Below are 114877 nucleotides of genomic sequence, written 5' to 3' on the forward strand. Positions count from 1 at the left end.
GAAATTTGAAAATACCCAAGGGACAAATTTTAATTTGGAAAAATATTAGTTGTACTAGGCATAACAAGAAAAATACTACTAGATATATAACAAGGTTATTATATTATAAAATGAAATATAAAATTACACACATCATTTTCAAATAACTGTACTTATTTTAAAATTCATATGATAAAAGTTGAGTTTACGTAAATAATGTACATATTTCCTTATTTTAATAAAATTAAAAAAACATGCACATGGACAATTAGACATTTTTTTAAAATTCTATTATTGACGAATGCAATTGATGTTCTAGTTTGGGATGAAAGTTATTATATAATGCCTCCTCTTAGTTGTATTCGTGGACTTTACCTTCTAATAATTAATATTAGAGCATTAGGTTCCTATGATTTATGCAAAGATAAGGGTGGTGGTTGAGTGACCCAACTACAAGCTTACTAATTTTTGAAGGTTAACAAGTGTTTCCCATGTCCTCAAGTACTTCAATGTCTTCAAAACCTAACAAGTACTCTTCACCAAGATTCCAAGTGATAGGTTTGATACATTTAGATGGTATTTTCTTGAATTTAAGGATTCTTAGGGTTTCAAATTGTTCTCAACTCTCCAACCCCTCTAATCTCTTCAAACTGACTTCTAGGCTTAGTTGCCCCTATTAGACCTCTAGCAATAAAGAATCTTGATTTTCTCTCAAGTTTTGCAAAGAACAAGTCTAACTCTATAGGTTTTCAGATACCCATTTGGCCATATTACAACATATCAAAAGGATTCCTAGGGTTCCTTTGGACCATACCTTACTGTCACTACACTGTGACTCTAAAATGCATAAAAAGAGGGTGATTCAACAAAGAAACTCCAAGTTATTTTCACTCCCAAGACTCCAAACTCTAGATAGTCCCTTCTTAGGTCATAAATGTCACAAATGCAAGAGGAATTAGACCCAAAGCTTCTACAACACAAAAATCCCCAAATTGCTCCTCGAAACCCTCTCAAACTAGGGCTTTCTAATTAAATGTTGTCCCCACACTGCTAGGATAAAAAAAGGGTGGATTAATATTGTCCCCAACATAACCAATCACTTCCAATCATTAAACAATGACCTCTAATGGCTATAATTTCTACTACTGCTTGATAGCCATGGGGTTTAATGTCTTTTACTCCACAAACTTCAATGGTGATCACTAGTCCTTAGACTTCCTTGTCAAACCCTTGTTAGAAATGATGTTTACATACTGTTACAAGATCATTCAATGAGAATTAGACTCCTACATCCATGGAATGATCTGTATGTTAATTAGAAACTCAAACTTGTCAGTAATATAATGAAATCCTTCAAAATAGCAACAACAAACTTGATAGAAATGACTTCACTAGTTCTAATGCATTAGGAATTGATCAAACAACATGTGGATATGATTAAGATATATCAATACTAAAATAAAATCAATGAGATTCAAATCATCGAGCCTCAAATGCTTGAAAATGGAGTATTTTATTGGTTTTCTTCACATAATCCATACAAAATGATCAATCCCAGGTGTTGCCTTCTATATAATGCCTCCAAGTGAACTTATTAACCTTCCTAAAAACTATCCAAACTAATTATAATTGGTTTCCATGCTTAGTTAGGCTTAAAACACATTAAAACTACTTTCCCTCAAAAAGTGAACTAACTGTTGGGATTCAAAGATTTGAATTCTCCAACTTACAATTTATTGCATAAAACAACTATTTAACTTTTCAAATGTTCTTATTAGGTCCTCAAGACAAATTTAACCTATCCCAAATGCTCTTAAGACTACTTATAAATTATTTGTATTCATATGTCCTTTCTACCCTTAATTCACCATTAGAGTTCCTAAGGTCCTTAACAAGCCCTTTAGGATTCATTACATTTTCATCATCCCCATGATTGGCCTTAACACATGCCAATTGATTGGTTCATACACTTCTTTGCCTCTAATCCATATTTTGTCTTCTATAAGCATCCTTGCATGTGCTGATGCTCCTACATCAGTAAACCATGCGCTCCATCTTAGTACCCAAAATGAAAATCAAAGTAACTAGCTTCTCAAATATGAATGATCCCACCTCCTATTATGCCAGTACCACCAAACATACATAGAAACCATCCAAAGAGAAAGCTACCAAACTTGTCACATTAGAAGATATTAAAATCCTATACCAATTAAAATGCTAAGCATAAACACTTGATCCAAAGGTAATCACATGTATTCGTAGTTGTCAAAATATCCATAGCTAAAATAACTCCCACAACAAGTGCCAAACCCATCCAACTATCCATACCTCCAAAGGTATACCAAGTGAATCTCACAAAATTGACATATCCAATCTATAACCTACAATCACAAGCCTCAAGAGCAATACCTACCATATATATACAAAGAAGCTCCTATTGCAAAAGATAATGTCAAATTTGTAACCAATCAACTCAAACCATCTCAAAGGAGTGAATCCTTGTAGTATCAAGGACATACATGACATATAAACCAATAACCTAAAATAATAAGTCTCATCACAAGTCTCCAACACTCTCCTAAGTTTTCTAAAACCAAGAAATGGAAGAGATAAAGGAATAACCATGCCATCTCTCACATGACATAGATGAGCACAAACTAGTGATATCAATCTACAACCAATATCAAATCCATTGTAAGTAAAATTGAATATCCACTTGAAGATGACCAAGACTAAAGAGAAACCATGCAAATCATAACTTATATCATGTCCTTGTACACACACCTTAGATGTGATCTATGCAAGTATGATCTCCTCCATTAAACTCCAACCAAGAAGCCACAACAACACCCAAACAAAACAATATAACTAATTGCAGATGTAAGCCTCTCACAAGAAGATCAAACTCATAAAACCATTCCTAAATCAAGGAGTAAGCATTCCTAATCCAAGGAATATGCCCAATATAAAACCATCTCTCAAACTCAATCAACATAACAATATATGCACAAGGAGATAGCCAATGCTAAAAACATCTCTCAAATGAACCCTCTAAAACTAACTCATGTACCATAGCTCAAGATCCATATCCATGAAGGACAAGCATAAGCATAATGCACCTGAGTGAAACAATGGACTATACCTCTCAAGTAGTAAACCATCAAGTAGGCAAAGAGTGGGGAATAAGAATTCTCATCAAGATATCCAAGTCTCCAACCAAGAATCATGTAAGAACAATCTCTTCTTATGTCCATATCAGGTGAATGCCCCTCGGACTTCCTGCTGAAACCATCAACTATCCCGATAAATACTTCTCCAATCCAATAGAAATCAACATCACCATCATCTCTAAGTATCCATGAGCACTTGTAACTAATCAATCCATGCCAACTGCAAATGCAACATAGAAATATCATTAAGTATCCAAAAAATGATCAATGTACTCAACACCAAGAAACTAAACCAAAATCAATATCAAAGTTCCAACCATGGATCACAAACATAAATATGACAACATGAGCTAAATCATCTCAACCAAAGAGATAACATGATTCATATGAACATACTATAACATGTCAAAATGCTGAATGCATATCAAGATTATGCGATAACATAATAATGAAATCATCCTAAGACCAAGGATAACATGTCAAATGAAAGCATAAACCATAACTTTATCAAAAACCCCATGAGTCCTCAAGATACAACCATCTCCACACACCATGACGATAAGAATTGCATCAAGCAAATGTCAAAGATACTTTTTCAGCAACAAGATCTAAGACAAACCTATAACATCTTTAAACACTCAATAAATATATCAATGTCAATAACTCCCACTCAACTATGGTACTGAGTCACCCATGACATCATAAAATTCATCTCCTACATGAAGATCCCCTAGTTCTACACTCATATAACCAAAGTGTTAGTACCAATTTGTGAAACCAAGATCTCTAAACCAAGAAGATACAAACCAAACCATGAACTAACACCACTACATTTGAGCCTAAGTTACAATAGTAGGATGTCACAATTGTGATGGCCACCTATCGTCCAAGTGACCCCAAAAGGAATGGGCTCTTGTTGGATGGGCGTTGGAGTTTTCCCATCAAAAGTTGCAACAACAAGGTCCTCTGTCACAATTAAAATGCCTCAAGGTGTCATAAATTAAAGCCACATGGGGTAATACACCATTGGAGACCCTATTGCATGTGTAATATATAGGCAATGAAAATGTTTTAGATCTGATGATTAGTCATTGAACTTGTCTGTCGCAATAGAGACAAATATATGGTAGCAACACTGTAGAACTGACGGTTAGCTATCGATGTTGCGATGGAAATGTAATAGAAAAAATATGGAATGTGTGACATTGGAGAGAGTTCTTTCCTAACAAATCTATTTCTAAAATTCAACTTTGGTTATGAACATTATTATGAGGTCCTGCAACACTCTTACCTATATAACTAGTTTTTCTGTTATTTTTATCTTTTGGGAGAGACCAAATGATTCTTTTGACAGTCAAAAAATAGTCTATGATCATAGGTTAACCTATGATCCCTTTCAATGCATTTTATGACAATATTGTATTTAATAATAATATAATATTGTATATTTTAATATAATAATAATATATTATTAAATTATATAACAACAATAATTATATATGTTACTAGATTATAGATTTAATAATAATAATAACCATATATATTATTATATATAATAATACTCATATAATATTACTATACATATTTAATAATAATAATATTTATCACATATATTACTATATAATATTTAGTTATAATTATTATTATTATATTTATAACTATATTATATTCAATAATAATCATACATGTTACTATAATAATATAATAATTATAATCATATTTAATAATAATAGTTATTAATAATAATATCAATGTCCACACTTCCCCCAAATAAATTTCCCTCTAAAAGACTCTAAAGTTTCCCTCTCAAATTTCCCTCCCTCCAAAATTGCAATTGGAATATCTTTCCTCTCAAATTTCCTTCCAAAATTTCAATTGAAAAATCATAAACCTGATTGGATACCTATCAGATACCCAATTTAATTTTGGGTATCTGATTAGGCTCAGTATTTACCAAGCCTATTTGATCAACCCAAAAAATGTGTTTGAGAAGGGTTTCACTGACACTCAGACTTCGGGTAGCCATTTGACAATGTTATTTTCATCAAAATTGAATGAAACAAAAAAGGTTTTTTTATAACACTCTTGAGATTCCATCGATATAATTGCTATCAAATTCTGAGTTCGATAAGTTTTTATTAGTTAATTTTCAAATGAAAATGATTGTAAAGTGCTAATTGACATACTAATTGAAAAATAGCTATAACTTTCAAACGGTATAACATTTTTTAAATCCAAAAGTTGCATCACATTCTATGCTTCACCTAGTATAAGAAAAATAAAATAAAAATTAAATTTGGTAAAATTTTCTATTAGTTAAGGTGGTCAGACACGAGACTTTTCTTTCCAAAAAGGTTTTAGTAAAAAATTCATATTTAATTATTTATTTGGAATAAAAATACCTAAAAAAATGTGTCACATCCGGGCATGAGTCTACTTTTTATATCTATAATTATATTAAAAAAATATTATCATTTAAATTTGATTAATGTGGTTAGACATACACCTACTTTTTATTTTCGCCTTGAAATTTTTCGTAGTACTACATTAAAATCCAAACTTTTGACCAATCAATTTTTTTTTTCTCCAGATAAGGCCTAGTAGTTTAGAAATTACATTCAATTTCTTATATATTATTTTCTTACAAACTTTTGATATAAAGTCCACAACGACTTTAAAATTATGTGCAAGTTGACATAACCCTAATTTTTTGGTTTTTCACTGCCACTTAAGGCCATAGTTTGGTTGACCATGATCCTGCACATACCCAGAATAGTTATAAGAAGAGCTAGTGAATAACTAAAAGTATTCTCTTATCAGTATAAGAGGTTGAATCATATTCATTAAATTATATAGACATTTTTAAAAATATTTTTAAAAATGGTATTTATAAGAACTATATTGTTTAAATTTGTTATAGTTTTGTACTTCAATTAATATGAATTTTTTTAGAATATCTTATTCATATAAAAGTTGTGTTGTCTTACATATGAAGTGTTACTTATTTCATCATTATATACATTAGTAGTTAAAATTGTGAATGATATAATTGAGAGATAGAACAATTGAAAAAATGTTAATCTCCCTTTTCTATTGCACGTATTAAACTAAAAGAAAAATCAATCAAAATGACTCATATTTTCATCCATTCCTTCATTTAATATTATGGATCTAATAATAATTTATTAGTTCTTACTAAAATTGTACTTGTAGAATTTAAAAATAGACTAGTCATTAATGAACTTGAGTTTATTAATTTGTAGGCATATTTGATTTATAATTGAAGTATCAGGATTTGATCTTTTACTGTAAGTGTTGAAAAAGTGATTAAAATAAGAATTTTGTGTGATCTATATGAATCCATAAATTTGATACATCATTTTCTTAAGTAATATCATTAGTTAAAATCTTTGGTAAAATGTGATTTTATTTATTTGAAATGATATAATAGAAATGGTCTTCTAATCTTGTTACAAAAGGAAAAGTAATTTATTTTTTTGAAGAATGTTCATTTAAAATATAAAAAATCTTTTTAATGATCACATTTTGTGGTAAAATTATTTCAATCACACTCACTTATATAATATTAAACTTATTATTATAAAATCTAGTCTATAATAATATAAGAGAAATGTAACATGGTTCTGCTACAAACAAGTTTAGCCTCATTATATTGTAGTTGCATATTAGATATTAAGCTCCAATTTAATATTTGAGAGGATTCTACATGATCCTAACTAGGGGTGAACTGCCATTAAGTATTACTTTCAAAGACTTAAGACTTGCTAATATACATTAGGTATGGGTGATCATATAAGAGAAAGATGCTATGATTAATATTTAGTAAACTTAAAACCCTAGTACTAATAATTCATTATCATTTCAATAATTATCAAAACCCTTTTGTTGGAAAAATGTTCAATTCTCCCCTTAGGATTCCTTACAAGGGCTCAACCACCTCATGTGTACTATAAGTTGAGTGGTTGTATCTGACATTGACATATCGATCTTTTCATGCAACAATGATCCCACTCTAACAAGTAGTATTAGCTTGGTCACAGGTTCAAATCCTCAAACCCTCAAGTAAAGTTGACAGGGAAATTTTTGGAAAAAATATTCAATGCTCCCCTTGGGATTTGTGAGAAGGGTGTAACCACCTACTACATACAATAAGTTAAGTGGTTGTATTACGCATTGACAGATCAATCTTTTGGTGTAACAACCCCACTCTAACACCTTGATAGTAAGGTTTCAGTAAAGAAAGCCCTTACCTACCATTCAATAGGTGGAAAATTTTGGACTATAATTCTATTATCATAATTCAATTCCCTAAATTATCATAATTCACACCTATTTCCTTCACACTCCAAGATAAGGTTCTTATTCAATAGAAAGAAGCAAATGACCATTTAGAACTAAAGATCAATGCTACATCAATAATATACTTCATTGATGATAAGGAAAGGTCCATTAGTACCACATTCTTTTGGACTTAGTTTAATACCAAATTGATAATATAACATTAGCAATTAGTACAATGTGGTACTAAAATTTATCTCATTTCATTGTTGAATTCCATAACATTCAAACAATTATTATGGTAGAGTAGCATTTAGGTATCAATAAAATATAATTCATACTTGGTGTTGTAAGATCTACATAACCCATGTGCATATTATTTGTAGGTCCTTGATTTGAATATGTGAAAAAAAAAATAACATATATATTTCAAACCACGAGTGTGATGGTAGAACATTTCCTTTCAAAGGGCCAATGTCATGAAGTTTTGAATTTTGAAACATTATAAGAATTATAAATGAAGATTGCATAAGGTACACCTTATTATCTACAATCCCTGAAGAAATATACACACATGACATACACTCTTCTATTGCTCAAGACAATAATCTTCCAAGTAGTTTCTTTTAGTTCTTTGATGCTCACATGGATAACAACTTTTCAGTCGCTTCAAACTACCTTCCAAAATTCAATCTCTAGTGTTCAAGTTGGATGTTGTCATTTTTGCTAGGGTTCATACTCGAATCAACACATTATTCTTTTTGACTCAACAAGAACACTCATCCTCTCCTCTCCTCCCCTACTTCCTCATGTGTAATCATCTTGGTCTAGTTGTAAGGAAAAACATCATGCCAAATCTTGGACAATGAAACACATTGATAACATGGCTTATTAAAATGCTTATTTTATCCACTATTCTCCAAGCTCCATTAATGTATATTCTGTAGATATTGGTGACATTTTTTTAATCATATATCAAGTATACAATCCTCATCATAAGTTTATATAGGTCTTTAGGCTCATGTATTGAGGGTTGTTAGGTCTGCAATCTTAATACTGTTTTTAGTTCCTCTTCTTTCATTCAGACTTCCATGCTTTGTAAAAAAAATTATTTTAATTTAAATTGTGTAGGCTTCTACAATTTATTGGTTAAAAAAATATCAATATTTCAAGCCACACTATGATTTATCATCGTAAACACCAATGTTAACAATCTGATCCAAAAACTATGAATAATCCATTTCTATCTATTTAATTGGACTTAATCTCCTAGAATTACATAATCTAATATTTCTTCAGGAAAAAAAATCACTATTTAAACTTAATTTTTCAAAATTATCTCAAAATGAATAATAATTATTACCACTTCATGTAATCAATATTCCATCATTTATTGCTCATATTATTTAAATCATAATAAATGTAGATACAAATATACAAAATATGATCATAATAAGCATTTAAGTTTATAAGAAAAACATCTACGACATAAATGTTAAATAATAAATGCTTAGAGTTTATTGTTAGATAATATGAATGTATAATAGATGTTTCATATGGTGTATGTAAAACATCTATTCATTAAAATATAGATATATATTCCTTAGAATAAATACATGCAATATGTTTTTATTATTAAAAAATTGATCCCAATCTATGATCAATATGATGTGAAGAAAAAAATAAATTGTTGTGATGATGATGGGTAATAGAGCATGAATAAAATTGACTATAAATGGTTATTACATGTTTTCTCTCAAATTACCAATGACCATCATTTATTTAGATAGTATAATATTAGGAATGAGTAAAATTAGGAGAATAATTGAAAGTTGAAAACCAATTTACTAAAGAGAGTGAAATTAGATGTAGTTGAATGAGATTATAGGGGCAATTCTGGTAACCCATCTAAAACCAAAATTGACTAAAAGATATAGAATAAACTTGTTTAAAAAGACTCATTTGATCTCCAATTACTAAAGAGATCTTTAGTTTTTACAAAAAAACTAATTCTTCTAACTTCAAATTATGAACCAATGAAATCATAAATTAAAACCACACCTCACTATAGCCTTTCAATAATTACATCTGAATGAAATTTGAATATTGATAATAAAACAACACTACAATTTAAATATCAACATAACTCTATAAAAAACTACAATGAGAAGACATAGACTATTCGTAGACGATGAGAGGGCTTTCTTTTCTTCCATGATTCTATGATTCCATATGTATTTCAATGGTATTTTAGTTTAAGATTAACTCAACCCATGGCACAAAAAAGACCAAAATGTCTAAAGAAACAAGTGTTCAAAAATAAAAGAGCAATAAATAATGCAAGAGAAAATATAGCATGCAATAATCTTACAATAACAATGGAGAATACACATAACACACTTATGAATTGTTTAGTTTTTATTGATTAATTACTAGGAATACACTTATAGCTTCAACTTTCAATCTATTCCAACCCTTTGAAAATTTTGTGGTAGAATCTCTATAGCAAGAGATTCAACAATAAAATCTACATTTTTGTCTATAAAAGTTGTCTTCTACTAAGAGCATTTTTAACTCTATTAGACTTCACACTTCGGTGTTTCAAAAAAAATGTATAACTCTACAAAAACTCAACCCACTTGTAAATTATTTGGTTTTTTTTCCTTCACTATTCAAATATTGCAAAGCTCAAAAATCAGTATACAAAAAAAACTCCATATGAAGAAGATAGTGTCTCAACTTCTTCAATGCCTAACTACAGCATACAATTCTTGATCCTAAACATAATATTTTCTTTTGACATCATTCAACTTCTCACTAAACTAAGCAACAAGTCTATGTTGTTAAAATTAAAAAGGGCTACAATAGATTTCTCTTAACTTTCTACTTCAACAAATTAGAACTCTTATCTAGTCCTACAGTCCACTTAAATTCTTTCCCATCCCCTCTCATTATTTCTGTCAAGGGTCCAAAAATACTGCTAAAACCTCTTATAATCTTTATGTAAAAACTATCTAGTCCATGAAATGATCTTACCTCTCTTGCACTCTTTGGAGTGGGCCATTCAAGGATAACCTTTAGTTTCTTAAGTTCCATTTCTAGACCTTTTGTTGATACTACAAACACCAAGTACACCAATTCCTTCAAAAAATGATGAAGGGTGCTCCCCTTAATACCATAAACACATAATGGAAACAAAGAAACAATAGCAAATGCGAAAACAAAATATGGACTTCTTATTATCATCACAAATGTGAAAGTATAGAATTCACAAGTACAATATGCTAACCCACATGGGCACCTTCATTACAGTAATCTGCAGGACTAAGTTGTGAACTACCACCTAGAGTTGTTCTAAGCAATGTTTGAGCCTTTCCTAAATAGGCAATTTTATGCCACCCGAGAAGTTTCTAGGTGCTCAAACTTATACCAAGGGCCAATAGACCCTAACAATACATATAGAGTTGGCTAAATACATCTTTGACAAATTATTTTATAAATTTTGGGTAGCCCAACTTCAGAAGGCCATAACTCTCAAACTGTTGCTCTGATTGGCTATTATAACCACTTTTTGGAAATGCCAGCTCCTAATCTACAGTCTCAAAATGGTGCAAGAGCCTTTTTGTTGAGCTTTTGGACCTCATCCGTGCACTCTAAGGTCTCCAAAAGTGAGCTTGAATATTTTTCTCCTAAAATTTCCACCGAAAATCCACAATAACTTCTCTGATACTTAAGTTAGAGCAATGAGATTTTTTTTTGGTAGGCTTATAATTCTAAAATGAACCTTCATTTAGAAAATGATCTAACATTTCGAGCTCATATGAAAAGCTTACTAAAAATAGCTAGTTCCTAGAAATAGCAACCCCCGTGTCCACTAGTCCTTATTAAAATAGAAAAGATTGAAAAGGAAAATATTTTTGGGTGATGCAAGATTGCTCTTAGACCCAGGATGCTCCTGCATCAAAAAATTACACTTCTTAAAATTTATCAACAATTTTTCCTTTTTTAACTTATCAAACACCTTACAAATATGCATAGAATGCTCATCCAATGTCTTACTAAAGATCAATATATTATCTAGATAAACAACAAAAAACTTACCTAGAAACTCCTTTAGTACCTCATTCTTGAGCCTAATGAACGTGCTCAGTGCATTAGTTAGCCCAAAAGGCATGACTAACCACTGATGCAATCCTTTCCTTGTATTGAAGGCAGTCATCCGCTCATCTCCTTATCTAATGTGAATCTAATGGTACTCATTCTTCATATCTATCTTTTTGAAATTCAAATCTCCTCTCAAATAGTCCATAATGTCATCCATTTGTGGCAATGGAAAGTGGTACTTGATTGTGATTTTTTGATAGCTCAAGAACCTCTCCACATCCTCTATGCTCCATTCTTATTTGGTGTTAATATTACTGGTACAACATATGGACTTAGACTCCATTGAATCAACCCCTTTTGCAATGACTCATGCACTTGTCTATTCAACTCTTCACTTTTCTATGCACTACCTTGTTTGACAAACTAGCTGCTCTGATCAATTCCATATGGTGACTGATCTTCCTCACTAGGGGTAAGCCACTAGGTACATTATCTCACATAATATCAAGAAACTATCCTAGAAAATATGCTACTTCTATAGGTACCTCCTCTACCTTTTCTTTACCATCTTTTGAGATTAAAAAAAAACACATATGTTCATTCTTCATACTTTTTATAAAGTCATTTCCATCAAGAAAACATATTCTAGTAGCACTTATACATTTTCTTCTTTCTCCTTAAATGGCTTCAACTTATGTTTCATTCCATCCTTTATCAAAGTGTCTAGGTATTTTCTCACCCATCATGTACAACATGCTTGTCACACTTCCATAGCCTACCCAACAACATATGACATACGTCCATGGACATGATATCACAAAGCACCTCATCCTAGTAGCTTCTAATCTTGAACTTCACTAGGCATTGCTCATTGACCATGACCTTGCGGTCATCCTACACCTAGTCAATATGGTAGGGACACATGTGTTTGTACCTATTAAAATATAACTTCATGACCATCATTTATGATACCAAATTATTAGTGTTTAATCCATAAATGATCACATCACAAAACTTATCTTCACATTTATAACTTGTATCAAACAAAATCCTCTTTTGATCAGCTTCATTTTCACCACTCAGAAAGATGCTCTTGACAACTAGGACTTCTCCTCTTGTAACATCTTTAAAATGGTGTGATTTTACATCTTCATCAACATGTGCAACTTTGGCCTAGCTTTTGGTTCTCTAATCTATCATTCATTGACATTGAGAACATCCAAATGCTCTATGCCCTTCTTCTATGTAGTGAAAATTATTTCACATAAAGCTCTACTTCCATATCCTTTCTCTCTTCCACTTCCTCTCTCATCTCTATTATTTTGATAACAAGAATAGTTGAAATTATTTACCATTTGGTTCTGACTGCTACTAGATGCCTCATCCTTGTTCTTTTGATCATCATTTCAACTTCCATAGGATTGTTTGCTAGATCTTTCACTGCAACCTCTTCCACTATTCTTGTTATCAAACTTCTTGTTCATATTTTCCTCAATTCTTAAGGAAAAATGGTTTACCTCTTCAATATTACTCATTCAAACCAAAGTTAGCTCCTCCTAAATGCTTTATCTCAACCCATTAAGATAATGGGCAGATTTATCTTTATCATCTTCCACATGGTTGATTCTAATGAGAACTTGGTAAAACTCCTCATCTTACTCCTGAATAGATCCCTCTCAAGCTTTAACCCTTGCATTTTCCTTAGCAAATTAATCTTATAATCCATAGGAATGAATTGTTGCTTCAATTTAGCTATCATCAAATCCTATCTAGTGAATTTTTCCTTTCCTCTTCTATTTCACTCCAACCAAATCTTATGCCACTAGATCTTTGAATGTCCCTTCATGTTTCCCTTTGCAAATTCGACCCTATCAAAATCCTTAATATCTTAATACTCAAAGTATTTCTTTAAATCATTGATCTAATTGATCAACTTGTCTAGATTAGGATTTCTAAAAAATGTGGAAACCTCAAACTTAGGTATTCTCCCAATTTTTAAGATGGCTTAAAAAGCCTCTATTATTTTGGTTTCATAATCACCTCTTCTTCAATATTTAGTTATTCTTCACCTTAATCCTTTCTTTCATCCCTTATGACAAGATTTATTCCTCTATGCATTTGTCCTTCCAATACTTGCATCTATCTCTAGAGGGCTCTAAAATTATCATATGTAACACCTATGACTCTTCCACCACACTCTATTCATGGAGGCATTTTCACACTTCCACTGAAACCTTAGTGAAAATTGCCTCACAATTGGCAATCTATATACACACTCATCCCAAACTATAGTCATCATGCTACTTTCTCATAGTTAACATTCTATTTACACACTTAGGAACTCCTACTCTAATACCACTTGATGAAGGGTGCTCCCTTTAATACCAAAAACACATAGCATAAACAAAGAAATAATGATAATTTCTGAGAACACAATATGGTCTTCTTATTATTGTCACAAATGCAGAATTATAAAATTTCAAAATATAATATGCAAACCTAGATGGGCGCCTTCCATACAATAATTTGTAGCACATTGATGTGAACTATCACCCAAAGTTGTCTTAGATGATGTACGAACATTCCTTATATAGGCAATTTTACACAACTCCAAAAAAATTTAGATAGCGAACCCTAACCCTTAAGACTGACTAACTCTAAAATTACATACAAAGTTAGCCTGATAAAATTTTGACACTTATTTTGGAAATTTGAGTCAGCCCAAATTTAGAAGGACATAAATTTCAAACCATTGCTCTAATTGGCTATTATAACCACTTTTCAAAATCCTAGGCTTCTTGTCTAGAGGGCCCACCTCATGCAAGCTTTAGTTGACATCATTTTGGAGCCCAGCCAGAGCCTCTAAGGTCTTCAAAATTGACCTTGAATTTTTTATACCAAAATTACACCCCTAAAATTTGTAATAACTTCATGAATACTCATGATATGGCACTTAGCCTCAATTGGTAGACTGATATATCCAAGATGAACATCCACATTTGAAATTAAGATATTTTGAGCTTATATGACTGGCTTACTAAGTATAAATCCTCAAGAAACATCTTTTCACTAAGACAAACCTTATATAAGAAATAAAAAAGGAATTTTTATGGGGTGATGCAAGATCTCTCTTACACCCAAGATACTCTTGTATCAACAAGACTTCACCAAACAACCTATAACTTAAATGCATTATTACATGAAGAATAATGAACATGGATATTATATCTATACACACTCTTCTACATACATGTAAGCTTGCATACATAATTTTGTCAGATATGAGCTTCAATGGGTGAACCCACAATAATGGGTTCCACTTTAGTGGGACAAACAAAAATGAACATGCAAAATCACAAAAAATTTAAACTTTTTTTCTTTTTTCTTTTTTTTGCTCTTTTGACTACCATAATTGCAAGAGAATGATCTCCTACTATAAAATAAAAAAATGTAAAAATGTGCTGCTTGGAGCAAGCTTTCCAATGACTATAATTTTATTACATAATTTAATCATTAAGACTTTCAAATATGAGTTTAACTCATTATAGGTTCATTACTGATTGAACATCAACCGACTTTGACACCTCGAGAAAATTAGTAAATTAGGTCAATTTTTTTTTGAAAAATATGGAGGCACTGGCTTATTGAGATACCGTTCTATTAAAAAAAAATGGTTTATGATAAATTGACTTCAAATTATCTGTGTCAAACGGAATGTATGTCTAAATTATGGTTCATGTCACTTCAAAACTTCATAAACTATACAATATTCAACAAAAATAAATCAAACCAAATGTAGACACTAGATATTGATGTTACAAATCCAACGCCGAAAGAATTACTTCATTATCATTTCTAGAAAAAAAGTTACGTGTGTCAAACGGACTATCACTTTTTAAAATATTGAATTTTATTATGTACCACTTTTTGGAGGAGATAAAAAGAATTGACATAAATAATTTTTTTTTTTAGATTAAAAAATATGGTTACAAAGTAGGAACAAAGTACTCAAAATCACTAGTTTATGTCATCTTGAAATTATTTATAGTTTTGGAGATATAGTCACTTGAACGTGACGTTTGTTGCAAACATATTGATTTCAGTGTCAAAGTTGGTCAAAAAATGGAACCCATTATTGTGGGATCACCCCAATGTTATGATAAATAAACTATGCTATGCAAAATATGTTTTTTTCATGAACATAAGAACATATAATTTCAATGAAAAACCTAATCATTAATACAAAATCTTAGTAACTCATCCAAGTACCAATAAAATTTTCATTTCCTAATAATCTTTCCTTTGGCATTGATGGAGATGTATACTGAAAACCATCAATCCAAAAGTAAATAACAAAATATAATTTTCTAAATATTTGCAACATATATAAGCTTCACCTCTTCATTTATCTTCCCTAGTTATCTTTGATACTTCCATGTACATACCTTTTCCAATGAAAGGATTTTCACTAATCTTCTCCCCGTTTGAAATAAATGGAAAAAGATGCCAATGTGAAAACTATCAAGATATCTCATTGATATTCTCTCATTTTGAATTATTCTTCCCCTTTAACGATGATATTCACCAAAGTACCTACATTAGATCAAGTCAATCTGCAACTAAAGAAATCTCAAGTGCCAACAAATATTGTTATTGCATAAAACAATACATATGAACTCTAAGATTAGCTTTCCACCATGTGACCACTCCTCCTAAGGAGTAGTGATAAGAATCATGTCCAAATGAACAAAGATGCACTAAATACACTAGGCTAGTGAATATTTGCATCAATTACTCTACACAAGGTGGTGCCATTACCCCAAACATGCCTCTAAGGGCCCCAAAATTTTCTTTAGCCAAAAGTTTAGTGAATATATCTACCACATGCACTTTTGTGCTCCAACATTCCATTTTGATTTCCTTCTAAGTAAAATTCTCTCTAAGAAAATGATAGTTAATTGCAACATGCTTAGGGTTTTAATCTAAAAATGGATTCTTAGACATGTTAATTTTATTTGTAGTATCACAATGCATTATAATAGGTTTAGTGTATGTTATATCAATGTCCTTTAACATCTATTTCATCAAATTTATTTGATTACAATTATTTTTGGTTGTTATATATCTTTATTCTGTTGTAGATTGTGAAATGCAATCTTGTTTTTTTCTCAACCATGCAATATTAATCTTCCTCCAAGGAAAAATTCTCCTCCAATAGTACTTTTTTCATTATTAACATTTCTTTCCCAATTAGCATCATTTAGGCATATAATGTAAGATTATAGAATCTATCATACCACAAACCATATTCCAAAGTTCCCTTCAAATATTTGAATATTCTTTCTATTGCTACAGGATGTAATTCCTTAGGAGCTATTTAATATCTTTATAGAATACCAACTACACTCGCTATGTCAGGCCTAGTAGGAATCACTTATTGTAACCAACGAATCATTGATGTATATCTTTTCAGATTAGTGTTAGGGGAATCATGATTATTCATCATTTTTCATAACGTTGCAGTGTAGGTTACCTTGATAATGAAAACATATGGAAACAAATTTATTGACTTGTTGAATGATGGAGAAACTAAGATTCTCAAAAGAGAGATAACCTATGGTGACACATATGCTAGATCACAAGAAAAGAAGACACTTTTTGAAAAAAGTAGTGGATAATTTCAAGATCTAGCTAAATAAAATAATTTAGAAAAGACATTAGTGGTGTTCCTCCTAGTACCATACCACAAGAACCAAGAGTAGTTATATTGGTGAATCCCCACAGTATGCATGCCCAAAATGAAGGGATTTATAAGTGAATGGAGGGAAACCATGGATTGATTACTTGGGTAGAGAAAAAAGAAAATACAATTCAAGAATTTTTTATTATCTGCTTTGCAATATGTTATAGTTGATTATCTTAAGATGAGTTTGCATAGACTTTTTTATGTGTATTCGTAAACTCTCCTCATTATCATGAGATTTTTTCATAGTGGTGTTGGATAATGTTGTCCTTGATGTCACACAAATGTTATATCATTCATTAGTCTCAAGTTCACCGAGCTCAGACAGTCTGCAATACAATTTACAGTACCAACTGAGCTCACTCGGTCATTAAAGGAAATGTGGAAGACAGTGTTAACTGAGCTAACTCGGTCAATGAAGGAAATGTGAAAAGCCAGTGTTAACCGAGATTCACTCGGTCTCCAAAGGTTAGTTTCCACTGAGCTCACTCGGTCATCAAATGAATTATGGAAAAGTCATTGTTAACCAAGCTTCACTCGGTCTCCAAAGGTTAGTTTCCACCGAGCTCACTCGGTCATCAAATGAATTATGGAAAAGTCAGTGTTAACCGAGCTTCACTTGGTCTCCAAAGGTTAGTTTCCACCGAGCTCACTCGGTCATCAAATGAATTATGGAAAATTCAGTGTTAACCGAGCTTCACTCAGTCTCCAAAGGTTAGTTTCCACCAAGCTCACTCAGTTATCTTAGGAAACTCAGTAATTACTGAGTTCTCCCGGCAATTGATGGTTTGTCACGAAGTTCGCTGTATCAACTGAGCTCAGTCGGTTAACACAGGAATTATTTTTTGAACAAAGTTCACCATGTAGGGTCGGCCAGTATAGGGATTTACTAATTAATTACTTTTAGCCGACTATTGTAATTGTTTGTTTTAGTCGGTGATTTGAGCTGACTAAGATAATCTGAAAGGTATATATGGTCATTCAAGTTATGAATTAAAGTGTGTGATTATGAAAAAGTTATGAATGCGAATTATAGTATGAAGAGGCGAATGTTGAGAAAAGTCTAATGGAGGATCAGATGTGTTAAAGGAGCTGCAAAGTTGTATTTGATCAGTAAGGATCTAGTCAAGCATAACAGAGATTTGCAATTAGCAAAGATAAGTTGCACATTATATCAGGTCATTTCATTGTTGTTTTCTAACCATTGTAACAGTGTATTCAAAATCTCTTAACAGAGTTGGTTTGACAACCATTCAATAAATCCTCTAACAAGGTGATAGTTCAGTTGAATTTTTCTAAAGACCTCTAGCAAGGCCACTCCTAATAGGGTGATTAAATCCTTTAACAAGGTCACACCTAACAGTGTGTTTTTGTAACCTTTAACAAGGTTGGCTCCTAACAGGGCTCACTTCAGAAGAGTGAAAAAGTTACATTGGTGGTTTTTCCCATATTGGGTTTCCACGTTAAAATTGGTGTCTCTTGTGTTCTTAATTGCTAAATTACTTTGTGCATGATATCATATTAGTTCTTAATATTTATCATTTGCTGCATTATCAAGTATCAACATTTTATTAATAAGATCAAAGGTATATTTAGACATCTTAGGGACTATGGAAAGTTTTTGGAGTAACTGATTCACCTCCTCCCCCTCTCAGTTAGTCTATTCTCATTTCCAACAATTGGTATCAAAGCTTTTGGTGCTTGCAAGAAAAGATTTCAAGGATCTAAGCCTAAGAACAAGATTTCTTACAAAAGAGAAATTTCAAAACTCAACAGAGATAACTTCTCCGCATGGCAAGGATTGATGAGACTTCATCTGGCTACTGTTGGTGATACTGGACTAAAATACCTTGAAGAAAAATATGAAGAACCTCCTGGCACATTATCTGTCAATGACATTTCTGAAAAGAAGACTCACAACAATATGATGATAGACATAGCATCCACTCTCAGTTATGAAGAATTTGATGACATTAAGGACTGCACAACTTCCTTTGAGATGTGGAACAAGCTAAAAGAGATCTATGGAGGAGTTGATAATGTAAGAAGAGAAAAAGCAGAAAGTCTAAGAGGAAAATTTGATCAAATGAGGATGAAAGAGGATGAAAACATTGCAAAATATGTTGAAAGAGTTAAAGCATTTGTGAGTGCAATCAGAGCATCTAGAGGTGATATCAAAGGAGAAATAGTTATAAGAAAAGTTCTCAAAACCTTGCTTCCTGTTTATGCAATCAGAGTTTCTACAATCTAGAAAAGAAGGTGTGAAGCAAATCATCATATAAATCTTGAGGCCATAGTTGGAAGACTAACTGCATTTGAACTAGATAACTTTGACAACTATGTTCCAGCCTCCAAAAACATTGAATCAGCATTTCAAGCCAAGCTCTCACTCAAAGATAAAAACAAAAAGGAGAAGGAATCTCAGTCAGAAAGTGAAGATGAAACAAGCCAAAGTTCAGACAGTGATCTCAAAGTGATTGAAGCTCTACTAGCAAGAAAATACTCTAGAAGAGGAAAATACAAAGGTAAAGTTCCTCTAATCTATTTTTCTTGTGAAGAAATTGGTCATATTGTAGCAAGGTGTCCAAACAAGCAAAATAATGATGAAAAGAAAGATTACAAATGGAATGGCAAGAAAGACTTCAAAACATCCAAGAACAAAGGTAAGAAATCATGCTTCATGGCTGAAAATTCTAAAGATTCTGATAATAGTGAGGATGAAATTGTTTATATTGCCATTAAAGATGATTCTGACAGTGATGAGGAAGATAAAATGGCACTTGTCTCTCATGTAAGTAAGAATGATACATGGATTATAGAAAGTGGTTGCTCACATCATATGACTGGTGATAAAACTAAGTTTGATCAGTTTGAAGACTATGATGGTGGCAGTGTAAGGTTTGGTAATAATGAACCTTGTTTCATAAAAGGAAGAGGAAGAATATGTCTAACCCAAGAACTTGTATGTAATAATGCCTATTGGGTTGAAGGTCTTAAACATAATTTTCTAAGTGTGGCACAGTTACTCAACACTGGATTCAAGGTGGAATTCATGCATGAAAAAGCAAGACTGTTGAATGAGTAAGGAAAGCTGATAGGATTTGGCACCCAAACTAAAGGTAACTTGTTCTATCTAGAACTTGGTGAATGCTTATGTTTTATTGCTCAAATTGAAGAAAGTTGGTTATGGCATAAAAGGTTGTGTCATGTCAATTTTGATAACCTAGTAAAAATAAGCAAATTCAAAAAGGTAAGAGGCATTCCTGACATTAAGAAACCTGAGGTTGGACTATGCAAGAATTGTCAGATTGGTAAAATGGGAAAGACTAGTTTTAAAAGTTAGAACTATCAGTCTGAAGATATATTGGAAATTGTGCATACTGATTTATGTGGACCCATTGGAATAGAAAGCTATACTGGAGAAAATTTTTTCATTCTTTTTGTTGATGACTACTCAAGAATGATGACTGTCATGTATCTAAGGAACAAATCAGAAGCATTTGAGAAATTCAAATGGTATTTAGCAAGAGTAGAAAAAGAAATAGGAAAAAGACTAAAATGCTTAAGGTCAGATAGAGGTGGTGAATTCATCTCACATGAATTCAACAACTTCTGAATTGAAAAAGGTATTAAAAGACATGTCTCAGCACCAGGAACTCCTGAACAAAATGGAATAGTTGAAAGAAGAAACAGATACATTATGGATTGTGCAAGAACCTTGATGATAGAAAAGAAGGTTGCTATCAAATACTGGAAGGAAGCCATCAACACTGCAGTTCATACCTTAAACCGAGTATGGTTGAAGAAGGACTCATTCAAAACTCCTTATGAATTATAGTATGGCTAGAAACTCAATGTAAATTATCTAAAAGTATTTGGAAGAAAATGTTATATTTTGAAAGAATCAAGAAAAGGAAAATTTGATGTAAAAGAAGATGAAGGAATATTTTTAGGATATTCTTGCAAAAGTAAAGCATATAGATGTTTAAATCTATCCACTCACAAAGTTATAGAAAGTGCACATGTGAAAGTTGATGAGTTTGCAGAAAAATCTGAAAAAGAAAACAAAAGGGTACCTGAAGATTACAGAAGATTTGTTTACATTGAACCAGATACTATACCAAGCATATCGTTCACTCAAGAATCCTCAACTCCCGAGTCATCAGTAACCGAGCTACAAAAAGTTCAAACCGAGCCACAACAACATTCAAACACTACCGAGCAAGTATCTACCGAGTCTGAAGCACTTGAGCCAATTCTTACCGAACCAAAATAGCCTGAACATGAAATTGAAGCACAAGGAGATAGCAATGAAACTCATTTAAGAGGCAAAGAACCTATATTAGCTAAATATGTCAGAAGGCATCATGCACCAGATCAGATCATTGGAGACAAGTCTAAAGGAACTTTGACAAGAAGCAAACTGAAAAATACTTGTTTACTTGCTGATTTTGAACCTAGAAGCATTAAAGATGCATTAAAAAATGATAGTTGGATTGAGGCAATGAACGAGGAAATAGAACAAATAGAGAAGAACAAGACATGGACTTTAGTACCCAGGCCTAAAAATAAGAATGTAATTGGAACCAAGTGGGTATTCAGAAACAAGTTGACTGAAGATGGTAAAGTATCCAGAAACAAAGCCAGATTGGTATGCAAAGGATACTCTCAAGAAGAAGGCATAGATTATGGAGAAACCTTTTCTCCTGTTGCAAGATTGGAAGTAGTCAGAACCTTACTTGCATATGCTACTCACAAAGGATTCATAGTTTATCAGATGGATGTCAAGTCAGCATTCCTCAATGGAATATTGGATAAGAGGTTTACATTGAACAACCTGAAGGCTTTGTTGATCCAAATAAAAGGGACATGGTCTGCAAATTACACAAGGCACTGTATGGTCTGAAACAAGCCCCTAGAGCATGGTATGAAAGATTGCATAACTATCTTATTCAGATTGGTTTTCAAAGAACTAATGATAATAGTAGCTTGTATATAAAGGAAGGACCAGATAATAAGATTGTCTTGGCAGAAATATTTGTAGATGATACTGTTTTCATAGGACATGATGATCTTTGCAAAGAATTTCCAGAACAAATGAACAAGGAATTTGAAATGTCTATGTTTGGTGAAATAAAATTCTTTGTTGTCTTCAAATTCAACAAAATAAGAATGGCATCTACATCACTCAATCAAAACACATCAAGGAGATATTGAAAAAGTTTGGTATGGAGGATTGTAAACCTGTTGGAACTCCAATGTGTACTGGATTAAAACTTACCAAAGATGATGAATCCAAAGAGGTAGATCAAACATTGTATAGATCTATGATTGAAAAATTGCAATACGTAGTTCATACCAGGCTAGATATTGCCCTTGCAGTTGGTATTGTTGCAAGATTTTCAGCAAAGCCAAGAGAAACTCACTTGATGGAAATCAAAAGAATAATGAGATATTTGAAAGGAACTGAAGATTATGGCTTATGGTACAAATTTGGAGGTAATTTGGATTTGAAAGTGTTTATTGATGCTGATTGGGCAGGAAACCTTGATGATAGAAAAAGCACAAGTGGAGGAGCATTCTTTCTTGGAAAAAGATTGGTTTCCTAGACAAGCAAAAAGCAAAATTGTACATCCCAATCTACAACAGAGGCAGAGTATGTTGCTGCAGCAGTAAACTGTTCAAATATTGTTTGGTTTAAGCAGTTATTGCAAGGAATGAAGATGGAAATCAAAGAACCAATTGTCATGTTCTGTGACAATACTAGTGCAATCAACATATCTAAGAATCCAGTGATGCATTCCAAGACCAAGCATATTGCAATAAAATATCATTTTGTCAAAGAGTTGGTACAAGACAAGGAGATCAGATTGGAATATGTCCATACAAAAGAACAAATTGCTGACATATTCACAAAGCCTTTACCTAAGGATGCATTTTTGTATCTCAGAGGTAAGTTAGGGGTCATTCCCCTATCTAAAATCCACTAAAAATAAGTTCTAGTAATGCATCAACGCATATAGGATTGAAGATCTATCTGTTGATGCAGTTTCATCAAAAATCATTGCATATGAATCAGTACTAAAGGTACATTATAAATCACTTAACTTCTATTGTCTTTGGCATGTGTTGTCAAAGAGGGAGAGATTTTACTGTCATATCCTTCTGAAATTTGTGAAGTTTGGAAAAGTTTGCCATGAAGTCCCTTAACAGAGGGAGACTAATGAAAGAGGGAGAAGTCTGTTATCTTGTTGAACTTGTTTTCAAAATTTCATTTTTGTTATGACATGTTGTGTTGCCATCAATGCCAAAGAGGGAGATTGTTCGATAATGTTGTCCTTGATGTCACATAAATGTCATATCAGTCATTAGTCTCAAGTTCACCGAGCTCAAATAGTCTGCAATACAATTTACAGTACCAACTGAGCTCACTCGGTCATCAAAGGAAATGTGGAAGATAGTGTTAACCGAGCTAACTCGGTCAATGAAGGAAATGTGAAAAGCCAATGTTAACCAAGATTCACTCGGTCTCCAAAGGTTAGTTTCCACCGAACTCACTCGGTCATCAAATGAATTATGAAAAAGTCAGTGTTAACCAAGCTTCACTTAGTCTCCAAAGGTTAGTTTCCACTGAGCTCACTTGGTCATCAAATGAATTATGGAAAAGTTAGTGTTAACCGAGCTTCACTCAGTGTCCAAAGGTTAGTTTCCACCGAGCTCACTCGGTCATCAAATGAATTATGGAAAAGTCAGTGTTAACCGAGCTTCACTCGGTCTCCAAAGGTTAGTTTCCACCGAGCTCACTCGATTATCTCAGGAAACTCAGTAATTATCGAGTTCTCCTAGCAATTGATGGTTTGTCACGAAGTTCGTTGTATCAACCAAGCTCAGTTGGTTAACACAGGAATTATTTTTTGAACAATGTTCACCGTGCAAGGTCGGCCAGTATAGGGATTTGCTAATTAATTACTTTTAGCTGACTATTGTAATTGTTTGTTTTAGTCAGTGATTTGAGCCGACTAAGATAATCTGAAAGGTATATATGGTCATTCAAGTTATGAATTAAAGTGTGTGATTATGAAAAAGTTATGAATGCGAATTATAGTATGAAGAGGCGAATGTTGAGAAAAGTCTGATGGAGGATCAGATGTGTTAAAGGAGCTGCAAAGTTGTATTTGATCAGTAAGGATCTAGTCAAGCATAACATAGATCTGCAATCAACAAAGATAAGTTGCACATTATATCAGGTCATTTCATTGTTGTTTTTTAACCATTGTAACAGTGTATTCAAAATCTCTTAACAGAGTTGGTTTAACAACCATTCAATAAATCCTCTAACAAGGTGACAGTTCAGTTGAATTGTTCTAAAGACCTCTAGCAAGGCCACTCCTAACAAGGTGATTAAATCCTTTAACAGGGTCACACCTAACAGTGTGTTTTTTTAACCTTTAACAGGGGTGGCTCCTAACAGGGCTCACTTCAGAAGAGTGAAAAAGTTACATTGGTGGTTTTTCCCATATTGGGTTTCCACGTTAAAACTAGTGTCTCTTGTGTTCTTAATTGCTAAATTACTTTGTGCATGATATCATATCAGTTCTTAATATTTATCATTTGTTGCATTATCAAGTATCAACATTTTATTAATCAGATCAAAGGTATATTCAGACATCTTAGGGATTGTGGAAAGTTTTTGGAGTAACTGATTCACCCCCTCCCCCTCTCAGTTACTCTATTCTCATTTCCAACAAGTGGTGGTGCCCATACACAAATTGACATAGATATAATGTAAAAGTTTCTTGAATTGTCCTCAATAGAAAAATAAAATTCAAGAGAATAGTTAACTATTATAGCACATCTATTTAATACAAAGTAATGTTATTAATGTTAAACTACATACATTCAATATTAAAGCGCTACAATATTATGAAAGTGATTAAATCTTATGACTTGAAACATAAATGTCAATATCTAAATAAACCTAATTATTAAGCATGAATTGAATATAAGTGATTGGAAATATATGAATTGAAACAAAAATGTCAATATCCTAAACAAACATAATTATCAAGCATGAGGAGGAAAATAATAATTGATTAGTACAAAAACCATTTCACACTAATAATGTCAAAAGTTTAAATAAATTTATTATTATTTTTTAAGCAAAGGGGTGACTCTGTTACTTTCCCAACAATCCATTTTGGGTGAGTGTGGCAAAACTAGTCCCCCTAGGGGCATGCACACATGACTATAGTGTGCAACAGCCCCTTCACCCCCTGCCAACACACACACACACACACACACACACACACACACACACACACACACACACACACACACACACACACACACCTGAGGTGGTCTTCAACTTGAGACCATGGGGGTAACCCACAATCTCAAGCTCAAACACTACACTAAAAGGGTTGGGTTATTTGGACCTAAATAAATTTACAATCAAGCACAACAGGAAAAACTGCTTAGTAAATAGAAGATTATAACAAGTAACTGAATCTTATGACTTGAATTAAAAATGTCAATATTTTAAATAAATTCAATTACTAAGGATGAGGGCAAAAAATTGTAAATAACTATTTTTAGCATAGCATTATCATTATCTAAAAAACTTAATTATTAAGCATAAGGAGAAAAAAAGATTACGACACAATCATTTTTAGTACTTGTCGTGAGGCATTATACTATTGTAATCAATTTTGTATATCTAGTTATTAATATTTCTTATTTCTACCAATAAAAATCAATTATTTTTAAATACTATTATACAATTAATATTTTACAAAGGATAGATGCATATTTCTGAAATTTATAAATAGATAAAAACAATTTAGAGTCATCTTATTGGATAAAACATTTGGGATCTTATACATGGATTTTTCGCAACCATTATGCCTCTTCAAAATTTTTAGGCGACTTTTAAGGTGAGGACCAAATATTTGTAGATGTTAGCTTCTATAAAAATAAGTAAAATATTTTTTGTGACTTAAAAAAATAAAAATTAAATGTTTCTCATATGTTCACTTAATCTAACAATTTCAAATTAATTCTTTTGCATTGTGATTATTTCAAATTAAAATTCTAAAAGAAATAATTTATAATTAACATTTTTCACAAATTATTACAATCATAATTATTTAAATCTATTGTAACAATATTTATAATTAATTAAAACATATTTATTAATATTTAAAACTTCAATAATAATAGTTATTTAAGATTATAAATATGTTAGGAATGTTAATATGTTAATTATGTAAAAATTAATATACTTATTATTTATAATAAATATATAATTAAATTATGATTAAATTTACGGAAAATAAAAGTTATTAATTAAAAGACAACTACTAAGTTACTAGTTAGTATGTGACACTTTTTTAAATTAGTCATTTTTTCTAATAGTATGATTATGATTATTATCACTTTAAAATAGATTTGATTGATATTTAAATTTTAATATATTCTTTAATAGCATTATATTTTGTATTATAATGTGAAAATATATACAGTTACTAGTATTCATTTTTAGTTAATAGTTTTTAAAGAATATTTTTCTTAACTAATTAATTCATTATTGTTAGGCAAGTACTAGCCACTACGTGGCACTTGTTTAATCTATGACTTGAATAAATTAGCAATTGTATTTGTACTTATGACAATGAGTTGATAGATATTTAATAATAAAATTACCATTTTAATATACTATAATGTGAATAAATTAATTTATAATTAATTTCAAAAAATTAAAATTCTAAATAGAAATTAAAATAAAATTATTTATACCTAATTAATCATATATGAATAAAAATATCATCTAAACAAATTATTATGAAAAAATAATTAAAAAGTAACATAAAAATATTAATAAAAATAAGGGGGAAAAAATTATTTTAAAAAAAAACTAATTTAAAAAGCTAAAAGCTAAAATTATTAAAAAATAAAAAATAAAAATAAATTTTGAAAAGTAAAAACTAAATCAATTAATTAATTAGGAAAAATCTAATTTAGATTTTGACAAGACAGGGACAATTAAAAAAGCTAATGTCAATATTTTAAATACAATTAAAAATTAAAAAGTTGGCTTGTTATGTTCTGTGTTGCTCTGTTGTCCTTTTGATCTGCGATTTCTTCTTTCCTGGAGCATTTTGAAGTTAGTTTTGTTTCCTATCTAATCTTACGAATACAATTTTAATATGACGAGCCTCGTTATTGCAGAGGAGGACTTGAAATCTAAAGAGAAATTCATCAGGAAAACTTCCACCAATCAGGCCGACCGACATTGTCTCCTTCTTCCGCGAGAAAAATGTGTCCGACCTCACCTACGAGTGCTTTCTTCACGAGTCCCGCATCAACAAAATAGCAGACTACGTGCTGGTCAACACTTTCGAGGAGTTGGAAGGAGGCAAAGAAGCACAAATGGGTCTCAGCTTTAATGGCTGCCCTGCTCTGGCAGTAGGCCCTGTTTCTCTTCCAAATTTCTTGGAGGGCAGGAATTCCATGTACAGCATGTGGGAAGCGGATAAAAGTTGCCTCCAATGGCTGGATTCTCAAGCCAAGCAATCAGTGTTATATGTTTCCTTTGGAAGCATTGCTGTGAAATCTGAAGAGCAATTGCATGAACTGGCGCTTGGATTAGAAGAGAGTGGGTGCCCGTTCTTGTGGGTTCTGAGATCAGATATAGCAGATGGTAAGCCAATGGAGTTACCAGAGGGTTTCAAGGATCGAACCAAAGATAGAGCCCTGATTGTGAGTTGGACGGAGCAACTGAAGGTAAGTTATTTTACATTTTCCGTAGACAAGGAGATTTGAATTCAACTTTATCTTGATTTCTGAATTTTCTGATTAAAGAATTAAATTCGAAGAAATAATTTAGTTCTTTCAAATCATTCTTATTGTTATGAAATATTTTTGTAATATTGTTATCGTGATTTTTGAGTCGTTTCATAAGTGGTGATTCAACATGAATGTATCTCTCATGAGAATAAATGGAATACTTAGCAGTTAAATCCTATGACAATATCACCATTCGACTTCCTTAGAAAATATTCTTTTAAGATTTGATTTTAAATCATTGATTAATTTAGTATACAATCTACAATAAATAAATAATCTATTAATAAAACCAAGAATTTTACTCTCTTCATATAAATATTCATTTGTTGAAGATGCTACCAAAACTAATTAGTTAAAAAAAAATGCTAGTTAAATTCATTTTGATGATGGTAGGGAATATTTTTGTATTAGGTCTGTAGGCATTTATCAAACTTAACAAGTTATAATTGTGATTTTTTTTTGAATATTTGTAAAATATTTAACTATTTTTAGTAAAGATTTAATTTGTTTAACAAAATATTTTCAAAAAATTAGTTTTCTCTGCATTGAGTAAAAAAGTTTGAACAATATGAATTCTTTTGTAGATAGGTGTAATTTTTCAACTATATTATAAATTCAAGACTTCCATATATAAAACATATATATTCTATAAATAATTACCATAATTCTTTTATTATATATCACATTATATTTATATTTTATATTATAATAATTTGTATACATTACATTTACATGTATTTTATATTTATATTATTATTTTTATATTACTATAGTATAATGGTTATTATAATTTATTACTAAATATATTTATATTATTTATTATTTTTATTTATTTGATAAACAAATATATTAAAATTAGTTTAGAATTTAAAATTTATTATAAGTTCATATAAATTAACACTTTTTTTATAAAAGAATTTTGAAATCTTGTTCAAAACAAATAAAAAACAATCAACAAGTCTATTGTTACAATTTAGAAAATGAATAATAATAACAATATTATTAATTGATTGAAATGGTATAAACTCAAGTCTTTGTTTTGGTTGCTAATTGATTGAAATGATACAAAATCAAGTCTTTATTTCAACTTCTTAATTAGTAATTTTAACTATTATTTATTTATTCTATTTATTTAGCTTTGCCCAATTTAAAAACTCTATAGATAATTTATTTTCAATAATATAAAATTAATTTTTTAAATTAAAATATTAATTCATAATCAACTATGTAAAGTTGACATAAGTAGTGCTCCCACACATGCATAGAATTAAATTGAAAATGTTTTTTTTCGAACAAATTAGCAAGTCTCTAGCTATATGAAATTTATTGATAAATTTCAAGTTAGTATAAGAATATAGATTATTTATTTCATGTAAGTATAGTATTGTCTATAGAAATAGTAGATTATGTACTATGGTTTGAAAGTGTTAGAAACTGCATAGAAATAATTGTTTGTTTTATATAAGACAATGAAACAAAAGCTATTTAGACAATGTATTCTTTATATATTATATATAGATAGATAAATAAATAAAACTGTTATAGTAGAGCTAATCTAGAGTAGCCAGAAAAAGAGGCCCACCCTCAACATGAACAATATCAAGTGCATATGCATAAATATCGAGAAAGGAATATGCTAGAGCAAAATATCATAATGAGTATCAACCCAACCAGCCCAATCTAGAGGGCCTTCCATCTAGACAATGTTCTTTCATTCTTGGATTTGTGTAAGCATGAGGATCTCATCCTTCCTGGAATTAAGGTTCTGTCTAATTTCTTGGTTCAGTCTTTTGCAGGTTTGTTCGAACATTTGTAGATCATCAAAAGTCCTCCATTCGTAGCCATGTTTCAGCTCATAGACAAAAAATGTGACATGATCATCCCTCAATAATATCTTTAGCTTGTCTTTCTCCATCATCATAATGGTGTGGACCTGAAGAATTGTTTTTAAAAAGTGAGTTTTCAAAAAAACTCAATTAGAGCTCTAGGATTGCTTTGATACCTTTCCTCTTTCTCGCACTTCTAGATCTACCAAAGGATGTTAGAAGACAAAAAATTCCAAAATAAATTAGCGACCTTTTTAAGCCTATCAATATGACCAGTAACAATTTTTAGAATATTCACATTTACAGGATAAAAAATACCAAACGTATTCCAGATTTCTTTAGCAAAGATGCAATCAAAGAGGTTATGTCTACCAGTTTCAGGAAGCCTGCAAAGGCTGCAAATATCAGTCATGTGACCATATTTTCTAGTAAGGAGTCTATCTAGCAAAATCAACCACTTAAAACATCTGATTTTAGGCTCAACATGACCTTTCAGGAGAATATCAAAATATGTCTTCCAAGACACAACATCAAAAGAAGTGTACAAAATAGTATTGATATGATTAATAATATTTTTACTATGATCAATGATTTTATAAATATTTTTGTTTTTGAGATTAGCCATAATGACTCCATCAGACCACTTGCATTTTCAGTATCTATGAGAGTCCACATGACAATCAATAGGCAGATCCTTAGCAACCTTGACAATCATGTTATAAGTCTTCTTTTGGGAATCTGGAATATTATATTTGTCTTTAAGCTCATACTAATTGATGAGTTTTTCATTTTCAAAAAGATTAGAAAGTTGAGAGATCCCCATTTTAGACCATAGCCTGGCATAACATCCTTGGGAGAGGGCTAGGGGTTTACCAGCTAGGTGCAAGTTCCACCAAATGGACCTTTCACCATATGGATGCTTAGCATCATGGAAGTCCTTATTGGTGACAAAATTCCTGACATGGTCCTAGGCTCCCCAGATGGATATGAAAATAATAGAGCCTTGGACATTGACTAGGAAATTTTCAACAATTAAATCACAAAATGGGAGATTTCTCCAAGTTCTAGCTTTTAAAGGAAAGCCTCTTTCAATATTATCCCTAACCAACACTTTCCATGGATTGTTTCCATCCATAGAATAAAAGATCCATTTGGTGGGTAAAGCAATACCTTGAGTTTTAAGGTCTTTACGCTCCAGCCCCCCAAGGAGTTTGTCAGTATGACACTAGTCTATTTGATCGCATGCATTTTTCTATTGCCTTTACCATTAGACCAAAGAAAGCTCTTAATGGCTTTTTGAATTTCCAAAATTTGGTAATTACTAAACGTCCAAGTAGAGGAGTAATATATGCCACTTATTCAACTTCTTCTTATTATTTTCCTTAATCCAGGACCACATGTCTTTGAGGGAAGGCTCAATAAAGAAGGTGATACCTAAATACTTAACAATTTTTTAAGGTCTGCCCCATTGGTAGCTATATTGATTGAACCAAATAGGAGGTTGCTCTTCCCACCCTAGGAAAATGGATTTGGATTGGGAAATACGAGCACCAAAGATTGAACAAAACATATTAAGCTTGGTTTGCAAGGCTTCAAAATTATTGTTACTAAGCTAAAAGAATAAGGTAGTAGGGTATGTGCAGGATCATGGTGTACCAAAAAGTGGTGATCTAAAAAATATGTAGTTCTAAAATGCATCAAAGCATTTCAAAACTATTCCAACTTTTTTCCCACCCATCCTAATACCAAAAAAAAAAATTAATACCTTTATAAGGCCTATTATATCTTTGGATGACAACCTTGTGTGGTCAACTTTAAAAATGTCCCAAAAATATATTTTTGGCATGTTCTTGTGTATTTTTCACTTCAAACATGTAGCTGATGACTTTTCTTTCACCCAAATTTGATGAAATGAAAAAGGTTTCTTAAGAATGATCTTAGCTTTCCATAAATATAAGGTTTTTCAAATTACAAGTTCAGTAAGTAATTATTACTTATTTTCTAATGGAGTTACGTATAGAGTGTTGATTGACATTTCAAATGGTACAATATTTTTGAAATCCAAAAGATGCATCACATTCTATGCTTCTTCTACTATAAGGAAAAAAAAATAGAAAATAAATTTTACAGGGTTTTGAATTAGTTAAGGTGGTCAGACATGAGAGTTTTTTTATTCCAAAAAGAATATAGTAGAAAATTCATAAATAATTATTTATTTAGAATAAAAACACCCAAAGATATGTGTCACATCCAAACATGAGTCTACTTCTTATATCTATAATATTATTGAAAAATATTATCAGTTGATTTTGATTAAGGTGGTCAGACATATTTCTACTTATTTTTGTCCTAAATTTTTTGTAGTATTGCATTAAAATTCAATTTTTTTACCGATTAGTTTTTATTTGTTTTCAGATAAGACCTAGCAGTTTAGAAAATGAATTTAATTTCCTAGAGATTCTTTTCTCTCATATTTTTTATATAAAATTTAGAACAAGTTGAAAATTGCAGGTCAAGTTGACATAACCCTGATTTGTTGATTTTTTATTGCCACTTAAGAGCATAGTTTGGTTGACCATGATCTTGCACATACCCAGTATCATAAAAAAACTAACAGGTAATAAGCTCATCATTATTAGGAAGATAAAGGCCTATAACATCAGGGGAAAGCGTATTGTCTCTGAGCATATAGTAAAGGGCTTCTGAAGCTATGACAAATAGAGCAGGGGCGAAGGGACATCCTTGTCTGATAGATCAACCAAGGGGAAAGGGATTGGAGAGGGAACCATTGACCTCCACCTAGGTAAAGGCATCATTAAATAAAACCTGAGCCAAGCTATAGAAGAAGGTCAGGAAACCAAAGGCTTCAAGCATCATGAGGATAAAATTCCTCTCAACCCTATCATAAACTTTTTTAAAATCTAGGAGCAACATCACAGAGTTATGGTGAGAGCACTTCGCCCAATCCATGGCTTCCCAGCTAGTAATTAAGTTTTCCAAAATATATCTACCTTTGATAAAACTAGTTTGGGTAGCACACACAAACTTAGGAAGGATCTGAACAAGTTTTAGGGCTAGGATCTTGGCCAAAATCTTATAGGAAATATTGAGGAGGGTGATAGATCTCCAATTTTTTGTAAGGGCTTTGTCTCCATCCTCAAGAAGAAGTTTAATGATGCTACTATTAATCTCAAGATCAAGGGAACCCTTAGCCACAACTTCCAAATAGATTTCTTGTAAATCCTTACAGATTGGACAACTTATGTTGGCCTTATAAAATTCAACAGGGAGCCCATCAGGGTCAGGGGCCTTATCATTATTGAGAGAATTGATAGCTTTTCCCACCTCATCCAAAGAGATGTCCTTAGATAGGATAGTAATATCATCATTATCCAATTTATTGGGGATAAGAGGTTTACACTTGTTTCTAACATCAACAGCCTCATTAGAGTCCTCAAAGGTGAAGAGACTCTTGTAGTAATCTACAAAGGCTTGGTTAATGGCAACATGATCTGAGATATCATGGTTGTCACTTAGGAGTTTTTCAATAGAGTCCTTGGAGTTCTTTTACTTGAAAAGGTTAAAGAAGAACTTGAAACCCCAGTCCCCATTCTGGATCCAATGAGTGTGAGATATGATCTTAGCACCATAGATTCTAAATTGTTGATGTTTCCTCAAGGAATCCTTTGCATAGATCACCTAGGAGACAAGGTTAATATTGGAGGAATCATTTTGAACATTATTCTTAGCCTCTTGGAGATCAGAGGAAAGACATTTTCAATGAACCTAAAATCCTTAGTATTTTTTTGACCAATGGTCTTGAAGAGACATTGCCAAGATGGGAGATTAACCTTACATCTATCAATCTTGGAGTAGTTAGGGAAATTAAATTTATTTATATTGCAAATGATTTGTAAGGAAACAAGGATGTCTTCATCAAGAAGAAGACTAGTATTTAATATGAATTTGTGATTAGTTGTTCTAGGGTGAATAGGGGTGAAATTGAAGCTAAGAAGAGTAGAAATGGGATGGTGATTGGAGATGGTAGTGGTCGTAAAAAAGGACAATGTTATTTTGATTGTGAGGGAGGAAGGAGAAGACATTCTTGTTGCCATAAAAATAGTCAAGTCTAGAATAGATCCAAGAGGGGCCTTATACGAAGTTGCACAATGTGTGCCATATTTTGGGTTAGAGGACTTATTGCTTACTAAAGGGTCAAACAGAGTATCAGTATTAATTAAATTATTCGAGTGAACCTTTTAATTATCTTTCCAAACAAAGGGATCACCTCCAGATTTATGTTGGTGGGACTCAACCATATCAAAATATCCTCCAATTAGCCAGGGGATATCAAAGAGGGTAGTCATCCATTTCCAATGATTATCCCTCTCTTTAGAATCATTGGGGGCATAAAGAAAGAAAATGCTAAAAATGTTATTATTATGATAAATAGTAATCCAAACAACTCTCTTGCAAGGTGAGTGCCATTGGTAGTTATATATTTCCCCCATTTGGGGCTGATGAGAAGAGCAATTCCACCTTTGCCTCTATTATGCTTAGTGCAAAATTTGATCACATCATTCTAGATAAAATTAAGGTTGGCTTCAAGCATGAAACTAATGGCTTTAACTTCTTGCAACATGAGAAAATCCATAGAGCTAAAATAATTAAGAAAATGTTTAATAACAAATTTCCTATCCAAGGATTCAAGACCCCTCAAATTTTAAGATATACAATTCATGAGGAAACATTAGAGGGAGTAGGGCATGCAACACTAGCTTCATCAGCTGAGGGTAAAGATTTAATAGAATTATCCCCAATTTTCTTACCAGAGGCTTTATTCTTAGATCCTAGAGGCCTTCCCCTACATTTTGAAGGGTATCGTTTTTGGGATCATCTTCGTTTTGGGAACGGGAGTCCACTTCCATAGAGAGCATACCAAGGGAGTTGTTAATAGCAAGGATGATTTCAAAAGTACAATCATAACTTAATTCTTTAAAGAAAAATTGTGGGAACTTCTAAGGTGCTCCTAAAAAGATATTTAAACTAGAATTATTAGAACACATAGTAGGGGAGCAAGGGGGTTATGCCTAATAAGGTCAACTACAAGAGGGATAAAAAAAGGATTTTGGGGAAAGGGATTTTTTGAGAAAGAAGAATTCAAAGTTATAGGATGGTGAATGGTATTACCCTTTTGCCTTCTTTTCTTCTTTATGGTCTAGAAGCCATCGTTAGTGTTCATCACATCGATAGCCATGTCTAATAAAGGAAAAGAGATATGAAAAGTAGGGGCAGTAGGAGAGGTCAATTTAAGGGTACGAAGATATTTGAAGGTGACTCCCTCTTGTGCTTTTTTGTTAATGGAAGGAGCCAGATTAGGGTTAGTTGGATTAGCGAGTTTAGGGTATTTAGTAGAATCCTAGTTCTTTTTAATAATGGGGCAATCCTTTCTAAGGTGGACCTCTTTTTGACATAAGAAACAAGCATTTAAACCTCCCAAAATTTCAATAGGGAACACAAAATTTTCTTCCATGATGTTAACAGAGATATCAGCAAGGCTTTCCTTCCCTGGTTGTAGTGAGATTAAGACTCTAGCATCCATATGTGGCACCAACCTAATAGTCTCATCCATTCAAATGGTTTTGCCCAATGGTTCAAGCAAGTGAGGTAAGAATCTCCATAAAAAAGGGGCCACATTTTTAACCAGTACCCATCTAGGGGCCAAAAGGGCAAGAACCTCTTCATGCATAGCCTTAGGTGACCAAGTCAAAGCACGGAAAGAAATTTCTAATACTACTTTCTTAAGACTTCAACTTGAGATTTATTAGGATTAACAAAGAAAATCACAAATAATCCCTTATGGATTTGCCAGCAAAAGAAAATGTGAAATCCCATTTGAGATTCCAAAAATTATGAAAAACTAGTCGTCAAGAAATTTCTAAGGAGGGCACTTATCAAGTTCAACAATAGAAAAGAAAATCGTAGTGTTCTTTACCTATTCTTGTCCTTAATAATCTCAGCACTTAGCATTTTAGGATTAGGAGCAATAGAGAAAGGGGCTGAAGGAACCATAAAGCACTTACTAGACAATGTATTAAATTAAATTAACAAATAATTTAAACTAGGAGTACTAAATCAAGATTGTTGTGATTTATCAAATTTGTGATCTACCCTCACCTATAATGTTTATAAAATTGAAATATATATTTTTATCTTTTTCTAATATTTAAATCAAATAATATAATATTAATTATTATATTTTAAATACAATTATTATTTATAAATATATTATCCATCTTAGTTCATATTAAAATAAAATTCTACACATAATAATATATAAATTGATAAACTAATAATCTAAATAAGATATATTATCATTTTATCAACAATTGTGGCAGGAATTTTGCTGCTTTGCAACCTTCTTTTTATAGTCAACTCCTTCTCTATTGATTCCTTAGCAACCTATTTCCTATAGTTTCATCTTATTTAAACTTTTATAGTATCATTTTATTTGAATTCAAATTTTTATAAATCTATTTACAATCAATAATACACTTAATGCATCAAATGTCCTTTCCTTACCTGTTCTTATTTTTTTCGCTCTCTAGCTTGCTTGTATGAGATTGGAATATTTATTTGTAAGAATTTGTCTATGAGAGTACTAGATAATTCTTTGATATTTAAGCCTATATCACTTCAACACTCTTGCCTAATATTTTATTGCTAATTTTCTTCTTCATCATTAATTCTTAGAGAAGAGGGTTTGTCACAATTATTAGATATTTAATTCTCAATAGTACTATCATAAATATTAGTAATTTATTTTAAAGTCTCATTAATAGAATTTATATTTCTTTATAACATATATTTAAAATAAAAATTCTTTATTTTTTAGAGTGAGAAGTGGTTTAAGCTTTGAGTATTCATCAAACTTTATATCTCTACTAATGAAGAGTCACTTTTTTGTCACATTGTATAACCTATAGTCCAATTGATTCTTCATAATAACCCATATAAAACACTTAAAACTCTTTTGTTCTAACTTTTCCTTTTTTCTTATTTCTTATTTGTGTGCCAAAATGCAACAACAACAAGAAGTAGGGTGAAAATAGAACATAAAAATAAAGTTTTCTGGCCAAAGCAAGTAAATTGTCAATCTAATTGTTAGATATATGAAATCCAATGGTCACTTGGTTATTTCCCTCTAATTGAATCTTGGCTTTGTGTATTATGGATAAAGCATAATTTCTTATTAATATGATGTAATATGCCATTGTATGTAACTAAGAGTAACATGAGCTTTTTCTTGCACTTCAAAAGTGGATGTAGTCATTCATGATGAACCCCTGTAAATTTTTTGTGTTTTATATCTCTAATTGTGTGACTATTTTGTTTTCATTTTTTGTTTTTCATTTTTTTTTAATCACACATCATATTAATAATTGGTATGAGAGAATTATAGTGAAGTGTCAATTGGAAATCAATGAAGAATTTCTTTAAAAATAGAGGATGCAAATATGTTGAGAATAAAGAGATTATTTGTGAAAAACTTTGGTCTATAGAAGAAGCACACAAAGTCAATGTTGATCAATCAAGATCACTCACTTGCACCAAAAAAAAATATGTTAAATTCAATGATAGATGAAGATTGGGAGAAACTACAAAAGGGAAAGAGTAACAAATTTTCTTTTGTTATGCAACAACATTCTTTGTAATGTCTCAAGTAAGAAGATATCAAAAGATTTATGGGATCAACATTCTTGAGTGTATGTGATGGCTCCAACTTCTAATAAGGCTTTTATCACAAAGAAGCTATACAATTTAAAAGGAAAGGAAGAAGTGATGAATCACCTTAACAAATCCAACACTCTCATCATCCAACTAGTTTTGGTAAGTATTAATATAGATGATCAAATTATATCAATCATGATATTATGTTCTTTACTAAATATTTGGGATGGTGTCGTAATGAAAATCAATGCTTTAGTTTACAAAATAGGTTATTTTTTTAATAATGTATTTAGTACTCTTTTCAACAAAAATATGGGATAGAAGAATCAAGGGCCTTCATCAAGTGATTCTTTTCTGGACAATAAAGGAAGACCTTAAGAAATAGGAAAAAACAATAATAGAATATCCATTTCTACAAAATAATTGAAGTTAAGGGGTAGAAACAATGATTGTTGATTTTGTGGGAAAGTTGACCACACAAAGAAAAATTGTTGGTCTCACAAAGAGGTAGAAGATAATTTAAAGGACATTGAATCCAACCCCACATATGAAAAAAGGCTTCCTCATTTAGGCAACAAGTGAGACTACATTGGATTCATGGGTGCTTGATTCTGGAGTCTCTCTTCATGAAAATTCATCTTGTCAAACTTTCAAAATCATGAAAAATGTTAGCTTGGGAGAGTTTATCTAGGAGATAATAAAGATTATGAAATAGTTGGCAAGGGTTGATGTCATATTGCAACTTCAAAATAGAAACAAATAGTTGTTGAAAGATGTTGGGTATTTTCCCAAGTTGAAAAGGAACCTTTTATCTATAGGACAACTTTATTCTCAAGGGTACAACATCAATTGGCCCTAACAATGCTTGGAAGGTGACCAAGGAGGTCATGGTGATTGCAAAAGGAAGTAAATTAGGCAATCTATATGTGTTAGGGAGCAACACTGAAGTAAGAATTTAATTGGAAATTGTGGACAATGGGTTAACTCTTTCGCATAAGAAGCTTGACGATGTGAGAAAAAGGTGACTTGAGGTTATGCTTAACAAGGGTCAACATCTGTGCCTAAAATGTGTTAATTTGGAGCTTTGTGAGCATTGCCTCAATAGAAAAGAAAGGTAGGTCAATTTCATGAAGACTACTCATAGCAAAAAGAACACATCTTTGGAGCTTATTCACTCAAATGTCTTAGACCCTATGGAAGTAACTATCATTTGAAGAGTAAACTATTTTATTACCTTTCTTCATGATTATACTAGAGAAATATGGATTTACGTTCTTAATAGAAAATTAGAGGTAATTGGTAAATTTAAATTCTTTAGGGCCCATTTGGTTACAGGCATAGGAATTGAGAATAGGAATTTGGCCTATTCTAATAACAATTATTTTTGGAATGGACAAAACCTCATTTTAGGGGTAAAATGAGAATATGAATTCCTATTCCATTTAGCACACCAAACGGAGAATAGAAAACATATTCCTAATTTCCTTTTTCTATTTCAACAACCAAACAGGCCCTTAGGCTTCGTTTGGTTCCTAGAAGATGATAGAAATTGACTTTTTCAAAATCCAAATTAGAAATTTTTTGCATTTCTTTCAAAATTGGCAAAATGGAATTAGCATACCGGACTTCCAATTTTGCCTCAAAACCAGGTTTTCCAACTTCCTACTAGCAAATAGCAATTGAAAATCAGAACCTGATTATGTTTTCTAAGTAGTGTAAAAACAATAGATTGGACTATTTTTTGAAATTTGCCTTCAACTCCAAGCTTACACATAAAAATGTGTCTTCACATGCATCTTCTGAGTGAAACAAATAGTTTAAGTAAAATTCCAAAAATTGGAATGAAGATTTACAAAACCTTAATTTGGCCAAACCAAAGTTTTTAGAAATCTCGATTTTTAAAATTCCACAAACCAAATAGACCCTTAAAGTCATAATTAAGAATTAGATGGAGCTAAAAATAAAATGCTCAAAAATAGAAAAAGAGAAAGGATTTTGTTCGTAAAAATTCAATAACTTGTATGGCGTCAATTGTGTTGAAATAATCAAAACTGACCTATTGAAACCTCAAGAAAATGTTGCAGCCAAGAGACTAAATAGAACGACTTTGGGTGTGCGCTTTCTAATGTTGGATTGCAAACGAATTTTGGATAGAAGAATGTAATACAACTACCTATTTAATCAATTGAGCTTATGAAGATCTGCAAGTGTTTGGTTGCGAGGCATTCACTCGTGTTTCTAAAGAAAAGCTTATGAAATTGAATCCTAAATCTATATAGTCAATATTCATCAGTTATAGATCATTTGAAGTGAGGATGTGGTTTTTCAATGAAAAATCATTATGAGATCTGCAAGTAATCATATGCATAAATTAGAATCTAATTTATGAGATTGAGTTTGTCGGAGTAGTGATCACCTCATTTTTCAAGTTGTGATATTTATATGGTTGCAATTTCTATGATAGATTTGAATAGATTGCTCTCACTAAAGGACCAAATGAGATGATAAGATTGTCATCATTGTTTAAACAATTAGCCAATAAACAACATGGTTCTATTCTTCTCTTTTATATTCACAATAATATTCACTTGAGGAAGAATATTTGTTTTCATAATTGTACTAAACATATTGAGATGAGGTTTCATTTCATCTAAAATATGCTTTTTAAAATAAAATCCAGGTGATTCTTTGACAAAGATTATTCCATTTAAGAGAAGTCCAAATCTCATCAACCTTATCTCAGCATAATTAAAATATGACATTAGGAGCAATGCACAAGAAAGTCTCTAATAAGTTGGAGTAGTCATTAAAATTCAAGTAGGAGATTATTGGACATAAGAATTCCAACAGTTAGTTGTTTATTTCCTCCAATTGGATCTTAGCTATTCATGTTCTAGATAGGAATTATTGCCTATTAATAGCATATAATCTGCTATTGTACATAACTAAGAAAAACTAATCTATTGATAAGAGCATTTCTCTACTTCAAAAGTGGATGTAACCATTCATGGCGAACTATTACATTTTTTTGGTTATGTCTCTATTTGCGTGATGTTTTATTTTTAATTCTAATTAGTTTATATTCAAACTTCATAACTAACACTAACTCGTATTTTATTCAATCTAGCAACATAAAATATAAACTAATATATTTTGCAATCAACAACTTCATATTGATAGTTGAGGAAATCTAAAATCTGGAAACAACTTTATAGAGGATTCTACCTTCTTGATTATTCTTCTTAAAAATATAAAATGTTATTTCTTTGTGGAAGATTCTAGAGGACCTTGTATTGTTCTTGACACTATTATTTTTCCTTAATAATATAAACAAAGTGATTACAAATTTTTACTTGATTTTTCTTGATTCAAATTGATGCTATTCATTCAAAATATAAAGAAAGAAGTTTTTTTTTGTAATCACGGGCAAGAATTTTCAATCTAAAAGTGTTCTTCAAAATTCATCCTTATAGATAAAATCATTTCAATTTTATAAATTTTAATCTAGACATATTAGGTTGGAATTTAATTTTCTTGGGAAGTAATCTGAACAAAAAAGAAAATTGTACACCACGCTGAAATGCATTAAATTAAAGTATTCTTATAAATTTATATCTTATAAGAAAGCTCTCTATAACTCCCTACAAAATTTTCATCTAAAATGGTACACAATTTAAATTGGTTGGCTATTCATTATTTTGAAACTTTCACATTACAAATAAATTTAAATTATCTAGAACTTCTAGCATTTATTAACATTTTACACATTTTATCTTGTGTGAATACTTAGTGGACATCATTCATGCTATCAATTACATTACAATTTATATCAACTCTACCTCTCCTAACTAGATTAATTATCTAATAAAATGATGTTGAAGTTCACATTATATTGCAAATTAGTATTATACATTGAATTGATTATTAAAATTATTAAACTTTTATTTTTAGCTTTGATAGGTTTTGATCCTTCTTCCTTTTCTCACATATTTAAAAATAATCCTTCCTTTTCTATGCTCATCTCTAATGAAAAATGAGATAAAATTGGTTATTTCCTATTGCTTTGAAATTTAGGTTCTTTTTTAGAATAATTATTAGAGCCATTATTAGCATCAAACATAAATGTACAATATCAATAATTTCAACTTATTATAATTTTATGTGAGAAAATAATACTTAAATCTTTTGTTTTATAAAAGATATGTAGCTTGAATACTTATATTAATAATAATAATTAAAAATATTACGTTAATATATAGCTTGCACAAGATATCTATAGAACAATAAAAACATAAGAAAATATTACCAAAAGAGTCCCCAAGGTAAAATGAAACACTCTAACCCAAAAACGAAGAGCCATAGATAACCCAGAACAGGTCGATCATATGTAAAACATCACCAAAAACATGTAGCATACCATATAGAAAACAAATTACCACCCTTAGGGACAACTATACATTATGGCTACCACTCACACTAGATAAGATACTACCAATTCAATTTCTCAAACTTTTGTAGACCCAAAGACATATTAACAAAGTTGAGTTTTTCTTATGTAGATATAGATGATTTGTCATGAGATTGACATCTCACACTTATTTATTGGGATGGATATTCTCTTTTTTATGGGCCTATACAACAATTTTGGCAAATGAAATGCCTACTAGACTATTTCTCCACAAAGCACCAAAATAAGAGACAAAAATTACAAGGTGAAGAGACAAATGAATGTAACACTTAACAAATGGGTCTTAATGTCAATATGATTCACCAAGTATGATGGACTAAGGTGTCAACATAGGCCATTATAAAGTCAATGTGACAAGTGTTGCCAAATGAAGTTGTTTGCATCTAAAGCCATTTAGGAAACCAACACAAAAAAATAAAATGATGGGGATGCTTGACCTAATAAGAAAAGCATATATTAATATAAGAATATATTGACTTTCACCATCCTCAAGATGAGCATGTGAATAATTCTCTAGCAATAAATGATCATTTTTCATAGTAGAATGTTACAAACATGATAGTGATAAAGAAGGTGTCAACCACACAAAACTTGCACAAAAAACAAACTCACTTTCCATTAGAAGTAATAATACTAAGAAAGTTTCCTTTTTTTATATAAGTAATGTCATTTTAGGATCTCCAAATAGGTCTTCCATGTGAAATCATTCTTTTTGACCTGAGAGGAAGCGACCTTTATTTTTTAGTTCATATTTACTAATTTATTTTCCTCCCTATAGCAATGCAAGATTTAGTATTGTGAAAAGGTTGGGATAAGATCCCAAACATTCTGAATTATATATTTCATTACCTAGCTAGGGGTCTTTGACATTTCCAATGTTGAAATGGTGTCAAGTGAGTCATCTTCAATTATTAATCCATCCACTTTTAGTTTACTTCTTAACATAATGCCCTAGAAGAATGTCATGGTTTCTGTGATGCTTTTAGTGCCTAATGATATATTTGAAGTATAGGTTGCAATTGTCTAGACCTTGTGATTTAAAATAAAACAACCTATCCTTGAGATATTCAAATTGTCCTTTGAGGCACTATCAAATTTAATTTAACAACTTTTTTGTCAAAGGGCTTATATTTGACTCCTTTTCTATGTAATTTTGTGGTTTACATTTACAAAAAATTTCTCTTTGAAATGGACAACAATCTATTTCTATTAAGATGTAAGTTTTGTGTCCCATGATGTGTAATGGAGGCTCAAAGGCTTTGTTTTGGGCTAATTCTTGGGATGGAAATCCTATTTTTTTTTAGGTACCCACACTTGTAGGCTCTATATGATGCTTTTTTTTTTTGCTACCAATTATAATAAGGTGGTTCATTATAAGGTTTTTCATAACTTGAGCCTTGCTGTCAGTTATAGATGGACAAGTTCCTTTGATTGGCCACAAGGGGGATTAAAGGAAGAATGACATGAGCTTTAGGGAGTGTAGCTCATTGATGTGACTTGATGGTTTGGCTTTGTATGGTGCCTCATCTAGTAAATGTTTTGTTTGAATAAGGTACCATGAGCTTGCTAGAAATTTATTTAGGGATTTTGTGGTGTCTTGGTGGAAGCATGTTTGGAATAACTTTTCCTAGCCCAAATTTAATTTCTTCATGTGGTTGGTGGTTTGAAATCACTATCTTGATAAGTAGGAGATATTTTCCACAAAAAGTCAAATGGGTTTGCAAGGAGAGTGAGTTTAACCATGGAGAAAATTCAATTGTTAATTGCACTCAAGATGGAGTAGTGCTTGGATGGGTGACCTCCCAGGAAGTATCAGTGCTTCACCTCTATGAGAATCACCTAGATCCAACACTTGTTGAGTGTTCCATTCATTCTCATGAGAGATGGGTTTTTTGAACCACTAATCATGAAATATGGGTCAATGAGTTTGACTCAAGAAACTACATAGTTGAATCTTGATAACAATATCACAATCACTATCTTACTTGGGTAATCTTTGTAAGTGGGGATTTCAAGGTCCTTCATTTTGTGTTTTAGATAATAAAAGGGTGAGTATATTTCTTGTATTTTTTTCTTATTCTCATTTGTTAATAAGATATGACACCGTTGGTGGAATGCTTGGGGTCACATCCATTATTCTTATTCTAATGTTTCCTCTTTGTTTGAATTTTGGGATTGCATGAAGTGTGGCCCTTTTACAATTCCTCTTCTTCAGGTTGCTTGGGTTGTTGGTTCTTCCTTTATCTTTGGCATGTTTGGTTAGAGAGGAACGTGATGGTATTTTAAAGATTTTTGGATTGAGGTTATGCATATATGGTGTAAGATTACTTGTTCTCTTCATAGGATAGTTCTAGCCAAGTGTGAGGTGAATGGAGGTATGGATCCTAGAAATGTTGGTAGATGTAGTCACCTCAATTTTCATCTTTTGGGAGGGGTCCTAGTGGGTGTTGTTGAAAGGTTCTATGGTAAGTTGAGACAACCTTTGTAGTGTGTTAGATATGAGGGTTGGTGGGATTCTCTTTAATATTGTGTTCTCAATGTTAACACAGATGGCTTTTCATGGGGGTATCTAGGCCGTACATTTTTGGGGAGTTCCTCATATTAATTCTAGTGAAGTCCACTTTTTTTCTATATATGTATAAGGGATTTCATATTAATAATTTTATGAAGGTGATTTTTTTTGCACATGGTTTGAAAAATATTATTTGTTAAACTTCTTCTCAACTAGTTGTGAACTTTCTAACTTTAGGATCTTGGGGGTGTGAATTAGTATTTCACAAACTTTAGCCCAAAATTGGATATCTTTAACAATTTTATAACTTGCATAAGAAAGAAAACTAACTATGATGAATAGTAAACACAACCATGTAATAAAGAAACTCATAACACCATATTTTGTTAATAAGGGAAACCATGGCCAAGGGAAAATCCCAATTGCGATGGTACCCACAAAATGATCCACTAATCAAAAGTATCTTGTGAAAGATATTGATCCTATTAGGACTATATTACATCTGTATCATGTTTCGACCTTTTTTAGAGGACTTAGGGCTTATTGGAAGTCTCAACCTGTTAGGAGTTGTGATATCGAATTAAAAATGTAAGCAAGATGAGCCCACTACCCAAACATGTAATACACAATAAAGTTCTTCAATACAAAGAAATAGATACAAAAACCTTTGTACTGTTGTTGATATCTTCAATATTTGATATTTTATTTTCTTCTTCTCAAATTTTTTCACAATTTGTAACTTCTAATCATACATCAGAATGTGCATCAGAAAATATTACATCAATATCACATTACACGCACATAACTTCCCATTTAACAATCTTTCTTTATACCTCTCTAATTACAAATATATGCTTAGTTGACCTTCATGCCTTTATACATTTTACCAAAATCCAAAATTTACTTTCTCCCGATTAGGGTTAACATCTAGGATGTCATCCCCAATTAGTTAAGCAATTATTTTGGTAAAAATAATAATTTCTTAACCCAAAATATTGATTTCCTCATCATGCTATATTTTGCCTGCACACTTTTGTCACTAGTTAAATCATCATAACTTTGTCTATACAGTCTATACTCTCCTGCGCACTCACATACATCATCACTATAATCTCAAGTATATGTACATAACTCTACAAATTTCTATGATATGCCTTTGAAGCTCTCCAATTAAAACTCGATTTGCTTCATCTAATAAACTACACAACACAGACAATTTTCTAAGTATAATTGTCATATTTTCATCTTCATGTTATCTCCACTTCATATGATAGATATGTTTCCATAAATGAAAACATCAAAATGTCTAACCTATCCAAATTGTCAATAATATCCCCCTTTTTCATTGATGACAACATATGGGAAAATTGGCTAAGTCTCAAAATCAAAACTTCAAAATTTGCCTTTACAAAATTTCAAAATTATGGATCTTTGCATATAACATCTTTTCAAGTTATATCTCCTAATTACATTATAACTCCCTCATACTTAATTTTTCTTATCTTCACACACACACACACACACACACACACACACACACACACACACACACACACACACACACACACACACACACACACACACACACACACACACACACACACACACACAATTATCCTTATCTCTTCCCCTTTGACATCAATGAAAAAGGTATCAAAACTTATTTACAAGTCAAAATTTGTATTTACCTTCCTTTTCATACTAAGTAAATATTCTCGTAATGCAATCAACAAAATTTATCTTCAAAAGAGAAAACTCCATATCTCACTTATCTTTCACTACATCTGAAGTGATGAAAACTACACACAATCCATATGAAGCGATCTCTATTGCTTCCAAATTTGTATATAAAAGCTTCTCATAAGATGCTTTAACTGATAGGCATTCTTCCAACTATCTCTATACAAGATCAATTTTCAAGGTAAGGTGCTCCTTTAACAATGAAAATATCTATAGTATCATCTCCTTTTGCAACTCCAAAACCCTAATTTCATCATTGGTTTGGTTGATTCTCCTTTCTAGATCAACAATCTAAATTGTGAGATTCTACACTTAGGCCTGGATGGGGAGATAGCTAGGTCCAACCAAGGGAAAGTCTAGTTAGGATCATGTTCCACATATGACCAACCCACAACAAGGGCAACAGGGGGAGCCACCGAGGACTAGCCCAGGTCCAACCTCTATGGAGATGAGGCTGAGTGGCAATAACCATCAAAAATACTCCTAGGAGAGTGGCAATGTGGCTACAACAGGGGAGTGTGCGAGTGACATGTAGATCTTCTTTGGCCTCACTAGTGACCACCAAGAGGAGTTCGGTCACCCAAAATTGCATCTAGAGGCACACAGGCAATTGTACATGGTGCATTTCTAAAATGAGCAAGTAGCTCCTATAGGTGAGCCACCTCTAGCATGACTTTGTCAGTCTTTACTTGAATTTGCATCATGACATTATTACAAATATGTGCTTTAGAGTACATAACAACATGAATATCAAGAAAGCTATGAGAGAATAAAACTACATTTTGGTTCTTCCAAATAGTAAACAAAAATTCTATTTTGAAAGCATGCCAAATTTGGCAATATCTAAAAGGAAGTTTGGGAGGATCTCCCAGCACCACCATATGCCATGTGAACTCTTCTTGATGGAAAGGCTTGAAAAAGTTATGAATCTAGAGCCAATATCTTTGGGCTCACCTACAGAACCAAAAAATATGCAATAAGCTTTTGGGTTGGCCACAAAAGGGGCATCTAGGATCTGAAACTCCTAAATGCCAAAGCCAAGGACCTAAAGGAAAGCCCTAGAAAAGGAGACACAAGGAAAAGTGAGCAATATTTGGCTCCGTAATGGCATTCTAGAGAAGAGTAAATCTAAGACTCCAAGTCTTACAAGAAGAATACAAATGTCAATGCTGATTTAGGGTATCAACCATTGGAAGATGAGGCACCGACAACCAATACCTCACTTTAGGCTTGTAGTTAGCCATAGGAGTGGCAAGAAATCACTTCCAATCCTTCCACCAAGGGTGAGATGAGTAAATGCCAAGCTTTTATAATAGATTGGGAGGCGCCGCAGAAACAAGAAGACCAATTATCTCCCAATCTGCATGGATGAGCTTGAACTAAATCTGCAGATCCTCCCAAGAGTGAAGGCTCATAGTAACTCTGGAAATTAAGTCCTTGGGAGTTTTAATACCCTTATGGAATAAACACAAAGAATTGGCTCCCTAAATATTAGCTAAAGGAACACCTTCAGTTGCAAATAAAGGAGACCACCAAAGGTTTTGCTAGCTCATTTAGAGCCCATCTTTGAACTCATTACCAGCCTAGTGAAGCCATGGTTTGAGGGCTTCCTAGGATTTCCAAATACTCTTAACAATAAAAGTACCCTAAATTTGAATAGGTTCAAGAGTCATAAGAAGGATTTGAAAGCCAATCCCCTTCTAGGTAGGCTGGTTAACCAGGAAGCCTAAAGAAATACAGTGCCTTAAAATAATTTTGTAAGCCTCATCTCTAGTGAGAGCCTGAATGACCCACTTGGCATAGAGGGAAATCTCCTATTTTTTAGTGGAAGGCAACCCAGTCCCCCCTAAGGCTTTGGGTAAGTAGCAATAATCCAAGGAAACTCTGTGAAAGCCATGATGCATAACATGAATGACCCAAAGGAAGTACTAGAGGAGATGTTGTAGCTTGAGATATGAAGCTCTAGAAAGAGCCCAATAGGAAGAATAGTACATATGGGTGATAGAAAGAACTTTAGAGAAAATTTAAAACTTTCCTGCAAGGGAAAGTGGTTTATTGACCTAATATTCCAACTTCTTCTCAATCCTAGTGAGGACAACATTCCACAACTCCATAGGGGAGGCTTGAAAAGAGAAAGAAATGCCCAAGAATTTAAATATTTCTCCATGCTAGACCCATTTCTACCCATATTTTTGAAGCCATTCAGGGCTTGGCAAGAAGGATTGTAGGTAACAAAGGGTTTTGTGCCATTGAATAACAAACCCAGAAGTAAAGCAAAAAGTATATAGGCACTGTAAGGCATTGGCTATATTATCTTCCTCCTCAAGCAAAGTAAGGAAGGTTTCATCAACAAAGTGGCCATTCAAAAGCTCCATAGAGAATTCTAGAAGAGAAATACCACAAAACATACACCAAGAAATGGCATTGGCAAGAAGATAGCCAAAGCCTTCAATCGCTAGCACATAGAGCAAAGGCACAAGAAGGAAACCTTGATGTATAGATCTGTAAAGCCCAAAAGCTTTAGATTTCCTCCCATTAATGGTGATGCAAGTAGAGGCATCCCTAAAAAGCATATGCATAGACTACAGAAAAATTGCTGCAAACCCCAAAACTTGCAACATAGCCAGAATAAAGGGCCACTTAATCTAGTCATAGGCTTTAGCAAATTTGATTTTGAGAAATAAGGCCTATTTCTTAGATTTCCTAGCCCATTCCATGCCTTCCCAAATAAAAATGGTGTTGTCCAAAATATAGTGAGATTTGATGAAACCAGTTTGTTCAGGCAACACAATCCGAAGAAGAAAATGTTAAATTTTGAGAGAGAGGGCTTTGGCAATGATCTTGTAGGAGACATTCAACAAGGTGATGGGTCTCTAATTGAAAATTTCCTTAGAATCACCAACTTTAGCTATGAATTTAATATTTCCCTTATTGATAATGTTACCTAGGGAATTAGAATTGAATGCTTCATGGTAGACCTAAAGAAAATTACGAATAATATTATCCCACAAAACTTTGTAGAATTCACAAGGAAAGCCATCACAACTAAGGGACTTTTTAGTAGCCATGGAAATAATATCTTCCTTCAAGTCTGAAAGCATTAATTTTTGCCCAAAAAACTTATATTGGTCAAGAGTAAGCCGATTGGGAGTAAGTGCAAGGCATTCTTGAAGAGCTTGGTGATGCGTAGCAAAAGGCCCTTGAGCTATGAAAAATTGTTCATAATCACACCCAAAAGCTTGAAGAATATTTAACAGGTCTGTAAAGATGTGATGGTCTTCATAGATATGCTTGATGCCAACTATAGAATGGAAAGCCCACACAACATTAAAAAGTTCCTTGGAAGCTTGATAGCCAACCTCCAACCAATGGAAATAGGCCTTGATCTAAGCTCCTCTTTCAACATAGTTGTTTGCAACTTTCTTCTAGTTCCAAAGATTGGCAAGCTTGATTTGGAGATTCATATCAAATGGATTCATGGAAAGAGCTTATGATGGCATACATAGATCTTTGGTAGTGGCCTAATAAGATCTTCTGTGGAACTTGGCCAACTGTCTATTGTAAATGCAAAGAAATATCAGAATATGGAGAATCCACCACTGAATCCACCTAACATTACTGTGGGTTAATGGCTCAAGATTCCACACTCAAAGAATTTGGGCAATAGTGGGAAGATGGAATAGTAATGAGGTGTTGAGCTAAAATTGGGTTTAATAAGGACTTGGTTGAGCCATTTGCCAAGTGATAGAGAAAAAAATGGAGGATTGATTAGATAGTGTCACATCTGGCAAAGGAGTGATAGGTAGGGCATATTGGTGGGAAAAAGAGAAAAAGGACTATGAAAAAATCATAGCCCTGTCAAGTCTCTTTAAAACTTTGTTAGACCTAGCTCAAAAATTGGACCATGTATGCCAAACCCCATCTGGGTGGTAGGGGCTAGCATTGGGATAAAAAAGACTTAGCCTATTCTGCATGTAAAACCACACCTCACATTCAACAACTACCCATCTAAAAGGTAAAAGTCCCTCCTTGTTAGTGGCCAACTCTACCATGTTAAAATCCTCACAAAAGGCCCAAGTCATAAGTGGCAAATTATTTTCCAACCAACACCAAAGGTGTGATCGCTCCACAACATCATTAGGAGCATAAACATTAACAATACCAAAAAAATTATTCTAAAAAGATAGCAAAATCCAAACCACCTTGTGCAGTGGGTCAGAACCATGCGAAATAACATAAGAAAGTAAACAAGGAGAGAGAAGAGTAAAAACTCCATCTTGACCAGCCTCATGTTGGGAAGTAAATACGATGCTATTTGGTCATATAAAAGTACAAGATGAGGTGAGTAAAAACCTAATAACTTTAACTTCTTAAAGACAAAGAACATCAATATTACCAAGCTTGTGCTTGGTGTCATAAACATAAAATTTTCTAGGGAGATCTATCAGCCTCCACACATTCCATGAGAGATAATTCATTGTAAACCAGCTTACATGTCATCCTCATCTCTAAGAGAGGAGAAGATATTATGCAAATATGTTGGAGCTTCAAACAAAGAATCATCAATAGAAATCACTCTTCAGATCTTCTCCTCATTATCAAAATACTCATCACAGTCATTTGGGCTGCAATACCTATGCAAAATTTGCTATGAGATCATCGACATCACTTGCGACACTTGAATCCATGAGGGTCGAGGCTCAAGAGTGTGACCTCTTGCTATCTCATGCATAAGAAATTTTGAAATAGGAGGCAGAGAAAGTAGAGGAACTAAAGGCTCTAATTGAACCAGGCTTGGGCTAGGTTGACACATATCACCCAAGAAATGGGCTCTCCTTAGCTATAGCTAAGCCCTTTCCCTTTTTCACCACTATTGTCCATTCATCTTTTTTGGTAGCCGTATTTGGCTTGGATTTTGAGATAGGTGGGTGGTTGTGGTCTAACAAAGGGAAATCCCTAATCTTGTGCTCAACAAACTAGCAATGATAACAAGTATTCAGAAGGTTAAGGTAAATCACCTTCTGAGTGAAGGTGGTACCACCAATCTGGATATCCACAGTATCCTTGAGGTCCTGAGAGAGGTTGACCTTAACACAAACACTACATTGGGACCAAGCATTAAAATACTTGTTAGGTTCAAGGCATATAACCTTGTCAACGATTTGAGCAATGACTAGCAAAAAGTATCAAAATGGGATAGGCAAGCTAGGGGACTCCACCCAAACAGGTACCTTAAGCTTGCTATCATCGGAAACAACAAAGTCATGTGACCAACATTGAAAAAATGAGAGGACATAATAGTTTTGGAACCTTGAACAAATACATGTTCAACTTGGCTCAAAATGCCAAAGAAAAAGAGGAAAAAGCCTTTTGTAAGGCTTTGTATGCCTTCAAGGTAGACACTTTGACATGTCCAAACCTTGGAAACCCAATCTTGCAACATGCTTTTAGGAGGAGTGTGGCCTACAAAAAACCTAATAAGGGTTTGTTTCTTTAACCAGTTGCATGCACTATCAAAATATTTGACATTCAAAACAATATCAAGAGAGGAATTACCTCATGGAACACCTTGGGAATGAACTTGCATGGACATTTTTTCAGCGGTACCATTCTCTCCCATAGTAAAAATTCCAGCTCCAACATGAACTACTGAGCCAAAGAAGGCCGCACCCATTATAAATGAAAATGCATTCCCATAGTAAATACAATTTGTCAAGTGACAAACCAATGAGGGCTCAGATGGAAGCCATATAAACCCTAGTAGAGCACATTTTGATGTTGAAACTTTACATAATTTTTTGATCATATTCTCTCTAATTTCTTATCCTCTTCTTGTACTCTTCTCATCCTGTTTACTAATCATTCATACATTTCGTTAGGGATCTATGCTTTTATGTATTCAAACTTATTCTTGTTTATAGTCATATATCTTATTGTTGCATTTTCCAACTAAAGTCTATCCAAATTATTGTATAAATCATAAAACTTACATTTAATTGAACAAAATTTCTTTCAGTGGTTATTTCACAGTTCAAATTTTCTACCTTAGGCTTCTAAGGTTTCCTCTCTCTGGATGCACTTTCTGATTTTCTTTCTCTATCTCTATTTCATTGGTTTTCTTAGCGATCTCTACCAGACCTCACATATTCTTCCCTTCATAGGTCATTAAAACCTTTTTCCTCTTCCTTGGTCCAACTGCCATTTTCTTTACTCTTTTTTTCTTGTGGGTTTCTACTAGTTCTTATTTAATCTCAGCTAATCTGGTTAATTTCCTCTTTAATTCTACAATGATCACTTATTCTTTCTCTTCACTTAAATTCCACTAATTGAATTATGGGTTCTCTTTATGGTTGTTCTTGAGAAACAACTACATATGGTATTGTTGATGTTGTTGCTTGAGATTATGCAACTATTATACCTTCTGTCAATGGGTTTGTAGGTAAGGGTTCTGCACTGCAAGTGGAGTCACAAACATAATATCTTCTTGTCCATTCTTCTTCATTCCCACCACTATTTGTCTCATAGCTATTGCCACTTCAAGAGTCATTTGGGCTTCTTCCATTATCTTCTTCATAGAGTCTCAACCTTATACTTAGCTAACTACTCAAGTTGTTCTAGATTAGTCATCTACATTATTTCTTCATAGGTTCCAAATATGTTAAATTCTTCATCTCTAGCTGACTTGAGAATCACTTCCACATACCCTTCAACTTTCTCTTCAATGACTTCATATTGAAGTGGCTCTACATATGTAATTCTAGGTTCTATTGGCTCTATGTAGGAGAATTTTGTATCTACCATGAGACATGTAATTTTTTAATTCACTCACTACTAAAGGTGGAATTTTGTAACTTTGCTTCATTTTTGCTTGGAATGTTTTTATAGTCAAGTCTATACTACTTTCAATCTTATCAATAAGGCATCTTCTATATAGGTTTTTTTCCTTCTCCATGGTACTCTTTTCACTGCTTAGCAAATCAATTACATAAAATAATGGAATCTATTAATTAGGTAGACAAACATGTAAGTTATCAGTTATTTGAATCTAAATTGACTATTCTTTGCCCTCTTTATCCTTTCCAAATTCACCACTACTGTACTCTCAAAATCTCACACTTGTTCACTTTCACTTTCTCAATACACATCTTGTAGGCTACATGGATAAAGCCTTTTTCCATGTCATCCTCTCTAGAACTTGAACATATCTTTGATGGCATGATTCTACATATGAATCTTACACCATACTACTTAATCTTGCTTATTACAATTTCTCTCCTATTATATTCTGACTTAGTATTTTCCAACACAAGTTCCTTTACATTATTTTCATTTACATGTATTGAAACTTCATTGTAGGGACCATTCACTTCATGAATTAGGTTTTTTGATATATATAACACATTCTCTCCTAACCAGAACTGTCCATCATGAATTCTGCTCAATAGTATATTTACCCAATGCTCATTGTCAAAACCATGGGAAAATAAGAACTTAATCAGTTCACTCTTCTCCAGGTTCTCATAGCCAATCTTAAAAATCATGTCCTAATTATTAATTAGGTCAAGTTCTTTAGTCACATTTTCTTCCCCTACTATCTCAAACTTTCTCTTAAGATAACTACCAATATTTTCTAAATACAACACTTCGTCTAGAATAACAGAAAACATTATTATTGGATCATCTTCCAAGGGTTATATAGGGTTTATCTTCATCTTGGGTTTTTCCTCATCCTCAACACTATTGACTAAAGGTCTATCCATTTCTAATGAAAATACTGAACTAAAATTTACAATTTTACATTTTAGAATCTGTAAAATACCTTAGCTCCTCAAAAATAGGGTTTATAAGTGAATTTTCTTTAATGCTTCTTTGATTTCCTTGGACTTTCTCTTAATTCATCCTTAGCTCTTCATGGGTTTAAGTGATGCTCAAAATCTCAATTTTGATCATTAAGTCTTTTGCATTTACCTACTCTATTAATTGTGCAAGTACACAATCCACAAAAAGTTGATATTGTTGGAAGCAATATGATAGGCTATGTTACTAAGAGAGTGGGGGGGGGGGGGGGGAGGTTGAATCAATAACCAATAAAATTTTATCCTTATTTAGCAATTAATCCTTCATGTGGATTCTGATCTAATTGCATTCATGAGAAACTAAAAACATTAAAGCATACATAACACTTTTAACATAAAATATGGGTACCTAGAAAGCTTCCAAATAGAAAGTAAAATTGGGGTGGGGATGATACCCACAAGCTTTAGTACAACAGAATAAAGTTAGCCTATTAAGGCTTACAATGATCACTTATGATGATCTGCCCTATTACGAGCAATGAGGACTACTAGGTGCACCTTGCAAAATGATTTACAAACATACAACGAAGTATGCACTTGATAAAGAGATTTCCACAAGACTGTTAGGTCTACCTTGATAAAAGGATTTGACTAATCCACCTATTAGGATGAAATAGTAGCTAATCTCTGATCTGCAACTTGGTTTGTTGAATGAGATTCCTTTGAGCATAGAAATCACCTTGTTGTGATTGATAAATCTTTGCTGCTCCTTATACTACTGTAGCCTTTGTAATTCACTCTTCTCTCTTCTTTACTTATTACATTACATCATACCATCATATTGAATGTGATACAATATGTTACATATATACCAATCTAATCTACAATTTACAAAGTTAGCCACAATACATGTTTACACAAAATACACAAAGTTGGCCCAAATGAAGAAATTCGGGTTCTAAAGATTGGCTTGGTGAGGTTTTGATACTCAACTCCCATTGTTATGCTCAACATCATCATGTACTTAGTAGACATAGAAGCTTGGTCCATATTGATCACTTCCAAGTAGTCTTGAACTCAGTCTACACTGGTGACTTAGTGAATACTATGAAACTTGGCATATAAATTGAATCACTTGATTTACATTACATAGATCGGTCAATGCTATCACTATGAGCTTGATGCAAATTGTCTCACTTTGTTAAAATTAAGTAGCTCGGTTAACACTGGATTCACATCACATCAATTTTAAACTTGGTAAGCACCACACAACTGATAAACTCGGCATACATAGTGATGCTCAGTTTACACTAGTGATCAACAACTTTGTAGTAACTGCTTGATGCAAACTGAATGTTGTGCAAGGGACTCAGTAGCAATTGTAGAACTCGGTAGCATCTAAAATGCTTGGTTAACACTGTTAACTATACAATATGCTTGGTAGATAGTTACAATCTAAATAAGTGTATGTCATTAATAACAAACATGACTGAAATGTCAATAGATATTTCCTTACTTGTAACCTTGTTTTACTTCATGAACTCATATATAAACTCCAAATCATTTGCACACTTAACTGTGGCTTCTACACATCATGTTCTACTTTGTACTAAATAGTCATACCTTAACCCTTTGTCTAACATTTATTCTACATTTTTTATGCTCCTTTTATAAAAATGCTTAATTCAAGTAGGATGAATCAAATACCACTACTAACTTCAATCTACCTTTAGGTGCTTCATTTGACTATCTATCCAACACCACATGTGAACTTGATGGATCTTTGGATTTGACAAATACTTTTTAAAATTCTTCTACATGTTCTCTTAGATTGTCTTTCTAGTTGCTACTGGTGATGTCACTCCTTCTAGCATTCCTATTCATGTTCCTTCTAAAATTTGGATTCCTCATTTTGTTCCTCATGTCCATTCTACAAAATCTTTCTACATGACCAAAGTCATTACATAGCTAGAATACTAGTGCATTATATCCAGATCAAGGCTAGTTAATAGGTGCTCTTCAATCTCTAGAAATATGTTTAAAGTTGTTGCAATTGTAACAAACAATTTTTATTCTCATTTGATTGTTTCCTTCATCAAATCTTCTTCTTGCAGGGTTAGTACTTCTAAACATTCTACAATTTCTATTATTATTATTATTATCAAGTTTAGTCTTTTTACAATTAGCTTCTCTATGACCAAAACCATGAAAATTATAACAATAAAAATTAGTAACATGTTTAAATGACTTACCTATATAGTCTCGTTTCATATGACCAATTCCATTACATGCATAACATCTACCTTTGAATTCATATCTCACTTATTTAAGTGATTCATTTTTCTTAGGTTGCTTGGATTCATCAATTTATTTAAATTATTTATCTTTCTCAACCTCCTTAGATGAATCATCAAATTGACTTGACTCAATCTTGTTATGATCTACCTTTTCTTTCATAGGCTGATGCTTTTCATGATCTGGGTCCTTTCTAGCTTCAAATTTCTTCGCTGTCTTTTCTCCCATGAAATATCTAAGACTAATCTTATCATAACAAGGCCTCTGAAAAAATATTTGTTCATGAATCTTCTCATTTCTAGAATATAATTTCTCAAGTTGTTTCTTAGACTAGGTTAACTCTCCGTTTACAATAGTGTTATACTTCTCAAGTTCTACATACTACAACTTGGTAGACTCAAGCCCAAATGTCAATTTGGTAAGGTTGGATCTCAAATCTACATTTTCAGACTTCAAATCTAATTCAACTTTACTGGTATCATCCTTCAACCACAACTTTATATTTTAAATCTTGAGTTCATGTTTTAGGATCTTACTTTCTTTCTTCAGTTATGAAACTTAATCACTTTCCTTGGTCTGATCTTTAGGCTCTTTCTTGTACTTGATATGATCTATCTTATCTTTCAACTCTCCAATGTGTTCTTTAGCATCTTCATATCTTTCTTTCAAAGAATCTATTTCTTCGGTAAGAACATCAATTTGCTCAAGAGATTCTTCTAGGATTTTTTGTAACAGTTCCATATCCATAATGATACTACTTAATTTGTTTAGCCTCCTCTAAGTAACTATGCTTTGATACTGTAAGAATTTTCCTTAGGGAAAAATTCACATAGGAACTAACAACTTAAACACAAGCACAACTGTAGACCAAAAATAGAGAGTATGATCAGAATGATGATATATTAATTCAATATGCATTAGAAGTACACTAGGAGTGCCTGTATATAAAGGCCTCTGAGTCACATCTAGAATGCCTCAGAAATAGCTACCTGATAAGTCATACAACCAAGGACATGTCCACTAGATATGGGTTATCCTCCATTAAGAATGGAAATAAGTGAGATGATGAGAGGATAAGCCTACAAGGGTGTAACACACAAATCAATGTTGTAGAAAACATGTGCTAAAAAGGGAGTGTGAATAACTATGATGTCAACATGACAACTCATTGAATGATGCAAACCCTAGTGTTGTAGACACCATGTGTTGAAATAGAGTTGTCTACTTTTGTGTTGTCAACATGACAACTCAAAAAAGGTACACAAACTCCTAAGTGTCTCACAAAATAAAATAATAAAATAATGCATAAACCTAAGTAAACTTAAGTAAATGTAAATAGTAAATACATATTTACACCAACACCTCCCCCTAAGTGCATCTTAGGGGAATGCCCTTAAGCTTATGAAAACTAAGATGAAATGCAAGATGGGTTTTGGCTACTAGGCCATGTTAGGTACCCATGTACATAATGAAATGTAATATCTAATAAAGTGGAGAAAGAGGTAAAACCACATGGAAAAAACCCTACCCTAAAAAGAGAGATGAATAGGGATGCATGGATGGATGGAGTAATCAAGACCCACCCATTATGATATGTACATCCTATATATACAAAATTCAAGAAGGAGAGAGACAAACCCTCATAAGAGGAAAAAGTTCCCCCACAAGAAAGAAGAGGAAAAGAGACAAGGTAAACCCCCCACCCCCCTCCCCCGAAATGAATAATGCCTGTCAGTGAAAGCTGCCCCAAGGAAGAAGTTGGTCCAAGACTACAGAATGACATTCCTCCCCTTTGCAAGAAACAAAGGCAAAGGTACAATTCTAAAGATGTATGGTGGCACTAATACCTACTCAAGTATCCATGTGCTGATGTTGACGCTTGCCCCTTCCAACTATGTTGAAAAGAATGAATGCAGATCAAGCAAGGATTTCTGTTGAACCCGACCCGATGAACCATTTGTCTCCTCAACTGACAAAGAGACCTTCGACAACTATTGTACATAAGGATCCACAATCACGCCAACCTGTAAAGGTTGATCATGCAGAGAATGGACATGAGGGATAGAGTGAGCCCTCAAAACAACTATAGAAGGATCACCTACATCAATGAGAAGATGTAAGTCCTCAAGGCTATCTTTCAAGTCTGCAGTGTGTGACTCCATGAACAAACCTGCAATGTCTGCCATGTAGTCATCAACTGAAGCTGGAGCTGGAAGACAAGATGTACCATGCTATGCTAGACCTTTCACTATGGCAATATAAGCATGTGGACTATACTGATGATGTGATCTCTCACTGTAACTCTCGATAGAAGCCCACGTGTCTAAATCTGTTGAAGCACTATCATTGGTGTCACTATCAGTTTCCATTGTGTATGATGTATAGAGAGGATTAGAGGATAAGTTGGGTGAACTTTCCTCAAAGTGAACATCCTTCTCCCCAAAAATCTCACGACTCTCTTGATCCATAAGTCTATAAGACTTCTTCATAGCCAATGAAAGTACAAGGCCTAGGTGACAGTGCCTTACATCCCATGGAAGATAGGTTTTCCCATGCTAGACAACTGAAGACTTGGAAGTGACTCACATTTAGTTTTCTACAACACCATGCCTCAAAAGGAGTCTTCCTGTCTAAGCATTATTAGGAGACCTATTAAGTATGTGAGTAGCACTACTAATGGCTTCAAATTCAAGTGTAGGATCAAGAGACTTGACCTTTATTATGCAACTTGCCATGGTTTTGAGACTCCTAATCCTTAGTGCTACAACATCTATCTTGTGTGGACTAAACGCTGGTGGATTCTGAAGATCAATTCCCTCAAGCTTGCAAAAGTCTCTAAGTCTTTTGTCTACATATTTGTTCTCATTGGCCACTCGTAGAACATTGATGGCTTTCCTAGATTTGTGTTCAACATGAGTCTTGAAGCCTTGAAGCTTATGAACCACTTCACTCTTGTGATGAAGGAAGTAGACCCATGTGAATTGTGAAAAGTCATCAACAAAAGTAAGGATGTAGTGGCCTTGGTTGATTGAAGTCAGTACAAAAGGACTTGCTAAATCCATGTGAACCAACTGGAGAACAACTGGTACTCATGAAGGCTTGCCTTTATCATAGTTCTCTTCAAGATGCATATTCACTAAACATGATGAACACTCTCCCTTAGAAAAGTTGACATTAGGTAGACCTTTGACCATGTGTTTGGAGCAAAGTTGTTGAAGAGAGTACAAGTCAAGATGACCAAACTGATCATGCCATAAGTTAGTTTGAGAATGTGAGTGAGTTAACAAGGCTTGAGAAGGAGACTTAAGCACAAAGTGGGAGAAGGAATAAAGCCTCTTGTCATAATTGACTTTCTCCACTGTAACCAATGAATCATCTCTAAGATTGTGCACCATCATTGATTCTGGAAGGAACTCAACTTTGTGACCATCTCCAAGGTGAGTGATTTGGTAAACTGAGAGGAGATTGGAGCTAAGGTTGGGAATGCAGAGAACATCTTTGAATTCCCCATTTTCCATTTCCACATGTCATTTTCCTTCAACTTCCATTTTGGTATCATCTTCCACAAAGATGCGTGTTACCTTTTTCTACTTCAATGAAGAAAAGTCTCCATTTGAAGAACCCATATGATAGGAGGAACCTAAGTCAACTATCCATTTTAAAGATGAACTTGTGTTTACCATAAGTGCTTGCCCTTTTCCCTTTCACGAGGTTGGAGTTGAATCCTTGGAAGTACCTGGCACTTGAATCTTGTTCTTCCTGAGTAGATTTTCTAACTCATTGATTCTTTTAGTCTTGCAATGATGCTCATCATGATTTATCTTTTTGCAATATGCATAAAAAGGTTTGTCCTTCTTTTCATTACTTCCCTTCTTGGAAGAAGAATTGCCTTGCAGTAAGGAGGATTGTTGTGTCTCAGATTGTGATTTCTACTTCCACTGCTTCTTCTTCTTGTTGCTTTTCCCTCCTTGACTTGATTGGTGCTCATTACTAGCCACCAAGGCTTTGGTCTTTGATGACTTGAGAAATCCCAATTCCATCAAGTGAGATTTTTCAACAATCAACATCTCAACAAATGCATCAAATGTAGGCTTCCAATAAGTAGTTCCCATGGTCAACATGTGATTATTAAAACTCAAAAAAAAGGAAGCATACTCTAAAGATAGCCTCTTTAGGATGTGATGAATAAACTGGTCATCCTTCATGGGATTTCCACAATCTTTAAGTAGTGTCCTATACTCATTGGCTTTGTTGATGTAATCCTAAATTGTGTCAAAGTTCTTTGGATCCAAGAGAAGTAGATCATCTTTAATCTATAATCCATTTTCTTCATCCACCTTATCGTACAATGATTCAAGTTTATCCCATACAGGTTTGGATTCCGTGAAATTGATAATGTGAAAGAAGAGATCTCTATGTACACAACTCCTAATAATTCCTAAAGCCTGTTGGTCTTATTTTTTCCATTCAATGAGTTCTTTGGCATCACTAGCTTTGGTAATTGTACCATCAACATAAAGATTGTAACCTTTTTCCATTAATCTACTCCAAGCAATATCTTTCTATGTAGAGTAATTGCATGAAGTTAGAGGTGGACATTTAAATGAACCCATGATGCAGAAAATCAAAAGAGCACAAAAGAGAGACACAAGAACATAGTACACACCCCCCCTTTTCACTCAATCAAAATACCCCCCCAAAAAAGATGGTTTTGGCACTTTAAGAGTAGTGTGTGTACAATGGGCCACTTGTCAAACAAAGTGGACTTTCTAATTTATTTTTTACAACTACCTTTTGAGGCCCAAATCTATCACTAAGCACTGTAGCTCAGATGTACAACAATTTTGAAAAGTAATCAAAGCTTTACAATGTAGAAAAAGCCCTAGTTCTAAAAGTGAGAATTTTGTCACACAACCCTAGGATCTAACTATAGATCTAGAAAGTACATGAGAAAATATGAACTTTCACAAAAAAATGGAGCCTAAAAAAGCGACCAGATGAGTCTATATGAAGCATTTGAAGTTGCAAAATGTAAGATTAAGGAGGTATAGTCACCAAAAAGCACAATTTCTAAAAGATGCTTGAACCAAAACTAGAAAAGAACACCACCACTTGAAATTTTAGGAAATTCTCTCAAAAAAAATCACACCTGAATCAAAGTTCAGATGACCAAGTTATGGGCTTGCAAAGTCAGGCTGTCAACGAAAAAAACAATTTAGAGAGGGGTTTGATAGTAAAACTATGTGCTTAAATTTGATGATCAAATAGCCATTATGGTAGTTATAAATGGCCTAGTTTTAATGGTTAGATGGCCATGAAATTTAACATAGTGATTAGTTGACGTTAGCAAAAATAAAACCTCCCTGGTGACATGGCAAGGTCGTATGCTGGCATGGAACTCTTATAGAAGATGTGGCAGGTGACATGTCAAATCCATACACTGTTGTGTACTGATTGTGTAGTCTATGTGGTAGGCTTACATTGAAAATGAGTCAGTTGTAGGTAGTCCATGTGGCAAGTTATTACTGTCCATGGTGGCAGTGTTTGTTGTATCACAACATTCGAAGGCACCACATGGATGTTTATGAGTGGCTATGTGTCTGCACAGTTAGAATAGTGTAGTTCTTTGTAAAATTTCTATAGAAACCACGTGTCAAGATTGGAGAGGATGGTGGAAGCCATGTGGCAGAGTTTGTCTTCGCCATGTGTCATAGAATATTCTAGCCAGATGCCACAATAGGAAGGGGTGGATGCCATTACTTTATGTGGTTCTAAAAATAAAATACATGGTAGGGGGCTTCCAATTATGGGTCACCGTTTAAAATGTGGCCGAAAAAATTTGAAAAATGGCCTAGAAACCTTGTTGTGAGTGCTGTGAGCTATATGTGGGGGTCGGTGAATGGATTTCAAACTCTGCAAGCCAAAAATCTCTGAGTGTTGTCGATTTTAAATAATCAGCAGTTAGGTGTTTGAGATTTTACTTCCACATAGATTGTGGGATAACTCTTATGACTATTTAAAAAACAAGGTTTCCCAAACATAAACCAAAGAACTATGTCGAAGGTTGTAAGCCGGGCAACTGGTGGAGGTTTATCTCTGGTAAATGTGGTACAACTTCTATAGATTTGTTAAAAGCCTCTATGCAATTATAGATTCATATGTAAAGTCACCGAATTGTAATATTGGCCCTGTAATCTATGCCACAAAATATTCCTCTGTGCAGGGCCAGGATCTGATAGCCTAGTTCTGCAAAAAAAAATTCTCTACTACCTGTCCATAGGGAATTTTTTTTCTTCTAAAAGTAGTATAATAAAAAAAATGCAAAGAATTAAATAAAAAATTCTAGATTTGAATTAAAAAATTGTAGATCTAAAGATCATACCCGAACTACAAATCAAGGCCTCTAGGTGTCAATTTGCAAAAAAAATTTCCTCACAGTTGACTTTGGCCTAGAGTAGCTAATTTAATAGCCAATCTTCATCAAATCAACATTCTAGATGTAATGGTGAGGTCAGATCTAGCTCTAGACACTCCCAATTTCTATAATACTCTAGATTCGTGTTGAGGTGCTGAAGAAACAATAGACTTGAATGGTGATGTGATGAAAAAATATCCAAGCTCTACCATGTAAGAATTTTCCCTAGGGAAAAATTCACCCAAGAACTAAGAACTCAAGCACAAGCACAACTATAGACTAGAAAGAGAGAGTATGATCAAGATGATGATATATTCATTCAATATGCATTCAAAGTAAACTAGGAGTGCCTATATATAAAGGCCTTTAAGATACATCTAGAATGCCTCAGAATTAGCTACATGATAAGTCATACAATCAAGCACATGTCCACTAGTTATGGATTATCCTCCATTAAGCATGAAAGTAAGTGTGATGATGAGAGGATAAGCCTACAAGGGTGTAACACACAAATCAATGTTGTAGACAACATGTGCTAAAAAGGAAGTGCTCAATATGACAACTTAGTGAATGATGCAAACTCCAGTGTTGTAGACACCATGTGCTAAAATAGAGTTGTGTACTTTTGTGTTGTCAACATGAAAACTCAAAAAGGTACACAAACTCCTAAGTGTCTCACAAAATAAAATAATAAAATAATGCATTAACCTAAGTAAACTTAAGTAAGTGTAAATACATAATTACACCAATAGATACCAATTGTTAGAAATAGAAAATAATGAGGGGCATGGTGAATTAGTATTTCACAAATTTTAGCCCAAAATTGGATATCTTTAACAACATTACAACTTGAATAAGAAAGAAAATTAACTATGTTGAATAGTAAACACAACCATGCAATAAAGAAACCCATAACACCATATTTTCTTAACTAGGGAAAACTTGGCCAAGATGGTACCCATAAAATAATCTACTAATCAAAAGTATCTTGTGAAAGATATTGACCCTATTAGGAGTCTATTACATCTATATAATATCTTAGTCCTTATTAGAGGACTTAGGCTTTGTTAGAAGCCTCAAACCTATTAAGAGTTGTGATATACAATTACAAAATGTATACAAGATGAGTTCACTACCCAAACATGCAATAGACATAAAGTTCTTTAATACAACTTGATAGATACAAAAAACTCTATGTTGCTACTAATATCTTCAATATCTGATATTTCCTTCTCTTCTCTTCAAAAATATATAAAAATTCACATTCCTCTAATCATACATCAGAATTCACATAATAAAATATTAAATCAATATCACATTACACCACACATAACTTCACATTTAGCAATGTTTCTATATACCTTGCTAATTACAAATATATGCCTAATTAGCCTTCATGCCTTTATATATTTTACCAAAATACAAAATTTACTTTTGCCAACTTAGGGTTAACATTTAGGTTATCATCCCTAATTATTTAAGTAATTATTTTGGTAAAAAAAATAATTCTTTAACCCAAAATATTCATTTCCTCGTTATGCTTTATCATGCTTGTACATTGTTGTAACTAGTAAACTCCTCGTAACTATGCTTGTATAGTTTGTAATATCCTGCACACTCACATACATCATCATCATAATCTCAAGTATCCATACTTAACTCTACATGTGTCTATGATGTGCCTATAGAGCTCACCAATCAAAACTCTATCTACTTTATCTGATAAATAACTCAACACTTAGATAATTTTCTAAGTATAACTGTCATATCTTCATCTTCATGTTATGCCCACTTTATATGACTCGTATGTTTCCATAAATGACAACATAACAATGTTTGACCTATCCAAATTGTCAAAAAATTGACATTGGATTCAATTAATAATTAGATTCTCTATTTCTCCATGTCTCTTGACTCTATTAGTTTTTTTCATATGCCTCAAGAGTGGAATGGTGTTGCTAATTTTTTAGCTAAATATACTTTAGCTCACATAAAAGGCTAGAATATTAGTTATAAGAGACAATTTTCCCTACACTTATCTTTTGATTTTGATGAACTTGTCGATTGGGATAAGAGTCTCTATAGTGTATTTTGAGAACTTGTTTTTGTAACTTTTTATTTTTCAATTCAAATTTACCCCCATTTTAGTGTAAGGACTTACTAATTTGATACACCCTTTTTGATAGAAATAATATATATTTTTTTTGAATATTCTTTTATTTCTTTCTCACTATAGGTTTTATATCATCATAGAAAAGGCAAATCTCCAAATAATTGACAAATGAAAACCCAATCTTCTTGCAAAGGAGACTACCAATAAAGCTTGTCTAGTAACCAAGACCATTGGATTAGGGAAGCTAAGGGGAATCTAGGGTTGACTAAGTGTCGGGTATTGTTAAGGAAACATGTTGTGGTGTTCCCCTTGGGAAAAAAAGCTAATCACTATGCAGAGGTAATGACATTTTTTCATGCTCTCAAACTAGCTAAGGATTTAGGTGGCACAAAGATCTAGCTTGAAGGAGATTCAAACAATGTAGTTAGATGCTTTAATGGTTTGTTCAATCCTTCTTGGACAATATCCAAAATTATTTTAAATCCTAGGGAAATTCCCAACTCAATGAAATATTATATTTCCATACATTTATGGAATTAGATTCAGTTGCTGACTAATTGTCTAATTTGGTAGTATGATCTAATAAAAAGGTAAGATGGAAAGGGGAGGTAGATTTACCAACTAAAGTCACATATCATATTATTTATGATGAGATAAATGGAACAAAAGGAGTATTGAAAAATGAATAAGTTTGTACTTAAAAGAGGACTTTTTATGACTATAAGGAAAGTAAGTTGTCCTTAGTATAGATATGGTGATAATTGCCACTTCAACTCACATATTTTATAGGTGTTTTAAAATTGAATCTAGTTTTATTTACCATATCTTTATTGACCATTATATTCTCTTTCACTAGAATTAGTAGGGACTCTACACATTTGGTTTGTTTTGGACTCTTCATGCTATTAGTCTGTAGATATTTTTGTCATTTGAGTGTCAACACACTTAATCACTTTTTGTATTGAAGTCGAGTACACCATGTATGCCGAGCTAGGATTTCAACAGGTACCAAGTGACTTCAGGTGCCGAGCAGTATATAAGTGTTGAGTGATATACAGGTGCCAAGTCATAGTTAATGTTGAGCAAGCTAGACTATAGTATATGCTGAGCAAGCCATAATCATATATGTGTTGAGTGAGATAGAAGTTTAATAGATGCCAAGAAATCTAGGATAGTGTGTGCCAAGCATTAGTAGTTCAATTTGTGCCAAGTAACATAGAGTTAGCATATGAGTTTGTGCACTCACAAAATCAAATGTAAAACATTTTTAGAACTGACATAAAGAGATTTGGAAAAAGAAAAAGGATAAGGATGAATCATTTACATTTGCTATATGATCTGCATACAACCAATCAGAAAAATGGAAATGGCATGCAACCAATAAAAAGAATACAAGGTATGAGTGAGAATTTGAGATTCAATATGGATTGTAGATCCATACCTAACCCTAAGTCTTTGCATTTTTTATAAGGAGGTTGAATACTCCATTGCATATGTGAATGAAAATAGTGTATGGGAAGATTATAGCAAAATTTTAGTGAGAAGAAGGAAAGACTTAGAGGAACAGAGCAATATATTCACATCTAGTTGATCAAAATAGCACAAGGGATAAGGGATAAGATAAAATATCAGATCTTAGAGGATAAAGATCAGAAGAGAGCATATCAAGTGCCTGAATCCAATAATTAGAGATTGCATATTATTAGGTCAAATGTTCTAATACTTTCTTACCATTGTATTAGATGTTGAAATCCTATATTGATAGGTTAGCTTAATAGCTAGGTGGGAAAACCTTTGGAGAAGGTAATTGAAAATCCTATGTATTGGGTGGGTTTAATAGCCTATTGTAAATCCTTTAATAGGTTACACTTCATGTAAGTGTTTGTAAATCCTCTAACTAGGTCACTATTGACATAGTGTAAAGCCTTTAATAGGGTAGGCCTTTCACAGGGCAGACCATCAGAAGTGGTTGAATATATTATTGTAGTAAATTATTGTGGGTATCATTCCCACCCCAGTTTTTCCTTCTTATTCCTAGAGGGTTTGTGGGTTATCAATTCTAGTGTTATGTATTATTGCATGTGATTTACTTTATGTTCCTTTATATATTTGCATGCATCTAGTTTATTTTTCAGTTATATGTTTAAATGATTGAATAAAGTTAAAAGTGTGATACTTCCAATTCACACCCCTCCCCCCCACTCTCAAAAGTACTCTTCCCATTTTGAACATTCCAACAATTGGTATCAAAGCTTTGGTTCTCATAAGGAGAAGCATAACAGCTTGGAGAAAAAGATCAGAAGATGGAAGTCTTCAAACTTGGTAAGATCATTGACAATCAAGTGATTGATGTGCACCTAGCTCTGCACTAGGTAGATGAAGCCAGAGAGGAATTGAGAAAATCCTTAAAAAGAAGAAAGGAGATAGCCATAGCTGAGAATGACATGCACTACAAGGAGATTGATACTACACAAGTGTTCTCAAATGGAGATTTCAAGGAATTTGATGCAACAGTAGCATAACTAATGGAAAAAAAATAGAGCACAAGCTGAAGAAATCAGATTACTCAAGCTTGAACAAGAATTCGAAGCCATAATGCTTTGTGAAGTGACTGAAAAAAAGAAAAGAGCTATTGAAGACAAGGCCATGATAGAAGATGACAAAATAAATCTCACCAACAAACTAGAGGAGAAGATAATTGAATTTGAAAAGATCTCAAACATGCAGGTAGACACCTTAAGCCAGATGATGAATGCTCATCATGAGCTGAACATGAAGGATATTGAGATTTCCACTCTAAAGTTGCAGAATGAACAATTTTAGAATGAATTGAAGAGAGAAAAGGAGATAACAAAAAGTTACAACAAACCCAATGAGGCCAGCAAGTACTTTGAGCAATTGCTGAAATCACCAAGGGCTAGTAATGATACTTCAGGACTTGGCTACATCAACATTGAACGAGGAGAATCATCCAAGACTATAGAAGAAAGAAGCAAAAAAGCTAAGAACACTAAACCTACTTGTCATTTCTGTGGTAAAAAGGGACATACCTCTAATGTGTGTAGGACTAAGAATAGTCATCAACATGATAAGCCTACAAATGCAAGCTTTTGTCACAAATGCAAAAAGCAAGGACATCAAGCACATGAATGTAGAACCAAGATTTGAACGACACTGCTACAATTGCAAAAAATATGGACATAGAGCATTTCAGTGTAGATCAAAGTCTATGTGGACACCTAATCAGCCTGCAAGAGGAACCAATCATGCACATCACTACAATTGGGATTAAAATACCAGGTATAGCTGTCACTATTGTCAGGAGTATGGACACATCCCTAAGAATTGCATAAGAACACATTTCAAGGGAAGTTACAGTAGGTGGCTAAACAAAACTACATGTTTTAGTTGCTTGAAGATTGGTCATATCAATAGAAACTATCCTACAAAGTCAAAAGCACCAAAGATAGAATTCAACAAAGGAAAAGAGAAGATTGATGTTGAACATATAAGAGGACAAATGAACAAGACATGGAAGAATAAAGGTGAGTGCAACACATCTAATGGAGGGATCACTTCACCCAAGAGGTCAAGTGATCACACTTCATCTAACTAAGCAAAGAATAGTGTATGGGACTGATATACAAAGTCAAATCATACATAAGTTTTGAAGAATAAAGGAGTACTACAAAGAAGAAATCTGCATGAGAAAAGATGCCAAGCAAAATTTTGAAGAAGCTATCGAGTTACTCTTAGTTGTCAAGTGAAGCTCCAGTGGATGCCAAGTTTCCAATACCTATCGAGCTAATAATTGAAGCCAAGTGAGAAAGAATTCTAGTGGATGCTGTGTAAATAAAATACAATGGAAGCCAAGTGATGATGAATCCTTCAAGTGCTGAGTTTTATAGCTGTATGCATGAAGCATTTAAAGCTAGGTCATTGACAATTATAAGGTTGAATTTCATTCATTTTTATTCCATTCAAATGCAGAGCAAAGATGAGAAGAGTGAAGAAACAATCAAGAAGCTACTTTATAGTCATTTACATTGATTCCAACAACAATTTAGAGCAGACTCATCGATTTAAAGGTATTTATCAAGTGCTGAGCTATGTAGAATTATAGTTTTTAATAAATTTGAAACCCTAGTTTGGTCAAATGGATTCTAGCTCAAGAAATCCTAAGGCTAAGGAAGATCATGAGATTCAACTAGTTAGCAATGAAGCTAAACAACCCAAATTTAGGCCAATCCCAAAAGTTTCCTATAAAAATGACCCAGCTAGCGCACTATCTATCATTCCACCCAAAGTTGTCATGGTTCAAGACGTAAGGAAATTTTATAACTATAAAATTTGTGCCATAGGTGACCTAGAAATATTTCATGCCTATGATAAGCTATGTGAGAATGGGATATTGAATGAAGAGTTTCAAGTTGTCGAGAAGAAGGGTTTAACTTAAACCCTAATTTTTCCCATAGTGTTTAAAACAGAATGGATTCACATTGTTCTAAGCTAAATTCATGATGGATGTCTATGGATAGAAATAGGACCTATCAAGATTACTAAGAGGATTGTGCATAGAGTTACTGGTCTTCCAATCCTAGATCGGCCAAAGACATTAAGAAGTGACAGAAAGGAGGTAATTAAAAACAATACTGGTGAAAAATGGAACAATAGGGGAATGACCATTAATACTATGACAAAACCCCTACTTGACTTTGCTATGAGGATAATGTCACATAAATTCTATCAATCCAACAGACTAAACAACATACCTTGCATAGCTATTGATGTGGCATATAAGTTGGTGAAGAAAGATCATATCTATGATCTGGCTAAACTCATGTTGCACCAAATCAATGAGAACCTAGGAGATATAAGGAGATCAAAAGGTGCTCAATGCAAATTTGGCTCAAATATCATGTGCATATTCTTTTATGTGATGGAAGAATTCCCTTCAATTGGGAAGGTGAACTAGAATTCTAACAAGTTAACAGTCACCCAAATTAATGAGTTCATTGACAAAATGGGAGACAATTTTGAAGCTTGGATGACTAGCTACTTTGAAGACTTTAAGAAGTATATGAAGCAAAGGATGAGGATACCAGTCTCATTAGTTGAGAAACATGTCAATGATATATTTTTCTCAGTTGATATTGATTTTACCTACATTCAAGCAGCAATACCGAGGGTAAGATGGCTAAGTCCATTAGGATATGAGTTGGATGTTGATGAAGCCTCGGCAACAATCATATCATTGCTAGTAGAAGAAATTGATAAGGCAGCTCCCCACTTTGGGACTTATGATGTTGCTAAGTCCAAAGTTGAGATAGAACTGAAAACTTCTTCAGTTATTAAGAAGAAGGATAAGATGGTATAAAACATAAAGTAGACATTTGGAGCAAACATTGAAGGTGAAGCAAAAGAAGAAGAAGTAGAAGAAGTAGAAGTAGATAGTAAAGAAGAAGAAGAGCAAGGGAAAGAGCCAAAAGAGCTGATGCATGGGCAAGGAGAAGACAAAGAGGAAGGTATCGAGGGAGAAGAAGCTGAGGAAGTACCTACACCTACTGAGCAGAAGAAGAGAAAGGCAAAAACATAGCCTATAGCTCAGCCAAAGCCCAAGAAGGTCACAAACAAAGCTCCAACCAAGCCAGCTCCAACTAAGCCAGCAACAACAAGGGCCACAACAAGAGCATCAAATCAAAAGGCCATAGAGGCAATAAAGGAAAACAAGAAAGCTACTGCATAGCCAAATGAAGAGCCCAAGAAAAGAAGAAGATATGTGGCTCAACTAGATACATATGATGAAAGGACAAAATCTAAGGACATAAGCCAATTTAAAGTGATAAGCCATCCTCCAAAATCTACAATTGATAAACTTTGTGATAAAATTAAAAATGTAGATTTAAATGATTTAAAGTCTTTAAATTTCAATAAGCTCGGTAGGGAAGAACAGAATAAAATAGAGGAACATGTGTATGCCATGATGGCAGAATTTAAAAACACACCTCTAGAGCTTGATAACACTATGCCAAAGGAACTATATGAGGTAGTGGAGCATAAATGGCATTATTGTTTACAAATGGAAAGGAAGATTAGAGAGTCTACCCTAGCAGAAGTGAAGCCTAATATGACAAAGGCTCAAATAACCAAGGCTAACAAGAAACATAGTGGGAAATTTGCACCCAAATACAGAGCCTTTTTCATTATTCAAAACAAAATTGAGGATGTTATAAATAAATCTACATAGATATGGAAAACAATATATAAGATAACTAATGATAAAGTGGAACAAACAAATAAGGAAAAATCTAGTGCCAAAGAAAAGGTGGAAGAAAAGAAAGTAGAAGAAAAAAAAGGAGAGGAGAAAGCAAAGGAAGAAGAAAAGAAGGAAGAGGAAAAGAAAGGTGAGGAAGAGAAAGGAGAAGAGGAGAATAAGGAGGAGGAACCAGCTAAGGAAGAATAAACTATGGCAACAACTAACCACTAGCAAGAAGAAGAATAGAGTGTGCAAGACACACAACTACCACCTCCCAGCCCTCCTCACACAACCACTACACCTATAGAGAGAGTAATCATAAAGGATGTTACTAAAAAGATAGCTCAGAACATCAATCCACTCACTGCAAAGGATCTCTCAAAGATCCTTCACCAATCTACTTTATAGGCACAATCATGTACAAGTCCTATATTGGTGAGTGTAGATGAATTACAAAGAGCAGTAACAACACCACAAAGACAAATGCTGAAGCCAAAGGCATAACCTTTTACATATACTACTACTAGAACTAGAGTTTTGATGCTACCGCCACCACCTCCACCAAGTGCAACTAGTGATAATGTTCAGATGTTGAGTGTAGAGGAGAGGAAATCAGATGAAAAGGAAGATGCAACAAAAGAAAAGGAGTAGGCTGCCATTTAGACATTGGTAGAACTACCAAAGACTAGCCCACTCCTACTAAGACCATTCAGAAGCTGAGTACCGAAGCTATTCCATTGCAATTTTCAACACCAGGCTCGAGTTCAACAAGAGTGGCCAAGGTACTTCATTATGGAGAGCCTAAACTAGATGAAGAAATTATGATACCCTCCTATGATTCCAAAACTATCACAATGGCACAAATGGCTAAAATGAAAAATGCATTGGATAGAAGGATGAGGTAGGAAATTTTGAGAAAAGAATTTAAACACAAGCAAACACTTCATGAAATCAAGGACATCTTCATGGATGCCTTCATCTTGTAGTCACTAGATGAAGGAAAACTAATAATTAAGAAACTATTAGACATATTTGACCAGGTGACAAATGAGGACTAGGACGCCAATGTTAAACTCATGGAATGGTAAAAAAAAAAGTTTCAAGGAAAGGTTAATGAGAAGATATCAAGTGGCATTACACTTGAATAGGTATATTTGGCCAAGACAATAGATAATGCCAAAATTGTTCTTGAAAACATTTTTTCATTATGTAGGAAGTTGTGTGACTTTTCCAATTTCACACAAGAAACTAATCAATGAATAATGAGCTTGGAAAGAAATTTGAAAATCTCTAGCATGTAATTACCTAGATATCTAGCTCAGAGTGAGAAGAATTTTGCACAATCACTTCACACACAAAGGGAGTTAGCTGTACTAACAATAGCGGAAGCAAATATTAAGGCAAAATTAATGTAGATCCAGTCCTCCATAACCGCTCATTTAGAAGTCCTCCACAAGGAACAAGTTTATGCTAAGACAATATTAAAGAAAGATCCAAATATTTCTACTCTTGATGGAATTGTACATCTTACTACAGAGATTGCCATCCAACATAAGTCATTGGACATTGCTTTGGACAATTGGGATGTAGCTCTGAAAATCATAATGGAGGTAAACAACAATTTTTTGGCTAAGTATGGTATTACTCCCTAGAGCCCTTTGACATAAGTGTCAAAAAGGAGGAGAAATAATAATAAAGGGGAAGATATATGTGATATATGCTTTTAGGGGGAGTATACTATAAAATGGGGGAGAATGCTATAAATTTTGTAGACAGGGAGATACAAAATTTTGAAATTTTGACACTCATATGGAAAATAGCTCTGATGTAAACACAAAAATTCCACAAGCTTTGATAAAATAGATATAGAGACACAAGTACAGAATACAAGTATAGGATAGAAGACAAAGAATTTCAAGCACAGCTAGCACATAATTTTGATTGCAAAAATGACAAGGCACAAATCAAATCAGGGGGAGTTAAGGTGTTTTGAACAACTTTTGAACAATTTTGAAATTTTGTGGATAATGTACTCATAAGGATAGAATAGCAATGATTAGTTAAGTGTTTTTGATATTCATGTCAAAGGGGGAGATTTGTAGTCCTTACATAGTTTTGACATTTGAGTGTCAACACACTTAATCAATTTTTGTATTGAAGCCAAGTACACCATGTATGCTAAGCTAGCATTTCAATAGTTGTCGAGTGACTTCAAGTGCCAAGCAGCATATAAGTGTCGAGTGATATACAGGTGCCAAGTCACACTTGATGCCGAGCAAGCTAGAATATAGTATATGTCAAGCAAACTAGCATCATATATGTGCCGAATTAGAAAGAAGTGTGATAGGTATCGAGCAATCTAGGATAGTGTGTGCCGAGAATTAGTAGTTTAGTATGTGCTGAGTGATATAGAGTTAGCATATGAGTTTGTGCCCTCACAAACTCAAATGTAAAACATTTTTGGAGTTGACATAAAGAGATTTCAAAAAGGAAAAAGGATAAGGATGAATCATTTACATTCCCTATACAATCAGCACATAGCCAATCAGAAAAATGGAAATAGCATGCAACCAATAAAAAGAATACAAGGTATGAGTAGGAATTTGAGATTCAATATAGATCATAGATCCATACCTAAACCTAAATCTTCACATTCTTTATAAGGAGGTCAAATACTCCATTGCATATGTGAATGAAAATAGTGTACGGGGAGATTATAGCAAAATTTTAGTGAGAAGAAGGAAAGACATAAAGGAATAGAGCAACATTTTCATATCTAGTTGATCAAAACAACACAAGGGATAAAGGACAAGATAAGATATCAAATCTTAGAGGATCAAGATCAGAAGAGAGTAGATCAAGTGTCTAAATCTAGCAATTGGAGATTGCATATTATTAGGTCAAATGTTCTAATACTTTCTTACCATTGTATTAGATGTTGAAATCCTATATTGATAGGTTAGCTTAATAGCTAGGTGGGAAAACCTTTGGAGAACATAATTGAAAATCCTATGTATTAGGTGGGTTTAACAGCCTATTGTAAATTCTTTAACAGGGTGACACTTCATGTAAGTGTTTATAAATCCTCTAACCAGGTCACTATTGACATAGTGTAAAGCCTTTAACAGGGTAGGTCTTTCACAGGGTAGACCATCAGAAGTGGTTGAATATATTGCTGCAATAAATTATTTTGGGTATCATTCCCACCCCAGTTTTACCTTCTTATTCCTAGAGGGTTTCTGGGTTATCAGTTCTAGTGTTATGTGTTATTGCATGTGATTTACTTTATGTTCCTTTATATATTTACATGCATCTAGTTTTTTTTTCAGTTATATGTTTAAAGGATTGTATAAGGTAAAAAGTTTGATACTTTTGATTCACCTCCGCCTCTCAAAAGTACTTTTCCCATTTTGAACATTCCAACACATGCTAGCTACTCAAAGTATTGGATGTGTTCTTTAATTTACATGGATGTACAGAGGAGGTACACAGAGACCATTTCCTAAAATGAGTTGAGGAAAATAAATAGGGTTTGAGAGTTCTTAAAATCTGGAGGCCTTGCCCCATTTATAGAATAATTTCATGGAGGTAACTCTACTGTCACCAAATGTTTCTATTAAAACTAGGATGATGGTTTTCTAGTTTTTCAAGGACAAAAATTTACTATTAATAAGGAAATGATATCCCAAGTTACGAGAATCCCAGTTAGTGGGAATTGTTTTTATACGGATGAGATGCTAGACTTTTATAGAGCTATTAAATGTTCCTTCCATGAATTTAAGGATGTCCATCTAAAGCTCATGGATCTAGAGAGTAAGGTCAATATTCAAGAGGGGGATGATATTGCTAGCTATTCAATGGAAGAAGTCAACTTGCACATGGGTTACAATGTAGATATGTTAAGAAAACACAACACTACTAATTTTAAATGGATGGAGGACATGGTCTTGGAATCATAAGGTAAGGTTTCTAGAACTAATTTTTCTTTGAATAGCATTTATGATCAATGCTACAAGATCTTGAAAGATTTGAATGACCATCTTAAGATCCTCCTTTGGAAGCTAGAGAACCCTAGTATGGAAAAATCCATAATCAAAGTTCTGGATGATACAGAGTCTCTAAAGGATGCTTAGTCTGATCCTAGAAGAAGAACTAAGGAAAGTACAAAGAAAAAGGAACACATTGCTACCAATGAGGCAAAGGAGATAAATGAATCTACTAAGAAGATGGATAATATGAAGCTAGTGAAGTGCCTTTAGTAGCTACTTTTTGGCATGTCCTTCTATGTTTTGTTTAGTGGTCTTTTTGGTTTTTATTGAGATCTTATTTTTGTATCTTTTTATTTTTCAATAAAAATTTACTCATATTTTAGTGTAAGGCCTTACTAATTTGATATACCCTTTTTGAAAAAAAATAATAACTATAGAGCTCTTAATTAGTGTGCAAAGAACATTAAGAATTAACTAACATTCACAACTAAGTAAATTAGCACTACTTATGATAAGACAAAAGAATTACCATTGAGGTAGGAAAGCCAAGAATTGTAAGCTCCACAAGTGTGACCTTGATTCTATCGATATGTTTGTGTATGGATGAATGTGTGCTCAAGTGGAATTCAACCCTTCAATGGGTAAGAGTCTTCGAATGGATCAAATATGGTGTATGAGATGAGTTAGTATTCTTGCATGGCAAGGGTGTGGTTCAATGGTTTGTCCTCCAAAGGGACATTATAAGTTTTCATGGAAGTTGAAAGATTTATGAGAGGAGAAGGGTCCAATTTATAGGTTAAGGGGTAGTGATATGGAGGGCAAGTATGTGATGTTAGAGATTTGATGAGGGGGTGCTAGGATGTAAGGAAGGGGGAGCACATGGATTGTGCTTCTTCAAAGCTCTAGCCTTGTGACAAGTGTCACAAGGGGATTGGATGGTCAAAGTGGAGGGTGAAAGGGAGTTATGAGGGAGAAAGAGAGTGGAAGAGGGATGTAAGAGGCATTTAAGGGCATTTAAAACATGTAAGAGCCATAAATGCTCTTAGGTAGAAATTTAAGAGGATAGCAGAGACTTTTGACTTTGGCTTGGGTTAGAAAGTATTAACCCATGTTTAAAGTTGTGCACATGTTTAGGGGGGGGAGGTTTAGGCTTGGCTTATTATGGGATTAGAAGGCAAGTGGGTTGGGGCTTAATGAGGTTAATTAGCTAGCTAAGTGAGGTTAGCATAGGCGAATGGGTTGGATTTAGGTAATGATAAGGTTTAGGGATGGTTTAGGGGTTTGGGATGATTTATTGCATGATTTATTTAATAAAAGGGGGGATGTGAGATTAAATTAAATAGGTTTATTCATTTTATTTTATTTAATAGAGGAATAGGAATTTAATTGATAGATTGATTTTGGGTTATCATTTGATTTTATCAATTAATTTAATTGATTAATTAACTATGGGATGTCAATTAATTAATTAGAAATAAAAGATTTAATCAATAATGTCCTAGGAGATGACTAAATAAGATTACCTAGTGGTGTAATCAAATTTAGGTGTTTACAATAACTTTTTTTAAAAAATATTCTCTTCTTTCTTTCCCACCATAGGTTTTATATCATGATAGAAAAGGAAAATCTCCAAATAATTCCCAAACGAAAACCCAATCTTCTCCCAAAGGAGACTACCAATAAAGCTTGTCTACTAACCAAGACCATTAGATTAAGCAACAAAGGGGAATCCAAGGTTGGCTAGTTGTGGGATTTTATCCTACACCATGCTTATTTTTAATCTACTTATGGTTTGATTTTGTGGTTTAATGGTTTATATCCCTACTTATATGTTGCAAAGGGCTCCAAGCTCCCTTCAAAACTTATTTTCTCTTAACAGAAAACCAAGACCAATAAAAGAAAGATAACATTTTAGTTAGGAAGAGATGATTCTCAAATTCAATTTCAACCCACATTTAACAAACATTATGTGGCTTTCAATACATAGAATCGAACACATCACTTTTAAGGATTTTATTTTTTAGGAACTACAATGTAAATTGCTCTTATTTTTCCAAGAATCCATCTAAACAACAAAATGAGGGGCCTCTTGCATCTATGTGGCCTCCCCACTTTCTGAGAACCAAATACCCTTACTTAACTATAGTATTATCCAAATGGTATGGTGACCTCATTAAAGAAACCTCTATAGTTTTATAGAAGAAATTTTTGTTTGTAGAGTTCATGTCTTAACAAATGCTTTTGGTTTTGAGGGAGTGGTAACGTATTGTAAGATTTTATATTTCCATGATGCTCATGTGTAGCCCTTAAATTCTTTGATAATCATATGATCTATAGGTTTTTGCTCCATGTTTCTGATATAACATTTATTATTTCTTGAAACACTATAATGGATTAAATTGTAGGACTTCCATTCTAGGATTCTTCCCAAAAATGTGTCATTTGTCCATTTTGCATAAATATTTTTAGCATTTCCTCATGAAGTTCCACATTTGAGGTCCACTGGTGGGTTAGAGGCTCTAAATGTCCATTTTTGAATAATTAAATCAAGATGTTTGGAAACTATAAAGGAAGCTCATTTTAATTTATGATTGTCAAAATTGTTCCAAACCAACTGCACACCAAGAGTTAGGTTTCTTTCCTCTAGGTTATGAATTCCCAAGTCCCTCTCACTTTTTTTTGTAGACTTTATGCCAAGCCATTATTGAGATCTTACACTTTTCGTCTTTAGTTCCTTATATATGAAAACACTTAAACTAGTTTGTAACCTTGTTAAGATACCTTTAGGAATTTGAAGGACTAACGACATAGCTCTCTTGAATTTGTCTTAAAATTCCTTACCAAATGGTACCCTTTTTAAGCCCATAAATAAAGGGGTGTCCAAAAATTTACAATAAATTGATTTTTCTTAAATCCAAGGGAGTATGATATTTAACTAGAGAGAGTGTAAAAGAAATTCTAGAACAATTTTTTTAATTTCAAACCATTGAATTTATGACTTGAAATTTTATTACACCTATCTAGAATATTTTTAATATATTATGCTTCTATAATATTATCCTCTATTAATGAAGAGTTTCATTTAACTAATACCTTTCCAATGTTGCAATAGATCAACTACACAACAAGTGTCCATCTTAATGTTTTTACTAGAACTATGAAAGGGTATGGTGATGAATAAAACAAAAGCGAAAAATAAGAAACAAACCTATACTAGGCAAAGATGTCAATTAGCTAGGAATAAACATTGATCTACATTAATGTCGATTGGTAAATTGGTGAAGTCTTAAAAAGACATAGTGTAGTGAACTCAAAAATGAAGAACCTCAGATGTTGATGATCAACCCCATACATAGACATCAATCTTCTTAGAAATTGATCTACATAGGTGTTGATCTAACTCCAAACTAGGGAGTACCAATTACATGCATATCAAGTCTATGCTTACTCGATTGGTTCAATATATATAAATGAAATACATGTAAGAAGAAAATATATAAGGAGAAACATCAAATAGATAAAAATACATAGACCAAAGCAACAATTGTATATTGAGTTAAAAATTTTCAATTTCTATAGCTAGAGAAAGTCCATCTCAGTAATTGATATCCAATAGCGATATAGTTAGAAATGCTTCCTATCATGTGGAACCAACAGGCCCACCCCTCTATGCTTGTAAAGATAGAAACCCAAACATAGACATAAGGCATATAAACAAGAAAGGAGTGGCTAATCAAATGCATAATTTCATAGGATATTACAAGGTCCAACACAATACAAAATTATAGAATGCAATCATACATGAGAGAATTAAACATAAGATCTACCACATAGTAGATCCACCACGCAATAGTTTGTATTTGTCATTATAATTTAGAAATTATTTATAATAGAATTTTAGTTTTATAGATTAGAATGACATAACACTACTTACAATTATTAGTTAAAAATATCATTGTACTCAATTAATGAATTGAGTATATTTTTATGATAATTTTTTGTTTTTGAAGTTGGCTTTTGAGTTCCATTAATAAATTGAGGGATTAGAATGAGTACAACACTACTTTTAATTGTTGGTTTAATATATCATATTAATTATATTGAGTTAATGAATTGAGTATATTTTTATGAATTTTTTTATTTTGAAATAGACTTTTGAGTTCCATTAATAAAGGACAAATAAGTTTTCAAATTATTCAAATAAATAATTAAAAAATATTTGTATCAAGTTATATTAAAATTATTATAACAATTATAACAATTTTATTATTAGTGTGTATGTTTTGAGAAAAAATTGATGTAATGTCATATTATTATTATTTTTTGTTAGTAGTCTTATTATAATTGTTATATATTTTTAAAATGTAAAGTTTTACATTTAATATATTTTTTAAAAAAATAGATTATGTAATTATTGAAGTATATGTTTAAAAAAATGTATTGAATTTATAAATTGAGCATGTTTTAAGATTTTTTTTTATCAATAAGGAAAATTTATAAATTTAAATTATATTTTTTCTTAAGCGCATGTGATGTATTTATAAATGTAAAATATCTTACATTTAATAGTAAAAAATTATTAAATTAAAATAATATATGGTTTATTACAAAGTTGTGAAAATAATACAATCCTAGCTTCCTTTTTTTTTTTTAAAATAATAAGTTTATAAATTCTAAATATTTTTCCCTAGTTGTTTTCTAAATTGTAATATATCTTCTAAATATATTAAATTTCATATTTAATGAAAAAAATCTATAAATAATCAATAAATATTTCTCATATTAATATAAAAATGTTTTCTTCTTAAAATATTTAAAATATTGTTCAACTTCTAATTAAGGAATTTTTAAAATTTTATATTAAATTTTAATAGTAATGTTTTTTTTTTAAATTATTAATGTCATTACTAAATGCATGTATACCGGATACATCTCATTTTAATTTTTTGATAGTAATGTAATTATGTTTTTAATTACAATGCATATATATATAACTATATTAATAAATAGTCTCTAAAAATCTTGTCATTAAAAATGTAATATGGAGGAGCTCCAAAAAAAGGGGACCTATAAGACCAAATGAACTAAACCAATTATGATATAGATAAATTATTTTTAATTCATAAAAAATATTTAAACCTTAGAAATATTGCAATGAGGTAAAAATACTTTAGTGTCATTGGTTGATATGTGCAAAACTAATTTAGTAATAGCATAAAGTGAATACAATAGTATTAGCCTACACCAAGTACAATAAGAATTCACAAGATCATAGTATAATCAAAATACTAGTCAGAATCAACAATGCTATCATATAGGATATCTATTAGAATATCATTACTATTAGAATCTGATAAGATTAATAACCCAAAAAACTAGTGCAAAGAATAAATATCTAAACTATGAATACAAATGATACAAAATCAAAATAGCATCATAGAGTTAGTCTCCAAGAGAGTAATGCAAATGCTGGAAGCAAAATAGCATTAAGAGGATGCAAAAACAAGAGATGCAAATACAAGCCAGGTAGCATGCTTATATAAGCTAGGAAGAGGGAGGAGGTGGCAACACCAACCAATGAGGAGCAACCATCTATCAGACTAAAGATAGCAAAGTATCTTCCCAAGATAGCTAATGGATGCTCACATGTAGGAAGGTGACACCTCACAACCATTCACCTAATAAGACATGCTTTATTAACCCAAACGAGATTATTAAAAGTGTAGGAAAAACCTAGCAAAATAGGAAAAATAAAAAACTACACTAATACCCCCCCATAAGCGAAGCTTAGGTGGATGTAGAAATGGGTCCTGGCAAGTCAAGCCTGATGAGGTACCCATGTACATAAGATTTTCCAAAAGAGAGAGAAAAGAGACCCCCCCACACAAAAAAATTTAGGACTCCAAGTGAGAGGAAGAGGCCCCCCCAAAAGATGAGGCATCCCGCACCCCCAGCAAAGCTCACAAATGAAGGAACTTGCTCTCAGTGAAGGGTTTGGTGAAGATATTAGCAACTTGTTCGAAAGTCAGAAAATAGTGAAGGTCAATGACATGACCATGGATGAGCTCTCAGATGTAGTGCATGTGGACCTTTATGTGTTTGGTCCGCTGATGATGAATTGGATTTCGTGAGATCTGAATGGCACTCTAGTTGTCACAAAATATGATTGATGGCCATCTGATCTGGATACCAAACTCAGTGAGAAGATGTTGAAGCCAAATGGCCTCAGTGGCAGCATTTACAGCCCACCGATACTCAGCCTCAGTAGAAGATAGAACAATAGCAGACTGCTTTTTGCTCGACCAACAAACAGGACCTGACCCAAGTGAGAAGCTATACCCTGAAGTAGACTTGTGATCCTCAAAATAACCTATCCAATCTAAATCTGTGTAGCCCACCAAATCAAACTCAATACTTGCTGCGTAGTGAATCTCACAACTATGAGAACCCTGAATGTAGTGAAGGATTCGCTTGGCTACTTTCCAGTGTAACTCATGGGGCTCCTACATGAATCGAGAGACCATGCCTACAACATAGGATATGTCAGGTCTCGTATGAGTCAGATAAATGAGACTCCCAACAAGTTGGTGGTACAAAGTGCCATCAACAAGTGGAGAAGAACATTGAGCCTCAAGTTTGACTCTAGAAAGGAAGGGAGTCAAAGCAGGCTTACAGTCAGCCATATGAAACCTCGAGAGTAAATCTAGAGCATACTTGGATTGTGTGATGGTGATCCTAGAAGGAGACTGAAGGATCTCAATCCTGAGAAAGTAATGCAACAAGCCCAAGTCAGTCATCAAAAAATTGTCCTGAAGGGCCACTTTAATAGCCTTAATGGTGGATGAAGAACTTCCTGTGATCAGCAAGTCATCAACATACAAAACACAAAAATAGAAGTGAATCACCCTGTTGCAAAATGTAGACATTAGGATCAGAATGGCACCAAGTGAACCCAACTGATAGAAGGAAGGAGTCCATCTTGGCATACCAGGCCTGAGGAGCCTGTTTGAGTCCATAGAGAGACTTTCGAAGATGACACACAAGTGAAGAATCCTGAAGGAAGCCCTATGGCTGCTCCATGTAGATCTCCTCATGAAGGTCACCATGAAGAAAAGCACTCTTCACATCAGTCTGATGTACTTCCCAATGATTAGCTGTAACAATGGCAAGAACAATTCAAATGGAATTCATTCGGGCAACTGGTGCAAAAGTCTCAGAGTAGTCAATTCCAGGAACCTAGGAGAATCCTTTGGCAACCAAGAGAGCCTTATGTTTGTTAACTGACCCATCTACTGCAAATTTTTTTTGATAGATCCACTTACATCGAACAAGTTTTCTTCCTTTAGGAAGAGGGACAAGATCCCAAGTGTGGTTCCTCATCAAGGAACTATATTCTTCCTGCATAGTTGTATCCCACTCAGAAATACCAAAAGCCTCATGAAAGGACTGTGGATCTGAGGCAGTAGCAATGAAGACATGTGGAGCATCCTGGAATTATGAACAAGTTCGCCTGGTGTCTGATGGATCCCCAACCCAATCACCTGCAGACTGCAAGGTCTGTCTAGCCCAAAGTGGACAAGAAGATGGAGAATCTAGAGGGGAATCATTAGCCTTTGAATGATGACTAGGAGAGGAAGGAGGTGAGTTCTCTGAATCACTTTCTGCATTAGAAGTAGAGGTAGAAGACTGTTTAGGTGAATCTGACTCATCAGAAGATCTGTCATGTATTCCAAGTGACTCTAATGTCAAGGTAGAAGGAGTTGGAGAAGTGATAGAAAGTGAGCTTGAAGATCCCTCCTCAAACTGAACACTCCTCTCAATGAATAGCTCATGTGTAGAAGGGTGGAGCAACTGATAACCCTACACACCATCAGGATAACCTACAAATATGCAAGGTCTGCTTTGCGAATCCAAGGCCTTACATTTCTTTGTAGGAATGTGGGCCCATGTAGGGGAGCCAAAAACTCGAAAGTTCTTAACTGATGGTTTTCGATCGCTCTAAGCTTCAAAAGGAGTAACTCCCTTCAAGACTCGGTGAGGAACACGATTCTAGATATAACAAGCACAGTTAATGGCTAAGAATCTGCAAATTCTGAAGAATTCATGCATGATAATCAAAAAACAACTCCACTAGTGGATAGAGCAAAAAAAAAAAGCCAAGTTCATAACAAGAATCATCAAAATCGGAGTCCGTATGAGCAAGAACGAGACATTTGAAAACTGCATTCAAATCTACGACTGCCAATAGTGAGGGGTATGGTTGTAGCCTTTCATGCTCGATTTTGCAAAATATACAGCTTGCATGCAAAATCTAAAAGATACCCAGATGGTTTTTCGGGGCTGCAAACAAAACTCAGAAAGCATTTTTCTTGTTGATGTACATAAGATGGTGCTATAGTGTAAATTAGATGCCTGCAAATGCTAGATCAACTTCCTAAGTCCATCAATGGCATGTTGGAACCTGCAATACTGATTGAAAACTCCAAATATGCAAGTTGGTTGTTAGATTTGAGATTGAAACCCCAGAAAAAAATCATTTTTTGTCAAAACTTTTCTGATTCTCAAGATCATCCAAAGATGCAAGAGAAGAGCATACTTCATTTTAAAAAAAACTATAATAAAATTTATTAGCACCCCCCCCCCCCCCCCCCGAATCTCTCAAATAAGGAAACTAAAATCTACTCTTGCACATAGAAAAGCTCTGATATCATGTTAGAATCTGATAAGATTAATATCCCAGAAAACTATTGGAATATTCAAATATGGAAAGAGTACTTATGAGAGGGGGGGGTGGGGGGGGGGGGGGGGGGGGTGAATCATAAGTATCCCATTTTATCCAATAAAATTTTTAACTAAAAGTAAATTGCATTCATGTAAATACATCAAATAAACTTGAAACTAAACACATGCATCAATAACTCATAACACTGGAATTTGGTAACCCAGAAACCCTCCAGGAATAAGAAGGTAAAACTGAGATGGGGATGATACCCACAAAAATTACTGTAGCAATATTGTTCAACCACTTCTGATAGTCTGCCTTGTTAAAGGCCTGCCCTGTTAAAGGCTTTACACTGTGTCAATAGTGACCTGGTTAGAGGATTTCAAACACTTAACATGAAGTGTTACCCTGTTAAAGGATTTAATCACCTAATTAAGGATTTATCAAAATAGTTGTTAAGCTAACCTATCACCATAGGATTTTCATTCTAATACAATTGCTAGAGAGTATTAGGTACAATAAACTTGATTGATTACAATCCTTGATTGTTGAATGCAGGCACTTGTTCTGCTTTCTCTGATCTGAATCCTTTTTGTGATCTGATAATCCTCACTTCTGAAAATAGAATTCTTTGTGAACCCTTGTATGTCTTCTCACACCTCTCATCTCCTTTACAATGAAATTTCATCTTCTTTATAAAGACATTTGAGAATTTAGGGTTAGGTATGGATCTACGATCCACATTCAATCTTCATTTTCTGCTCAATACTTATCTTTTGCTGATTGGTTGCATGCCTTCATCATTTTTCTTATTGGCTGCATATAAATTGCATAGGAAAAATAAAAGATTCGATCTCATCATTAAATCCTTGGAGATTTACCTTATGTCGGCTGCAAAAACTGTTTGCATCATAGTTTGTGCAATTTCAAACTCTTATGTTGATCTACTAAGTTACTCGGCTCCTGAAGTATTGTTGATACTCGGTGTATATGAGCAATGTTAGTATGCTAATAGAAACCAAATTTAAATAAAGCTTCTACAAACTAAAAAAAAATTCATAAACTTCAAGATAGACTAAGATGAGCTCTCAATTGAGAATATGAGCCATTAATGGACTCTCTTAATGAGAAGCTCTCTTGTTGAGTAGCTTTGTCCAAATAGATAGGATGTATGCTCAAGCTTTATGCTTCAAAAAGGGCTTCAAATAGAGTTGGAATTTGGGTGTGAGTGTATGGTTTTGATGTAAAATGGCTTCTTAAAATGGCATTATGACTTTACTTCATGGATTGTGTTGTTTTTCAAAGGGGAAGGATCCAATTTATAGGCAAGAGGCTTGAGGGATTGAGGGCTAAGATGCAAGGATGGGAAAAAGCTCATGGAGGGCTCAGATTGCATGAGAGGAGAGCACATGGATTGTGCTTCTTTACAGCCAATCAAGGAGTGACACATGTCACAGGGTGAGAGGATGGAGGAAAGGGGAAGGATGAGTCAACAAAGGAGGCTCAAGGGATAAAATCTTCATAAAGACCCTCATAATGGCTTGTAAGAGCAATAAAAGGGCTTGGAAGAGTCATTTATGGCCTAGTGGGCTTCATAAAATTTTATGGTTGGGATATTTTGAGTGATATGAGAGGAATTTTGACTTGGGCTTGATTAGGAAGGTTTTAAGCTTGCTTAGGATTGTGCAAATGATTAGAGGATGGATTAGGATGGTTTAGGATTAGCTTAGGGATAGGCAAGTGGATGGCATTTAATGAGGGTGGGTGAAGGAGGAGATATTTGTTAACTTTGGCTTGGGTTAGTAAGTCTTAACCCATGTTTAGAGAATGTGACAAGGTTAGGAGGGGATTAGGATTAGGTTTAAAGACATCTTCTAGAAGAGTCTAGACTTTGGATGAGGATAAAGACTTTTTAGAATAGTCTAGAACTTCCTAGGATGAGGATGAAGACTTTCTAGAAGAGTCTAGAACTTCTTAGGATGAGGATAAATTATATTTTTAAGAAATAAATAAAGTTCTATTTATTTCAAGGGTTTGGGTTGAGGAGATATTTATTAAAACTTTTTTAATAAACATGAGGATTAATATTTAATCTTAATTAAATATTTTGAGTTGGGATTAGGGGTAGGAAATGATGGGATTAGCCTTTAATCAAAATTAAAGAAGGATTAGAAGATTTTGGAAGAGGTTAGTGGTCTTAAGGAAATTGGCCAAGTTTTAGGCAAAAAATAATTTATTTATTTATTTTGGGTTTTTGGTTAATTTATTAATTAAATAATTAATAAATAAGAAAATAATGTTTAAATAAGATTTAAACATTTTTGGGAGGGATTCCTTAATTAAATATTTTTAATTAAGATAAATGGATTTAATGACATAAAAATAAATTAATTAATTAATTAATAAATGATGATGTCATCAAGAATTTTTAAAAAAATAAAAATACTTTATTTTCTAAAAGTTTTTAGGTGTCTACATTTTTCCCCTCTTTGATGTGATGCCGCAAGTGGCATGGCATCAAAAATAAGAAAATAAGATGCATAAGGCTAGAGCAGAAGAGGAGAGAATGGACTGCAAGATGCCCCCTCAAGAAGGCGGCAGGGAGAGAAAGTGAGGCTCAACGACTTCTTGAAAAGTACAAGAATTCGAGATGAGGAAGAAGACTCAGATTGGCTTAAGAGAAGAGGTTTAGTTAGCTCAAACTCTCACTACGGGAGAATGATAAAGGGAGAATCAGAGGCACAAGAGGAAGCAAGCTTAAGATCTCAGGGATTGCAGAGGATGAAGGAGCGGAGTGCTATAAAAGGAATCCAGGATGGAGAGATGGATGAGGGGATTAAAAAGCTGATGCAACAGGATTTCAAAGAGTCAGATTGGCAGAAGATGGGTTTCGGAGATCCCTAGGACTAGGATTGTGGATCTCAAAAGATGAGGCTTGGTGGATTGATTTGGATTGGTGGATCCCTAAAGCTAAAGGTGAAGAGTGATTCAAAGAGATAATGATGCATAAGCTGAGGTAGGAGAGACAGATGCTGAATATGGATGGGGGATAATGGAGATGAAGGAAAACCATTGAAGCTTTTTGAGCAGGGGGGATACTTCAAAGAGAAGTACCACAATGTAGTTGAGCACTAGATTTGCTATAGGACTGTTGGTTAATTGCCAAGGTTACCAAGAACATCAAGGCCTTTTCACCAACTGTCTAGAGGACTGACGAACTGACTCAAAACAAACACGCAAGGATTGCCCCAGCATCTTACATGATTCCTAAAGGAAGCAGCGTAAAACCGACACTGGGTAACCCACAAGCAGAAAAGAAAAACAAACAAAAGACTTGATCAAAACTGTACGCTCAGAGTGCGCCATTTGTAGCATACCATGATATGGAAGATTGTGGCAACCTTGAGGAGGGAACAAAAAGATTGCTTGGAAAAGATACCTCATGACCCAAAAGGGAAGATTCCAAATCAAAAGAAAGTGAAAATCCAAAAGAGAACCATTTGCCAACGAGATGGGTAGGACAAGGTACTAACAGACCAAGGTCAGAAATGAGGAAAGCTATATCCTACAAGGATCTATCGGAGAGCACCTAAGCTGATGGATCTGGGTGAGTGATGCATCTGGCAAGTTGAACTAAGAAGGATAACACTTGGTGACAGGAGATCTAGCTAAAGGATGCATTGGAATAGCTAACCAAGATGTGCGATGTGTGCAATATGCTGATCAAGGAGGAACTGACACAAAACCTAGATAGATACAATGGTACTAAGCTAAAGAGGATGTACAAGCTGACGGACCAAGATATTTACAAGCTAAAGCTGACCAAGATAGTTACAAGCAAGAAAAAGCTCAGGATGATAGGATAGCGAGATGGTTCGATGTTGTGCAAGATGCGAAAGCTAAGGGCGGGGTGATAGCGAAAGATATGGATTTGGCAGGATGCATCCAATGATGATGAGAGATTTTGTGACCAAAGATAACTAGAGGAGCAAGATGAGATGGCTAGATAGGATGGTAGATAGCTAGGATTATGATGGATATAAAGAGATGACATTGGGTTTACATGAGGATAGCCTAGAGCTAGATACCAATGACAAGGGAGGATGGACAAGACAAGATCTCCAAGGAATATAGTGCCCCCAATTAGAAGATAACATGTGAAAGGTCTTATGATGGATGTGATAGGATTGAAGCTAGGATGGAAAAATCTGAAGGGGCTAGGGAGATGGATGATAGCTGGGATGGTTGGCTAAAGCTGCAGGAGATAAGTGGATGGTGTGAGATGGAAGATGGAGGATGGAAGATAGGTGGATAGATTGGAAGATGGAGTTGGATGTCAAGAGATGACCAAAAGCATGAGGGTGATAGGCTAAGATGGGGATGGCGAGATTATGCATGACGCTTGTTTGCCAAGTTTTCATCATGGTACTTGTCCAAGGTGCTTGAATTGTCAAGTTTTCACCAGTGGACGCTTTATTTTTCTTTATTATTTTTTTTTTGACTTTTTGACTTTGGACTTAGCTAGAATGATTTTGGCTTTCTTCAGCTATTTTGGCTTTTTTGGGATTTTTCACTAGCTGTTGGAATGTTCAATTTTGTTGCTAGCTGTTGGTACATCGGATGTGTGATTTATGCAATAGATTTGATTAGATGAGATTGATGGTAGGAAATGGAGGGATGAAAAGGTTGGAAAGGAGCATGAGATGGGGATGCTTGTAGGATCAACATTGGCACATGTTGGGATGGGTGTGAAAAGAGCAAATGGGGAATAGATGGTAGACGGGGGCTTGATGGAGGATTTGTGGAAGCGCGCTTGGGGATATAGGCACCCAAGATAGAGTTAGGAGATGGGGGACACGAGTCACTAGATGGAGGATTAGCAATGGTGGATGCCATTATGCATTGGGTTTCAACTTTTTTCTTTGGGATCCACATGGTTTTGGATTTTCTTTTCATAGGCTTTTGCATTATTTTTCATTCTTTGATTGGATTTTTCCTTTTTGGAGTATGTCTTTTAGAATAGACATATGATTGCCTAGGATGTGGATTTTTAGCTTTATGCATTTTGAAGTTGGCATTTACATTGTTGTGGTAAGCTTTGGGAAGATGGTTAGGAGAAGCTTTGTGAGATGGAGAGGATATGGGAGAGCGTGTAGGGGGATGATGATGGATGATGTGCCTTGATATGTTCCTTTGCTGATCTTGCATAGGAATGGAGGGAATAGGATTTGAATGATGGCTGATAGGAGGATGGAGGATATTTGATTTTGGGACATAGGGACCCAAAATGGATTTAGCGGATGAAGGGGGGATATGGTAGGTTGTTTTAGGTTGCAAAGATGGTGGAGGGGGGATGACATAAGATTTCTTGAAGGAGTGATGGGAGGCTGGCATGGGGGGTTTGGAGATAGCCTTGGTTTGGGGGTGTGGTGTACCAACACCTTTAGATGGTGAGCCTTTGGATACATATCCAAGACCATGAAATCCTAGATTTTTTTCTACAATAATAGGCTTTCTGATTCCTTGCTCTTGTGGTCCTAAACCTTGACCTTGATAATGCCATTGATTGAGCATTTGAACTAGCTGAGGATACTTTTTGCTTGCAAAAAATGGTGGAAGTGCTTTATCAGATGTACTGCAATAGGGAGATACTATTCTTAATTCTTCTGCTGAGAGGAGGCCACTATGGATGAATGTAAGTGAACCAAGAGGGTATATTATAGATGGTGAAATAGCTTGGATAGGTGGTAAGATGGAAGCATGGAGTGGAAGAGATGGTAGGATAGGATCTTGATTTAGCTGATGGGATGAAAAGATATCCTGTAGTAGAGGAGGTATGGCTTGAGGTTTTGGAGATGGAGGGGATAGTGACTGTACTATGGATGGAAGACATGGTATGATGATATCTTAATTTATGCTTTGGGATATGTCAACATGCTTTTGGGTAGGATCTTGATAGGATTGGTTTGGAGTGGATGGTGCGATAGGAGGTGAAGGGATGAACTCTTCAAAGGTAGCGGATGGATAGATGGGAGATTGAGTAGTGGAGATGGGTGAGTAGAAGATGGATGCATAAGGGTCATTATGGGAGATTTGGGAAATGCTTGGAGCTGATGTGGATAGGATTTGGAGGGTTTTGACAGATGGTGGGATTTTGATGCTTGCGGGAAGTGGAAGGATTTTAAGCAATTTGATGGATGGTCTGGGGATGATAGCTATGGGAGATGGAGGTGATATTATAGATGAGGAAGCTTCATTACTGACTACTTCACATGGTTGGATTAGATGACATGGCTTATCGACTGCTGGAGGCAAATTTTCTTGTATTTCCTCTAGGAGATTCTTTGGAGACTCGTGTGTCAGAGGTGGAGGTTGATTGACAGGAATAGCTAGTGTGATGGGGGTGGAAGATTGGAAGCTTGGTTGATTGGGTGATGGAGGAGAAGCTGGGATATCAGATGGCATGACTAGATAGTTTGGAAGAATGCATAGATTTTGTGGGATGCTTGGGGGAATGTTTCTAAGGCTTTCAATATACCCGTCATAGTCAACAACATTTTCATCATCATTGGAATAGGAGGTGGCGAGAGAAATGAAAATATGACTGAACACATCATGATAGGTTTGGGATTTCATGTTTTGATGATGAGTTGGATGGGGATGGGGTCTTGCATATGGATGAACATGGAAGCTCATGGTTGGATTTGGATTAAGTGCAGATTTTGGATTGGCTGATGAAGGATTTCCTAGGGAGAGTCAAAGCTGTATGATAGACCTAAGGAGGATTGGCTGGAGATTTTTGGCTTTCCTGTGGATAGAAAACTTCAAGGGCATGCTGTCAAAAAGTGAGAGTTTTGCTTTCCTATGCGCTGGATTGGTGGAGATTGTGTCAACTTAAGGATAGACTAATGATCCTATGGGCATGACACGAGATTGACCACTTGTGGATCCCAACCTTTAGCTCAAGGTGATGAGGGATAACAAGTGACAAAGCTAGATTACCCTAGACAAAGCTCTATCAAAGGGATAACCTTGGTGAGGCTGGTGTATTGGTCAGATTGATTGGATAGCAAATTCTAGCAGAATGACAACTCTCTAAAGGCTTGGGTGTGATTTTGGATTGGGTTGCTAGTTGGCTGGGGGAGATGATTTGGAGAGACTTTGGATTTGGGATTGTTCTAAAGCAAGGAACCAGATAGATTTGGTTGCAGCGGGGGAGCTTGGATGATTTTCTGATGAGGCAGTGACTACGCTAAGTCTGCCTTGAGCTGGGAGATTTCTTCTTTTTTGGACTTTTGACCAAAGTTGGCAAACATTCATTCAAAAGCTATGAACAAACAAGCAGACAAAATTTTGGAGCAAGAACGTCAAACACACCAACATCCTAGGAAGCTTTCTACAAGGATGAAATTTGTTATAGCTAGGGAGTCCTTGATATACGCAAGGTACGTGAGGCCCAAATCCTTAGATGAAACCAAAATGATGTCACAAAGCCGAGAGGAGTAGTAGCCCACTTCTCCTCTTTCACTTCTCAAGGGTATAAAGTTCCTTGAGGCTTAGCCCGAGTGACAAAATCTTAATTCCAAGAGAGGTGTCTTTGGATTCACCTCCCAATTTTTATACTCCACCGGAACGCTGGAGTTGAGGTCGTCCCAGGGGGTGATGAAATCCCCAAGTAGGCCTCCTAAAAAGTGTAAAACAAGACCACATACATGATCTTGGGCTTTAAAAGACACGCGTTTATTCCAATTGATGATTTAGATTTTGTAAGCTATGATTGAAGACACTTGTGATTATGGCATGCAATGTTCATTCCAATTTGACAACATCATCAGCATAATGAAAGTCAAGAGATCGTCAACATAAGAAATGTGAGCGTCAATGAAAATGCATCCAAACCATGCAATATTCATTGATTGTTAGGCATTCAAGATTGAGTGTGAGTTTGTTTTAAGCCCAAAACAAAGATGTGTGAAACTCGATTGCCAAGCGCGCGCCCGGAGGCCCTCCACGTCAATATTTGTCCAATTTTTATGCCCAAATGAAGTGTGAGCAAGATTAATGCGCATTCAAGGAATTTTCTAACTTAGAAAAACCACTAAAGACCCAAGTGAGTGGAGTTTGATCTTTGTGGAGCACTTAACACCCTCTTAGGTAGACCCATCCCCATAGATGGCGCTGAGATTGCAACCAATGGTTAAATTGATGGGTGATTAAAGAGGGTGAGTTCAACTACAAACTTACTCAAAGTGTCTTTATTAGTTTTTATAACTTAGAAGATTTCAAAAATGTGGATTCTTTTTATGCCCCAAAAGATGATTATTTGATCTATGGCATTCAAGATTGGATTTGTTGTTTTAATCATGCATTCATAAAAAAAACAAACTTGATTTTAATCCATGGCACTCAAGAGTGATTTTAGCAACATGCATTCAAAGACAAGTGATTAAACATTCAAGCTTTTTCCTTTGAGCATTCAAGATTGAGATTTTGTGTGTTGTTTTAAGAACTTTGAAGTGCTTTGTTTTAACCTTAGATCATTCAAGATTGTTTTGGACTCAAAAGTGAAAATGACTCTTTGGACTTTTTCTTTCATTCAAGATTTTGTGTTCTAGTTTGCATATTTTAAGCCCAAAAATGATATTCCTAGATTGTTTTGATGCATGAAAAACCTAAGAAACATTCAAGATTTTGCAACAAGACATTTGTTTGGAACAAATAACAAAGCTTTTAGACAATTTTTTGGCAACCATTTAGGACTCTTAGTTTTTATGAGATTTTTAAAAGAACTTTAAAATATTTGCAAATGAGGTTCATTTTATCCTTGATTGATGCTTTGAGTTTGATTTAGATTTTAGTGTGCACTTAGTGTTGATTTTGAACCTTTTGAAATGGAAACTTGAAGTTCTTTTTAAATTCCCAAAAATGAAGTGTTCCTAACTTTGCATAAATGCATCTAAAACCTTAATGTTGCAAGGATGCAAATGATTGGATTGGTTTAGTTTCACTTGTTAAATTTTTTTAATTTTTTTTGCAAATTTTTAATTTTTTAATGGATTTAAGTATGATTTGGGGGTTCATTTTAAGCACTAAAAAGAAGTGTGTATGATTTTGCTTCCTTAAAAAAAAATGACCAAGATCTCCCACAAGAAGAAGAAGAAGTAGATGGAATAAGAAGAATATAGACAAGAAGAGGAAGAAGAATTCCAAGTGCTTTGTCCACCTATAAGCTTGAAAAATCTGCAAATACTATGAGATAGACTATGAGTTTCTTTGTCTTCTTCTTGCTCATGTGGACCTGCAAAACCAATTTATACAATCCTACCAATCACAAAAACAAGAAAAATTAGCCAAAATTAGCAAATGACATACAAAAATTGACTAAAAAAGCTAATGAAGATGACCCATGCGAGGTCCCACCGGGTGTGCCAAAATGTATATGAGCAATGTTAGTATGCTAATAGAAACCAAATTTAAATAAAGCTTCTACAAACTAAACAAAATTCGTAAACTTCAAGATAGACTAAGATGAGCTGTCAATTGAGAATATGAGCCATTAATGGGCTCTCTCAATGAGAAGCTCTCTTGTTGAGTAGCTTTGTCTAAATAGATAGGATGTATGTTCAAGTTTTATGCTTCAAAAAGGGCTTCAAATGGAGTTGGAATTTGGGTGTGAGTGTATGGTTTTGATGTAAAATGGCTTCTTAAAATGGCATTATGACTTTACTTCATGGATTGTGTTGTTTTGCAAAGGGGAAGGATCCAATTTATAGGCAAGAGGCTTGAGGGATTGAGGGCTAAGATGCAAGGATGGGAAAAAGCTCATGGAGGGCTCAGATTGCATGAGAGGAGAGCACATGGATTGTGCTTCCTTATAGCCAATCAAGGAGTGACACATGTCATAGGGTGAGAGGATGGAGGAAAGGGGAAGGATGAGTCAACAAAGGAGGCTCAAGGGATAAAATCTTCATAAAGACCCTCATAATGGCTTGTAAGAGCAATAAAAGGGCTTGGAAGAGTCATTTATGGCCTAGTGGGCTTCATAAAGTTTTATGGTTGGGATATTTTGAGGGAGATGAGAGGAATTTTGACTTGGGCTTGATTAGGAAGGTTTTAAGCTTGCTTAAGATTGTGCAAATGATTAGAGGATGGATTAGGATGGTTTAGGATTAGCTTAGGGATAGGCAAGTGGATAGCATTTAATGAGGGTGGGTGAAGGAGGAGATATTTGTTAACTTTGGCTTGGGTTAGTAAGTCTTAACCCATGTTTAGAGAATGTGACAAGGTTAGGAGGGGATTAGGATTAGGTTTAAAGACATCTTCTAGAAGAGTCTAGACTTTGGATGAGGATAAAGACTTTGGATGAGGATAAATACTTTCTAGAATAGTCTAGAACTTCCTAGGATGAGGATGAAGACTTTCTAAAAGAGTCTAGAACTTCTCAGGATGAGGATATATTAGATTTTTAGGAAATAAATAAAGTTTTATTTATTTCAAGGTTTTGGGTTGAGGAGATATTTATTAAAACTTTTTTAATAAACATGAGGTTTAATCTTAATTAAATATTTTGAGTTGGGATTAGGGGTAGGAAATGATGGGATTAGCCTTTAATCAAAATTAAAGAAGGATTATAAGATTTTGGAAGAGGTTAGTGGTCTTAAGGAAATTGGCCAAGTTTTGGGCAAAAAATAAATTTTTTATTTATTTTGGGTTTTTGGTTAATTTATTAATTAAATATTCTCAAGTACCTTCTTCACTTTATCAATAAGCTTTGCCAATTCAACTTGTGAAAGTGTAATTTGTCTTGATATTTTCTCATTCACTTTCCCCTGAAATTTCCTTTTTGACCATTCCATAAGTTTTGCATTGATTTCTAGGTCTTCATTTGTCACCTGGTCAACAATATCTGTTAATTGCTCTGTGATATGCTTTGACTCATCCGGTGATTGCAAATTGAAGGCATCCATAAAGATGTCCCTTATCTCATAAAGTGTTTGCTTATGTTTATACTCCTTCCTAAGTATTTCCTATCTTTTCCTTCTATTCAGTGCATCCTGCACCTCATTGATTTGATCAATGGTTATTGATTTTGAGTAATAGCTCGGTATGACTATCTCCTCATCTAATTCAGGGTCTCCATAGTGAAGTACCCTTGCAACTCTGGTAGTACTGGATGATGGTACAGAAATTTGCAATGGAAAATTTGGTTTCCTCCTCCTTTTGTCTACCATGATCAATTATTGTAATATGTGGAAGTGCACCTTGTGTTTGTGCTGTAGGATCAGATGTAATAGTCTGTCTTGTTTGTTCTATTTCTTTTTCTGCACTTTTCTTCTCTCTTGTAGCATCAATTATGCTTGTTGGTATTTGGAATTGACTACTAGTAGTTGTGATAGAAGGCGGTTCTTGTGGATTCACCTTATCTTTGACTTTATTTTCTACTAGTTTCTGTAACTCATCTATACTGACCAATAGTGGATCTATACACAATATTGCTTGTTGTGTAGATTGGTCAAGAATTCTTTTCAGATCTTCTGCTATTAATGGATTGATATTCTGACCAGAAGTGTCAGGAACATCAGTAATCATCATGGTGTCTGCAGGTGAGATGGATGCTTGTGGAGGTCTAGGAGGTGGCAATTGTGTGTCTTGCACGCTCTGATCTGGTTGCTACTCTTGCTTAGCTATTGCCATTTTGTCCTGCTTTTGTGTCTCTTCCTCCTCTTCATCTTTCTTTTCTTCATCCTTCTTCTTTTATTCTCTTTTCTTTTCTTCTTCTTCTTTCCTTTTTCTCCTCTCTTGTATTGGTATAGCAGCTTCTTCCTTGTATTCTTCCTCAAGAAAATCTTCAATCCTTTTATACAAATTCTTCCATGATTTCATTGTTCTTTGAACAATCTCTTCCATTCTGTTTTGGAGTATGAAGAATGCCCTATACTTAGGTGTAAACCTATTATTATGCCTTTTGACTACTTTGCTAACTTGTTCTCTAGTCAAATCTAGCAATACACTGGCTAGGGTTGATTCCCTCATCTCCTTCTCCATTTTCAAACAAAAATGCCATCTGTCTTCTACAATTTTTGACAGCTCCTTTGCAATTGACCATCTAGTTCAAGTGGAGTGTACTTGAACTGTGCCATCATTTCATAAACTATTTCTTCTATTTTATTTTTTTCTTGTTCAGTAAATTTACTAAAATCAACTTTATTTAAATTATTCAAGTCACAACTTGCAATCTTTTTACATAAGATATCAACTGATGAATTGCTTATCTTTTCTGATTGATCTTCTTCATCAGTGTCAGGTTGAGCCACATACCTTCTTCTTTTCCTCGGCTCTTCCTGAGATTCCTTGACTTGTTTCTTCTTGGTAACTTCCTCTTTAGCATTTTGAGTAGAGGCTCTTGTTGATGCTCGTGTTGTTGGCTTTTGAGGTGATGGAGTGGTAGCTTTCTTTGATCTGAGGTTAGCTGAAGGCTTTTCTATTGTCTTTCTCTTCTTTGGCTTGGCTTCAGTTGGTGCTTCCTTGGCTTCTTCTTCCTCTGCACCTTCCTCCTTGTCTTCTCCAAGACCTTGAGTTAGTTCCATTGGCCCTTGTTCTTGCTCATCTTCATCATCACTGTCATCTTCTTCTTCTTTTGCCTCAGCCTCAATTTCTTTGCCAAACTTCTTCTTAATCTTCTTGATTAATTTGTCTTTCTTCTTCAATGTAGAAGCAGTTTTTAATTCCATGTTTATCTTTGATCTTACCACATCATAAGTGCCAAAATGTGGTGCACTTTTATCTGCTTCTTCTGCCAATAATGCAGTTATTGCTGCAGATGCCTCATCAATATTGATTTTGTATCCAAATGGCCTTAGCCATCTTACCCTTGGTATTACAGCTTGAATATAAGTAAAATCTATGTCAACTAAGAAACATATATCATTAGTATGTTTTTCCACTAAAGAATCTAGTATCCTTGATCTTTGCTTCATGGATGAAATCCTCAAAATAGCTTGTCATCAAGGTATCAAAATTTTCTCCCATTTGCTCTATATATTCATTAATTTGTGCAATAATGGTTCTATCATTCCTCGATGCTACTTTACCAAAAGAAGGAAATTCATTCTGTACATAAAAGAATATGCAAACTAGGATTGCTCCAAATTTGCATTGAGTGCCTTTTGTCCTTCTTATAGCAGCTAGGTTTTCATTGATTTGTTGCAATTGCAGTTCTGCAAGGTCATAAGTATGATCCTTTTTCACCAATTTGTAACCTACATCTATTGCAATGCATGGTACACTATTGAGTCTACTGGATTGATAGAATTTGTGAGCAATGACTCTAACAACAAATTCAACTAGAGGATCCTATATGGTATGAATTGTCATTCCTCTTTTGTTCCTCTGTGCACCAGTATTCTTTTCAATGACCTGCTTTGATTCACTTCTTAGGGTTTTGTGCCAATCTAGGGTTGGGTACCCTGTTACTCTATGTATAATTTCCTTTGTCAATTTTATGGGCATATCTTCTAACCACAAGTTTCCTCCATGAATTCTACTCAATACAAGTCTAATCCATTCAGTTTTGAATACGGTAGGAAAACTTAAAACTCGAGTCAAACCCTTTCTTTCTATGATTTTGAATTCTTCTTTTAGTACTCCATCTATACACAGTTTATCATATGCTTTTCTAATTTCCATGTCTCCTAGAGCTCCTATCTTGCGATTGTAACATTTCCTCACATCTTGAACCATTACGACTTTTGGGGGAATGTGGGAGAGAGCTCCAGCTGGGTCATTTTTGTAGGCAACTTCGGGAATAGGATGGAAATCAGGTTTCTTGACTTCATTTGAAACTAACTGAACTTCAAATGACTCTTTTCCCTTGACTTTCTTTGAACTTGATGCCATTTTTACGAACTAGGGTTTATACAATAAATGGGTATGAAACTACGTAGCTTGGCACAAATGAAAATGCCTTTAGATTGATGAAAAACATGTTGAATGAGGTTGCAATATGCTTGAAACACTAGATTCTTGCTATGAACTCGTTCAACTCTCTTTCTTCTCCTTTGCTTCTTGATCGCAATGAGAAAACATGTTCGAAATCACAATAATATACCCTAATTTCATTGCATTAAATTCTCAACTACCAACTCGGCTTCTGAAGAAATTTTAACCTAACTCAGCTTCCACTATATTTCACTTTGCTCGGCTTCCATTGAAATTATCTAACTCGGCATCGATTATCAGCTCGGTCGCTGTTGGGAGCTCGACATCTATTTTAACTCAGCATCCAAAGATACCTCGGCATCAACATTTATTTTTTGTCTTGACATCTTGTTTCACGTAGATTTATACTTTGCTTAGCTTCTTTGCCTTGGGACCGATGTGTGATATAGCTTTGTATATCAGTCCTGTGTACTTCTCATGCTTAGTTTGATGAAGTGTGATCACTTGACCCATTGGGTGAAGTGATCCCTCCACTTGATGTGTTGCACTCATCTTTCTTTTTCCAAGTCTTATTCATTTGCCCCCTTATCTTTTTGATGTCAATCTTTTGTTTTCCTTTGTCATCTTCAGTCTTGGGTGCCTTTGATCTTGTACGACAATTTCTGTTGATATGACCAGTTTTCAAACAACTAAAGCATGTAGTTTGATTCAACCATATTTTGCAGTTCCCTTTGAAATGTGTTCTTATACAGTTCTGTGGTATATGTCCATATTCTTGGCAATAGTGACAACTGTACCTGGTGTTGTAATCCCAATGATAATGACTTTCATTACCTTCTATTTTTGCTGGATGATTTGATGTCCACATAGGTTTTGATTTGCATTCAAATGCCCTATGTCCATACTTTTTGCAATTATAACAATGTCCATCAAATCTCTAAGTCCTTGTGACATTGGATCTACAATTTTCGGTCATATGTCCTTGCATGTTGCACTTGTGATAGAAACTTCTGGGTATGTTTGATTGATTGAATCTTCTACTCCTGCACAGATTAGTTGTATGCCCCTTCTTATTATAGTAATGACAAGTGGGTTTTGAATTCTTACCTTTATCACTTCTTTTTCCAACACTTTTTGATGATTCTCCAACTTCAGTGCTATTGTATCCTAGTCCTGATGTATCATGGGAAGATTTTGGAGATTTCAGCAACTGTTCAAAATACTTGATGGCTTCACTTGATTTATTGAGATTCTCTGCTATCTCTTTTTCTCTATTTAATTCATTATGTATTTGCTCATTCTGCATCTTCAAAGTAGAGATCTCAATATCTTTTACATTGAGTTCATGATGAAGGTTCATCATTTGGGCAAGTGTATCCATCTGCATGTTTGAGATCCTTGTCAGTTCAGTACATTTTTCTTCAAGTCTGTTTGCAAGATTTCTTTTGTCATTTTCCATCATGACCTTATCATCAACTGCTCTTTTCTTTTGCTCAGTAATTTCACATATCATTATGGCCTATGATTCATGTTCCATCTTGAGAGATCTTATCTCCTCTGCTTGAATTTTGTTTTTCTCCATCAGTTCTGCTATTGCTACATCAAACTCTTTAGTGTCTTCACTAGAAAATATGTTGGTGGTATCAATCTCCTTGTAGTGTATATCATTTTCAGCTATGGCTAGATCCTTCCTTTTTTTTAATGAGTTTCTCAACTTGTTTCTGAATTCCTCCAAGCTATGCAAAGCAAGTTGCACACCTATCACCTGATTTTCAATCATCTTTCCAAGTTTGAAAGCTTCCATCTTTAGATCTTTTCCTCCAAGCTATTAGGCTTTTCCTTGTGAGAACCTGGATTTTCTCTGATACCAATTGTTGGAAGAGTACTTATGAGAAGGGGGGGGGGGGGGTGTGAATCATAAGTATCCCATTTTATCCAATAAAACTTTTAACTAAAAGTAAATTGCATGCATGTAAATACATCAAATAAACTTAAAACTAAACACATGCATCAATAACTCATAACATTGGAATTTGGTAACCCAAAAAACCCTCCAAGAATAAGAAGGTAAAACTGGGGTGGGGATGATACCCACAAAAATTACTGCAGCAATATTGTTCAACCACTTCTAATGGTCTTCCTTGTTAAAGGCCTGCCCTGTTAAAGGCTTTACACTGTGTCAATAGTGACCTGGTTAGAGGATTTCAAACACTTAACATGAAGTGTTACCCTATTAAAGGATTTAATCACCTAATTAAGGATTTATCGAAATAGCTGTTAAGCTAACCTATCACCATAGGATTTTCATTCTAATACAATTGCTAGAGAGTATTAGGTACAATAAACCTGACTGATTACAATCCTTGATTGCTGAATGCAGGCACTTGTTCTGCTTTCTCTGATCTAAGTCCTTTTTGTGATCTGATAATCCTTGCTTCTGAAAATAGAATTCCTTGTGAACCCTTGTATGTCTTCTCACACCTCTCGTCTCCTTTACAATGAAATTTCATCTTCCTTATAAAGAAATTTGAGAATTTAGGGTTAGGTATGGATCTATAATCCACATTCAATCTTCATTTTCTGCTCAATACTTATCTTTTGCTGATTGGTTGCATGCCTTCATCATTTTTCTTATTGGCTGCATGTAAATTGCATAGGAAAAATAAAAGATTCGATCTCATCATTAAATCCTTGGAGATTTACCTTATGTCGGTTGTAAAAATTGTTTGCATCATAGTTTGTGCAATTTCAAACTCTTATGCTGATCTACTAAGTTACTCGGCTCCTGAAGTATTGCTGATACTTAGCACATGCTATTTCCTGGATAGATCGACACCTTAATCAAAACTGTATCACTCAGCACCTTAAGTAGCTCGGCACCTATTAACACTTGGAACTTTGTGTTACTCGACACTTATACTTCACTCGGTATCTGATCTTCACTCGGTATCTGATCTTTACTTGGTATCTAATCTTCACTCGATATTTGATCTTTACTCAGTATCTGAAAACTACTCAGCACATGAAGATCACTCGGCATGCATGATGTACTCGACTTCCAATGTGAAATGTGATTAAGTGTGTTGGCACTCAAATGTCAAAAACCATTATGAGGTTAACAAAAACTAGTGTAAAGAATAAATATCTAAACTATGAATGCAAATGATACAAAATCAAAATAGCATCATAGAGTTAGTCTCCAAGAGAGTAATGAAAATGCTGGAAACAAAATAGCATTAAGAGGATGCAAAAACAAAAGATGCAAATACAAGCCAAGTAGCATGCTTATATAGGCTAGGAAGAGGGAGGAGGTGGCAACACCAACCAATGAGGAGCAACCATCTATCAGACTAAAGATAGCAAAGTATCTTCCCAAGATAGCTAATGGATGCTCACATGTAGGAAGGTGATACCTCGCAACCATTCACCTAATAAGACATGCTTTATTAACCTAAGCGAGATTATTGAAAGTGTAGGAAAAACCTAAGAAACTAGGAAAAATAAAAAACTACACTAACAATTACCTATCTCATAGTAGTCCAATTAACATTAATTCTATGATTGACTCCCTTGAGAGGATAGGCTCAAAATGTAGCTCTGGTTAACTCCCTCAAGATGCCACACATCTCATCTTCAATCAAATCTTGTATGAGGCAAAAAATAAGTCACCTTAGATCAAACCCATTGGTAGGAAAGGTAGTCAAATTACTCTTTTCATTATGTTTTAATAATAATCCATGTGTTTATTAATTTTTAAAAGCCTCTTTATGTTATGAGACTGACCACTTTGAGGATGGGGTACATGTAAGAAGCAATTCTACATTGTACCTATACACAAAAGCATACCTCATCACAACATTAAGGCTCAAGAAAAAGAAAATAGAAAATAATTTGCAATAAGGGAACCACAATAATATACTTTGAAGTCATATCCACCAAAGTAAGGTAAACACAATTGGTCTCAGACAACTAAAGTATGAGTCACTCAAATCTTGAGATAGGAATATATCTCAACTACATGCTTAGATGCAATCTTAAATTTAATATATCCACATATTATATATGAGCTCATCCTCAAGCTTAAAGTGTGTCAATACAAGGGAAAAAATAACAAGGAGGATATCTCAACTCCAAAAACACAAAAGACGTACTACTGAGTAAAAGCATCAATAAGCCCAAGAAACAACTTACTTGAGTGACCATTTTACCAAGAGCATGGATTCCCATGGAATCCATCAAACATCTTGATTGAATAGGAGGAAGGTATAAATTCTCAAAAGAAACCAAATACTCAAAATTTTGTCTAAATCAAACAAGGGGAAAAAAAGAAAAATCAAGTGAGCAAGGCATATTCCAATTGTGATAAAAATCAACTAGAATGTTGTATGATCATTATGTGATTCTAACCATGACGTAAACATGATCTTTATGGGTATGAATGATTTATGCATGATACCATGGGATTATTACAAGGATCATAATTTTTTTTACCTTTTTTCTATTTTGTGCAATTTCCTTTAATATTCAAGGTTGGTTCCTAGTGGGTTTACCAACGAAAACCCATTTTACCCAACCCTTTCCACTTGTTTTGTGTGTAGGAAAATGTTACATAATTATTAGATATTTTTCAAGAAGATCAAGAATAGTCAGAGATGCCTCTAAACTTTCAGCCAAAAATGATAGGAATAGAGAACCCAAGCCATTATATTCCTTTCAATTTCAATCCAAACCAAAAACCTAAATTAGTACACTATTCTAGACCCCAATTCATTCTTGACTCTTAGTTATGAATATATTATTTCTATTTTATCTCTTTTTCCTCATGCATAGCACTTTACTCTTTCCATTTGCAATTTACATATTTTTAGTCAAGGATCATTGTCAAATTAAGTGGTTAGGTTGTACTTGAACCTATTGGGACATCTTCCTTCCAAGTGTGAAAATTTAAAATGAATTAATCAACCCCTTTATTTTTTCTCATATTTTTAATAAGTGAACATAGGCACATACATACATGTATGTATGTATGTATGTATGTATGTATGTATGTATGTATGTATATATATATGTATGTATGTATGTATGTATGTCTGTATGTATGTATGTATATGTATATATATGTATATATGTATGTATGTATATGTATATATATGTATGTATGTATATGTTTATATATGTATGTATGTATATGTATATATATGTATGTGTGGGTGTGTATATATATATATGTATGTATGTATGTATGTATGTATGTATGTATGTATGAAACAATAGTCCACCAAGATAACTGAGAAGGGCCGGGGGGGGGGAGGTGAATCGATTATCTGATAATTAAAAAATTCATATTCTTTAAAAAAACTTAACCATTCAACCAAAGAAAACAACAACCATAACAAGATGCACATAGACAATTACACTAGGTATGTTAACTAGGGAAACCCTTGATCAAAGGGAAAACCTTGGTGGGAATGATGCCCACAAGATGATGTACTAATATAAATATTCCCTTTTAGAGGATGGACTTTTTTAGGTGTCTATTACAATATTTAGTACATATAGTCCCTATTAGGACACTTTGAATCCTTGTTAGGAGATTCCATAATGTATGCAAGATGAGCCCACTGCCCAAACATATGATTTCAACTACAAGAAGAGCTCACTACTCAAACATGTAATTTACTATTATCTTCTTCTTTCCTTTGTTTTGTCAACTGAACTAATCACTATTAGACCTTGTAAACCAGGTCATGAGCCTTAGATCCAAATATCAATCCTCATATCACTCAACAAAATCTCAGCAATGAAGTTTCCTTCACTTCTGCACTACTCTGCTCAACTTTGCATTCCACTCTCTCTCTACTTATAATCTCTTTGTGCAACATTACAATTCATGCCATGCTTGATAAAGGAAAATGTCCTTCCTTTATATTGAGTCCTCAAAAAAATTCCTTTAGTTGGCTGTTAGACCTTCTCAATTAATTATTATAGGACAAAATTAAGAACATGTTACAATTAGCGATAACATTATTCTTCCGCCTTGCAACTTGAATAAATTTCTGTACATATAATATTATGACTAGTGAATGTAGTGACGTTATCATCAACATGTCTTCTTCATGTCCTCAACCTCAATCCTCAAAATATTAAATCTGCTAAGAAATATAACATGTTTACCAGAACATGCCTCTATAAACTCTATCTTAGGACAGACATCACCAAAATGTACATAACTTCTTCTATCATTAACTACATATACCAGATACTCAAAAGTATCTCTCATAACCTTAGATAGTTAGAATACTCAACTAGCCATCAATATTGGAACTTGATCTTTCTATTGTTCTTCTATGAGATACCACATAAAACTACTATGTGGACATCAAAATGACAAACTCAATCATGAATGTAACATATCTACAATACTTGCCCATAGGAATATCATCAGCATTCATACTTCCAACAATATATATATATAAAATCATAGCCACATATATGTACAAATGAATATGCATATATATATACATAGATATAAAGACAAGTGCACACATGCATAAACATACACATTATATAATTATTGTTTACTTAAAAACTGTCTCCTTTTCTTGGTTGATCTATTTTTGAATGTTATCTTCTTTCACACTAGTATTCTAATAAAATGAGTAGATATTTTATCTCTGGTAAATAGTATTGCTTATATTAGTCTACATAGAGAAAACTATCTTCTCTAGTTACAAGACTATTTTCATATAGATTTATATCATAACTCTATCCTTTCTCAATGATGAAAAAAGTTTTTAAAATTATACTCAAAATGTTTCTGGAATTGAGATTAATTTTCCACACACTCTATTTATTCGTCTTCTTTAGTAATTCATCTGTACTAAATTAATAAACTAGCTATGACTACCTTCAAATTTTAAAGCCACAATACATGATAACCTTGCTAAAGCTCATTTTTTAATATAATATTAAAACTAAAAATAAACTATATAAAACTTTATGCTACATGAAACAAAAATAAATTATAAATTTGAAGATTTAAGCAAGATTTAATGACTCATTATAAACTTAAAATTATTAGAATCTAACATGATATCTTATTATAGTAATTAGTAACACTTTAATAAACTTAATAGAAATTTCTCCCTTTCTTATTTTATATTTTTATTTATTTTAATATTAATAGTAGCTCATGTAAAAAAAGAAAGTAAAAATATGATTTATAAAAAATGGTTCTTGTAAATCTTACATATATGGTGTCCATGTCCTATCACTATTGTATTTAAAATTAATAGTCCAATATTTTTTAAATATATATTTATTTAATAAAAGGGCACATACTATGATATCACACACTAAAAAATGTATCTTCTCAAACTTTAGAAGAAAAGATTATTATTTGTTATTTTGGTTTTTCACATGAAAACCATTCAAATACTATAAACTTATAAAAAGTTATTTTTATTCTCTCAGGTGCTTTCTCATCCTTCTCTCGGAGGATTCCTTACACACAATGGGTGGAACTCTACTTTAGAGGCAATTAGTATGGGAGTTCCTATGATTGGGTGGCCCTATTTTCATGACCAATTTCTTGATTGTCGACTTGCAAAAGACATTTGGAAGATTGGTTTGGATTTTGAAGGTGTTGATGCAGATGAATTTAAATTGGTGAAAAAAGAAGAGGTAATGATGGTTGTTACAAGCCTAATGAAACATTCTATTGGAAATAAGTTACGAGAAAATTCTATGAGGCTAAAAGAAGTAGCACACACAACAGTGATGGAAGGGGGGACATCCTATACAAACTTGAACATCTTTGTAGAGGATATGAAGAAGATGGAAAGTAATATCTAATATAAAATATCTCCTATGTAATAAATAAGTATTAATATTTTTATTTTCTTTCATAATTTATTGTTTAATATTAATTAATACATTGGATGTTTTTAAAATGACATTGCTACAATCTTTGTATGTTGTTAATGAATAATGTATTCGATATTAGATGGAATCATTAGAGTTTATATGCTTAGAATTCATACAATGGTAGGTTATAATAGAAGTATAATTTCACTATGTATAGGGTAGCTTTATTTTTCATTACCATATCTATTGATATTATTGTGATTTCCAAGTGAAAATTATTTGTAATTATAATTACACTAAACTCTAAATCTCCACCTTAATGTTGTAGTTTGCATAAAGTATAAAAAATGACTTTGTAATGCATGCTTTTATCTATTTGTATTAGTGTATACATGTGTGAACTCCTATACATGTGTATGCAAGTGTGTACATGCATGTATGTGTGAATGCATGAGCATAAGCATGTGAGTGTATATATGTGCATGCGCACACACATGTATGCATTTGTGTGCATGTGTACATGTGTGTGCATATGTGTATGGAAATAGAGGTCTATCTAGTTTCATGTTCTATATCATAAATAATAATTAGTGGACAACTAATAATACATAGAGTATACTCCCACCTTATGGTTACAAAATCTTGTAACTTATAAAATGATCTAAGTAGTTAAATATTGTAGATCTTGTACAAAACTTTAACTCTAAAATAGATTATTGTGGCTAAAATGCTTTTGCAAAGGATTTTAAAATATCCTTTGATCAATTATATTTATTTATGTAAGTTTTTTCCAAATAAATATTTTAGTATAATATAACTTATGTTTCAATGATTCTCATCTGGTTTCTCTACTAAAGGCAACAATATTTGCTTCTTCCCATCAACCCAAATAGTATATTGATTCAATCTAAAACTATGCAAAGATTTTCTATCATATTGCAAAGGTCTACCTAATAGATTATGAAAATAATCTAGAGGTATAATATCACATTGAACTCCATTATAATAATTTCCAATCTTGAATTTAACAAGGAATTGTTCACTTACTAGTAACTTATGCTCCTTCTAGATCCACACAACATGATAAGGCTTAGGATGTATCAATCTCTACAACTGCAATTAGTTTGTTGGCATATTAGTCAAGTTTGTTATTAGTGACAACACTTATTCAGATTTTGTATGGTTACCAAGCTCATTGAACAATCTATATGTTTGCCATATAATTCAGTAGCCACTGAGCTCTACAGTTGCTACCGAGTCTTCTAGACTAATTCTAAGTGGCCACTGAGCATTCCAATGGTTACCAAGGGAATTTAGTTAGTGTGAAGTGCAACAATTCAAACCAAGCAGAATCAGGTAGTGTGAAGTCTAGCAGTTCAATCCAAGCACTCCAATGGTTACTGAGCTTTGTAGTTTCTACCATGCTAGCAATTTATGTGATGTGAAGCTAGTCTTAACAAAGCCATATACAAAGATAGTGTTTACCAAGTGAAGTCATGGTAAACTAGTAATTTAGTTTATGCCAAGTGACACAATATCTACCGAGTCACCAGTGCACAACAAGTTCGAGACTACTTTGAGGTGATTAGTATGGACCGAGCTTCTACTGCTACCAAGTGCATGATGATGCTGAGTAATGATAGTGGACGTTGAGTATCAAAACTTCACCAAGTCAATCTTCAAAACCTGAGTGTCTTCATATGGACCAACTTTTTAATATTGGTGTTAACTTGTATATTGGTTAACTTTGTAATTTTGTAAATTGGATTGGTTATATGTAATGTATTGTATCATATCCATTGTGTGTGATTATGTAATTCATGGACATAAGTATGTAAGAATGCTAATATAATCAAGCAGCAAATAAACTATACATTGAAGGCCATATTAGAAAAGGAGCAGTAGAGACATATGCATCACAAAAGGTGATCAATGCAATCAAGGAATCTCTATCAGAAAATCAGTTGTAAGTTAGAGATCTACTATTTCATTCTAATAGGTGAATCAATCAAAATCCTTTCACAAGGTAGACTTAATAGTCTTTCTCAAAATCTCTTTACCAAGGACATACTTTATTATGTGTTTGTAAATCCTTTAACAAGGTAGACCTAGTAGTCCTAATTGCTCCTAAAAGGGTAGACCATTAGAAGTGATCATTGTAAGCCTTAACAGGTCAACTTTATGCTGCAGTATTAAAGTTTTGTGGGCATCATCCCTACCCTAGTTTTAATTTCTATTTGGAAGGTTTCTGGGTCACCAAACTATTGTGTTCAAGTGTTGTGGATGCTTTTATGTTTTCAGTTTCTCATGCATGCAATTAGATCAATAAATGATAATTGGTATATTGCTATAAAGTGCTGAATTTGATAAAGTTTTAGAGGTTACTGATTCCCTTCTCAACAACCTAGCATAGTCTTCAATATTTCCAACATAGTTCACCAAATCTTCTGATGCCATATTGTCTCAACTTCCACTGTCAATGATTACTTTGCAACATTTTCTAGTAATCTTATAGCTAGTCTTGAATAAAATCTTTCTTAAAAATAGGCTATTCACTAGTTTCTTCATTCCTTATGATTCTTCTCAACATAAAATTAGAGCACCAAGCTCAAGTTCATTAGGTGATTCAACAAACTCTTCCCAAACCAAATTGCTTTTGCTACTACCTCCAATCTTTTTGCCAAAATTGATACATTCAAAGGCTCTATTTCCTTCCTCTCCACACTTAAAATAAGTGCCTCTCAACCAAGATCTTTCGTCTTTGTTACCACTTTATTCCTAGAATAACTAGTATAGCTACCTCTAGAATAATTACCTCTTTTACCACTAGGTTCCTCTTGCCACTTTGTCATACCCTTATCTTGTATTGTACTATCTAATCTACTACTTTATCCATAGGTTTTGCCTCTACCTCTTTGAAATCGAGCACCTCTTACTCTTTTTCTTTGATCATGTTTCTTTGCCAATTTATCCTCAACCTTTAAGGCATACTGATATGTTTCTTTCACAAAATCAAGATTAACATAACTAATCTCATCTTAAATCAATGTCCTCAAATCATTAAGGTATTTAGCCACTTTCTCAACTTTGTCATCCACATGTCAAAATCTGATATCTAATTTGTAGAATTCCTTAGTATATTCTTTCAATGTCAAATCCTTTTGTCTCAAATTATGCATTCTTCTCATCAAATTAACTTGGTAATTTATGCAGGAAAGAACTTCTTCTTCATTTTGTCAATCATCTTTGCCCAAGTCTTAATCTTTTATTTTCCTCTTTTCTACCTTTTAGTCTGCAAATAACCCACCATAGTGAAGCATGACCCTTCAACTTGGTGACTTCTATCTTTACACTTTTATTATCATGGGTACTCTCATACTCAAATAATTCGTCCATCTCAAAGATATGGCTCAACATTACATTAGTCCCAAGTCTTGCATCATAGAAAGTAACTTCAATAGTGGGTCATGAGTTTTCCCTAGACAAAACTCTCAGAAGCCTCTCCTTATCTTGTTCTACTTTAGCTTCAGGATTTAGATTCAAGGCCACATATTCATCATCACTAACATCCTCAAGTTGTACACCTCTTCTCTGGACTATCTCAACTTCTTCAAGTCTTTCTACAATCTACCTCAACATATCCATAATGACATTATCTATATTTCCACTACCTAAAAACATCTTGACAATAGGTCCTGTAAGATTTTAACATTCTGCAAGTTATAGGTTATATTATAGATCTATCAACCTATAACCAATCCAATTAAGGTTCTCCACAATCCTAATCTATAGAATGAAAGAAAACTTTCTCTAATACCACCTGATGCAAGTCTAGTAGGGGGAAGGACAAGATCTTATCTCCTAAAAACTTTCCAAGAGTACACATGGAATAAAACACATGTTCAGCAAAAATAAACAACTTAATTCATGAATATATTTACTGATTGATAATACAACTACATGATAAAAAATACTATTAACATCTAACATGTCTAGCTATGAGGCCTTCTAGGTTACAACCAATACAGTGAATTACAAACTTAGAGCTTAAATTTGGCAATCTTGAGACTTTCTCTATTGATCTTATTTCTTCCTCCTTTGGACTTATTTTCCTACATCTAATACAAGTTATTATATACCCAACAAAGCCACAAGTCATCCTATTAGGAATTAATTACAATTATGTCCTATCTTGGAGGAGTAAATGATAACCTAGGAAATGAGTGTCAATTTTTCATGTGCTATTAAGGATAGGTCTAAACATACACATAAGGAGTAGACTCTTAACTATATTAGATGCCATGTGATCACTCAAAACTACACCAAAAGAAATAGCACACCGTGCTAAGTGGAATAATAGTAAATAGAGGTTGGAGAAATTGACATAGAACTTGAACCACATGGCATATAAACATATGCACTCTTTGGGCAAGGATTCAAAATAGGTCCTCAATAGGATGTCAGTTGCACACAACTTGAAACCATAAGAAGCAATGACTACTTCACGAACAAAAAACAAGTACAAAAAATAAATTCAATATTTTTGGATGCAAGATTGCTCATTGACCCAAGATTCTCTTGCATCAAGGAATAAAAGATACAATTAGTGAGTTTTGGTCAAGATGAAATTAGAGTTATTAGTTATGGCTATAACTTATAGGTAATGATATATAATGAATACGAGCTTCTAATATGATTTCTTGTGTTCATGTGTTGAGTAGTATGTGTTTTGGTGATGTGAAGTGTAACAAGTTTAGTACAATGGAGTTATAGGAAAAATAATGAGATTTCAAAATTTGGCCTAGCTAATTGAATTATTTTGATAATTTAATTTCTTGTAAATAGAGGGATGACATACAAGGACATAAATATTTGATAAAATGGTCCTAATTTTCATATTACTATTTGAGTGGATATGTTTCATGAATTTTTATGTAAGCTAACATAATAAATTATTATCAAAGATATAATTGGAGGACTTATTTGGTATGCAATCATGGGATATGTGATATGAGATTCATGTGATATATAAAGTGTGAGCCTTGATAATGGATAAAATAAGATGCAAACTTCATTGGAACTAATCTAACATTTTGATGTCATGTAACTCACTATTGTTGTAATAATTTCATTATAATTAGATAGTGAATTGAGAAAATGGATTTAACCTTCACTCTCAAGAAAGTATGCTCTCATTTATTCTTATCCCCTAAAATGGCTACCAACCTCTAGCAATGTATTGTCCTTTGATAGGGACCAATGAACTAAATACTATGTAACAAATCCTAACAAGGTTAGATCTCCTAGCATAGATATTTTTATATTATTGCATCATCTTGTGGGTTGAATCCCCATCAAAATCTTCCCTTGGCCAAGGTTTCCTCAAGAATAAAATAATGGCGTTATGGATTTTTTTTGATGTATGTGTTACTTGTATGCATAATGGGTAAGTTGCAAACTGTTGAAATTTCTTAGAGGTGTTGCAACATAGTTTCACCCCCACCTCCCATCTTAGTGTTGCTTGATCCTAGCATTATGATCTTGTGCTACTTTTTCTACCACATAAATATTGAGAAAAGTTTACCTCCTCCATATAAGCTAGTTAAATTTCCCTTTTCAGATATGTTTAAATGCTTGAGTGAAAATTAATCTTTCATCAAATTTTTGAAGAGTCTAAAGCCAATTTCTCCCTCATAACACAAAATTTTAATATCTACATGTATGATCTAAAATTGCCTCATAGATATAACTATTACCAAATCTAAAACAACATTTCTCATTAAAAAATAATAATTCATATGCCCAAGAAAACTTTTCTCACAAAAAAAATACTAAACAATGTTTGAAAACATTTGCAAGTCCAAAGTTGAAGTTATTAGGTAAAAATATAAAGAACAAGTCAGAATCACAATTATGTTCTTGGAATTTCTTTTTACAACAAGTCTCAACAAAGAATATTTACAAGATAAACAACCATAGTGTCTGAGACACTATTACCTTTGCCTAACGTAAATCGTCTTAGCATGATATTTTTTGTAAGTCTAATGTAGAATGAACCCTAAGACAAAACAATTGAAGACTCTAACTTAAATTTGTTTCAAAAAAAAAAAGTTACAACTGAGAAAATATTTACAAGTCTAAACTATTTTTTTTCCTAATGAGAAATGTACATGAAAAGATATATTTGTCATGAACTAGAAAAAATATATTTATTTTTCAGATAAAATTATCTCCAACCAGAAAAAAAATTAACAAAGTGAATAGAAAACATTTTTTGAAGGAAAAAATCTAGTTAAAAGTTTATATATTACCCCTAAAACAAAAAGAGTTGAAATCTTGGTTTGGTGTTTCCCATAGCCAAAATTTTAAATGTATTCACAAGCCTAAACTAAAAATAGGTTGAAGTGAAATATAGAAAGTCAAGGCATGTTGATATGCCAAATGTTGGAGATCTTTGAAATGCAATGTTAGAAAAATAAATGCACTACAGAACCTTAAAGTGCCTTTTGTTGAGAAGTAGAAAATAAAGTGGAAAAAAAGATAAATCACTACACAAAACTTACAAAATATTGAGGAGTGTGCTTACATTGGAAGTAAGAAGCACATAAATTTGGCACATGAATAATTAATGAAAAATAACATGTACCTTTTCCAATTACATGGTTTCCACTATTGTATATGGAGATGCATCTGTAAATGGATTTAGATCAACATACGTAACCATTTCCTCTATACTCGAAACTATTTCCTCAACATTGAAACCTTTTCCTGACATGGTATTGTGATATCCATAAAAGTAAATCATTGATCTAGATCTCCATTACACAATATCTTTTATAAGAGACACTCCCATATCCTTAACAAAATAAACAAATTTAAACACAATAAACCACATAAGATAGGTAATCAATTAGTGGAAATTGATTGTGCTTGGTGTTTCACAAGATCTACAAAAGGTGTTCTATCCTCTCTATTGTAGGAAATGTCACTAAAAGAATTCTAACAACATCATTGTTTTTCAAATACCTCATATATGGTTCTACGTGTGCTTCAAGTTATAGGTATTCCTTCATGAGGAAAAATCAGCCATAGACACCACTGCTAAATAATTTGTTATAAATTGCAGAGCCGAGAAAGAGGTCTATGACATACATGCAATTGTTTATTCAATGACTTATTTCTCTTTTTATCACCATTTATTTTTCCCTCATGCAACTATCTTCATATACATGTATGGAAAATGCAACATGGTAACACAAATAAACCATGTGAATTGCTTACACAATGCCAAGTGTGGAGAATAGCCATGCCACATTTCTAGCATTCAACTTGTTTTTTCGCTATTTTTCCACTAGGGAAAAGAAAAATACAACAAGAAGAAAAAAAGGAGAACCAATAGAAAATTAAGGAACAAAAAAAATTAAAAATTGCAATTTAATAGAAAAATTGCACAAACCATAAGATTGGTAAAATAATTTAGAGTTTGCATATGTTAATAGGAGAAAGCAACTCAAAAACATTAGTTTCCTCCTAAAGGGAGGGACAAATTAAAAAAATATTTTCACACAAACAAGTTCTTTAATAGAAAAAAAATTCCAAATAATTTTAAAGGAAAAACTAATAAAATAATAGCAATATATAGTCTTAACTTTATTTAAAACTATTTTTCCATTTAAAAAAAAATACCCCTCAACCCCTCCTTATATAGTAGATGAACAAACCAAATTGTGGCTTGAATACAAATTGATGATAAATAATTAACCAAATAATAAACTTACTAACAATTTAATTCAAAATCCTTCTCATACTTAGATTACCAATAAACTACAAGTTCATCATTTCATTTGTTACAATTTACACCTATTGCCTCTAGAGGCTTTACAAGATTCTACATGATGTAGAGTTCTTATTCAAGAGAAAGAACCACATGTCAATTTAGAGTTAAATCAACATTACACCTATGCAATAATTAGTTAATAATAATAAACTCTTTAATTCACATACTATGTTAAATTAACTATATAATTCAAATTTTCATAAACTTGTCATATTCTTCTAATTTACTAGAAAATAACAAAGTCAGTTTACATCTTTAGTAGAAAAGGATATGTATTGATGCATAGATTAAAAAACATAATAGATTTGTTACTATTTAATTTGACTTATTCTTTAGAGTTAAAAAATCTAAGAACGTTTTTGTTATCATTTGTTTATGAGAATATATAACATATATTTTACATTTATTCATTAAGAATAAAATTTTATTCATAGGAAAGAGAGTTTTTATCATCAAAATTTTGATCACAATTTATGATCAAGATGACATGATGAACACGTGCCATGTGGTGGTGTGTGCTTGCCATAATAGATTAGAATTAATTAAAATATAACTTTTTAGTTGTAAAATTAATTATTGATTAATTTTAATAATTTATTTAATTTAAAATATAATATAAAATAAAAGTAAAATAAATTTGTTCAAAAATATTTGATTGAGTTAACTTATTCAAATTCAAATAATTCAAATAATTTCATAATAATTATCTAGTTTGGAAATTTTGAAGGCATAATATAAAGTATGATATGATTAGAGAGAATACTAACAAGTTTTTATATCAACAAAAAAAAATTAATATTAAAAGTTTATTTTGATAGGTAGAATTTAAAATTAATGTGTGTTAAATTTACCTAGTAATAATTTCATTTATTAAAGAGTAACAATGATTTTTAAAATAGAATTTCCAATTTATTTTACTTTCTAAATATACATTTTTCAAATGACAAAATATATCCAACAATCTTGATTTAAAAAAGCTAATATTTTGCCGCAAAAAATACAATATGAGAAGCCTCTGAAAAAATGGTTCCTATAACACCAAATCAAATTAGCCTATCACGATAAAATATTTTTAGAATATATTTAATTATAAATAAATAAACAAACTTTAGAAATATTTTTATTTGAGAACTAATTGACTAATTGCAAGAATGTAGAATGTAATAGTATTTTCCTACAACAAGTACAATAATAGTCAATTGCCATCATTATAAATGTATATATTAAAATGTT

The 114877-nt window shown here is 33.4% G+C and overlaps 1 pseudogene; it reads left to right on the forward strand.

Moving 5' to 3' along the window:
- The first annotated feature begins 23871 nt into the window (after window positions 1-23871).
- LOC149541701 (linamarin synthase 1-like) lies at window positions 23872-105795 on the forward strand (annotated as a pseudogene).
- Window positions 105796-114877: the final 9082 nt, after the last annotated feature.

This window comes from Cupressus sempervirens, chromosome 8, assembly GCF_028749045.1.
Source record: "Cupressus sempervirens isolate cs-2001-9-10 chromosome 8, ASM2874904v1, whole genome shotgun sequence".
NCBI lineage: Eukaryota > Viridiplantae > Streptophyta > Pinopsida > Cupressales > Cupressaceae > Cupressus > Cupressus sempervirens.